This window comes from Leucoraja erinacea, chromosome 25 (assembly GCF_028641065.1).
Source record: "Leucoraja erinacea ecotype New England chromosome 25, Leri_hhj_1, whole genome shotgun sequence".
Classification (NCBI taxonomy): Eukaryota; Metazoa; Chordata; class Chondrichthyes; order Rajiformes; family Rajidae; genus Leucoraja; species Leucoraja erinaceus.
This window is the reverse complement of record NC_073401.1, coordinates 19,976,357-20,107,889: the sequence shown is the minus strand read 5'-3', so window position 1 is coordinate 20,107,889 and position 131,533 is coordinate 19,976,357. Positions and strand designations below refer to the sequence as shown.

Below are 131,533 nucleotides of genomic sequence, written 5' to 3'. Positions count from 1 at the left end.
ACCTGCACATCTTTGCAGTGTGGGAGGAAACCGGAGCACCCGGAGGAAACCCACGCGATCACAGAGAGAAGGTGCAAACTCCATACAGACAGCACCCGTAGTCAGAATGGAACCCGGGTTCCTGGCGCTGTAAGGCAGCAACTCTACTGCTGCACCACTGCCATCCAAGTGATGTAGTCCCTGTTCATCCCAGTGATCTGGTCTCTGTGTCCCAGTGATCCCATCCCTGACATTCCCAGAGATCCAGTTCCTGACTGTGTGATGATCCAGTTTATGACTTTGATCCCAATCCCACTGTCCCAGTTTGCTGTTTGTTCTGGGTGACCTGTGCCCGGGGTATGGCCTGGACCTCCCAAACTCATTATTTCTCACTTCCTTGGATTAAATCCCATCTGTGACGCTCTACCCAGTTTACCAGCTTATCAACATCGTTCTGCAGCCCAATATTCCTCCTCACTATCCACGCAACATCACTGACCATTTAGGACTGGGTAACTGAATCAAGGGATGTGGGGGGAAAGCAGGGACGGGGTACAGATTTTGGATGATCAGCCATGATCATATTGAATGGCGGTGCTGGCTTGAAGGGCCAAATGGCCTACTCCTGCACCTATTTTCTATGTTTCTATGACTCTTCTGTCATCTGTAAACTAACATTCATATCTCCTACATTCACATCAAAGTCATTAATACATACAATGAACAGTAAGGGACCCTGTTCCCAGTTCCCTGTTGAACACCATTTGTCAAAAGTAATAAATCACAAAAGCAATGCTCCGTCACCACCCTCTCCTTCCGATCACCAAGCCCATTCTACATTTCATAGACTCTAATCTTTGGGACCAATCTCCCATGTGGGACCTTGACCTCATCAACCAAACTGTTGATGCATTCTGCGTTTACAGTAAGGTCGTTGTAAACTTCAAAGGGCCTTAATGATCCATGCAGTCTACATCAACCATACTGCCCTCACCAAAACACTCAATGAATTAGTCCGACAGGATCTCCTACCAACAAACCCGCACTGACTATCTTTAATCAATCCCTGCCTTTCCAGTTGTAGATTAATCCTGAATCTCTGCACATTTTCCATTAACTTCCATGCCACGGATGTTATTCTCACCGGCCTGCGATTACCTGGCTTATCCCTGCGACCGCTCTTAATAAAGGAACCACACTTGCTGTCTTCCATTCACCTGGCATCTCACCTGTGGCCAGTGAAGGTTTAAACATCTCCACCAGGGCCCTAACAATCACCTCCCTTGCCTCCTACAGCAGACTGCCATCCATCTCATAACGTCCTGGGGATTTGTCCACTTTATGCTTGCTGAGACATCTAACACCTTTTACATCTTAACTTGCTCCAGAATTTCACTGTCCCACCTGAAATCTCCAATTACCGTGGATAGAAACGAAAAGCTGAAGTAACTCAGCGGATCCAGCAGCATCTGTGGAGAAAAGGAAAAGGTGACAATTCGGGTCGAGACCCGTCATCAGCCTCCTCGCTCCAATTAGCGTGACATTTTCCTTGGTGAATACAGAAGAGAAGTATTAATTTAAGATCTCTCCATGTCTTGTGGCTCCATGCACAGACTACCTCTTTACGCCTCTCATAGCCGGGTTATCCGCTTGCTCTTAATATAAAGAACGCTGATCTACCAATATGTTGTGGTTGCTCTTTGTTTCCTGATTGCTTCTCCCCCTGAGTGGGTAGGTGAGTGGTGGAAGATTGTTAAGGGCTTGGACACACTAGAGGCAGGAAACATGTTCCCGATGTTGGGGGAGTCCAGAACCATGGGCCACAGTTTAAGAATAAGGAGTAAGCCACTTAGAACGGAGACGAGGAAACACTTTTTCTCACAGAGAGTGGTGAGTTTGTGGAATTCTCTGCCTCAGAGGGCAGTGGAGGCAGGTTCTCTTGATGCTTTCAAGAGAGAGCTAGATAGGGCTCTTAAAAATAGTGGAGTCAGGGGATATGGGGAGAAGGCAGGAACGGGTTACTGATTGGGGATGATCAGCCATGATCACATTGAATCACGGTGCTGGCTCAAAGGGCCAAATGGCCTACTGCACCTATTGTCTATTGTCTATTGAAGCTGGAGGGGAATAGGAGGGAATGTGGAGAGAATAAAATAGATTAGCCTGGGATTAGTGTAGATGAGTGGTTGATGGTGGGCCTGGACTTGATGGGCCGAAGCGTCTGTTTCCGTGCTATATCCCTACGACTCTCTGATTCTAAAGCTATGGTAGTTAATCTGAGGAAGTTGAAATCCCTGACCACTATAACTTTATTACTCTTACACCTCTTTGTGATTTGTCTGCACATCTGCTCCTGTCTCCCGCTGACTGTTGGCAAGTCTGAAGCCCAACAAAGTGATCGCTTTTTTATATTCCCAATTTTTGCCCAGTGGCCTGATTCACAAGAGCCTTCTGAGACCTCCTCCCCCATTACTGCAGTGTTACTCACCCTGGCTACTCTGACAGCTCCTCCCAAACTCAGGAGGGCAAGGCAAGGCCAGGGGAACACCACCCCCTGCTGGATGCCCCACACACCAGCCCACACTGGCCATGTATCACCTTCCCTTCACCGGGTCTAATCCCTGCGCTCCCTCCCCACTGAGGGAACGCCTTCACCCACTCACCCCCACCTTCCCCGGGCTCTGAGCTCTGGGCAATAAACGATGGGTTTGCCAGTGATGCCAACTTCCCAGAAGGTTTTAAGAAATTGCCTGAAGAAGGGTCTCGACCCAAAACGTCACCCATTCCTTCTCTCCAGAGATGCTGCCTGACCCATTGAGTTACTCCAGCTTTTTTGTGTCTATCTTAGGTTTTAAGAAGGGGCAGATTTTCAGGATTACTGAATTAGTTTTTTCTAGGATGAGAATAAATACAGAAGCAGAAGAAGCTCAAATTCTTGCAGCACAGGCGGGAGTTATTTGCACCTCCCGTTCATTCCCACTCCAATCTGGGTGGACCAGACATCGCGACTGCCCCAACCCCAGCCTTTGCCCCAACCTCAACCAAACCAGCCTGCCCCCTGCCACACAACCTGCCCTATCCCCACCCTCCGCTCTACCCCCTGCCTCACCCCGGACCCATCCCCTGAACCCTGACCCACTCCCGCCCCACCTGCTCCCTGGCCCACCTCCTTCACCAGTCCCTGCCCCACCATCTTCTCTACCCCCTGCCCTGTGTCCCAGCCCTCTCCCTACCCCCTGCCCCACTACATTACACCTGTGCCCCTGGACTGTTAATCCATTGGCAGGCTTTAGAATTGGTTTATTTCCCTGGCCACTGCACTTCCTGTGCTTGGCCAGCGGGTGGCAGCTGTTAGCACTAAACTAAGCAGCACCCCTCATCACCCCTTGTCTATGCCTTGCCACCCATCTGTCTTCAAACCAGTCTGCCCGTCTCATACCTGTTCTCTCACCACGTCTCCCACCCTGTCCCCCACCCGTTCCAACACCCCTCGATCCTAGTTTCAAGAACTCATCCAGATAGTTTTTAAATGTTGTGAGTGACATTCCCTCCGGCAGTGCATTCCGCTCTCTAATTTCTCTGTGGGTGAAGAAAATCTTCCTCGGTTCTCCTCTCGCTTTCTTATCCCTATCTTCAACATGCACCCTCGTGTTGTAAATACCTCTGTTCCTATCATCAATGCCATTCATACTTTTGTCCACCTCTATTGGGTCCCCTCCTCCCCCCCCCCCCCCCCCCCCCCCCCCCCCCCAGCCCCCAGCCTCCTCCACTTGAAATAAAACACTCCCAACCTCTCCAGCCTCTCAGAATTGAACCCCTTCATCCCAGGCAACATCCTGGTGCATCTCTTCTACACCCCCTCATGTATTTCCTGTAATGCAGTGATCAGAAACACACACAGCACTCCAGCTGCAGCTGATCCAATGTTTTATAAAGTTGTACCAAGGCCTCCCAGCCCTTACACTCTCTGCCCCAGCTAATGAAGGCAAGCCTTCGATCTACCTCCTTCAACACCCTATCTACCTGTGCTGTTACCTTCAGGGATCTTTAGATAACCACACAAAGGTCCCTCCAGTCCACAATTAACCCCCACCATTCATTATGTGTCCTACCCATTATATTCCTCCAAAAATGTATCACTTCACATTCACTTGTTGGTTGATTTATTATTGTCACATGCGCAGAGATACAATGAAACGCTTTGTTTTGCGTGTTATTAGTCAAATCGTACAATACATGAGTAAATGAAGAAGTGTATAGGAGGAAGGAAGCGGAGCGCAGATATAGTGATACAACTAAAGAGGAAGTGCAGGTTGTAAAAAATAGGGCAAGGGCCACAATGAGGTAGATTGGAAGATTGTGGATTAATTCCTAGTGTATGAGAGGTTTGTTCAAGAGTCTGGTGAGAGCCGGGAAGAAGCTGTACTCGAATCTGGAGGAATGCTGACTTGTAAATTGAGTTGGATCGGTACTCGAATCCTGCCTGATAGGAGTGGAGGGAAGAGAGGGTGACTGTAGAGAGAATGGTGTTTGATCAGATTAGCTGCTTTCCCAAGGCAGTGTGAAGTGTAGATGGAGTCCATGGTGGCAGGCAACTCTGCAATTTCTTGCAGTCTTGGGCAGGATGCTTTCTATGGTAAATCTGCAGAAATACATGTATGTAAGTGTCAATGCATATTTCCTTAGTCATCTGAGGAGGTAAAGGTGTTTTTTCCCCATAGCATCAATGTGGTTGGACAAGCATAAATTGTTTGCGATATTTACACCAAGAAACTTTCAACCATCTCCACTTTAATAAGAAGGAAAGAACTGCAGGTGCTGGTTTAAATCAAAACGTCACCCACTCCTTCTCTCCAGAGATGCTGCCTGTCCCGCTGAGTTACTCCAGCATTTTGAGTCTACCTTCCACTTTAATATCATTGGGCTGTGCATTCCACCCTGCTCCCTGAGGTCAATGATCCCTTGTTCTGCTGACATTGAGGTAGAGAAGTTGTTGTCTTGTCACCATGTTACTAAGCTCTCGAGCTCCTTCCTGCAATCCACTCATGGTTGGTTGAGATGAAGCCCACTACAGTGTGGTCATGAGTATATAGGGAGTATAGTAAGGTGCTGAGAATGCAGGCTGGCTCTGTAAAATGGCACCAATGGGGTATTTTTCCCCATGCGGGATCTTGTCTAAGGCACAATTACCTCAAACTTTAATCAAATTGGCAAGACAATTAGAGCGTGGGAGTGTGGGAGGGGCCTGTGGACAGATGTGGGAGGGGACTGTGGGCAGGTGTGGGAGAGAGCCTTACTGTGTGGGAGGGACCTGTGCACGCGTGGGAGGGGTCTGTCAACAGGTGTGGGAGGGGCCTGTGAATGGTCTTGCCCCGCCCTACCTATCTGAGCTTCTACACCCTTATACACCCGCCCGCTCTCTCAGGTCAGATAATCAGCTGCTCCTGAGTGGGCCTAAAACTAATCTGAAGCTCAGAGGGGACCGTGCCTTTGCTGTGTCGGCACCCAAATTATGGAACGATCTGCCTCTCCACATTAAACAGGCCTCTTCTCTGTCTGTTTTTAAATCACTTCTTAAAACCCATCTCTTCTCCGTGGGCTTTGATACCCAGTAAGATGTCGACTTTATTTATTTACTTGATTTAATTTCTTATTTTTTTGATTGCTTTTATTCCGTGGCTATTAATTTTTACTCATGTTTTATGTCTTTTAATTTATTGTTGTATTTCATATGTAATTTTTGCGCCTCATGTGAGCTGTTATGGTGTCTGTTTATGATGTCTTGTTTATTCTTCTGTACAGCACTTTGGTCCAAAGATCCTATAGCAGAGCAAGATGGTTACTCTCACGCAAACGTGTAGTACGCTCATGAGCGGATTCATGGGTGATTTTATGACTCATTTTAGCAACCAGCCCCCGCCATCTTGTTCCGCCATCTTGCTCAGCCATCTCGCTTCCGGCCAAAGATTGGATCCGCAGCGAGGAGAGGGAGTGCGCGGCCCGGGGCAGCGGGGAGAGGGAGTGTGGGGTCCGGGGCAGTGGGAGAGGGAGTGCGGGGCAGCGGGGAGAGGGGAGAGACATTGTAGTGTGGGGGCAGGAGAGGGAGTGCCGGGGGGGGGGGGGGGGGGGGGGGGGATAAGGCCTAGTGTGTGTGAAGTTGCGGGGAGGTTTACAATGTTTCTTATTTACAATGTTTCTTGTGTTTACAATGTCCCTTGTCTAGTCTGAAATAAAGTTCATTATTGGATCAGAAGAAATATAATTGTGTGTGTGGTATATGATTATATACATTTATATAATTTTCATGTATGTGTGTTTATAAACATTTTATTCTTTAACAAGAATTAACAGAATTATGAACTAACAGAATTATGAATCTAACCCTATATCACACACAAAAAGTCCCCCCCTGTCAATTACCCTGCGAGTCGGGTCGGTTCCGGTTACTACAAAATCAACTCAAACACTGCTTGTGAGCCATTTAAAAAGAAATGATTTAAAAAACATTAAAAAAGACAATTACCAGAATCAAATTTTATTCTTGACAAGAAGTTTGAACTGACAGATTTATGAATCTAACCCACACAAACTGTTGCCCCGCAACATTGATTACACTGCGAGTCGGGTCGGGTCAGGTAGGCTCAGGTTACTAAAATGGGCGGGGAAAAATGCCCAGGATCCCCTCCATAGCGTACTACACGTGACGTCAGCCCATTGCATTTAGCAGGAGTAGCCTATCTTGCTCTGCTATAGGATCTTTGCTTTGGTCAACATTGGCTGTTTTAAAGTGCTTAACAAATAAAGTTGGATTGGATTGGATTGGGCCCTGTGGGCAGGTGTGGGAGAGAGCCTTACTGTGTGGGAGGGGCTTGTGCACGCATGGGTGGGGTCTGTCAACAGGTGTGAGAGGAGCCAGTGGGCATGTGTGGGGCGGCTGCACAGTGTGGGTGTCGCCAGGTGTGGGAGGGGCTTGTGGGCAGGTGTGGGAGGGGCCTGTATTGAGGTATGGAACAAAGTGGTGTGGAAGGGAGGTGAGGGAGGTGAGGGTAGGTGTATAACATCTATGTGCAGCCAACACCCCAGGAAGAACCTCCAGGTAGCTGTCATGGCTCTGCAGTTCTACGGTGACCTGAACTCCCAGCCCTGCCGTTCCGTCTACATCTTCCTCAAGAAGAACAACATTCCATTCGAGTACAAAGAGGTGCGGCTGTTCATGGGTAAGGATTGTGAAAATGTCGTATAAACACTAGAGGATGTGTGTGAGCTGGGGGGAGAGAGGGGGAGAGGAGGAAGAGAGAGGGGCTGAGATTGAGAGAGGCAAACAAAACGAGAGAGGGAGAGAGAGGGAGGGGAGGTGGAGAGTGGGGTGAGGGAGATACTTTGGCAATATAACAATGTTTTTTATCATACCAATAAAGTTTTTTTTAATTAAAATTGAAAAAATTGAATTGAGAGAGAGGGAGGGGAGGGGGAGAGAGAGAGACTGAGTGAGAAGGCGATGGAGAGAATGAGAGAGTGAGGGTGAATGAGGTGTGATCTTATAAAAGCTGCACAGTGTCTTGTACTCAGAGTAGTTAAAGTCACACCCACTCATTTATGGGCAATTTTACAGCAACCATTTAGCCTACAAACCCACACATCTTTGGGATGTGGGAGGAAACTGGAGCATCCAGAGTAAACTCATAGAATCACAGGGAGAAAGTGCAAACTCTGGCGCTGTGAGGCATTGGCTTTATCAGCTGCACCACCGTGTTGCCCACCGTCATACAGAGGGTGTATGCAGTGCATGTCAGTCTGTGCCTGCTCACACTAACTGCTGACGAGGTTACACACTTGGTCCGTGAACACTGACTGGTGACACAAGGGACCGAGCTAATGAAATGGCCAGCCCCATAGATGATGGAGTGGAGGGGGGGGGGGGGGGGGGGGGGGTCGGTCTCAGACCCTGTCATCGCCAACCCCTGCCCAGGTTCTCTCTCTCTTTCACACACACGCACATGTCTCAGTGCTGGGACCCCGGGACAATCACCCACACAAGCCAGTGAGAGTGAGGGGGGGGGGGGGGGGGGGGACAAGGAAAGATAGCCCCCACACCAGAGTGACCCACTGTGTTTGCTTCCCTGCAGGAGAGCAGCACTCTGAGCAATTCCAGAAACTTAACCCCCTGAAAAAGGTGCCGGTGATAAAGGATGGGGACTTTGTGCTGACTGAGAGGTGGGCAAACTCTGACTCACCACTGCTGTCCAGAACATCTGGAACCACTGCCCAGTGGCTGGGGGAGTGGGCTGGGGGGGGAGGGGGGGTTGGACAGGGGGACGTGAGCCAGGGGGGGGGGGGCGTGTTGGGGGGGCTGGGGGCTGGGGGTGGGGGTTGGGGGCTGGGGGGGGGGGGTGGGGGGGGAAGGGGCTGGGCTGGGGGTGGGGGCCAGGCAGACGAGGAAGCAATCCGTTTGGAAAATGGAAAGGGCGGGGGGGCAAGGTGTGTTGGTGGTGCAGTGTTATTGGAGGTGAATTTTGTGTCAATCTTGTTGAATACGAGAACAGCTTCAGCAGGTGAAGGGGGTCTGGGTGTGAGTAATCCTCTGATGGAGATGAAGTGAAGGACCTCACACCCTCCTGATGCCGGGCTGGGTGTGGACAGGCTGGAACCAGGAAGCTGTCGACGGTAATATCACAATGTGAGGGGGAAGGGACTGGGCAGCAGCAAAAAGTCAGACAATGCAAGAACAGGCTGGAACAAAGGATCTGCTGGACTGTCCTCCTTGTGGCTGTTGAGGGGGAGGTAGAGGTTCGCTGTGAGGCTGGGAGTTGTGGAGGGAGTGGGATCCCAGAACACACCACTGTCAATCACCCCTGTCAGCGGGTCAGTGGATTGTCACCTCGTTGTGGTGGAGAAGCTTGTGTGGTCCTGAGATACAGAGAGCGATACCGTCTGGAGCTATGCTTGTGGTAGGGCCACCCATGGCGGTAAGGTCAAGGGGGAGGTCTCTGACAAAGTGCTATCCAACCAAGATCTCAACGGTGGAACAGACGGAGGATGATGTCTGACTTTAGTGGAGTGTCACAATGGCTGGGAAGGCGGATGAAAGCTGCAGCAGAAAGGGGTCCCCAGTTGTCTTGGACTCCATGCCATTGGATTCTAACCCAGATCTGTCAAGGACCGCGGGGTGGCTGTCGTGCACCAGTCTCTCCGCGTTTAACAAATTCACGCACAGGCGTCCTCCATGAGAGGACAGTCATACTCGTTTCGAGTGATTGCCGATGATGCGATGCGATGTGAGTATAGAAGCTGGGATGTAATGTTAAAATTGTACAAGGCATTGGTGAGACCAAATCTGGAGTATGGTGTACAATTTTGGTCGCCCAATTATAGGAAGGATGTCAACAAAATAGAGAGAGTACAGAGGAGATTTACTAGAATGTTGCCTGGGTTTCAACAACTAAGTTACAGAGATAGGTTGAATAAGTTAGGTCTTTATTCTCTGGAGCGCAGAAGGTTAAGGGGGGACTTGATAGAGATCTTTAAAATGATGAGAGGGATAGACAGAGTTGATGTGGACAAGCTTTTACCTTTGAGAATAGGGAAGATTCAAACAAGAGGACATGACTTCAGAATGAAGGGACAGAAGTTTAGGGGTAACATGAGGGGGAACTTCTTTACTCAGAGAGTGGTGGCGGTGTGGAATGAGCTTCCAGTGGAAGTGGTGGAGGCAGGTTCGTTGGTATCATTTAAAAATAAATTGGATAGGCATATGGATGAGAAGGGAATGGAGGGTTATGGTATGAGTGCAGGCAGATGGGACTAAGGGAAAAAAAGTTGTTCGGCACGGACTTGTAGGGCGGAGATGGCCTGTTTCCGTGCTGTAATTGTTATATGGTTATATGCTGATGTTACATGGACTTTAGCGTGCAAGGCATTGCAAGTACTTTGTAGGGCAGGCTAGAGGGCCGTGGGAGCATTGGGATGGTCCGCATTGCATCAGTTAGTGGCTGAGCGTGGATAGATCTGCAGTGGTGCGGAGATGCAGGAGGACCAGGAACTCTGGGGATGGGGAAGGATCCACAATCTGTGGGTGAAGGCACCTGGTCAAAGACATGAGCACAGAGGCGGAGGCAGCAGACAAGTGATCCTGTAGGGCGGGAATTCACAAGATGGGTGGTGGGGCTGAGGGCATGGGAAGGTGGCAAGAGCAGGCACATGCCCACATGTCCTGTGTGGCCCCAGGGTGCAATGGGAAGTGTGCGATCGGAGAGTTTACACGTACTACTCTCGTGGGCACATCGGAACCGTGAGGGTGAAGTGCAACTGAATGCACACTGGAGGAGGTGGAACCAGACACATTGATGAGGAAAGCGATGTGGCTGAGGAAGTGAAACTCGATCAACATCTTGTCAAAGGCAGAAAGGGAACTCAAGACCGTCGATGGGGAACACATAATGAGAGCTGGACAGAAATCTCTTTGTTATAGGATAGAACTTCACGTCAGAACTTCAACCAGAACAAGTCAACAGATGACCTCAGGAAGGGTGGAGCCCACAATGGCCCAATGTTGGTTGGAGATGATGTGCTAAGGGGAGGGATATAAGGATGTAAACAATGGAACTGGTAGGGTGAATTGGGTTGGGAAGGGGGAGAGAGGGATTGCAGGAGTTACCTGAAATCAATATATAAGCTGCCCAAGTGAAATTATGAGGTGCTGTTCCTCCAATTAGCGTTTGTGGCCTCTGAGTGACAGTGGAGGAGGCCCAGGACAGAGAGGTCCATATGGGAATGAGAAGGGGAGTTAAAGTTTGGCAACTGGGAGATCATGTAGGCAGACTGAGCGCAAGTGTTCAGCAAAACAAATGGCAGGTGTGTGCTTGGTGTCACCGATATACAGGGGCCCACATTGAGAACAAGGGAGACAGTGGATGAGGCTGGAGGAGGTGCGTAAACCTGTGCCTCACCTGAAAGGACTGTTGTAAGGCAGACTTGGATCTAAACTTTGTAACCGGCCACGGGGGCCGGACCGGTTGAGTTGCTGCCTTACAGCCCTGCAGCATCGTAAACCCGGGTTCGATCCCGACTCTGTACAGAGTTTGTACATTCTCCCCATTTCTCCAAGATCTTTAGTTTCCTCCCACACTCCAAAGACGTACAGGTATGTAGGTTAATTTGCTTGGTGTACGTGTAAATATACCCTCATGTGTGTAGGCTAACGTTAGCGTACGGGGATCCTTGGTCAGCGCGGACCCGTTGGGCCAAAGGGCCTGTTCCCACGCTGTATCTCTAAACTAAACTAAACTAAATATAGTAAATCTCCCAGTGCCAACAGTGAGGTTATTCACTTTGGTGGCAAGAACAGGAAGGCCGATTATTATCTGAATGGTGTCAGATTAGGAAAAAAGGAGGTGCAACGAGACCTGTGTGTGCTTGCGTCAATCACTGAAATTAATTATGCAGGTACAGCAGGCAGAGAAGAAAGCTAGTGGCATGGCCTTCATTGCAAGAGGATTTGAGTTTAGGAGCAAAGAGGTCCTACTGCAGTTGTACAGGGCCCTGGTGACACTGCACCTGGAGCATTGTGTGCAATTTTGGCCTCTTAATTTGAGGTAGGACATTATTGCTATTGAGGGAGTGTAGCGTAGTTTCACCAGGTTAATTCCCGGGATGCCGAGACTGACATATGATGGAAGAATGGGTCGACTGGGCTTGTATTCACTGGAATTTAGGATGAGAGGGAACCTTATAGAAACATATAACATTATTTTATCGAAACATTTAAAATTCTTAAAGGATTGAACAGGATAGAAGCAGGAAAATGTTCCTGATGTTGGGGGAGTCCAGAACCAGGGGTCACAGTTTAAGAATAAGGGGTAGGCCATTTAAGACTGAGATGAGGAAAAACCTCTTCACCCAGAGAGTTGTGAAACTGTGGAATTCTCTGCCACAGAAGGCAGTTGGAGGCCAATTCATTGGATGTTTTCAAGAGTGTCAGATTTAGCTCTTAGGGCTAAAGGAATCAAGGGATATGGGGAAAAAACAGGAACGGGGTACTGATTTTAGATGATCAGCCATGATCATATTGAATGGCGGTGCTGGCTCAAAGGGCCGAATGGCCTACTCCTGCATCTATTTTTCTATGTTTCTATGTTTATATGAAATCAGAAAGGATCAATAATATAATAATAATATATTTTATTGTCATTGCACACAAGCGCAACGAGATTTGGTATGGAGCTTCCATCCGATGTCATAACATAAATAACTAATAAAATTTAGATTTAGATATCCCGAGAACATGGATTGTAAAAAGAACAGTAAAATAGTCAAAACAGTTCAAACAGAATAAAGTGCAGATGTGTCTGTGTGACGTGACCATCCGAGGGAGACAGTCCAGGGGGGTGGTAGGGCACTCAGCAGGGCCGGTTCCGAGCCGCTATAGCTCTGGGAATAAAGCTGTTTCTGAGTCTGGAGGTTCGGGCGTAGAAGGCCTTGTAACGTCTGCCGGAGGGAAGTAGTTCAAACATTACAAGTGTGTGAGGAGTCTTTATGGATGCTGACGGCCTTCCTGAGGCACCGTGTGTGGTAGATGCCCTCCAAGGCTGGTAGCTCTGTCCCAATGATCCTCTGCGCTCTGTGAACGACGTGCTGAAGAACTCTCCTCTCCGCCTCCGTGCAGCTGAGATACCACACAGAGATGCCATACGTTAATATGCTCTCTGTGGTGCAGCGGTAGAAGGTTGTCAGCAGCTGTTGGGGCAGACCAGTCTTTTTTAATGTCTTCAGGAAGAACAGTCGTTGCTGTGCCTTCTTGACCAGCGCAGCGGTGTTGGTGGACCACGTGAGATCCTCCGAAATGTGTGTGCCCAGAAACTTAAAGTTGGACACTGTCTCCACACTTTCCCCTTAGTTGCCGCACATGTCAATTATCAGCAACAGGGAGTTGCGTGGCAGTAATTACAACCTGTCCGAATACTTACAGTGGGATGAACAATCCCACAATGGTTTCAGCAGGTTAATTAGTTGACATATTGGAGCGATACTCAGGGAGGAACTGGAGTGGCCGAGTGCCAGCGACCTGCAGCGACCGGTGTGCGGAAAAACCTGCAGAACTGGAAATTGTTGCGTGACTGGAACAAAAGAGACAGAGTTAAACAGAATCTACAACATTTTCTTTCATCTTATCAGCCAGTGATATTTTATGTCCTCTGTTTGCCCACTTTAGTTTTCAATCTCTCCCCACATTCTGTATACTCCTAAAGGCCTCCCCCACTTTCAGTCAAACCCTTCATAGCCCTGGTCATCCAGGGCTCCCTCGTCTTGCTACCCTCAACCTTCACTCTATGTGGAATGCAGTTCCCTCGAACTTTCACTATTTCTCTTTTGTGTACGTGTGTACATGAGTACATGTGCATCTGTATATGAGCGAGTTGTGTCTGTATACGCTGGTGTCAGTGTGTGCGAGTTCATGTGTGAATTTGCTTGTCAGTATATCTATGTTACTATTTGGTGTCAGTGTGTGTGTGTGCGTGTGCGTGTGTATGTGCACCTCTATACTCGTGCGTGTCCACATTCTTCTCCAGAGCTGCTGCCTGTCACGCTGAATTATTCCAGCATTTTGTGTCTATCTTTGGTTTAAACCAGCATCTTTGTCTACTAACCTGCCTCACTGTCATCATACTGTCACCTCCCCTCCCTCTGCCCCAAATATAGGTTCGCAGCGAGACCCTGGAACAATCAGTAAGGTCAGGAGACAAATGATAATTCTCACCACTGATGCTTTCTCAGCCCCTTACTATACTCCCTGTAAATTCACAGCTCTGTAGCTCTAACTCCATTGGCAAGTTTGACGATGATATCACTAGAGTTGAGTACAGGAAGGAGACTCCGAGTTTAGTAGCATGGTATCAGAACACCAACCTCTCCCTCAATGTCAGCAAGGTGAAGGAGCTAGTCATTGACCCGGGTTCGATCCCGACTATGGGTGCTGTCTGTACGGAGTTTGTACATTCTCCCCGTGACCGCGTTCGATTTATCTGAGATCTTTGGTTTTCTCCCACACTCCAACGTCGTACAGGTATGTAGGTTGATTGACTTGGTGTATGTGTAAATTGTCCCTAATGTGTGTAGGATAACGTTAACGTACGGGGATCCCTGGTCGGCGCGGACTCGTTGGGCCAAAGGGTCTGTTTCCGTGCTGTATCTCTAAACTAAACTAAATCTAGTAAATCTCCCAGTGCCAACTGTGAGGTTAGTCACGTTGGTGGCATGAAACAGGAAGGCAGATTATTATCTGAATGGTGTCAGATTAGGAAAAAATGAGGTGCAACGAGACCTGGGTGTGCTTGTACATCAGTCACTGAAAGTAAGTATGCAGGTACAGCAGGCAGTGAAGAAAGCTAGTGGCAAGGCCTTCATTGTGAGAGGATTTGAGTTTAGGAGCAAGGAGGTCCGACTGCAGTTGTACAGCACCCTGGAGTATTGAGTGCAATTTTGGTCTCTTAATTTGAGGAAGGACATTATTGCTTTTGAGGGAATGTAGCGTAGGTTCACCACTAGGTTAATTCGCAGGATGGCGGGACTGACATATGATGGAAGAATGGGTCGACTGGGCTTGTATTCACTGGAATTTAGGATGAGAGGGAACCTTATAGAAACGTATAACATTCTTAGCAAGAAAAATGTTCCCGATATTGGGGGTCCAGAACCAGGTTAAGAATAAGGGGTAGGCCATTTAGGACTGAGATGATGAAAAACTTCTTCACCCAGAGAGTTGTGAAACTGCTGAATTCACTGTCACAGAAGGCAGTGGAGGCCAATTCATTGGATGTTTTCAAGAGCGTGTTAGATTTAGTTCTTAGGGCTAAAGGAATCAAGGGATATGGGGAAAAAGCAGGAACGGGGTACTGATTTTGGATGATCAGCCATGATCATATTGAATGGCGGTGTTGGCTCGAAGGGCCGAATGGCCTACTCCTGCACCTACCTTTCTTTTCTATGTTTCTATGAAATCAGAAAGGATTAGACGCCGCACATGTCAATTATCAGCAACAGAGAGTTGCGTGGCAGTAATTACAACCTGTCCGAATACTTACCGTGGGATGAACAATCCCACAATGGTTTCAGCAGGTTAATTAGCCGATATATTGGAGTGATACTCAGAGAGGTCCCGGAGTGGCTGCATGCCAGCGACCAGCAGCGATTGATGTGAGGAAAAACTTGCAGAACTGGAGATTGTTGCGTGACTGTAACAAAAGAGACAGAGTTAAACAGAATCTGCTGCGGGGGCTCAAAGGGTCGGGCAGCATCTGTGTTGGGAAACGGAGAGATGACGTTTCGGCTTGTGACCTTTCTTCAGACCTGAAACATCGATGGTCCATTTCCCTCCACCGATGCTGCCTGATCCACTGCATGGAAACGGGCCATTCTGTCCACCAAGTCCGCGCCGACCAGCAATCAACCGTACACTGGTCCTATCTATTGCACTATAGGGACAATTGTATAGAGCAGGGGCGGAAATCCTGGGGGGTACAGGGGGAACACGTCACCCCCCTGCTTTGAGAGGTGGGGGACGATCTCTCCCCCCCCTCCCCCCCCCCATGTTTTGTCATCCGGACTTTATCAGCCACTTTCTAAGGGCTGAATCGGCCCGTTCACGGGGCCTTCCAGCACCCGTCACGGCTTAAAATCAAACTGCTGCATCGAGATGATCCGATGTTGAAGTCTCCACTGGCCAATGAACGACCCTGTGAACGGGCCGATTCAAGCCCATGGCCGAAGCCTCGCATGCACCTCGCTCTCTCCTCCAGCCCAGCGCGCTGCTTGACTCGGGGGTGATTCGGTACAGCGTGGATTCGGCGCCCGATGAGCAGAGGGAACCGGGACCGGGTCACCGCCAGGGGGGTGCTTCTCTATCTGGAAGGTGGAGGGTCTGCTGCGGCTGCTGGCAGGTACAGAGAGAGAGAGAGGCCACTCGGCCCACACGTTGCTGCTGACTCCCAGCGACAGGAGCACAGGCTTAGATCCTGACTCCGGGCGCTGTCTGTACGGAGTCTTTTTCTCCCCACTAGCGCCTTGTCTGATGTGGATCTCACCCTTGCTGCTGAACAGACCGAGCACCAGCACCGAGTGGTTGCTCCACCACCTCTCTCGCTTAAGCTTATTTTGACAGTGGGTGTCCACAGGCCCACGGCTGAAGCCTCCGAAGCTTCGCGTGTGTGTGTGTGAGAGTGCGGATGCCGCGTGGCCGGCAAGAAATTGTGTCCCCCGGTCCCCCCCCATCTTTGCTAGTGATTTCCGTGCCTGACTTAGGCCAAACAACCTACCAACCTGTACATCTTTTGTATGTGGGAGGAAACCAGAGCACCTGGAGAAAACCCACGCGGTCACAGGGAGAACGTACAAAATCTGTACCCGTACTTTGGATTGAACCCGGGTCTCTGGCGCTGTAAGGCAGCAACTCTGCAGTTGCGCCACTGTGCCATCCCAGTGGTTTGTATTGGCTCAAGATTCCAGCCTTGGCAGACCATTGTGACTCCAGTCAATAATAATAATAATAATAATAATAATATCTTTTATTGTCATTGCACAGAAGTACAACGAGATTTGGTATGCAGCTTCCATCCGTGTGTATATGAGTGCATGTGCATCTGTACATGAGCAAGTGCGCAGGTTGTGTCTGTATACGCTGGTGTCAGTGTGTGCGAGTTCATGTGTGAATGTGCATGTCAGTATATCTATGATGGCTTGGTGTCAGTGTGTGTGTGTGCGTGTGTATGTGCACCTCTGTACTCATGCGTGTCCACATTTTTCTCCAGAGCTGCTGCCTGTCACGCTGAATTATTCCAGCATTTTGTGTCTCGCTTTGGTTTAAAGCAGCATCTGCAGTTCTTGCATACACATTGTCTACTAACCTGCTTCATTGACATCATCAAAGATCCTAGAGGAGCAATCTTTGGTCATCATACTGCTACCGCCCCCCCCCCCCCTCCCCTTCACTCTGCCCCGAATATAGGTTCACAGCGAGACCCTGAAACAACCAGTAAGGACATGAGACAAAACATTCTCCATGATAATTCTCACCACTGATGTCCTGCAAGGATGCTTTCTCAGCCCCTTACTATACTCCCTCTAAACTCACAACTCTGTAGCTCCAACTCCATTGACAGGTTTGTCGATGATATTGCTACAGGAAGGAGATTCCGAGCTTAGTAGCAGGTTATCAGAACAACAACCTCGCCCTCAATGTCAGCAAGGTGACGGATCTAGTCATTGACTTCTGGAAGGAAGGGGAGCTGTACATGACCCAGTCAGCAACAATGATGTTGAAGTGGAGATGGTCGAGACCTTCAGGTTCTCTGGCCTAAATATGACCAACAATTTGTTGTGGACCAACCACATTGAAGCAACAGTTAAGCAAACACATCAACGCTTTGACCTTCCCAGAAGGCCATGGAAGTTCAGCATCTCTCCAATAATTCTTACCAACATCTGCAAAAGCATCTAGCATAGCTTGGTTTAGCAAACAGCTCTGCCAGACCAGGGGGTGTGATGAGGTGGGGGAGGTGTGAGGTGAGGTTGGGGGGTGTAATGAGGTGGGGGAGGGGTGAGGAGAGGTGGGTTAGTGGGATGAGGTGGGGGAGGAGTGGGTTGAGGGTGTGATGAGGTGGGGAGGGGTGGGGTGGGATGAGGTGGGGAGGGGTGAGGTGAGGTGAGGTGAGGTGGGGGAGGGGTGGGTTGGGGGTGTGATGAGGTGGGGGAGGGGTGGGGTGGGATGAGGTGGGGAGGGGTGAGGTGGGGTTGGTGGGTGGGATGAGGTGGGTGGGGGGTGGGTTTTGAGTTCGGGTCATGGGTGTAAACCCCTGCTCCTGGCCTGTGGTCAGCTGACCCAGGAGGGGGGTGGGTTCACTCTGTGAGACTGCTGGGGTGAACCTTCCACTCTCCCCTGCAGTGTGTCCATCCTGAAGTACCTGGCCAGCAAATACCAGACGCCTGACCACTGGTACCCGGGAGACCTGCAGCAACGAGCGCTGGTGAATGAGTACCTCGACTGGCAGCACAGCGGCTTACGGCCCCAGGCCTCACGGGTCTTCCTGCTCAAGGTGAGAAATGCCCAACAACATCGAAGCATAGAAAATAGGTGTAGGAGTAGGCCATTCAGCCCTTCGAGCTAGCACCGCCATTCAATATGATCATGACTGATCCTCCAAAATCAGTACCCCATTCCTGCTTTTTCCCCATATCACTTGATTCCGTTAGCCCCAAGAGCTAAATCTGACTCTCTCTTGAAAATATCCAGTGAATTGGCCTCCACTGCCTTCTGTGGCAGAGAATTCCTTAAGCCAGAATTGGGGAGACTTCCTCTCCACCATGCCACCGGCATTGTGCAAGTGTTCACAGAGTCCTCTCCCACCCCCCTCACCCTAGCCTACACCCACTACTTGGCCAGCTGCCCCCACAGGTCAACCCCTGACCCACACCCATCCCCTTCCTTCCCGTTGAAGGTGGACCCCACTTTCTGCAGCTTTTGGGAGGAATGCTTGTATGGTTCAGCCCGGTGCTGCACTGACCAGGGAAAGCACGGCTCCAACCCCTGGTTATTCCCCGGACTTCAACCCACAACCTTCCCCCGGCGCTCACTGTAGAGTCACAGACCTATACCGCACAAAATTCCACCCTTCTGCCCAACTCCACCATGCCAACCAAATTACCTAACCCAGCTAGACGCAAAATGCTGGAGTAATTCAGCGGAACAGGCAGCATGTCTGGAGAGAAAGAACAGGTGGCCTTTCGGGTCGAGACCCTTCGTCAGACAATCTGAAGAAGAGTCTTGAACGAAATCACCCACTCTTTCTATCCCGAGATGCTGCCTGCCCCGCTGAATTACTCCAGCATTTTGCGTCTATCTTCTGTGTAAACCAGTATCTGCACTCCCTTCCTGCACATAACTAACCAAGCTAATCCCTTGTGCCAGAGCCTGGTCAATATACCTCCAAACCTTTCCTATCCATGTACCTGGCCAAGTGTCTTAAATTTGTTTTGGCACCTGCTCCAACCACTTCATCTGGCCGACCGTTCCTTACACTATCATCATCTGTGTGAAATAGATGCCCCTCCAGTCCCTTTTAAATCTTCCCCTCCCACTTTAAACCAATGACCTGTTACAATTCTAAATTCTAAATGGGGAGATAATTCATAAATTTGGGGCGCAAAGTAACTTGGGAGTGCTGGTGTAGGATTCCCAAAAAGTAAATTTGCAAGTTGAATCAGTAGCAAGGAAGGCAAATATATTTTGAGAGGACTAAAATATAAAAACAGGGATGTAATGCTGAGGCTTTATAAGGCACTGGTCAGACAGCATTTGGAGTATTGTGAGCACTGTTGGGTCCCATATCTGAGGAAGGATGTGCCTGCATTGGAGAGGGTCCAGAGGAGGTTTACGAGATTGATCCAGGGATTGGTTGGGTTAACATTTGAGGAGCGTTTGATGGGCCTGTAGTCGCTGGAGTTTAGAAGGATGATGTGGGACCTCCTTGAAACTTACCGGATATTGAAAGGCCTAGATAAAGTGGATGTGGAGAGGATGTTTTCGCCAGTGGGAGAGTCTAGGACCAGAGGCCAGAGTCTCAGGATTAAAGGACGTACCTTTAGAAAGGGGACAAAGAGGAATTTCAGTCAGAGAGAGAGGGTGGTGAATCTGTAGAGTTCATTGCAACGGACGGCTGTGGAGGCCAAGTCAATGGGTATTTATGAGGTGGTGATTGATAGATTCTTGATTAGTATGTGTCAGGGTTATGGGGAGGAGAATAGGGTTGAGCGGGAAAGGTAGATCAACCATGTTTGAATGGCAGAGTAGACCTGATGAGCCAAATGGCCTAATTCTACCCCTATACTTATGAATTTAGATTCCCTTACCCTGAGGAAAAGACTGTGGCATTCACTGTACCTTTGCCTCTAGTGATTTTCTATACTTCACCCTCCAAAGCTCCAGGGAGAGTCAAAGTCCCGCCTCTCCTTATAATTTAATCTCTCCAGACCTGTTAACAGCCTCTGCCCACACCCCTGTGTGTGGTGATTGCCGGCTCCAGGCCAAGCCAGGCTCTCACTCTGTGTGTGTGGAGGAGACCACACTTCCTGCCTCGGGCACACAGTGAATGCCCCTCAACAAACAACTGTGTCCCTCTCACGCACCTCCTCCTGATTTACAGGTAACTCTGCTTTGCTGTTGCCAGCACTGAGCCGAGTCCTCTGTGCCTTTGCCCGAGAGGTTTACACCTGGGATCAGTGCCCGCTGCTGTGGGTTGTTCTGCCTTGGTGCGGGGTGATCAATGGCTTCAGTGAGAAGCTCAGACATTGTGGCCCATCCCCAGGCACCAGCCCAGCTCCTGCTGTGACATCCCAGTCCCAGTCCTACTGGCCTCGACGCCTCACTGCTCTCCATTAACTAGTTGATGGGGGGGGGGGAATGGGCTGAAGGTTGTTGGCTGCAACCTTCCCCTCCCATTGACGAACACTGTACACTGCAAGGGCCAGGAAGCGGGCGGGTAAGATCACCTCTGACTCCGCTCACCCTGGCCACAAACTCTTTGAATCACTTCACTCTGGAAGGCGACTCCGGACTGTCAAAGCCGTCACAGCCAGATATAAAAATAACTTTTTTCCACGAGCAGTAGCTCTCCTCAATAACCAATAGTCTGTAGCCTCCTTTTGCTCTGGTATTTTATTTCATTCACATGTTTACACTATAATGTTTTATTGTTAATGTTTAATGTTTTATGTGTCATTCTTCATTGTTACTGTATGTCGTGTTGTTACATGCAAGCGGAGCACCAAGGCAAATTCCTTGTATGTGTACCTACTTGGCCAATTCATTCATTCATTCATTGTTGCCAGAGGGTTGTGAGTGCCTGCTGCAGCCCTGTGGTGTCGTATCTCCGTACACCTCAACCGGCCCACACCAGGTCCAGGTCTCTACGGTTGTGCCAGCCACACTAACGTCGTACATGTAGGGTCTGCACACACCTCTCGCCAGCCCACACCAGGAGCCTCTGGCAGTGCCAGCAGGGTCTGTACAAACACCGTGCCCGCATTCTCCGCACATCTCTCCACCGCCCCAGGCCGGGTGCTCGTCCCTTTGGCAGTGCCAGTGAGGTGTGTCCTAACGTTGTGCCCGCAGGGGATGGTGCCATTCATCAGTGGGAGCCCGGGGCAGGCGCCCGGGACGAAGGAAGCTGTGGATGAGCTGACCCAAAGCGTGAAGAAGTTTGAGCAGAAGTTCCTGCAGGACAAACCCTACGTGGCCGGAGCAGACATCTCCCTGGCGGATCTGGTTGCCATTGTTGAGCTGATGCAGGTGGGTAATGGGACCCCACCCCGGGAGACCGTTCGGCCCTTCACATGTGCTAGCACTTCCATGGACTGATCCCACTGTCAGCACTGTGGCGCAGTGGTAGAGTTGCTGCGTTAATACCCCTGTTGAAGCCGGTTGCGATGCTTGTTGAAGGCGGTTGCCGGAGGTTGCAGGTGGTTGCCAGAGGTTGCGGGTAGTGGAAGATCTTACCTTCCACCACCCGCAACCTCTGGCAACCACCTTCAACTAGCATCGCAACCGGCTTTGACTAAAAAATTACCGATTTTTAAAACGGCAACCTATTTTTAGTCACGGAGGTACACAAAATTGCTGGAGAAACTCAGAGGGTGCAGCAACATCTATGGAGCGAAGAAAATAGGCGACGTTTCGGGCCGTAACCCTTCTTCAGACGGGTGGGGGGTGGGGGGGGGGGGGGAGAAGAAAGGAAAAAGGGAGGAGGAGGTCTTCTCCCCCCCCACCCCCCATCAGTCTGAAGAAGGGTTTCGGCCCGAAACGTTGCCTATTTTCTTCGCTACATAGATGCTGCTGCACCCGCTGAGTTTCTCCGGCAATTTTGTGTACCTTCGATCTTCCAGCATCTGCAGTTCCTTCTTGAACATATTTTTAGTCGCGGCCGGTTTTGAATTTTTTGAAATAATCGCCGGAAGATAGAAGAAGCGGAAACCACTTTCGACCATTAGGGAGACGGACAAAAACCTCCGGGAACCGCACGGAAACCTTGGGTGGGGCGCAAAGTCTCCAGAGGTTTCCTAAGTGGGACGGGCATTACAGCACTTATAGCACCAAAGATCCAGACTCAACCCTGACCATGGGTGTAGCCTGTACGGAGTTTGTACATTCTCCCCATGACCTGCATGGGGTTTCCCCAAGATCTCTGGTTTCCTCCCACACTCCAAAGATGTACAGGTTTGTAGGTTAATTGACTCGCTATAAGCTGACTGGATAGAGGGGACAGTCTGAAGGAGGTCACTGACTCCACAGAGAGGTCACAGGCTTCACTGGGATGTCACTAGCTCCACTAGTGGAGAGCCTGCTGGCTGTACAGGATCACTGGCTCTGCTGGATGGTCACTGGCTCCACAGAGCGGTCCCAAGGCAAGGGCAGGCTGTGCAGCCGGTTCATTAACGACCTGACCTCTCTCCTCACTCCCCAGCCCCTGGGTGGCCGGCACGACCCGCTGGATGGCAGCGCCGCACTCAACGCTTGGCGAGAGCGGGTGAAGAAGGCAATTGGCAAAGAGCTGTTTGATGAGGTTCACGGCCCTGTGTTAAACATACAGCAGAGTTTGGAATCGATCTCGCAGAAGCAGCCCGAGCTGCTGGAAGCCATGAAGAAGATGCTCCTCAAGGGGGGAAAGTAACGGGCGGGTCTGCAGACCCAGTGAGGACACACACACAACCACACACCTGCCTGTACACACACCCACACACCTGCCTGTACACACACCCACACACCTGCCTGTACACACCCACACCTGTCTACACACAGCCCCACACACCTGTCCTGGCATTGAGGAGTACAGCACAGGTAGAGGCCCTTTGGCCCACAGTGTCTGTGCAACCATGATGCCACGTTTAACTGTATAACAGGCAGCATGAGGACCCGATCCCCCAGTTCTTTGCTCGTCCCCATATGGATTTTATTGCTCTGTATTTGTTTTGTCCATTACATTGCCCCTCTGTGTCATTTCTCTCTGAAACATTAGCAATAAATGTTTCTACCAATCAGTGTTTCTCAGTGTCATTAGCTGTGTGAGTCTGCCACCTGTTGTATATCACGGCCCAGTGATTGGTGTTGCTGCCCAGGAGCCCCGCAGGAACAGCTGTGTGCTCTCAGCACTGAGCCCAGTGAGGTCAAGCAGTCGCTGCCCAGGGCAGCACAGCCAATGGTACAATATTGTTATGTATGCGCGTGTGTTGGGACTCATAGGGTGTGTGCGTGGGCAGTGAGAGGATCATCAGTGATAAGAGCAGAAGTAGGCCATTCGGCCCATCAAGTCTACATTCAATCATGGCTGATCTATCTCTCCCTCCTAACTCCATCCTCCTGCCTTCTGCACATAACCCCTGACACCTGTACTAATCCAGAATCTATCCACCTCTGCTTTAAAAATATCTATTGACTTGGCCTCCATAGCCTTCTGTGGCAAAGAATTCCACAGATTCACCACCCTCTCATTAAAGAAATTCCTTCTCATTTCCTTCCAAAAGGAATGTCCTTTAATTCTGAGGCTATGACCTCGAGTCCTAGACTCTCCCACTAGGGGAAACATCCTCTGTACATCCACTCTGTGTGTGAGCAGTGAGTCTGAAGAAGGGCCTTGACCCGAAACATCACCCATTCCTTCTATGCAGGGATGCTGCTTGTGCCGCTGTTACTCCAGCATTTTGTGTCTATCTTTGGTTCAAACTAGCATCTGCAGTTCCTTCCTACACATGTAAAGGAGGGGAGTAGACATGAGAACGGGAGAAATGACAAGCCATGATATCGAAGTGCAGAGTGTGAAGGGGCCTCCACCAACCAAACTCACCCACTTCCCTCCAGTGTTCCACCCTTCCCTCCGTACCCACTTCCCTCAAACAGTTCACCCACCGTAATGCCACACAATCCGAGTTGTGCTTCAATAAATCAGTACTGTGACCACTGCCTCTTGATGGCAATGCCCCATGTGGGCACTGACAATGGGCTGTGGACATGGTACCAGTGTCATGGTACAGTCTGTCCTGATGGCTGTAACCCACAGCCTCACACACAGGAACGCACACACAGGGACATCATTTGCTTCTAACAACAGGCTTATTGGGTCATTTGGGCTCACCCTGTGAGAGACAGTCTCTTTGTTGGAACCCATCACTCCCCCCACTTTTCTCCCTAAAACAAACTTGTTTTCACGCAAGGAACTGCAGATGCTCCTTTACAAAGACGTGAAGTCCCATAACTCAGCAGCTCAGGCTGAGGAAGGGACCCAAGCAGAAATGTTATCTATCCAGTTATGTATGATAATCTAGAGGCAGTTATCTATCAATGCTGCCTGACCTGTTATGTTACTCCAGCAATTCTGAGGAAGCATCTTAGATCTGATACATCGAGTCTTCAAACTCCACAGGTGCCCCCTGATCTGCTGAGTGCTTCCTGCATTTTCTGTTTTTATTTCAATATTTCCAGCATCTCCAGTTTGTATTTATTGTCAATGTGTCCCTGGTGCTGGGGGGTGTGGGGGCAGGATGTGGGGAGTTACCTCAGCAAGGGGGACCTCCAGTGAAGGGAGAAATCAGGACAAAATACAAAGAGACAACTCTGCCACTGAGATGCAGGAACTTCTAGCATTTTATTTAATTACAGGAAATTGCAGAAAGCAAACGCAACGCTAGCCTTTATTTCAAGAGGGCTAGAATAAAAAAAACAGGGATGTAATGCTGAGGATTTATAAGGCACTGGTCAGTCCGTATTTGGAATATTGTGAGCAATTTTGGGCACCATATCTGAGGAAAGATGTGCTGGCTCTGGAGAGGGCCCAGAGGTTTACAAGAATGATCCCAGGAATTAGTGGGTTAACATATGAGGAGCGTTTGATGGCACTGGGCCTGTACTCGCTGGAGTTTAGAAGAACGAGGTAGGGACCTCAGTGACACATACCGAGTAGTGAAAGGCTTGAATAGAGTGGATGTGGAGGGGATGTTTCCACCAGTGGGAGAGTCTAGGACTAGAGGTCAGAGCCTCAGAATTAAAGGACGTTCCTTTAGGAAGGAGATGAGGAGGAATTTCTTTAGTCAGAGGGTGGTGAATCAGAGGAATTCTTTGCCACGGAATGGAAGTTTCTAAGGCAGAGATAGATAGACTCTTGATTAGCATGGATGTTAGGGCTTATGGGGAGAAGAGAGTTAGGAGGGAGAGATAGATCAGCCATGATTGAATGGTGGAGTAGACTTGATGCTCCTTGCTGGTGAAGTTACCGTCAGCAGGTACTCTTGCAGCCACTTGGTGTCCTCCACCACATGTATGTTTTTTTCAGACCTAATGTGAAGCGTTGCATTGCAGGAGAGTTAACATCCAAATGACTTAAACTTCCTGATCTCTTCAGCATCTTCTCGTGTGCCTCGTCGAGTAACTCTTTGCCCAGGGCTGCCTCGACTCTGTCACGCCAGCTACTGAGCTTTGGTCGATCTTTGAACGGATCGAATCCCACGCCGAGAGGCTGTGGTGAAATTAGGTAAGAGTGAAAATCTGCAGCCAACAACACAGCGAGGGCAACGGAATGGGGAGTGGGATATATAGAGGGGAGGGCAGGGTATATGAAGGGGCTGAAGAGTGACAAGTGTGGAGGAGAGTGAGTAACAGCGTGAAGCTGAGGCTTAAGGGTTCAGTCTGGAACATGGAAGTCAGAGAGAGAGGGGGAGTGAAAGTGAGAGAGCAAAGGAGAGAGGGAATGTGAAATTGAGCGTAAGAAAAGTGAGAGACAGAATGAATGGGAGACGAAGAGTGAGAGAGACAAAGAGGGAGAAAAAGAATGAATGGGAGAAGGAAAGAATAAGGGAGGGAAAGTGAAATAAGGGAGTGGAAAATCAGTGGAAAATCAGGAGTAAGGGAATGAGAGAGAGAGAGAGAGAGAGAGAGAGAGTGAGAGGCAAGAGTGCAAGCACGAGAGGAAAGAGAGAGCAAATGCAAGGGAGGAAGAGATGAGATGCAGGCTGTCAGTGGAGAGATGGTCCCTTGGGATGAAAGAGATGGGTAATGTATGAATAAAAGATCACGGAAGCAATCCAGAATGTGAGGACAGTGATGCTGAGACGGAGCGGATAGACTGGGCTGATCAATGGAGTGAGTGGGGACGGAGCCATGAGACTGTGTACGTGGGACCATGGGGTGGGAGTGTTCCTCTGGGACTCAGGGTAAATGAGTGTGGGAGAGGGGCTGAGCATTGCTGACAGTGGAAGGGGAAAGGGTGAATGTTTCATTGTGTTCTGCACCCAGCCTGGGAGGGGTGGACATTGGGCTTGGCTTCCAATCTCCATAATTAAATGGTCAAGGGATCTTAGCTGTGGCATCCAGGGAGAAGAGTGGGGTTATCTGGTCCAGTGAAAGTCTGGGGTCTCTGAAGTTTGGGTGGGTATGTGTGTGGGTCTATGGCACCCTGGTTGGGTGGGTATGGCACACTGGCAAAGGTCCATTGCCCTCACCTGCATCAGCTCCACGATGGCCACCAGATCTGCCAGCGACACCTCATGCCCGGCGATGAACTTGTCTTTGAGAAACTTGTCTTCGAACAAGCAAATGGATGCCTGCAGATCACTCACAGCCTCGTCCACCTTGTCTGTGGGAATGGGCTGCCCGGTTAACAGGGGCAGCAAGCCCTGTGGGCAAGCGGGTCAGAGGTCAGTGAGCCCAGACGCACGGCCAAATACACCGCCAGACAGCGGCCAGACCCGGCAGCCGGCGCTCTCTCAGTTCACCGGGGGTCTTGGTCCGCTCCCTGCACTCCCACACATCACCTCACACCCGCCCACAGCCCAGTTCAGCGTCAGAGAAACCATTGGCTGCACTGCACAACCTCACTGAGCACCCTCTGTCCCAATGAATGCCCCCTCTCCCCCCCATCGTCCTCCCCTCCCCCACTACACCCATGAGCCGCCCCTCCCCCCCGCAGGCAGGCCCTTTAATGGGCCGCACCCTTGTCCATGGACCCTCCACCCAAACCCCCCTCCCTCACATGGGACGCCCCACTCTGCACACTGGCAGTCAATGGGGTTCAGTAAACGGGGGAACCCACAGGAACTGCCCGCACCCATTAATTAGGGGTTTCAGGAGCCGATCCTCTGCGGCAGTCTCATTCAAAATACACACTCACAATTATATTAATTATACTATTTGTATATAATATAATTATATATAATCACAGTCATATTCACATCATATATATATATATGTATATATAATAATAATATAAGGTTTCAAAAGACAGCAGCACAGAATTAGGCTCCCCATGGAGTAAAATGAGCATTGAACATTAGACGGCGTTTACTTTTTCGATCTCATTTTGTAATTAGCTTAATTAATTAATGTGTAACTTTTGGCACTGACGAGTTATGACTTCCTTCTCAATTATATTTTATCTAAATCTGTGCAAAATTTCAAGTAGTTCCTAGACATGGGTCATGAAGGTTAATTCTAGATACATTTTTGATGCTCGGCCCACAGCCTATATGATGATGATTAGCAAAGCAAATAAACACTGCCATCAGCCACATTAGCCAATTGCCGGGGCCAGATAAACCTCTTCAAACGCGAGGATTTCAAAGCAGCAACTTACTGTAAGAAAGAGAGAGGCAGACCAAGAGGCAGAGTGCCAGAGGACTGGGAGTGAGTGTTGGCAGGAAGACTGGAGGTGGAAGTTGACAAGTTTACCTTGAACATGTAGAGCTTTGATCCGTGGAACCTTATGGCTGTGTGCTGCCAGGCGAGATATTCATCCACACGAGCCCTTTGCTGGAGGTTGGCGGGGTACCAGTGGTCGGGGGTCTTGTATTTACCAGCCAGGTATTTCAGAATGGCCACACTGCAGGAGAGGTTTGGAGCATCACTTTCCGTCAGGTTGACTCTTTTCCAACATTTCTCTCACCCGGCATCACCCTGCAGCAGCCCCATTGCCCACCATTCTGCCCATCCATGCTTGGTGCTACTAGCAGTCATACCTCAGCTTGTCATTGTTAGGCCAGCTACACCCAACCCTGCTCTTGGTGGAGTTGGCACGTTCTGTGTGTGTGGAGTTGGCACGTTCTTCCTGTGACCGCACAAGCTTCCCCAATGCACATCCAGATACTTTTAAAATGTTGCGAGACCTTGGCATGTCTCACAGACTATTAGAATCATGTTGAGATACAGCATGGAAACAGGTCATTCAGCCCATGCTGACCATCAATATACACTAATCCTATATTAATGACTTTATTTTCCTCAACTCCTCCCAGTTCTACCACTCACCCACACACCAGGGGCAATTTGCAGCAGCCAATAAACCTACACGTTTTGGGACCTGGGAGGAAATCCAGTGGCTGTCGCCAGTGGCTGTCGCCAGTGGCTGGCAGTAGCCAGTGGCCAGTGTGGTGATTTGGATCTTATTTTACACCACGATGGTCTCTAAACATTGCCTTGGCTTTAGGGTTGTCTCTGTGAAGTGAGGGGCACAGCAATCCTTTCTGCCTGTTCTAATCACTTCACTCAGTAAAAAACCCTGCAGAACCTGAGGCAAGTCTTCCCTCCTACATCACCAACACCCCTCAGTTCTGTTCTGCATGACACTTGCTTAGAGAGCTGGGACTGGAAATTTGCACCAACCTCTCTGCCAATGTGAAGTCTCCATCCTTCAGAGCTGGCACTCGTTTCAGCAGGTTGACTTTTTCAAATTCCTCACTGTATTGTTGGCCTGTGGACAGGATACGACTGGAGATCACACCACAGCCACGAGTCCATGTGTCCCAGTCGGACGGTGCGAGATGGCAGCGGGGAGAGGGGGTGCAGCCAGTGGATGGGGAAGTGAGAAGGGTGCAGAGAAAGGAGGGCAGTGAACAGGAGGTAGCAGAGAAGATAGAGGAGAGAAGAAGTGGAAATGGGGTGGAGACTGAAAGAGATGAGGTTCGAGGTGAAAGCAGAAGGGCAGCAGGATGTGTCAAGGTGACTCAGTGGGTCAAATGGATTCAACTGTACAAAGTGGGATTTGGCTCTGAAAGGAAACGGGAAATAAATGGGAAAAGGACGAGGAGCGGGTGGAGTAGGGGAATGGATAGGCAGTAGAGAGGTGGTGGAGGGGTTGTGAAATAGTGAGGTAGGGAATGAGGTCAAGAAGAGGAGAATTGGAGAGTGTGGTGGAGGAGGCGAGGGTGGTGGGGATGGGGTGTAGTGGAGAGTTGGGGTGGCGGTGAAATGGTGTGGGGGTGATGGAGGGAGGAGAGATGGGGAAGGTGGAGCGGGGATAGAGTGGGTAGAGAGATGTTGGGGAGATGGGGGGTATAGAGAGGGTAGAGGAAGGAAGCATGTGGAGGTGTGGTGTGTTGAGGGGGTGGTGGAAGCGGAGGGAGAGGGGAGAGGGCGGAGGGTGGGGAGGGAAGATGTGGTGTGGACTGTGGAGAGGCTGTAGGGGTTGAGGGAAGGCGGGGTGGGGGAGATGTGGAGAGGATAGCTCTCCGCCTACCTTCTGCCAGGCTCACTGCCTTGAATTCGAAGGCGATGTTATTTTTCTTGGCGAAGATGTAGACGGAGCGGCAGGGCTGCGAGTTCAGGTCGAGGTAGAGTTGAAGAGCCATGGCTGGGTTAGTCGGGGGCACAGTCACCTGTCTCGGACTCCACAACGATGCCTCTCCTCCGCCAAAGCCAATGATCCCAGCAGATTGTCGAGCAGCTCTTATAGTTGGAGCAGCTGGAGCCGCGGGCAGTTTGTTCCCCAGTCCGGACTCCGCCTTCAGAAGTCATTGTCGGGTTGGACGTCTACGGGGGCGCAGAACAGTTCATGTTAGACTCGCTGCCCAGCGGCGACACTATAGCGGGGCTCCGCTCTGGTATCTTTGCTGCCCAGTGCGAGCAATACTGTATGTGAAACACGGGAAGGCACGCCGGCCGGCCAGCCCGGTGGAGACCAAATAAGCAATGATTATTAAGTTGCAGAGGAGTGGGTGACGTCTGAAGAAGGGTCTCAATCCCAAACGTCACCCATTCCGTCTCTCCAGAGATGCTGCCTGTCCCGCTGAGTTACCCCAGCGTTTTGTGACAACTATAACAATGCAGATGAAATGAAAATTGGCCGTGTTGTTCATATCATCCCCTAGTTTCACTTCTTCCACCTCCACTGTACAATACCATCCATAATGTTTGGGGCAAAGACCCATCATTTATTTATTTGCGTCTGTACTCCACAATTTGAGATTTGTAATAGAAAAAAAATCTCATGTGGTTAAAGTGCGCATTGTCAGATTTTAATAAACGCCATTTCTATACATTTTGGTTGCCCCAGTGTAGAATTTACAGCTGTGTTTATAGGGAGGTTGCAGGGCAGTCGAGGTCCCGACCCGACCACGCAACGCCCTCTGGAGTACAAGCGGCGAACGTCAGATTCGCCCCAGAATGCGGACCACACACTGACTTGTTCCACACTCGCGGATCCCGGGCCGTCTGTCCCCCCCGTGTGGGGGTCGGGGGAGGTGAATCACCCCGGTGTGGGGGGTCGGGGTCGGGGTCCGGTGCCGGTGCAGTGCGGTCAGTGACTCTGGGTGGGCGGAGGGACCAGACTGTCCCCAACTCTGTTGTAGCTGACGGGGATGTTGCCGGGTTTATGGCCCCGTGTGTCCGCTGCGGCCCCGTGTGTGGGCGCTGCCGACCCACAGCCTGTGACCGTGCGGCATCACAGGGGGAGACGGGGCAGAGGGCGGCCTTGGGCGGACAGCGCTGACCCCGGGGGGTGACTGGGGGCTGTCCGGAGGGATGCGCTCCTTCGGCCGCTTACACCTTGGTGCTCGGGTTCGGTCAGGGCCGGGTCTTGGCCTCAATCCTTCTGTGGAGGCCGTCAGTGGATATTTTTAAGACCGAGATAGATAGATTCTTGATTAGTGTGGGTGTCAGGGGTTATGGGGAGAAGGCAGGAAAATTGGGTTAGGAGGGAGAAATAGGTCTGCCATGATTGAATGGCGTAGACCTGATGGGCCGAATGGCCTAATTCTGTTCCTATGACTCTATGACATTGCTCTAGAACCCAGCAGCTGCAGTCTTCTGTCTCTTTGGTTTTGTAGAGTCAAAGTCAAAGAGAGACACAGCCCAAAACTGATCTTTTGGCCCATTGAGTCTGCACAGATCATCAATTGCCCATTTACATTCATCTTAAATTCTTCTATTTTTTTTATTCTCCCCACGTTCTCTTTAACTTCCCCTATATTCTACCTACACACTAGAGGCAATATACAGCAACCAACTATCAACCAGCACGTCTTTGAGATGTGGGAGGAAACAGGAGAACCTGGAAAAAAATCACAAGCTCTCATACAGCAACCAACTATTAACCAGCACCTGAGGTGAGGATTGAAGCTGTATCTCGGGCCTATGAAGCAGCAACTCTACCAGCTATGCCGCTGTGCTGCCCGTTAGTGTTACCAGAATTCTGGAGTGTATGTACTTTCATGTATCACATTGTACTTGTCAGCTGACAGACGGTGGGGCGGGCAGAGGTGGGGAAGCTGTCCGACCTCTATCTTAACATTGTCATTTACTAATATTAAGCTGATTTTCATCCTATTTCAGGCCAGGTGTCCAGATATATTTTCCAAATACCATTTCTAGTTTTGGTTAACCAAAACAGTATGATCGAGCTTAATAACTTTCGCAGCACAAGATTTATGACCATCTTTCAACAGATCTCAGGCACTCTCCTCAGCTTAGACTTGTTGAGATGCTGACTACAATATTATTGTTTAAAACTGCTGCTTCCTCTCGAGACTTTTAATGACCGCAAACATTTAAACATTTAAGAAAAGCTTAGATGTTCAACAGAGTATTTGGTTAAATACAGGTCAGAGTTCCTGCTTATTCAGCAAAGCATAGAAATAAAACAAACTTTTCTCAGGTAAAGAAAGTAACTTTCCTCAATTAAAATAGGCATATTAGGATAATTTTTGATAAACAATTTCATTTTGAGCTCAGCATGCAATGTGTTTTATTATCAAGCAAATATGTGGTCAGGTGCAAGCAGGCAAAGATTGATTGGCATTTTATCCATAGGGAGGTTGCAGGGCAGTCGAGGTCCCGACCCGAGCACGCAACGCTCTCTGGAGTACAAGCGGCGAACGTCAGGTAAGCACTTACAATTACAAATGCCTGTGAAGCCATGTGTCCCAAACATGATGGTGCCCTGAAATGAGGGGACTATGTATAGGGGGGTTGCATGTAAGGTCATCGGGTCATGCTGGAAGTACAGAACCCGGACTCCACACTGACTCGTTCCACACTCGCAGATCCTGGTCCGTCTGTCCCCCGTGTGGGAGGGTGTGGGGGAGGTGAATCACCCCGGTGTGGGGGTCGGTGCAGTGCGGTCAGTGACTCTGGGTGGGCGGAGGGACCAGACTGTCCCCAACTCTGCTGTAGCTGACGGGGACGTTGCCTGGTTTATGTGTGTCCGCTGCCCGGAGCCGCGGCCCCGTGTGTGGGCGCTGCCGACCCACAGCCTGTGACCGTGCGGCCACATAGGGGGAGACGGGGCAGAGGGCGGCCTTGGGCGGACAGCGCTGACCCCGGGGGGATTGGGGGCTGTCCGGAGGGATGCGCACCTTCGGCCGCTTACACCTTGGTGCTCGGATTCAGTCAGGGCCGGGACTTGGCCTCAATCCGCCGGCACGCTGCTCTTTCGCAAGTCAGTGAGCAGAAGTGACTTTGGTGGTTTTCTCTCACGGTTAGCCCTATTTCCACAATTATTTACAGCGCAGAAATTGACCATTTCGGCGGTTTTAAACGGGTAATAAAGTCCGCGTTTTGTGCGTTAACGGTGTATGCTGGAGGCTGCCATATCCTCCAGAAGGATTGAGCTGCTCCCTGCGTCACACCCTTTGACCCGATGACCTTACATGCAACCCCCCTACACATAGTCCCCCAATTTCAGGGCACCATAATGTTTGGGACACATGGCTTCACAGGCATTTGTAATTGCTCAGGTGTGTTTAATTGTCTCCTTAAGGCAGGCATAAGAGAGCTCTCAGCACCTCGTCTTTCCTCCAATCTTTCCATCACCTTTGGACACTTATTGCTGTCTATCAACACGAGGACCAAAGTTGTGCCAATGAAAGTCAAAGAAGACATTATGAGACTGAGAAACACGAATAAAATTGTTAAAGACATCAGCCAAACCTTCGGCTTACCAAAATCAACTGTTTGGAACATCATTAAGAAGAAAGAGAGCACTGGTGAGCTTACAAATCACAAAGGGACAGGCTTTTGTATCTGCTATCTGCTCCCAAGATGAGACCTTCACACTTGAGGATATCCGAGATGTCCTCTTTCTTCAGTAAAGTGGTTAGTACCCTGTGGATGGATCCTTTATCAATGTCTCCTCTGTGTCCTGTAGTTCTCGTCTGGTTCTCCTTCCCCCAAATGGAACAAGGGTAGAGAAGGAGCACCTCTTCAAGGTGGGGATACCTCGAGGAGATTTGGCAGTGGAGCAGACAAAATGTGTGGAAATGAACTGCAGATGTTGGTATATATTGAAGATAGACACAAAATGCTGCCGTACCTCTGAGAAAAAGGATGATTGACATATTGGGGCGCGATTTCCGTCTGAAAGGTCCCGACCAGAAACGTGATCCATCCTTTTTCTCCAGAGATGCTACCTGGCCCATTGAGTTACTCCAGCACTTTGTGCCTATCTTCGGTATGTACCAGCATCTGCAGTTCCTTTCTACACTGAATAAGTATATTTCCCTGATCGTCACTTTTCACCCCACCAGCCGCCACATCCAACATATAATTCTTCGACATTACGACCACCTTCAACGTGATCCCACCACCACTCCCTCTGAAACACCGTTGTTCATTTATTCGGATCCAACCCAAACTGCTTCTAACAACAGGCTTATTGGGTCATTCGGGCTCACCCTGTGAGAGACAGTCTCTTTGTTGGAACCCATCGCTCCCCCCACTTTTCTCCCTAAAACAAACTTGTTTTCATGCAAGGAACTGCAGATGCTCCTTTACACAGACGTGAAGTCCCATAACTCAGCAGCTCAGGCTGAAGAAGGGACCCAAGCAGAAATGTTATCTATCCAGTTATGTATGATAATCTAGAGGCAGTTATCCATCGATGCTGCCTGACCTGTTATGTTACTCCAGCAATTCTGAGGAAGCATCTTCGAACTGAAACATCGAGTATTTAAACTCCACAGGTGCCCCCCTGACCTGCTGAGTGCTTCCTGCTCTCCAGTTACAGATCTATATCGGTGAGACCAAGCGGAGGTTGGGCGATCGTTTTGCCGAATACCTCCGCTCGGTCCGCAATAACCAAGCTGACCGTCCGGTGGCTCAGCACTTCAACTCCCCCTCCCACTCCGTCTCCGACCTCTCTGTCCTGGGTCTCCACCATGGCCACAGCAAGCAACACCGGAAATTGGAGGAAGAGCACCTCATATTCCGCTTGGGGAGTCTGCATCCTGGGGGCATGAACATCGAATTCTCCCAATTTTGTTAGTCCTTGCAGTCTCCTCCCCTTCCTCAGTCCCCCTGCTGTCTCCTTCCATCCGCCAGCCTTCGGGCTCCTCCTCCTTTTTCCTTTCTTGTCCCCGGCCCGAAACGTTGTCTATTTCCTTCGCTCCATAGATGCTGCTGCACCTGCTGGGTTTCTCCAGCTTTTTTGTGTACCTTCGATTTTCCAACATCTGCAGTTCCTTCTTAAACACTCCAGTTTTTATTTATTGTCAATGTGTCCCTGGTGCTGGGGGGTGTGGGGGCAGGATGTGGGGAGTTACCTCAGCAAGGGGAACCTCCAGTGAAGGGAGAAATCAGGACAAAATACAAAGAGACAACTCTGCCATTGAGATGCAGGAACTTCTAGCATTTTATTTAATTACAGGAAATTGCAGAAAGCAAACGCAGTGCTAGCCTTTATTTCAAGAGGGCTAGAATTAAAAAAAACAGGGATGTAATGCTGAGGCTTTATAAGGCACTGGTCAGGCAATATTTGGAATATTGTGAGCAATTTTGGGCACCATATCTGAGGAAAGATGTGCTGGTTCTGGAGAGGGCCCAGAGGTTTACAAGAATGATCCCAGGAATGAGTGGGTTAACATATGAGGAGCGTTTGATGGCACTGGGCCTGTACTCGCTGGAGTTTAGAAGAACGAGGGAGGGACCTCAGTGAAACATGCCGAATACTGAAAGGCTTGAATAGAGTGGATGTGGAGAGGATGTTTCCACCAGTGGGAGAGTCTAGGACTAGAGGTCAGATCCTCAGAATTAAAGGACGTTCCTTTAGGAAGGAGACGAGGAAGAATTTCTTAAGTTAGAGGGTGGTGAATCAGAGGAATTCTTTGCCATGGAATGGAAATTTTTAAGGCAGAGATAGATAGATTCTTGATTAGCATGGATGTCAGGACTTATGGGGGGGAAGGCAAGAGAATCGGGTTAGGAGGGAGAGATAGATCAGCCATGATTGAATGGCGGAGTAAGCTTGATGCTCCTAGCACATGACTTTGCTGGTGACAAGTACTCCAGGAGCCGCCTGGTGACTGGCTCCATCACATGTATGCTTTTTTCAGACTTATCGCGAGGCGTTGCGTTGTGGGAGACTTAACATCCAAATTACTTGAATTTTCTACGCTCTTCAGCATCTTCTCATTGGCCTCATCGAATAACTCTTTGCCCAGGGCTGCCACGACTCTGTCACGCCAGCTACTGAGCTTTGGTCGATCTTTGAACGGATCGAATCCCACACCGAGAGGCTGTGGTGAAATTAGGTAACAGAGTGAAAATCTGCAGCCAACAGCACAGTGGGAATATAAGGGGGGGGGGGGGGGGGGGGCAGGGTAATGGCGGGGTATGTGAAGGGGCTGAAGAGTGAGTAGTGTGGATGAGAGGAAGTAACAGCGTGAAGCTGAGGCTTAAGGGTTCAGTCTGGAACATGGAAGTCATAGAGAGAGTGTGTGAGAGAGGAAGTGAAAGTGAGGGTGAGGGTGAGAGAGAGAGGGAGAGAGAGAGAGAGAGAGAGAAGCAAGAGTGCAAACAAGAGGGGAAAGAGAGCAAATGCAAGAGAGGAAGATATGAGATGCAGGCTGTCAGTGGAGAGATGCTTCCATGGGATGAAAGAGATGGGTGAATAAAAGATCACGGAAGCAATCCAGAATGTGAGGAAAGTGATGCTGAGACGGAGCGGATAGACTGGGCTGAGCAATGGAGTGAGTGGGGTCAGAGCCATGAGACTGTGTATGTGTACGAGTTCCTCTGGGACTCATTGTGAGTGAGTGTGGGAGAGGGGCTGAGCATTGCTGACGGTAGAAGGGGAAAGGGTGAATGTTTCATTGTGTTCTGCACCCAGCCTGGGAGGGGTGTACATTGGGCTTGGCATCCAGGAAGAAGAGTGGGGTTATCTGGTCCAGTGAAAGTCTGGGGTCTCTAAGAGTCTGGCTGGGTATGTCTGTGGGTCTATGGCATCCTGGTTGGGTGGGTATGTGTGTGGGTGCCTTGGTTGGGTGGGTATGTCAGCGGGCCTCTGGTGGGTATGTCACACTGGCAAAGGTCCATTGCACTCACCTGCATCAGCTCCACGATGGCCACCAGATCTGCCAGCGACACCTCACGCCCGGCGATGAACGGTTTGTCTTGGAGAAACTTGTCTTCGAGGGAGCGGATGGACGCCTGCAGATCGCTCACAGCCTCGTCTATCTTGTCTGCGGGAATGGGCTGCCCGGTTAGCAGGGGCAGCAAGCCCTGTGGGCAAGCGGGTCAGAGGTCAGTGAGCCTAGACACACGGCCAGCCAGACACACAGTCAAGCAGCATCCAGATACACGCCAGACACATGACCAGGCATCAGCCAGACACACAATCAACACACACAGCCAGACCCGGCAGCTCCCTCAGTTCACTGGGGGTCTCCACTCCCACGCATCACCTCACACCCGCCCACAGCCCAGCTCAGTGTCAGAGATACCACCGGCTGCACTGCACAACCTCACTGAGCATCCTCCGTCCCAATGAATGCCCCACCTCCCCCCACCGTCCTCCCCTCCCCCACTTCGCCCATGAGCCGCCCCTCCCCCCCGCAGACAGGCCCTTTCATGGACCCTCGTCCATGGACCCTCCACCCAAACCCCCCTCCCTCGCATGGTACGCCTCACGCAGGCACCTCTCCCCCCCCCCCCTCTCTCTCCGCCCACTGACCGGCTCTCTCCCTCCTCGGACAGACCCCCTGCACACCAGAGACACCCCCCCCCCCCCCCACCCCCAGGGACATCTGAGGATGATGGTGCTGAGAACGAGCTGACTCTGACCTAGGGAGAAGATGGGCTCTAGGTTCCAGTCACTAACTCACACTCACTAACCCTTGGAATCTCGCTCCACCAGTTCTCTCTGTGATCTCTGGCCTCCCCTCTAACCTAACCGTCCAACTTTGACCTTTCCACACTCTTCCATAAGATTGATGATCTCCCCAACCCATTCAATCACCCACTGAGTTCTGCCATCTCCTTCCACACTTCAACTGCACCCTGCAGTTCGCCCCCTTCTGTTATGCCTCCGCATAGTGTCAACCCCCTTCCCACACTCCGGCCTTCAACACAACTCCATCACCTCCTCTGACACTGTTTGACTCCGCATCTTGATCTTGCTGAAATAAGGAACTGCAGAGGCTGTTTTACAAATAAATACGCAAAGTGCTGGAGTAATTTAGTGAGCCAAGCAGCATGTCTGGAGAACATGGTGACATTTCGGGTTGGGAACCTGCTTCGAGGGATAATAAGACAATAGGTGCAGGAGTAGGCCATTTGGCCCTTCGGGCCAGCACCGCCATTCAATGTGATCATGGCTGATCATCCCCAATCAGTACCCCGTTCCTGCCCTCTCGCCATATCCCCTGACTCTGCTATTTTTAAGAGCCCTATCTAGCTCTCTTTTCAAAGGATGAGGGAAAGAAAGCTGTAAAGGAGGAGGAATAGAACCAAACCTGGCAAGTAACTGGTGGATACAGGTGAGGGAGTTTTGATAGTCATCTTGATCTTGCTGTCATCTGTACAGGTGTCAGAGGTCATGGGGAGAAGGCAGGAGAATGTGGTTAGGAGGGACAGATAGATCAGCCATGATTGAATGGCGGAGTAGACTCATTGGGCCGAATGGCCTATTTCTGCTCCTATCACTTATGATGTTTTGACCTGCATCCATTACTCTTTATCTCTGACTCCGACACAAGACCACTGCCCTCACCTCTGACCCCCCCCCCCCTTCATGATGAATACAGGCTGTGCCTTGACTGTAGGGAGCAGTGCAAATCTTCTAGAGCACAGGGGGAGATTTCCCCACCACACTGTACATGGTGGCTCCAATGCCCTTCTCCTCACCTCCACTGCAAGGCTGTGGCTGAGCAATGCACTAAAGGTTCAAAGTGCCCTTGAAAGTCATCTCCGTAAATCCTGGAGAAACAATTGCACTGAATCAGGGCAGGAGCAGAGGCAATGTTTTGTGGGCCTTACTGACTGGACAAAGAACAGCCTCAGTCTGTGAAGGAAGGGGGTATGAGGGGCACAAAATGAGTGAATAATCATAACGCGAGCTGGTTGTTCACCACGCAGCGGTAGGAAGAGCTGTCACTGCAATAAACCGAGTGAAGGTCAGTAGATTAATCAATTTCCTCGTATGTTGCAAAACACACTTGGCCAATAAAGTATGATTATGATCAGCAAAGCAAATAAACACTTCCATCAGCCACATTAGCCAATTGCCGGGGCCAGCAAAACCTCTTCAAAGGTGAGGGTTTCAAAGCAGCAACTTACTGTAAGAAAGAGAGAGGCAGACCAAGAGGCAGAGTGCCAGAGGATTGGGAGTGAGTGTTGGCAGGAAGACTGGAGGAGGGTCAGTGAGTGTGGAGGGAGTTGACAAGTTTACCTTGAACATGTAGAGCCTTGATGCGTTAAACCTTATGGTTGTGGGCTGCCAGGCGAGATATTCATCCACACGAGCCCTTTTCTGGAGGTCGGCGGGGTACCAGTGGTCGGGGGTCTTGTATTTGCCAGCCAGGTATTTCAGAATGGCCACACTGCAGGAGACGTTTGGAGCATCACTCTCCGTCAGGTTGACTCTTCGCCAACGTTTCCCTCACCCGGCATCACCCTGCAGCAGCCCCATTGCCCACCATTCTCCCCACCCATGCTTGATGCTACTAGCAGTCATACCTCAGCTTGCCAGTGTTAGGCTAGCTTCACCCAACCCTGCTCAACATCAGCCTTGGGCAAACTTCACACAGACAGAGGCCAAAGTCGGGACTGAATCCAGATCTCTGGAGCTGTGAGGCACCTGAGCTACTTTGGTGCTGCAGTGAGGGCGTGGAGAGGAGCGGTGAACATTAATCCTTCCTCTGCTTGAAGTTCGGAATCCTCTGCCAACTTCTCCAAGAGCACATGGATGTGCCAGTGGCTGTCACTAGCCAGTGGCCAGTGTGGTGATTGGGATCTTATTTTACACCACGATGGTCTCTAAACGTTGCCTTGGCTTTAGGGTTATCTCTGCAAAGTGAGGGGCACAGCAATGCTTTCTGCCTGTTCTAATCACTTCACTCAGGAAATAAACCTGCAGAACCTGAAGCAAGTCTTCCCTCCTACAACACCAACACCCCTCAGTTCTGTTCTGCACGACACTTGCTTAGAGAGCTGGGACTGGAAATTTGCACCAACCTCTCTGCCAATGTGAAGTCCCCATCTTTCAGAGCTGGCACTCGTTTCAGCAGGTTGACTTTTTCAAATTCCTCACTGTATTGTTGGCCTGTGGACAGGATACGACTGGAGATCACACCACAGCCACGAGTCCATGTGTCCCAGTCGGACGGTGCGAGACGGCAGCGGGGAGAGGGGGTGCAGCCAGTGGATGGAGAAGTGAGAAGGGTGCAGAGAAAGGAGGGCAGTGAACAGGAGGTAGCAGAGAAGATAGAGGAGAGAAGAGGTGGAAATGGGGTGGAGATTGAAAGAGATGAGGTTCGGGGGGAAGAAAAGCAGAGAAAGGCAGCAGGTGACTCAGTGGGCCAAATGGATTCAACTGTACAAAGTGGGATTTGGCCCTGAAACAAAACGGGAAATAAATGGGAAAAGGACGAGGAGCGGGTGGAGTAGGGGAATGGATAGGTAGTAGAGAGGTGGTGGAGGGGTTGTGAAATAGTGAGGTGGGGATAGCGGGGAATGAGGTCAAGAAGAGGAGAATTGGAGAGTGTGGTGGAGGAGGCGAGGGTGGTGGGGATGGGATGTAGTGGAGAGTTGGGGTGGCGGTGAAGTGGTGTGGGGGTGATGGAGGACGGAGAGATGGGGAAGATGGAGCGGGGATAGAGTGGGTAGAGAGATGTTGGGGAGATGGGGGTATAGAGAGGGTAGAGGAAGGAAGCATGTGGAGGTGTGGTGTGGTGAGGGGGTGGCAGAAGCGGAGGGAGAGGGGAGAGGGGAGAGGGGAGAGGGTGGGGAGGGAAGATGTGGTGTGGACTGTGTAGAGGGGGTGGAGGATAAGGCCAGGCGGAGGGAGATGTGGAGAGGGTAGCTCTCCGCCTACCTTCTGTCAGGCTCACTGACTTGAATTCAAAGGCGATGTTATTTTTCTTGGCGAAGATGTAGACGGAGCGGCAGGGCTGCGAGTTCAAGTCGAGATAAAGTTGCAGAACCATGGTGTAGCGCGGCTGAGTTAGTGGGCGACACACCGACACTGGCGGATGGGCGGAGCAGTCATCTGACTCGGGCTCCACCAAAGATCTTATAGCAGAGCTCCGCTCCACAACGACGTCTCTCCCCCACCAAGTCCAAAGGTCGCAGGAGATTGCCGAGCTAATTACACAGCAGCCCTTATCGCTGGAGCAGTCTGGAGCCGCGTGGAGTTTGTACCCAAAGATTCTACAATGGAGCAAAGATCTATCCCTTTGTTTGTTCCCCAGCCCGGATGGACTCCGCCTTCAGCGTGGGAGGAAGTCAATGTCCTCGGGGGCGCAGAACAGTTAATGTTAAACTCGCTGCCCAGTGTGTGCAATACTGTCTGTGAAACACGGGAAGGCAACCGGCCTGCCCGCTGGAGACCAAACGAAATGTCTCGGAGGAATGTGGAGGAGTCACTGTAGTGCATGTTCATGTTAAGATGTGTTTATTTGTGTTACACAGAAAAGCTGGAGAAACTCAGCGGGTGCAGCAGCATCTATGGAGCGAAGGAAATAGGCAACGTTTCGGGCCGAAACCCTTTTATTTGTGTGTTCTGTTGCTTTTTATTGACATGACTGTGTGGCAATCCACATTCCTCGTGTGTTGCAAAACATAGTTGGCTAATAAAGTATGATTATGATTATGAGATGTCTCAGAGTAATATCTTCATCACTGCCAAAAACAAGCAATAGTGGTTATTCAGTTGCAGAGTAGTGGATCACGGTCTGAAGAAGGATCTCGATCCGAAACGTCACCCATTCCGTATGCTGCCTGTCCCGTTGAGTTACTCCAGCATTTGGTCTCCATCTTCTATAACAATTCAGATGAAATGGAAATTGGCGGTGTTGTTCATATCATGCCCCATTCTCACTTTCTCCACCTCCACTGTATCTGCTCCCAAGATTAGACCTTCCCACTTGAGGATATCCGAGATATCCTCTTTCTTCAGTAAAATGGTTAGTCCCCTGTGGATGGACCCATTATCCATGTCTCCTCTGTGTCCTGGAGTTCTGTTCTCGCTCTCCTTCCCCCAAATGGAACAAGGGTAGTGGAGGAGCACCTCTTCAAGGAGGGGACACCTAGAGGAGATTTGGCAATGGAGCAGCCAAAATGTGTAGAAATGAACTGCAGATGCTGGTATATACTGAAGATAGACACAAAATGCTAGCGTACCTGAGAAAAAGGATGGGTGACATTCTGGGTCACGATTTCCATCTGAAGGGTCCCAACCTGAAACGTAACACATCCTTTGCCTGGGATCGCTCCAACCGATGGCCTACGGACTGACCATCAAGAGCTCGCAGTCTCGGGAGAGGCCGAGCCTGGAGCTCCAACGACGCAGAGGCTCAACCAGCCCCGAACTGGGGTCCGATCACCGGTGCGGGGGACCTGGCATTCCCCTGATGCAGGAGCTGATCGCCCTGATGTGGAGGGCCCAAACGCCGCCGGCTACGGCAGTCCAGATCGTCCCATCTACGGAGGGCTTGAGAGCATAGATGGGAAGATATTTTAACTTTTTTTCCGACTTCTGTCACAGAGAGGAATGTGGAGGAGTCACTGTGGTGGATGTTTATGTTAAAATGTATTTTATGTGTTCCGTTGCTTTTGATTTGTATGACTGACTTGGCAAATGAAATTCCTCGTATATGTTGCAAAACATACTTGGTCAATAAAGTATTATTGTGCTTGTGATTGTGATTGAGTAGTGTGAGGTTAAGCATGGCCATAGGATCTCAATAAGTACATGAGAAATGAGAATAAGAATGTACCCGTCACACTTGCTCCACAATTCAATGGTTATGGCTCGTCCTTCACCTCACTACCACTTCTCTTAGACTGCATTAAACCCATGTCCTTTGATTCCCTTAATATCTAAAATGTAGCTGAAAATATGGTCCTTAACAATAATCAAATGGATCACAAAGCACCTTAGGACTACTCCATCATTTAATTAGATCACAGTTGCCCTATTATTGTCCACAAGCCCACATTCCTGCCTAAGTCCCATTGCCGATAACATCCCTGCAATCCAAAACACTCCCCCTCAGCCCTCAATACATCCAAACATTCACAAATCTCAGAAAATAACCTAATTTTAACATTAACTGATCGACCCCTTGCACCCGTTCACAAGCAGAAGCTGTTTCACAAGCAGAACTGAAACCTGAAATGTCACTTATCCATGTCCTCCAGAGATGCCGCCTGGCCCACCGACTTCCCACATCACTTTATGTTTGCATTCTTTCTTGGTTTAGCTGTGATAGCCAGGAAGGGAATGTCCGAGACCTGGACTTGATTTGGGATGGGAACCCAGGACGATGGGATCAATTTCAAAACTCGGGGACCCAGTTAGTTCATAATGTACAGAATGCAATTTGCAGCTTGGCCAAGCCACAAAAGGGAAGTGTGTTGGCAATGTAAATATTATCACTTGAAATGAACAAAGTTTGAAAGTATAAGCATGTGGATCAAGCTTCCCAACTTCAAAAAACCTGAAAGGAAGGGACTGTGGCATTGAAGAGTTTGCAAATAACATACCCTGTGATAGGACTCACACTCACTAACTCTTGGAATCTCACTCCACCAGTTCTCTGTGATCTCTGGCCTCCCCTCTAACCTAACCGTCCAACTTTGACCTTTCCACACTCTTCCATAAGATTGATGATCTCCCCAACCCATTCAATCACCCACTGAGTTCTGCCATCTCCTTCCACACTTCAACTGCACCCTGCAGTTCTCCCCCTTCTGTTATGCCTCCGCACAGTGTCAACCCCCTTCCCACACCCCGGCCTTCAACACAACACCATCACCTCCTCTGACACTGTTTGACTACGCATCTTGGTCTTGCTGAAATAAGGAACTGCAGAGGCTGGTTTACAAATAAATACACAAACTGCTGGAGTAATTTAGTGGGGCAGGCAGCACGTCTGGAGAACATGGTGACATTTCGGGTTGGGAACCAGCTTCGAGGGATGAGGGAAAGAAAGCTGTAAAAGAGGAGGAATAGAACCAAACCTTGCAAGTAACTGGTGGATACAGGTGAGGGTGTTTTGATAGTGATCTTGATCTTGCTGTCATCCGTACAGGTGTCAGAGGTCATGGGGAGAAGGCAGGAGAATGGGGTTAGGAGGGACAGATAGAGCAGCCATGATTGAATGGCGGAGTAGACTTGGTGGGCCGAATGCCCTAATTCTGGTCCTATCACTTATGATGTTTTGACCTGCTTCCATAACTCCTAAACTCTGACTCCAACACAAGACCACTGCTCCTCACCTCTCCACGCCCCCCCCCCCCCCCCCCCCCCCCTCCCTTCATGATGAATACAGGCTGTGCCTTGACTGTTGGGAGCAGTGCAAATCTTCTAGAGCACAGGGGGAGATTTCCCCACCACACTGTACATGGTGGCTACAATGCCCTTCTCCTCACCTCCACTGCAAGGCTGTGGCTGAGCAATGCACTAAAGGTTCAAAGTGCCCTTGAAAGTCATCTCCGTAAATCCTGGAGAAACAATTGCACTGAATCAGGGCAGGAGCAGAGGCAATGTTTTGTGGGCCTTACTGACTGGACAAAGAACAGCCTCAGTCTGTGAAGGAAGGGGTATGAGGGGCACAAAATGAGTGAATAATCATAACGCGAGCTGGTTGTTCACCACGCAGCGGTAGGAAGAGCTGTCACTGCAATAAACTGACTGAAGATCAGTCGATTAATCAATTTCCTCGTATGTTGCAAAACACACTTGGCTAATAAAGTATGATTATGATTAGCAAAGCAAATAAACACTTCCATCAGCCACATTAGCCAATTGCCAGGGCCAGCAAAACCTCTTCAAAGGTGAGGGTTTCAAAGCAGCAACTTACTGTAAGAAAGAGAGAGGCAGACCAAGAGGCAGAATGCCAGAGGATTGGGAGTGAGTGTTGGCAGGAAGACTGGAGGAGGGTCAGTGAGTGTGGAGGGAGTTGACAAGTTTACCTTGAACATGTAGAGCCTTGATCCGTGGAACCTTATGGTTGTGGGCTGCCAGGAGAGATATTCATCCACACCAGCCCTTTGCTGGAGGTTGGTGGGGTACCAGTGGTCGGGGGTCTTGTATTTACCAGCCAGGTATTTCAGAATGGCCACACTGCAGGAGAGGTTTGGAGCATCACTCTCCGTCAGGTTGATTCTTCGCCAACTTTTCTCTCACCCGACATCACCCTGCAGAAGCCCCATTGCCCACCATTCTCCCCACCCATGCTTGATGCTACTAGCAGTCATACCTCAGCTTGCCATTGTTGGACCAGCTACACCAACCCTGCTCTAGCAGAGCCACTTCTTCATGGTTCCACCAACTTGGGTTCAACATCAACCTCGGGCACTGTCCGTGTGGAGTTGGCACGTTCTTCCTGTGACCGCACAAGCTTCCCCAATGCTCATCCAGATACTTTTAAAATGATGTGAGACCTTGACGTGTCTCAGAGATTACTAGAATCATGTTGAGGTACAGCATGGAAACAGATTGTTCAGCCCCCTGAGCCTATGCTGACTATCAACCACCCATATACACTAATCCTATATTAATGACTTTATTTTCCTCAACTCCTCCCAGTTCTACCACTCACCCACACACCAGGGGCAATTTGCAGCAGCCAATAAACCTACACTTCTTGGGACCTGGGAGGAAATCCACATGGTCACAGGAGAAATGTGCAAACTTCACATAGACAGAGGCCAAAGTCGGAACTGAATCCAGATGTCTGGAGCTTTGAGGCACCTGAGCTACTTTGGTGCTGCAGTGAGGGCATGGAGAGAGTGATAAAGCTGAATTAAGTAAAAAATATAAGAAGATATTAAATTGGTTCCTGGGCTAGCTTACAGCTTATATTTAGGCTCAAATTGGGCTTTTCTCCAGTAGATTAATACAGAAAGGAAAGTCTAGGCTTGCCTCAGGTTGCGGTGTATTGAGATAATGAATACTATACCACTTGTCTCCCAAGTGACGAGAGAGGAAACAGAGAAGAAGCTAGATTGATCTCTTTGATATGTAAAATGCCTTGCACCAAATGTCCAATGTTTATGAGGGAGGAAGTGATAGAGAGGAAACTAGATTCATCTAAGGGGCAATACCAAATGGCCAATTTTTTAAATATATCTTGGACCATGTGACAAAATGCCTTTGATGTGATGCATTCTGTAGAAACCTTTATTTTCCTGTACCTCTGACCATGACTAATGTCTGTGGAATGTGCTAAGGTGAAAAAACTCCACTATATAATACGATGTAATTCTGTTGTTCGGGGAAGTGGACTGAGGACAGTGAAGTGTCTGTATTGCTCACTTGACTAGAGTTCTCCCTCCCTTCCATCGGCCGATAATAAGTAAAGTTTTGAACTGGTCTACCAAACGTTTGTGTCTTGTCTGTTTATTAAGAAGCGAACCTGTTAAGTTGTTATAGAGGGGTTGCACGTAAGGTCACTGGGTCATAGGGCTTGTCGCACGGAGCCGCTCAATCCATCTGGAGGACATACGTAACTTCTGGTATATGTTATTAATGAGCTGAAAAAAATTGTGGGAGTCGGGGTAAGTGTGAGAGACATTTACCTAACTTTAGAATTCCAAAAGTGAAGCGAAATGAAGGTAAAGAGAAGCGAGAGCTGAAGGGACAACAACAGCTAAAGTGCTTGGTAAACATTGGCTGTGCAGATATCGGAACTGAAAATATTGGGAATTATCGCGTTTGCTCACTGCATTTCATCAAGTAACGCATTATTTGTGTTTTTTCTTGATTCCTTTGGTATCTAAAAAATCTCAGAAGTGATAAATCTGGCTGTAAATTTTCTTCAGATGCGTTTTCATTTTGTATGTAAAAACCCACGAGAACCATGGGCGATTTAAAAAAATTACAACCAGATTTATCACTTCTGAAACTTTTTAGATGCCAAAGGAATCAAGAAAAAACACAAATAATGCCTTAGTTGATGAAATGCAGTGAGCAAACGGCCAATGTTCGTCAAGCACTCTGGCTGGTGTTGTCCCTTGCTTCAGCTCTCGTTTCTATCTATCGTCATTTCTCCTCACTTTTGGAATTCTGAAGTATGCTAAATGTCTCACATGCTTATCCTGATTTCCATAATGATTTACAGCGCAAAAATTGACAATTTCAGCGGGTTTTAACGGGCCCGCTATGCTGGAAACAATGATAAGTGCCTACCTGCAGTTCATCGCGTGTAATCCACTTGGAGTAGCGTAGCAACAGTACGGGTCATGGGTCGTGACCCGACTGCTGTGAAACCTCCCTATAAAACTAACTTTTACAATAGGAGTGGTGAACATTAACCTCTGCTGGAGGTTAGGAATCCTCTGCCAACTTCTCCAAGAGCACATGGATGTGCCAGTGGCTGGCACTAGCCAGTGGCCAGTATGGTGATTGGAATCTTATTTTACACCATGATGTTCTCTAAACGTTACCTTGGCTTTAGGGTTGTCTCTGCAAAGTGAGGGACACAGCAATCCTTTCTGTATGAACTAATCACTTTACTCAGTAAAGAAATTTGTTCCATGAGGTAATTTCTTCATAATATCTTCCAGAACAGAGATATCGTGAAATTTAATTATAATCTGTCTCGGGGGGGGTGGGTCTCCCGACCTCGCTCGGGCTCGTCGGACCCGGTGTCTTTCATCAAAGGAGTATAAGAGCCGGGAGGTTCTACTGTACACGGTCTTGGTGAGACCACACCTGGAGTATTGTGTACAGTTTTGGTCTCCAAATCTGAGGAAGGACATTATTGCCATAGAGGGAGTGCAGGGAAGGTTCACCAGACTGATTCCTGGGATGTCAGGACTTTCATATGAAGAAAGACTGGATAGACTCGGTTTGTACTCGCTAGAATTTAGGAGATTGAGGGGGGATCTTATAGAAACTTACAAAATTCTTAAGGAGTTGGACAGGCTAGATGCAGGAAGATTGTTCGCGATGTTGGGGAAGTCCAGGACAAGGGGTCACAGCTTAAGGATAGAGGGGAAATCCTTTAGAACCGAGATGTGAAAAACATTTTTAACACAGAGAAGTGGTGAATCTCTGGAACTCCCTGCCACAGAAGGTAGTTGAGGCCAGTTCATTGGCTATATTTAAGAGGGAGTTAGATGTGTCCCCTGTGGCTTAAGGGATCAGGAGGTATGGAGAGAAGGCAGGTACAGGATACTGAGTTGGATGATCAGCCATGATCATATTGAATGGCGGTGCAGGCTCGAAGGGCCAAATGGCCTACTCCTGCACCTATTTTCTATGTTTCTAAAACGGTATTCTGAAAAAATGCATTGAGAAAGTTGAGACCGATTTAAGTGCAGAAATTGCAAGGGTGCGAAAGGACTGGAAGCAAAAGTGGGAAGACACTACGAAAGCATTCAGCTCTGCTATGAAAGAAATGGAAATTGCGATGAAGGAAATGTATGACGAGATGGAGAGTGAAAAAGGAACAGCAGAATACCTTGGGGCAGCTGGCCAAAATGACGGAGAAATGTTTGGACTTGGAAGGCAGATCACGACGGCAGAATTTAAGAATAGTTGAGTGAGAGAAGGAAGAGAAACTGGACATGATACCCGTGAATTCACTGCCAACTTACTTAAAAAGGTATTCAATCTGCTTGAAAAACCGAAGATAGATATGGCACCGGGTCAAAAGAGCCTGAGCGCGGTCGGGAGACCCCCCCCCGCGACAGATTATAATGAAATTTCACGATATCTCTGTTCTGGAAGATATTATGAAGAAATTACCTCATGGGACAAATTTGAAATTTGAGGATGAGATTGTCAAATTCTTCAGAGATTACCCTGCAGAGGTAGCAAAGAAATGGAATCTGTTTTCAAAGACAGATTCTGAAAGGGATTCCGGACTTAAGATATGGTATTATGTACCCAGCTAAAATGAAGATTACCTATAAGAATTCGGAGCGTGTCTTCATTGACCCAGAAGAGGCATATACATATGCAGAAGAACTCGTAAAGGAGATTAAGGGAAAGTAAAATAACACGACTATCTAGAGATGGTTTGGTTATAACATTTGGTTGAGGGCAAGCTGAGAAATTATGACTTTTGAATTAACTGATATTCAAAAAAAAGACTTTGTTAAGATGGCGGAATTGCAAAGTGTAGACATTTATCAGCTGTGGAATGTGTAACCAAGGTCGTCGTCACATTTCGATGAGAACAAAAGGGAGTCGTGGAACATGTAACAATGTAATCAAAGCAAGCCGAAAGTCATAACTTATTAATAAAAAGATTTGTTTCATGGCATATTAACATAGTATTACATTCTAACAATAGAATAGAATAGAATAGTTTCTTTATTGTCATTGTAACATGGGCCATGTACAACGAAATTTAAAATGTCAGCCAGTCAGTGCAGCATTCAAACATTTCTAAAGCTAACGAAACATCCACGGTAAAATAATAAAGATAAGCAAATAAATAAATATCACAGACAAAGCACGCATACACACCCAACCCTCCATCCTTCTGTCGATTTCACCGTTACCACAGTCCCTTAGTCTGTATCGCCCCTGCGTTCCTTGGCGGCTACATTTAGTGCTTTTATAGCAGTGGGGTAAAAACTGTTTTTTAGTCTATTTGTCCTTGTCCTTGTGGATCTGTACCGTCTGCCTGACGGCAACAGTTCAAACAGGGAGTGTCCGGGGTGGGAGATGTCCTTTATTATATTCTGGGTTTTTTTGGTGCAGCGGGCAATTGCATACTAACAGAACGATTTAATACAGCTTTATTAATCTGAAATGAATTAGTATATTGAATAGGGAGCCATTCCACTGGAGGGGGTGAGATGGATTCTAACTTATTAACTGACCCGTATATTATTGGTGGTGTTTTAACTATATTGATTTAAGTTAATTTTATAATAATATACTAATATGTGTGTAACTAATTCAGAAATGCAACTCTGGAACTCTTGAACTGTTTAATATAATGTTAGAATGAAGTTAAATTTAATTTAATGAAGTTAGATGGAAGGGAAGCGATCTAAGCATACGGCAATTGGAACATAGCCAAGAATGTATTTTTGGTTAACCACTTCCAACCTGAAGGAGAATTTTATTGCAAGACAATGGTGTAGGTTTGTGAAGTTTAATATAACAAATGTTAGTAAATAGTAAATGTATGTTCATGAAAAGATTTAATCAGACTTATATGTCTGATGAGTCTCTAGATACCTTTGTACTGACCCTTCTTCAAATATTATTCGGTAAAGGGAGTGGAGGTAAATGTTTATTAACGACGGAAGTCGTCAAATTTACTTCTACCACCTTTTGGTGAGTTCATTTTAGCAGTACAATGTTTTTATCACTGTACTGCAATATCACTTATTTTGTTTTTGAATCACTTTTCACTTTTTTGGGGGTTTTTTTTAGGACATTTTTTAAAGGGAAGTGCCAACAATATCAAAAAGAGACAAGTACGCACTTAACACCTAGATGACTAAGGTATTGTGTTGCACCATATGACAGAAATGGCCTTCTGTGCTGTGATTTCCGAGAGAACGCCGCCACCTATGACCGTCATTTTCGGCCACCTCGCTCAGAGCCCCCCTCCGCCGCATGTGTGCCAAGGATTTTTCCCGTCGATGAAAAATGACAGAGATATTAACGTTTTTTACAAAATTCCCCATTCTCTCTGCTGCCCCTGCTGGAGGGAGGGGGAGGGACTATACAACCAGGAAGTGGTGTGCCTCAATCAGTCTCTGCAAGTGGTGTGCCTCAATCAGAGCTCTGAATAACACTGAACAAATGTCTCCACAGCTGTGAGTACCCATAATGTGGTTTGAAAATGAAAATATGGTTAGTTTGAGGAAATATACCTCTTCCCTCCCCCTCCCTGCTCCCCACCTCTCCCCCTCACCCCCTCTCAGCACCCCCTCTCTCCCCCTCACTCTCACCCTCTCTCTCTCCCCTCCTCCCCCACCTTCCCCCCCCTCACCCACCCTCCCTCTTCTCCTCCTCTCCACCCCCCTCTCCCCCCTTCCCCCCTCTCTGTGTCTCTGTCTCTCTCTGTCTCTGCCCCTTCTCTCTCTGCCCTCACTCTCTACCCCTGCCCCCCCCCCCTCGTTGTGACTGCAAGTTGGGGGCTATGCGTCAGTAGATAGGGTGGTTATGGGGTAAAAGGAGCAAATTAATAATATTAATATAATATCAAGGGGGGTAATTAGTGTGAGTGCGTGGGGTGGGGGGTGGGGGGGAGATAGTTAGTGTGTGTGACGCTGCATGCCACCCCCCCCCCCCCCCACAACTGCATGCTGGGGGAACAGACCCAACGGGTCTGCACTTGGTCTAGTATATTTCTAAATCTAGAGGTACGGCAATTATAATTCGTAAAGGAATACCATTTAAACCAAAGAACACAATAATAGACAAAGATGGGAGGTATGTTATGTTACGGGAGGGATACACTCGACCTCATTTACCTTGGTAAATATGTATGCGCCTAATTTTGATAAGCCTCAATTCTTTAACAAAATTTTGAATCTAATCTCAGAGCCTAATTATCAAAATGTGATATTTGGGGGAGATTTCAATTGAGTCCTTGATAATTATCTGGACAAATCAGCAAAACAAAAAAGGTTAAATCTAAATCTAGCGAAATATTAAATACATATATAAAAATACATACATAACAGATGTTTGGAGGATTGCAAACCCAGCTGGACGGGAATACTCCTTCTACTCAATGATAAATAAAACATATTCACGTATTGATTACTTTCTAGTATTCACATTAAATCCTAAATACCATAGTAGCATTATTTCAGACCATGCCTCGCTAACTTTTTTTCTAAAAATAAGATTGACCAAAAAAAAATTGTTTTGGAGATTCAATCCCCAAATTGTAAACAACCCTCAGGGTTGTGCATATCTAAGACAACAGATGGAATTTTTTTTTGAGACCAATGACACCCCAGGTATATCACCCTCATTATTATGGGAATCGTTTAAGGCATTTATCAGAGGATCGATAATTTAATATCAAGCTTTTCAAAAAAATAAGACGGAACAATTGTTTTTAGAAGAAAAAATTAGACAATTGGACTTAGACAATGCTAAAGACCCAACTATGGATAAACATAATAAGATATTAATATTGAAATTTAACCTGAATAGAATTTTATCTGAAAGAGTTATTATATTATTTCAAATTACAAAACAAGAAAATTTTGAATTCGGTGATAAACCACATAAACTCCTGGCACGACAAATGAAAAAACGGGAAAAAGATCATATGATTTCAAAAATTAGGTCAGATAAAGGGGAATTGATGACACTACCCAAAGATATTAACAAAAGATTTGCTCAATTTAATCAAAATGTATATACATCTAAAATATCAACAGACAATATCAAACTCACAAATGTCTTCAATCGGGACCCGGTTACCTAGTCACACCTAATTGAACCATGGTTCACAACCTCACCTCACTTAATATTAAGCCAGAGTTGTTCCAAAAATAATCAGAATTTAGAAAATATTCAAAATATATATATTAAACAAAACTGCTAAAACTCTTAATATATTCACAGCGTTTATATATTCAATAGTGTTGCTGAGTAGTTAGTTTTCACACCTATTTTGATACAAATTGCCACATGTGCCCCCCCTGGGGTGATTATCCCTTCTTCTGTTTCTGGAGTGCCCCCTCCGACCCTGTCCCTCAATGTCCACGACCCTAGACGGCAAAGATCCTATAGGATCTTTGATGTTGCCTACTGGCCTATTCCAGACAACGTGCTGAGGGAGGCACTGAAGCGATGCAGCCAACCGCTTTAGATCCTATAAGATCTTTGCTTTACATTAGGAGAAACGGAAAGCATCAGTATTTACACAAGGGAGGAACACAGTCCAACTTGGGCAACATTCCCTGACGCACTCTCGCTGTGCTGGGAGAGCAACAAGTTTCATGCAATCCAGATGATCTTCCAGCAGCACTTTACACCAAAGATCCTATAAGATCTTTGCTTTACACTAGGAGAAACGGAAAGCATCAGTATTTGCACAAGGGAGGGTATAGTGGGAGCTGAGCTGGACATTCAGCTGTCTCTGCCCTTTGGTCCCTGTGTATGTGGGGAATGCACACACCGGCCCCTCTCCTCCCCAATCCCCAAACCGGCCCCTCTCCTCCCATACCCCGCCCCTGCTCCAACCATTTCCGACACAACCGCCCTCCCCCTTCACCCGGCCCCGGAGCAACAGGACACGCCGCGTCTCAGCCACCGCTTTACGATGCCCTTCCTGGAGCTGGAGAGTAACCTTGCGGCCAGCTGTTTCTCCGAGGATCTGTTGGAGCGGTTGGCGCGGGCAGCGGCCGCCATCCTCGACAAGCCGCAGGAGGCAGGTGGTGCTTTTGCACGGGTCCCCTTCCCCCCGCCCCGCCCTGCCCAACTCCCACTCATCCCGGGCCGACTAGCTGCCCTCTCCGGCTACCGGGGTGGGGAGACGGCCGGGGCTGCTGACGGTGGATGTCTGCACTGCACTGACCCTCCAAGAGGACGCGGTGGGTGGGCAGCAGGGTAGTTGCAACCAAAGATCCTATAGCAGAGCTCTGCTATAGGATCTTTGGTTGCAACTCATAAACGGGTGCCACCGAACCGCCCCTTGGGTAAGAGGCGCACAACGGCAGCATGGGAAATAACCAAAACACCCATGCTGAAAATCTGAAATAAAAGCAGAAACTGCTGGAAACTCAGCAACTCAGGCAGCATATGTGAAGAAATAGTTAACGATTGAGATCAAAAGTCCTTAGGTTGCAAAAGGCATTGTACTTGTTCTATTGTTTACTTAATTCCCTTAATTTAATGAGGACAGAAACGTATTAATACAACCACCAGCAGTTATCATAAGCAAATTCATTAAGCTCCTGGAAGTCTGGAGATGGGTCCCACCCAGAAATTCCATTCCCTCCACAGATGCTGCCTGCGTTTCCCCAGCAATTTGTGTTTTAATCAAGACACCAGAAACTGCAGTTTCTACTGTCTTCATTTAACTGATCTTTCAGAAGTATAAGGTCACCCACTGTCCCATGTAACTCCTGTTGATTGAGAGCTAGAGATAGTTCTAGTCATCCGTCTATCTTTATTTACACCAGCTCTTGTTTGCCTTTTGTCAATTTAGAACATAGAGCAGTAGAGCACAGGAACGGGACACAATGTTTATGCCGAACATGACACCATTTAACTGATCTCATCGGTCTATGTGTGATCCATGTCCCTCAATTCCCTGTACTTATGTGTGCCTATCTTAAAAACCTCTTAAACACCACCACTATCGTACCTGCCTCCACCAATACGTTCCAGGCCCCCACCACTTTCTGTGTTCAAACAAATTGCCCTGCACATCTCTTAATAAACTTTTCCCCACGCTCACCTTATAGCTTTGCCCTCTAGTGATGGACATTTCCACCTTGGAAAAAAGGTTCAGACTGTTTACCCTATCCACGCCACTCATAATTTTATATACTTCTAGCAAGCCTCCCTTCAGCCTTCCACGTTCCAGAGAAACCAGTCGAATTCTATCCAACCTCTCCACGTAGATAAATCCCTCTAATCCAGGCAGCATTCTGGTAAACCACCTCTGCACCCTCTCCAAAGCCAAATCTTTCATGTAATGGGGTGACTAGAATGGCACACAATACTCCAAATTTTACCTAACCGAAGTCCTATAGAACTGATCATGATCCCAGCTGCCAATACCCGTCTCATACCTCTTTCTTTTTCCTGACCAGAGCATCAAATGTTATTGTCATCTAAGCTTCTCACAGCCACCTGCCTTGCCCTTCTTTCTTAACAGGGACATATGCATGCCCTGAACTCTTGTCATCATATTTTTAAGAGTATCACTTACCAGACTTCCTCAGTACCATTTTCAGGCCATGTCAACCAGGATAAAGCCAGTGTTTCAGATAAATGTCCAACAGTTCCTTGATAACATGGAGTCAAATCTAAGGGCAGAGATTAGAAAAAGTCAACAGTAATTAATATAATCAGTGAAGAGTTTGATTACTTGCAGATCTCTCTGGCTCCATAATGGGCTTAAGCAGGAACTGCAGATGCTGGAAAATCGAAGGTACACAAAAATGCTGGAGAAACTCAGCGGGTGCAGCAGCATCTATGGAGCGAAGGAAATAGGCAACGTTTCGGCCCGCTGAGTTTCTCCAGCATTTTTGTGTACCTCCATACTGGGCTTATTCTGTTCACAATGTACTTCATTTTTTCATCTGATGTGCCTGATGTTGCACTTAATGGGTGGCTGGTGGTTATTGTGAACTTAGTGGGTGAATGGGCTAGCTTCTGTGCCATATGCCTCTGTAACTTACTTAGAGCAGTATGGACAGAGCTGGGGGACTCCACCAGTCAGGCTACCTTACCAAACAGCTCAGAGCAGGAGATAGACACAAAAACCTGGAGTAACTCGTGGTTCAGAGCAGGAGTGTGGTTTGTGGAGTGGGTATTGGATTTAAGCAGTTTTCAAGCAAAATGAAAAGACATGAGATAGCTGAGACCCAAAGGTCCTATTTCCTCACAGGCTCTTACAGAAGTAGGGACTGACCCTATCTGGGCTTTGACAGAGCAAGGAGCCCTAAACCTCTGCAAGCTCCTATTAAACCAGGGGCCCTCCTGCAACCCAGGCACCCTGACTTATCCACTTGGACATTGAGCTCCATGAAGGGTCAGGACCACAGTGAGGTAGGGGCTGCATTGCTGCCCAGGGAGAATAGGATCAGAGACTCAGTGACTCTTTATTTCTGACGCTGTCTGTTGGTTTATTTCTCTTTTTTGCACTAAGCTTTTCAGCCCAGCGTATAAACAGACTGCCCCTTTTGTCTTTGATCTCTCTCCTATTTTGCTGCTCCTTACTAAAGCATGTTAATTCTCTAACACTTCTTTGTTCTGATAATTCTGATGCTTTATAATGAATTCAACTTTTCCAGAGTCACTACTATTAATATATTACTTTGAGAATCTATGGCTAAAAGAACGTTTTCTCTTTGTAGCGAATCAATATCTCTGTGAGGCCAAACATGATAATGGCAATTGGAGGTAGCACGTCACCCTGTGCCCAGCTGGTTGTGTCTTCAATCGGGGTGGTAGGAAATGCTGAGAACAACAAGCAGCACAGCTCCAAGTTCTTTGAATTCCTCACCAAGGAGCTGGGCTTAGGTGCAGACAGGTAAGTGTTGAGAGTTCAGCATTTTATGGTCCAAGAGGCAGAACATATTAACACAGAGTGAATAAGAAATGAGCAGCCAGAGGAAATTGTAGAAAACCTTGTATTTAATTTTGAAGGTTATGACCCTGGGCACGAAACGCATGGTTACAGAGGATTCTAAAACTAGGGAACACGGGTTTAGGGTAAAAGGTGTAGAGAGGATCTGAGGATTTTTTTTCACTGATTGGAATCTGGAGCACGCTGCTTATAAATTTGGTGGAGGCCGATGACCTCAGAACGTAAGAGTCACAGGCTATTCGCAGGGAAACAGATCCTTCAGTTCAACTTGTCCATGCCCACCAAATTGTCTAACTGAGCTAGTCCCATTTACCTGCACTTGGCCTACATCTCTCCAAACCTTCTCTATCCACGCACTTCGCCAACTATCTTCTGAAAGTTGTAATTACACAAGCTCTACCACTTCCTCTGGCAGCTCATTCCATACACACACCACACTGTGGAAAAAGTTACTCCTCTGGTCGCTTTTAAATCTTTCCCCTCTCATCTTATACCTGTCAGGAATGTTTGGACACCCTGCCCTAAAATCCTACTAAATCTTTTTTGCACTCTTCAGTTTAATGACATCCTTCCTGTAGCAGGGGGACCGGAAATATACACAGTACTCCAAATGTGGCCTTGCCAACGCAATGTACATCTACATCATGGCTTTCCAACTCCTGCTTAGAATATTCAGATTTGATACAAATCTTCATTCGAACCTAAGAACATGTATCAGTGGCCTGGGAGATTTAAGAATTCCGGAAATGTGAATTCAAACTTTATACATGTAGCTAGACTTCCCATCATGGCCGGGAGTAGCCTGCCACAACACTCTTGATTAACCCACTTCAGTAACACCAGAAAGAAATATCAAGAAATAAATTGTAATTTACTATTCTCTGAACTCTTAACTTCTGTTTTGTAGAATCCTGATTCGATTTTATCCTCTGGAGAAGTGGCAGATTGGGAAAAATGGTACCGTTATGACGTTCCTGTAGATAAATGCTGAACTCCAAACCTTGGTTGGTCTTAATCAACAGCCACATCTGTGAGCACTTTACAGGACCCAATATTAAAACATTTCCATTAATTTTATCAAACCGAGATTGATTGTAATTCAGTCAGCAATGGTTGAGAAGTGAAGAGTCAATTTTAGAGACACAGACTAGGTCCTGCTCAGATGATTGTAGCACAATAAGTTTAGGGAGCAAACATCTGCTTTAAGGTACGCCTACTTTAGACACTGCATCTATTCAATTCAGCTTTGCCACTCGTGACTGTCAAGAAGTGGAACAGGCCTTATATCAACTACAAACTGAAACCTCACAAACAAACAGTAGCTGTGCTGAAGTTCTACAATTTGGCAGTAAGAATGTTCATCACTCATACCTGGGCAGTGGAGGATATGTCAGGGAAATTCAGATGTCATAATTGTGACCATCTTCAAGAAAGACGGCAAATCAAATTACATTAATTACAGCTGGATTTCCCTGCAATTTGCTTCAAGGAAACTCATTACCGTTCTTCAGTGGCTCAAGAGCAGCTTCCTGAATCGTAGGGCAGTATCAGCCACCAAAAAGTACCCTTCTGAATCTTGCTAAAGCCTTTGACTTCATCAATCAGGATGGGCTGTGCAGCATTGGTATTCGTTCATTACATTCATGTGTACCAAGATAGAGTGAAAAACTCAATAGGAGACTGATATAATTTCCATGAATAAATCGGATACTGCAAAAGAGGAAATAATGTAGAATATAAACATAAAAAACGAGTAACTCAGTGGCCGGCATTCCCCCTCTCTCTATCCCTCCCCCACCCAAGTCGCACTACTTTCTCATTTTCACCTGCCAACAGCTTACAATGCCCTGTTTCTTTTATCACCGTTACATTTTTGCATATCTTTCATTCATTGTTCTGTATCTCTCCACATCACCTTCTATATCTCTCGTTTCCCTTATCCCAAACCAGTCTGAAGAAGGGTCTCGACCCGATAAGTCACCCATTCCTTCTCTCCAGAGATGCTGCCTGTCCCGCTGAGTTACTCCAGCTTTTTGTGTCTATCTTTGGTTTAAACCAACATACCATAACAAGTAGGAGTGCAATGGATATTATGCTTTCTATGGTGCATCCTCCTCAAATTTGGAAACTGATCGCCATTTTATTTTTGCTTCGTAATGGCAAACAAATGATCCAAACTAATGGATCCACAATAGACCGGTCTCAGTCTCAATGCAAACTAGTATCAAGCAAGGCTGCATCAATACTCCGACTGCATCTTTCTGCAGATGTAACTGGCAACTAATTCCATTCCAGCAAGAAACTTATCTATAGGACTAATAGGAAACTCTTGAACTTATGTCACCTCCACTTTAGAATCAACGTTACTCTAACAGCAGAGCACGAACTGCTGTACACATTGGCACTTGTAGTTGCACAGGTCAGAGGCTGACCTCCAAATGATCATTGACTCATTCACCGATATATATGAGGATGGATGTTACATCTAACATCTGCAGAACAAAAAAAGACACAAAGTGCTGGAGTAACTCAGTGGGTCAGGCAGCATCTTTGGAGGTGACGTTTTTGGTTGGGGCCCCTTCTTCAGACCTGCAGAACAAAAGTCCTCTTGTCTATCCCGCTGCACAACACTGGCATCTGACAATATCTGCCTACGACGAGACTCTGAAAGTGTGGACCATTTCCCATATCTCAGAGCCACCACTCAGAGAATGTGTGCATGGGTGATGAAATTCATAATCATCATCGGTGCAAAAGTACAACTTTTAGCCAGCTGAGGACAAGAATATTTGACGAACAAGACATTAAACCCCACAGAAAATCTGGACAACCATGCAGCAGTAATCCCTATCATGGTTACATATTCTGTTGTGCTGCAGCAAGTAAGGATTTCATTGTTCTATCTGGGACACATGATAATAAAACACTCTTGACTACCCCACATTCCAAAGACGTGACTACCAAAAAAGTGGGCATTGGACTGCTGAGAAATGATGCTGGAGAAGTAGTAATGGGGAATAAATAAATAACGGACAACGTGAATGTTTTTTGCATCAGTCTTCACAATGGAGCATACCAGCAACATGCCAGGAAGCAGAAGTGAGTGCAGTCACTATTACTCAGGAGAAGGTGCTTGGGCCTGAAGGTGGATACATCACCTGGACCAGATGGACTACATCCCAGGGTTCTGAAAGTGGTAGCTGTAGAGATTGTGGAGGGATTAGTAGTGATCTTTTAAGAATCATTGGAATCAGAAATGGTTCCAGAGGACTGGAAAGTCACAAATGTAACTCCACTGTTTAAGAGGAAGTGAGGCATAAGAAAGGGAATATAGTGGTTGGTAAGATTTTAGAGTCCATTATTAAGGACAATGTTTTGGGGGATTTGGAAGCGACACAATAGGCTGAAGTCTGCATGGTGTTGTTAATGGGAGATCTTGCCTGACATATCTGTTGGAAATCTTTGAGGAAGTAACAAACAGGATAGACAAAGGAGAGTCAGTGGATGTTATTTTCAGAAGGCCTTTGATAAAGTGCCACACACGAGGCTGCTAAACAAGATAGGAGCCCATGGTATTAGAGGCAAGGTAATAGCATAGATAGACATCTAAGTCGTATATATGTACAGTATCACAAACAATAGAGGTCCCATCACAAATCCCAGAAGAACTTCACTAGTCACAGATCTGCAGCAAGAATAACACCATTCCTCCACAATCCTTTGTCTCTTATGAATGAGACAGTTCTGAATCTAAACAATACTTCAGACTGATTAGAGCAAGAGATAGAAATATGATAAAGAGAGATTGGTTGGGGCAAAACCTGGCAGGTGAGAGATGGCTACAGGTGAGGAGGGGTTGATTGGTGAAGATAGTGTAGAAAGAGAGAAAGGGATCAGGGTGACGGGTTTAGTGGGAGAAAGGTGTGCATGGATGGGGGGGGGGGGGGGGGGGGAGGGTTACTTGCTCAACCATTGAGTTGTAGGCTACCCATGTGAAATACGAGGAACTGTTCTTCCAGTTTGTACATGACCTCAATCTGGCAGTGGAGTAGGCAGTAGGGGAATGGGAAGGGGCGTTAAAATGGCCAGCAAATGGTGCACATGATGGCACCTCCTCTACATCAGTGAGACCAATCATGATTGCACTGGGCAACTGTTTTGCCAAATACTCATGTTCTGTCTGCCAGGGCTTAGTTGGGTGGGATGGTGAAGTGATTGGCGAGAGTGGTGATTGTGGTTTGTGAGGGGGGCTGTAGTAGCCATTTAGCTTAACTCAGTATGTTATAACTATAACCAGTTACCTTTAAATTTAATCTGCCTGTATTTATGTGGGTGGGAATTATACGTAGTCTGAGGAGTGTTTGCGGCTGGGATTGTCGTGCAGACTCCCAAGGAGTTTAGTTTAGTTCGAAGAAGATCAAGGAAGAGACAGTTTTTGACCATGCACGAACATGACCACGAGTATGATTGAAATGTGCTTATACAAGAAGCTAGTATGAATTATCTTACTGTTTGTACTACTACAATAAACTTTTAATCAGGAGACTGTTTTTGGAAGATTTATCTTTCAATGCCATTGAATGTCTTGTGGAGAGCTCGTGGGTGCGTATTAATTACCTTCTGATCCTCGGTCATCAATTAAAGTGACTATCGAGGACTAAATCCTTGAGACAGGATATTGGGGGGGGGGGGGGGGGGGTGGAGGATTGGGTTGACACTGGATTGGGGAGGAGGGGGCTGGGGGTGACTGGAGGGAGGGGGCAATTGGGTTGACAGGCTTTGGGGTGATTGGGGAGGAGGGAGACCAGGTGATTGGTGAAGAGGGGGTGAAGGAGTGGGTTGACATGGTATTAGGGTGACAGGAGGGGTGAGGTGATTGGAGAGGGGAGGGTGAGGGGGGATCTTATAGAAACTTACAAAACTCTTAAGGGGTTGGACAGGCTAGATACAAGAAGATTGTTCCCGATGTTGGGGAAGTCCAGAACAAGGGATCACAGTTTAAGGATAAGGGGGAAATCTTTTAGGACCGAGATGAGAAAACCATTTTTGTTCACACACATAGAGAGTGGTGAATCTGTGGAATTCTCTGCCACAGAAGGTAGTTGAGGCTACACAGTCCGTTGGCTATATTTAAGAGGGAGTTAGATGTGGCACTTGTGGCTAAAGGGATCAGGAGGTATGGAGAGAAGGCAGGTACAGGATACCGAGTTGGATGATCAGCCATGATCATATTGAATGGCGGTGCAGGCTCGAAGGGCCGAATGGCCTACTCCTGCACCTATTTTCTATGTGATTGGGGAGGAGGGAGGAGTGAGTTGACAGGGTATTGGGTAGGAGGGGGCTGGGGGTAACTGGAGAGGGGGGGGGTTAGTGAGGTGATGTTAGAGGAGGGGACTGGGGTGATTGGATAGGAGGGGGTGGGTTAACGGGGTATTGGGGTGACTTTGGAGGAGGTTGGGGGTTAACCGGGGAGGCTGGAGGGGTGTTGAGGTGTTTGGGGACGAGGGGACGAGGGGCCGTTCCACCGGACGCGCTGTTGCCCCTCCGCGTGCCGTCCGCTACGTCACCCGCCGCCATTTCGTGCGCAGGGAGGGAAGGAAATGGCGGCGGGCGCGGTGCTCGAGCGGGAGGAGGCGCGGGCCTCGGGCCCAGCTGGCGAGGCCTGAGTCCAGGCCCAGCGCTGCTGTGACAAGGTGAAGGTAGGGGTTTCTAGATCAGAGCAGCGACTAGCAGTCTCCCCCCCCCCCCCCCCCACCTGCGGTTTTTACTAATTCTCAGCCGCACGCTCGCTGCGGCTGCAGGTGCCAATTCAGGGCATTGGTGGGGAAGCACGGACGTCAACAGACTCGTGTTGAAACAGAACCGGCGCCCCCACCTCACTCATCCCTTGACCCTTTCCCTTCCAGCCAGCTCTCCCACACAGCCCCTCCCACTCAGCACTGCGAGCCTGCCCCGAATCAGTTAAGGATCCCGACCCGAAACGTCTCTTCATTTCCCCCACAGGTGCTGCCTGACTCGTCGAGTTCCTCCAGCACTTTGTTTTTTTTTCTTAAGCTTAGCATCCTCGAGTCCCCCGAATCATCATAATCCTGCCCCAACAGTCCGCTTTATTACTCCACTTTCCCAAACATCTGGCTCCAACCTGGCCCCCAACATGAACATCCAATTCCCATCTGCACCCCGCTCCAGTTAACTCAATAGCCCAAGTATCTCACTCCAATTACACCATTCCGCACAAACATCCTCTTCCAATTACCATGTTCCAAACACTCCATCCCAATTACCCCAGCTCTCAAAACACCCGGTATTATATACCCAATTTCCCCCATGCACCCTACTGAATTACCGCATTTATAGACAAAAAAAAGCTGGAGTAACGCAGCGGGTCAGACAGCATCTCTGGAGAAAAGGAATAGGTGACGTCTCGACTCGAAACGCACCTATTCATTTTCTCCGGAGATGCTGCCTGACCTGCTGAGTTACTCCAGCTTTTTGTGTCTATGTTTGGTTTAAACCAGTTCCTTACCTCATACCTCACTCCCCAATGGTCTGCTAGCCCATTTCTATTACCCCACTTACCCTAAACACTCTGCGCAATTAGTTTGCAATCGCCCCATTCACCAAAACCACCAGCTCCATTTACCCCAGACACCCATCCAAGCACATTGGTTCCCCAAATTCCCCCATTCATACTACAAACATACCCCATGGCAATGTACATCAAATTCCCCCATTCCAATGACACCACTTCCACCAAATTCCCCATTCTAATTATTTAAATAGCTCATTCCATTACACCACTTCCCCATTCTATTTACTCCACTCAGAGAGTTGTGTGTACAGTCGTTAACATCATGCATACCAGCTTCCCATCCCAAAAGACAAACAGCCAATCTAATCAAGAAGCACTCACACCTTGCTCATTCGATCAGCCCCCTCTCCTGTCAGACAGAAGGTACTGAATATTGAAAGCATGCACCACCAAATTAAGGAAAAGCTTCTTCCCTGTTGCTTTCGGACTCTTGAATAGATAGATCTCTTATAAACTATGGTTATAAACTATGGTAATCCGATGGTTGTGGGCTTAATGTGTAAGAAGGGACTGCAGATTTAAACTGAAGATAGACACAAAAAGCTGGAGTCATTCAGCGGGACAGGCAACATCTCTGGAGAGAACGAATGGGTGACGCTTGTGGTCAAGACCCTTCTTGTGAGCTTTGTTCTCTTTCTATTATCTGCATTTTTTTCCTGTAACTAACACTACATTATGCATAGTTTAATTTTATTAATGTATGGATGTTCTACCTGGATAGCATGCCACATTTTTCACTCTCATGGTAAATGTGATAATAATAAACCAATACTAGTTCCTCACTCTCCCAATTATAGCACCGTCCCACATACCACCTTCCCCAATTACCCCATTCTATTTTCCCACTATTCCAATTACCTCATTGTAAGTATGCCACCCATAGGTAGCCAATTCTAAGTACAGCCTCACCCCCCCCCCCATATACCCCATTCTAAGAACAACCCCCCAAAGCATCCCACTCCCCCAAATACCCCACTTTAATCACCCCCACTCCCCAAATACCTCATTTCATTTACCTAACTCTCCCATTACATCACTTCCCCAAATATCCCTCCCAAAATTACCCTACCCCAAATAATCCACTTCCCAATTCACCAGTCCTCAATTACCCCGCTCTCAACTAATCCAGTAGTCATTTCAATCACCCCATGTCCAGTACTCCCACCATCCTTCCAGTTATCCACTCGGCTACTCCTTTTCAGGTTGAAATTGATCCTTGACGGGTTCTGGTGATTTCCCTTAAATTTCAATTCTTTGTGTTGCTCACCATATGTGAGCAAAGTGTTGATGCAAATTCTTTTGCGTTTCAAATTTCTCATCTTGTGCATTATCAAGACTGCTCATTTCTACTTTTATAATTGCTTCAGCCCCATAAATTGACCCTCTGGCATGATAAATTTTTGGCCATATATTGCCCCATAATGTCTTTGTTTGACTGTTGCTTTTGCTATCAGTGACCAGATTTATTTAATAGCATTTAGAAACAAGCAACAGCAGATGCTGATTTATAAAAGAAGACAAAGTGCTGGGATAAGTCAGTGAGTCAGGCAGCATCTCTGGAGAACATGAATAGGTAATGTTTCAGATCGGGACCCTTCTTCAGACTGATGTGCACTATTTGTGGATAAGCCCAGAGATCATAAAAGTGTTGTAAGGGAAAGAATAGTGAAAGCTAATAACTAGTAAATAGGGATGTGGAATGTGCTATAGGAAGGAACTGGAGCAACTCAGCATCTCTGGAGAAAAGGAATAGGTGACGTTTTGGGTCGAGATCAGACAGTCAGGGGAAAAGGAAACAAGGGATATATGAGAGAGTAACTATGATATATTTTGCATATTCATTTGTTCCATTTCTCTCTATATTTTTTATCTCCCTTTCCCCTGTCTCACAGTCTGACGAAGGGTATCTTCTTCTTAGATGATGCTTGACCTGCTGAGTTACTCCAGCTTTTTGTGTTTATTTGTGGATTGTGCTAATGTGGTGGCAGGGGTCCACAGCCAAAGCCTAAAAGTAAATTGTGGAATTCAGCAGTGAAGACACCCAAGTTTCAGGAACTTTATTGATCGCATTATTGCATGCAGCTATCGTTGTAACAGAAAATTGGATCTATTATCAACGAAGTTAGACGTGATCAATCATTTTATTCTGATTGTAACCTATAAGCTCCATTTTGTAATCAACACCTCGTTTTACTGTTAATCAAGTTTCTGTGTACTCTTGTCATCTGAGAATATAAAAAAAAGCTACAAAGTCACACTCGGGAGATCAGCTTTGACTAGTCTCCTGGTGCTCACCAGTTTTAATAAATTGTCTGTTACTTCGAACACCAACTCCGCGTGGCCTTTCCATTTTACTCCTGTAATTTAGGAAGTTTTTCTTTCATGGAATAATTATAATATATGCACAGCCACATAAAGTGTGTGATGCTGTAGCTCATTTACTTTTAATGAGATACACACATATGGTAAAGGGAATAAAAATAAATAGGAAGGATAGGAAGACAAGAAGTAATAGGTTTGTGCATAAAACATTTGGGCCAAATGGACTGTTTCTGTGGTGTAGTTACTCTGATCCTGACAGGGTTGTTTTATTTGGCTCGTTTGTATATTTTCTGCAATTTGGACATAAACGTGGCTGGGTTGGTTATTAAGTTTGCAGATGACACCAAGATTGCTGGGATTGTGGATTGTGAGGAGGGCAGTCAAAGTATACAGAAGTTTATAGATCAGCTGGAGAAATGCCAGGTGGAGTTTAATCCGTGCAAGTGTGAGGTGTTGCATTTTAGGAGGTCAGATGTAAGGGAAAATTATACAATTAATGGCATGACCCTTCACAACAATGATGACCAGAGGGATCTTGGGGTCTTAACCCCCTGAAAGTGGCATCACAAGTGGATCGAGTGGTAAAAGAGATATGTGGTATGCTTGCTTTCATAAGTCAGGACATTGAGTATAAGAATCAGGAAGTGGTGATGCAATTTTACAGGACTTTTGTTAGGCCGCATCTGGGGAATTGTGTGCAATTCTGGTCACCACGTTACGGGAAGGATGTGGGGAGTGTGGAAGGAGTGCAGAGGAAGTTTTCCAGAGTTAGGCACAAAATGCTGGAGTAACTCATCGGGACAGGCAGCATCTCTGGAGAGAAGGAATGGGTGACATTTCAGGTTGAGACCCTTTTTTCGGTTTTCCCCCAAGTTAGGCATCGATTATGGATTATCTATACCCAGGAGCATTAAAATGCCATTCCTGCCTTTTCCTCAAATGTGTTTCTTTGATTGCAATAACATCTTAATTTCAAGTGTTGATTGATGTTTTAAGTTTAAATGACTCTGAGGTTTGTTGCATTAAAGTAAATGCAGTTTATTTTTTGTAATCTCGGATACCATGTAGCTATGTGCAGGAAAATCCCAGTAGATAAGAAATTGTAATACTTAACCTGAGCAGTAATTATAATTGAAGATAGACACAATAAGCTAGAGTAACTCAGAGGGTCAGATGGCATCTCTGGAGAAACGGAATAGGTGACGTTTTGGGTTGAGACCCTTCTCTACAGTTATAGGCTCCCAGTAGAAATGGTGGAACCAATATCAAGTTAATTTGAACACCGATGGCAGTGAGTACATTAGCCAGGGATTCGACTTCTAATCACTCTGAGGTTACCCCCACTGAAAAATGTCTGTGTATTGAAACTTAGTGAAGATATTTCCAGTTGCCTTGAGTAGGTAATCAATAGAGACAGGCAATAGCAGCTTACAGGTTATAAAACTCATTAGGGAAGGAGAGGTCAATAACAAAATAAAATCTGAGATGATATTTTCCGTTCATGGTATGATGTTTAGCTATAAGTTGTATGATCGTCCCATGTTCATTTCTGTCATTACTGTGGTGATACAAGGAGGACAGTAGAGGGAGCTGATTTAATTAGGATATCCTCCGAATAATGAAGTTTTGGATCAGTTCGGCTCCTGTTCTTAAATTAGCAAAGAAATGTGTATGGATATTGGCTCAGAAAGCACAGTGAATAAAATGAGTTTAAGTTGGATTGTAAAATCTAAGCAAAGATCGAAGATAAGGAATTCTGCTTGATTAAATAGGTCCCTTGGTTTGTAAGATATCCGGTTCAGCTTGAGACACAGGCTGAAAATGATCATGTGTAAGAAGGAACTGCAGATGCAGTCTGAAGAAGGGACTCAACCTGAAACGTCACCCATTCCTTCTCTCCAGAGATGTTGCCTGTCCTGCAGAGTCACTACAGCTTTTTGTGTCTATCTTCTGAGAATGATCATTCTCAGTTGGCCAAGTATAAATTGTGATTTGTGGAAGTGATTCATATTTATACTTATTTCTGTGTGTAGAAATGTTTACAAACTCGAGCAGTAGATTGTATAGGCTCATAAAGTAAGAATATGATCCTATCATTGATTCAATAACCAGCCTACGCAGTTTCTCTCCATCCTAATAGTTTCCCTTAATATCTTGAAAACTGATGGAATCATGCTTTGACTTCAACTCAATAAACATAATAATATGAAATCAAAAGTGATTCTGGCCTTTACTTGTGCTTTTTAAGCTGAATGTTTTTGGCACCTTTTAATATTTTTCAGAGCAGTCAGTCTGGAAAGCCACCGGTCGGACAGGTTTTCTGGAAATCTGGGTGTCAACAACAACATTGACCATGGCAGAAGAGTGTGTGGGCAAACAGCAAAGTCAGAAAAAAGTGAGCCAGATCTATCAGAGTTCAGCACATTCCCAGTCATTGCTCGATGGACTAGTCGCACTCCGGAACAGTGCAAGTCTATTTGATGTTATACTGATCGTAGAGGGAAAGTCCATTGAAGCTCACCGCATACTTCTAGCAGCATCATGCGACTACTTTAGGTACTAGTGTTTGTGGGTGTGCATGCCTGTGTGACTTCAGCTTTTCACAGGTGTGATTGGGCATTGTGTTATGTGAGTGTTTTGATTTGAATGCCTATTTAGATGTCAATGGATGACTAATTGCATTTGATTTGTTAACTGATTAAACATTGCAGTAAAATCACCTGTATATTCTTCTCATTTCTTGGTGTATATCAAAGAATAAATGCCTGTTTCAAGTCTGCATGCCTGAAATTCTGGAGGAATTCAGATTTTTTGGTCAATCCGATTTTGCTTTGTCCTTCCATCACAACCCTGTCTTCTGTCAGTAAACCAGTTCCAAATTCATACAATCATCTAAATCTAGATTAGCCTACCATGAGCTCTTTATCAATTGCCCTACTAAAATCCATGTGGATAACATCCACCGTCATACCCTCATTGATCACCTTCACCTCCTCAAAAAAACATGATGAAGTTAGTAAGACACAACCTCACATTTACAAAGCCATGCTCACTGTTTATATCACCAATTTGGATGGTTCTTGGTTTCTTGGTCCTCCAAAATATTCCAAATGGAATTTAAACTGATGAGAATGTACAAGGCAGCTTAATAAATTTGCTGATGAAAGGGCATTGCTTTAAGGTGAGAGGGAGAAAGTTTTAAGGAGATGTGTGGGGCTAGATTTTATAGAGGGTGGTGGGTGCCTGGAATGCACTGCGCAAGGGGTAGTGAAGGCAGATGTTTAAGAGACTTTTGGATTTATACATAGATATGTAGGAAATGGAGGGACATGGATTATGTGGAGGTAGTTTAGAGTTGGTCTTGGCATCGTTCCACACAGACATTGTGGACTGAATAGCCAGTTCCTGTGCTTTGCAGTTCAATTACACTAAAGTGGTTGTTGTTGTAATTAGTGATGTTGGTTATCAAAAAATACAGTAGGATCTTGTTCATCTAGGTGAGTTGGATTGAGAATGGTTAACTCCATTAGCGTCACGGGACGATAGGATGGTCAAGAAGACTTTTGGTACCTTGGTATTTCCACCCATTAGAACATAGAACAGTCAAGCACAGGAACGGACCCCACGGCCCACAATGTTTGCATTGAACATGATGCCAAGTTAAACTGATCTCATCTGTCTGTACAAGGTCCACATCCCTCTATGTTCTATAAATCCTATATTCATCCTATCCAACTTTCCTCCCCACTCTTCTCTCCCCCTTCTTTCCTAATGTCCCTCCCAACTTTTTTATTTAAAAAAAAAACCTTCTTTCCCAACATCCTTGCCTTTCCACCTCCCTGAATTCCTAGTGTAGCTCTGCTTCTCTCTCAAATTCTTACTCTGTCACCTTCCACTTTCTAACCCATCCTCACCTCTCTTACCCCTCTTTTGAACCCCTATTTAGAACCCCGCTTGTGGACACTTTCTACATTATCTGGTTGACTTTGTGTATGCTTTGGAGCAAGCGTAAAAGACAAAAAGAATATTCTTCTGTTACCTGTAGATATGCTTAATTGTGTCCTTGTTCAGTGTACACACTCTCCCACGTTGCAGCTGTGACACCTCGGTGGTGGGTGTGGTATGTCAGGTGTGGTGATGCCATTTTCTTCATACTGAATTAAGGTCAATCTCATGTTTGAAGATAATCACAGAATGTGAGATATGCCAGACCATGGGGCTAGAAGTAGTGGTAGACTATATTTCTTCTGCTGCTGAAGGGTTATAGCTTTTCATGGATGATTTTCTGAATCCACTCCATTCACTATAGTTTTTATGTCATGGTAATTTTTCTATCTTAGATAAATCCCTGCCCAATAATATAAATGAGAGTGAACTCTGATCAGTATCTTCTTGTTTACAGAGGAATGTTTGCTGGTGGACTGCGGGAGATGCAGGAGAAGGAAATATTTTTGCATGACATATCCTATGCGGTCATGTGCAAAATTTTGGACTTTATTTACACTTCCAAAATGGAGTTGAATCTGGACAACGTGCAGGATGTGCTGGTGGCTGCTTGTCAGCTACAGGTAATGGACTAATATATTTCCCCCACAGGCTTGATTACAAACACTAATTGAGGGAGTAGTATGCCAACCAGGAATTACACAATTTAATATGATTACAAGTTCATGGGGTTTGGTCTCATGGGATGCATCAAAGTTTTCACGAGAATTGAGACAAATCAGAATATCCTATCACAAGGATTTCAGGATCTGCTGGATCTACAGATGTACTTCAAGTGGAAGGGCTTCATAGGACCCCTTTAACTGAATCAATTTTTGGTTGTGTCAAATCTGGTCCTGAATCAAAATATTTCCCACCAACTCTCACCAAATAACCTTGATTTTAGATGTAGTTCTATTTGATAATGGAGAATCACATCAGAGTTGACCCTTCCCCCCTCCTTGTGGTGCATTTACAGCATTAAGGTCTGAGTGGTACATTCCACCTCTTTGGCTGTGGGATATAGTAGTCATACAGCACGGAAACAGGCTTTTCGGCCCAACCTGCCCACGACCACCAACATGCCCCATATACATTAGTCGCACCTGCTTGCAGATATCCTTATAAACCTATTATATCCATGTACCTGTCCAAATGTGTTTCAAATGTTCTGATAGTACCTGCCACAACTAGGGCATTCGGCCTTTCGAGCCAGCACCGCCATTCATTGTGATCATGGCTGAACTTGTTCCATATACTTACCACTCTTTGTGTAAAATTCTGCCCCTCGGATTCCTATTAAATCTTCCTGCACCTCACCTTAAACCAATGTCCTCTGGTTCTTGATTCTCATACTCTGGGTAAAGGACTCTGCGCATTTACCTCTATAAGATAACCCCTCATCCTCTAGCCCTCCAAGGAAGTCCTAGCCTGATCAGGCCCTCGAGTGTTAGCGACATCTTCGTAAATCGTCTGTGCACCCTTTCCAGCTTAACATTTTTCCTATTTCACGGTGACTAAAACTGAGCACAATATCCAAATGTGGCCTCACCAATGTCTTGTACAACTGCAACATAATCTCCCAACTTCTATACTCAGTACTCTGACAGATGAAACCCAATGTGCCGAAAGCCTTGTTGACCTGTGAGGCCACAGTAGTTCTCTGGTAGATAAACAAGCTGGATAGTACATGTTACAGAACCTTTCATTAAGATGCAAATTACTTAATTAGAAAGATATCAATTCTGAAATGGACTGTCAGACATTTCACTCATGTAAAAACACTAAGGACTCTTGAATAGAAAGATACAAAAAGCTGGAGTAACTCAGCGGGTCAGACAGCATTTCAGGAGAAAGGGAATAGCTGATGTTTTCGGGTCGAGATCCTCCATGAGACTAAGAGTCGGGAAAGGGAAACGAGAGTTATAGATGTAGAGAGATATATAGTGCCCTCCATAATGTTTGGGACAGATCCATCATTTATTTATTTGCCTCTGTACTCCACAATTTGAGATTTGTAATAGAAAACATCACATGTGGTTAAAGTGCACTTTGTCAAATTTTATTAAAGGATATTTTTATACATTTTGGTTTCACCATGTAGAAATTGCAGCTGTGTTTATACATAGTCCCCCCCCATTTCAGGGCACCATAATGTTTGTGACACATGGCTTCACAGGCATTTGTAATTGCTCAAGTGTGTTTAATTGCCTCTTGAATGCAGGTATGTGAGCTTTCCGCACCTAGTCTTTCCTCCAGTCTTTCCATCACCTTTGGAAACTTTTATTACTGTTTATCAACATGAGGACCAAACTTGTGCCAATGAAAGTCAAATAAGCCATTATGAGACTAGAAACAATAATAAAACTGTTAGAGACATCAGCCAAACCTTAGGCTTACCAAAATCAACTGTTTAGAACATCATTAGTAAGAAAGAGAGCACAGGTGAGCTTAATAATCGCAAAGGACTGGTGGGCCAAGGAAGACCTCCACTGCTGATGACAGAAGAATTCTCTCTATAATAAAGAAAAATCCCCAAACACCTGTCTGACAGATCAGAAACACTCTTCATGAGTCAGATATGGATTTGTCAATGACCACTGTCCACAGAAGACTTAATGAACAGAAATACAGAGGCTACACTTCAAGATGCAAACCACTGGTTAGCTGCAAAAATTGGATGGCCAGGTTACAGTTTGCCATGAAGTATTTAAAGGAGCAACCACAGTTCTGGAAAAAGGTCTTGTGAACAGATGAGACGAAGATTAACTTATATCAGAGTTAAGACAAGAGCAAAGTTTGGAGGAGAGAAGGAACTGCCCAAGATCCAAAGCATACCACCTCATCTGTGAAACACGGATGCGGGGGTGTTATGGCCTGGGCATGAATGGCTGCTGCAGGTACTGGCTCACTTATCTTCATTGATGATACAACTGCTGATGGTAGTAGCATAATGAAGTCTGAAGTGTATAGACACATCCTATCTGCTCAAGTTCAAACAAATGCCTCAATACTCATTGGCCGGCGGTTCATTCTACAGCAACACAATGATCCCAAACATACTGCTAAAGTAACAAAGGAGTTTTTCAAAGCTAAAGAATGGTAAATTCTTGAGTGGCCAAGTCAATCACCTGATCTGAACCTGCCTTTTATACACTGAAAAGAAAACTGAAGGGGACTAGCCCCCAAAACAAGCATAAGTTAAAGATGGCTGCAATACAGGCCTGTCAGAGCATCACCAAAGAAGACACCCAGCAACTGGTGATGTCCATGAATCGCATACTTCAAGCAGTCATTGCATGCAAAGGATAAGCAACCAAATACTAAACATGACAACTTTCATTTACATGGCATTGCAAACATTATGGTGCCCTGAAATGGGTGGACTATATATAAACACTGCTGTAATTTCTACATGGTGAAACCAAAATGTATAAAAATGGCCTTTATTAAAATTTGACAATGTGCACTTTAACCACGTGATTTTTTTCTATTAGAAATCTCAAATTGTGGAGTACAGAGGCAAATAAATAAATGACGGATCTTTGTCCCAAACATTATGGAGGGCACTGTAAAACAAATTAATGAAAGATATGCAAAAAAGTAAAGATGACAAAGGACACAGGCTATTGTCAGCTGTGTGCTTGGTTAAAGGAATAGAAATTTGAGCTTCAGTGAGCAATTTTGCAGGCAGCTTCATTGGAGAGCTGGGGTACAGGATTAGATTTTGAGAAAGAGTTAGGACACTAAAAAGGTGGAGTGGTTGGCTTTTATGGGAGCATACAACTGCTGGAGGGATGGTTGAATAAGAAGTTGGAAGAATGATCTTGTGTGGGAGAGTTAGTCACAGGAGCAATATGCTTTAATAGAGATCTTTGGATACCAGAGACATGGATATGAAACGGAGAGTTAAGGTTCCAGTGCAAAAAATGACCATTGTGTCCTGTCCTTAGACTTGTAATCCTTTTTATCAAGATTCCTATATAATCAGCTGCCAGCTGAGTTTTAATTGAAGAACATTTTTTCTAATGTTTTTCTGCATTATTCATTTTCAGTCACTAGGTGGCATAAGGCTACTTTGTAAATCCATTCAAAAAGTAAAACACAAAGCGCTGGAGTAACTCAGCGGGTCTGGCAGAATCTGTGGAGGAATGGACAAGCGATGTTTCAGAGCAGAGTCCTTCTTCAAACTGATTGTAGTAGGGGTAAAAAGCTGGAAAATAAAGGTGCCTACCACAGTACCTTTCACTGCTTTGCTCATCCAGAACTATAAAAATATTCAAAGACTTGAACTCCAATGCCCTTTGAGAAAGAGTTTGAAAGACTCAGAGCTTCACCATTACCTGTAACCATTTAGATAATATACATCTGTAATTGTTTTACCAAAATGGGCAGTTTCATATTTTCCCACACTGGTCCATTTGCTAGATCATTGCCTGTTCCCTTTTAGCCTCCTCCCTCCTCTCTCTCTGTATCTGGAACAGCCTTCAAGTGGACAAATCTTCCAAATCTCTCCATTGCTGCTATTCTGGCTTCCTGTGCCCCTCTACTTCCTTCATTACACCTTTGGCAACTGTACTTTATGCTTACAAGGCACTAAACTCTGGAGTTCTCTCCTCAAACTTCTTTGACTTCCTTTATAAACATCTTTGCCTATCTGTCTGAAAGACACTCTCCCCCTCTGATTGAGGCTGACATAATTCATCTGATAACACTTCTTGAAGCACCCGACTGACCTTTTAACTACATTAAGTTTGCTATTTCAATGCAATTTTACTCATCTACTAATTAAAACCTGAAACCTTTGGACTTGGGTAATAGAATATCAGATAATATAACTATTAATCATCGAACTTGCTTTAAATCATTGCTTAAACCAGGAAAATGGTTAAAAAATGAATGTGAACTAGGTTTTCTTTGTCATTCTGTCATTTTTCATTTGTTACCTTGTCTATCTGGAGGCACTGACTCCTGCAGAAACTATGGTTCCACAGAAGCTTATGTCAGCCCTCAAAATCTCTTCCATGTGCTGTTGCTCTTGTGAGACAAATTATGAATAAGTTGTTAAATCAAAAGAGCCTGTTCCTGCTCTAATTCAATGCAATTCCCAACAGTCATCAAGGTGAGATAAATTATTGGAAGCAATCCAGAAACCTGGAGACTTCTGGAGAGATTTCATTCTCTCACTGGTGTAGTTGGGGAGTTCAAATTCAGGTAATTAACTCATCTGCATTGAGCATAATGGCTAGTTTTCACGGGGCGACTTGACGCAAGATGTAGCCAGAGTGGAGTGGTCGTGGTCTAGCACGATATCACACGATATAACGGGGGTAGAGTAAAGAGTTCCCACGGTACTCGGCAATTCTGTCATTTGTGCGAGTGACTTGTCCGTCTCCCGATCTTTCCCGTTAATCGTGAATGAACATCGTGGACTGTAGTGTAGTTAATCACGTGGCACAAATGATGTTACTTTGTTGTCACACACTATATTGGTTTTTTTCACCCGAGCTCTTTAATGAGCTGAAGAATAATCTATGTTTTTTTTAGACAAATGTTGTTTGGTGTGATGCACCTTCTCTCAATATGTGCAAGAAGTCGTCTTTTTATTTTGTCAAATATGAATAAAGACTGTGTCTCACATTGACCGTGATGATTGTGTTATTTTATGATCTACTGAGAGGTGAAACTTTCAGTCTGAAGAAGGCTCTCGACCCGAAACGCCACCCGTTCCTTCTCTCCAGAGATGCTGCCTGTCCCGCTGAGTTGCTCCAAGCAACTGGTGTCTATCTTCAAAAAGGACTGACCAGGACTGCCTCTCTCTCTCTCTCTCTGTCTCTCTCCCTCCCTCCCTCTCACACAGGCATGACTGGAGGAACTCCGCGGGCCAGGCAGCAATTACGGAGGGAAATGGACAGGCGACCCATTCTTCAGGCTGCCTTATGTCTCTCTCCCCCCCCCCCCCCCAACTCCCACCCACACACACGAATGCTGGAGAAACTCAGCGGGTGCAGCGGGGCCGAAACGTTGTCTATTTCCTTCGTTCCATAGATGCTGCTGCACCCGCGGAGTTTCTCCAGCATTCACGTGTGTGGGTGGGAGTTGGGGGGGGGAGAGAGACATAAGGCAGCCTGAAGAATGGGTCGCCTGTCCATTTCCCTCCGTAAATGCTGCCTGGCCCGCGGAGTTCCTCCATTCATGCCTGTGTGAGATGGGAGGGAGGGAGGGAGAGAGAGAGAGAGAGGCACACACAAGGTGGATGCGAAATCTCACCTGCCTGTTTCAGTGACAGACACCCACCGCCAGTAAATGAAGACACCCCCATCTGTCTCCCCCTCCTCTCCCTCGACTCCCCCACCTTTCCCTCCCAACTCCAGTCCCGTCCCGACCCCCTGGGAAACTGAAGGTTTCCCGCTGTAATTAAAGAGTTCCCACGGTAGACTGTAAAACTGGGACCCTGGTTCTGGACTCCCCCAACATCGGGAACATTCTTCCTCCATCTAGCCTGTCCAATCCTGTAGATACGATTAGACAGGTATCTAGTTATTTAATTCAATTAATGATTTCTATCGCCCAGCCTCTCATCTTTCAATCGGGTTCGGCCAGGAAGGAACTGCAGATGCTGGATTAAAACGAAGATAGACACAACATGTAGCTCAGCGGGACAAGCAGCATATCAGAAGGGTCTCGACCCGAAATGTCACCCATTCCTTCTCCCAAAAGATGCTGCCTGCCGTTGAGTTACTCATTCTCTTTAAACCGGCATCTGCTGTTCCTTCCGACACATACACAAGAAATAAGCAACTTTTCGGGCCGAAACATTGCCTATTTCCTTCGTTCCATAGATGCTGCTGCACCCGCTGAGTTTCTCCAGCATTTGTGTGTGTGGGTGGGAGTTGGGGGGGGGGGGTTAGAGAGATAAGGCAGCCTGAGGAAAGGCTCGCCTGTCAATTTCCCTCCGTAGATGCTGCCTGGCCCGCGGAGTTCCTCCAGTTAGAAACTGCTTTCAGACAAAAAGAGACACACTGACATTAATGAAATGCTTGTTAGCTAGTTTTATTAGATTTGTATGTAAATAGCAAACTGGCTGGATTCACTCTATCCAACTTCCGGGTTCACCGTTCGCAGGAGTTCCCACGGTAACCGCAAGAGTTACTACGGATATCGCACTGGCCACTACGTTCATAAAATGTTGCAATGCTCAACCACAAGTGTACAAGTCACACTTGGACAAATTCAAACATGTTTGAATTTTCTCCCGAGTACCCAAGTTACACGATTACCTGCCGTTAGCACCACGGTGGTCCACGAATGCCGTACTGTTATCGCACGAGGTTCCCACGATGTTAAACTCTGGTTACCTCTTGCGTCAAGTCGCCCCGTGAAAAGGGGGTTTAACACTACCACTGATGGATGTCCTTTAAGAGAAGAAAATCAGTTGTCTTCTCCAGTGACTTCAGAACTTCAACAGTGCTGGGCTACCTTCTCAGTAATGGAGTGTAGGATGGCAAAAAATGTTTGTCTGGACAATGCTACCCACATCCATTGAATTAATTTCCTGACAGCACAGTGATCTTGGAAACGTTCATGATATGTTTTCATAAACAGGCTACATAAATTCCAGCGGTTAAACATTACTTGCCAGTTTGTGGCACTGCAATTTTGTACATTTCATTTGGATTTTGTGTCTAATTAAATTTAATACTTCTATCGGTTCAGTGTCAAAAATGACCCCTGGCTCTGTAGTGAATGCTGAACAATATGTTGCAAAATTGCATCATTTTATTCTACATTAAAACTGCAAATTTGTCCATTGTCAAAATAAAGTAAACAATCTGTTTAAATGGCAACTTTCAATGCTCCAGGATAGTCCAAAGTGTTTTTGAAATGCAGTTATTGTTGATTTGGTATCACTTCAGATCTTGTCCAACACAGTCCTTTTCAAGTATATATCTTGTTCCCAGGGTCAGACCATACATTTATAATCTTGTTGTTCCCTTTCCATAAATAAGTGATATCGGGAATGTTCATTCAGCGTAAGCATACATGATCACATTCCAACAGCTACCTTGTTTCACTGATCATGTCCCAGGAGGATTATGGTAAGCCAATTCTATAATGGCACATTGGCACAGTGAGAGCTGTTGTCCCACAGCTCAACAATCTGGGTTCAATCCTGGCCTTAGGTGCTGAGTGTGCAGTTTGTACATTTTCCCCTGTGAGTGAGTACTTCCTCCAACATCCTGTAGTGCGGGGGTTGATTGTTTAATTGGCCACTAAATTACCCCTAAAGTGGAGGTGATAGAATCTGAATGGTGGGGGGAGGTGGAGCAGTTGATAAAAATATGAGGATAATAAAAAATGAGATTGTGCAGAATTAGAGTAAATGAATACTTGATGGTCGGTGAAGTCTCGGTGGGCTTAAGGGACTGCGTACATGCTGCCTGACTTTCATCTTCATGTCTGTTGCCAAATTGAGACACATTTCTTAGTGGAACCGGTTTGTGCATGATTTTGAATGCTAACACCTGTTTACTTGATCCAGATTCCAGAGGTGATTGATTTCTGCTGTGACTTCCTCGTTTCCTGGATTGATGACGAGAACATTCTTGAGCTGTACAGGTTGGCTGAGCACTACAATCTAACACAGTTGAATGACAGAATCGACTTCTACATCCTGGAAAACTTTCTGAGTTTCAGCAAAACGGAGACCTACCGTCGATTGCCCCTGGCCAAAGTGCAGAGCCTGCTGAGCAGTGACAAACTGCATGCAAACTCTGAGAAAGATGTCTATGAAGCTGCCTTGCTATACCACTACACGCAGGAGGAGATCGAGAGAGACCGGGTTTCCTTGCATGACCCACCAAAGCTGCTGGAGATGGTCCGTTTTGCGCTGATTGAGCAGCAGACATTTCAGAAACTGTACAATCGACTGAGCCCTTGTCCTCTCAAGGAGGTTCTAGCAGATGCCCTGGCCTATCACCAGAATGAGATCCTCCAACCCGTCCTTCAGACACCACAGACACAGTTGAGATCAGAATTCAAATGCGTGGTGGGATTTGGAGGGATGTATTCTCCCCAGGATGAAGACTTGAGTGATGAAGTCAAGTTTCTGAGCCCATTAAGCCAGGAATGGCGAACGTTAACCCAGGCACAGATGCCAAAGATGTCAAACCAGGGCATTGCTGTTTTAAATAATTTTGCTTATCTTGTGGGAGGGGACAACAACACTGCAGGATATAGAGCAGAGGTGAACTGCTGGAGGTATGACATCAATTCTATTTCTATTGTACACCAGAGAATACATTTTAGTGAATAGCTTGTATATTCTAACATTGTAATCATTCACCAGTTATCAACCTGCTTCTCCATTCCTCCTCCTTTTCTTCCAACATCCCTCTTTTAACAGGTTTTCTGTAATGACAACAGCAGCCCAGTTGCACGCACCTATTCACAATCTGAGTTCATCTGCCTTGCCCGTCAGACTTCTCTCGTGATGAGATTAAATTATTTTATCTTGGCATTATGTTCGTCAGTCATTGTGGGCCGTAGGGCTTGTTCCTGTGCTGTACTGTTTTATCTTCTGTACACCACTGATCACAGGCCTTTTTTCCCCCCTGCAAAATAAACCTCCACTTTCAATTTCTGACTTTTTTGCACCAAGCCAATTCTGTATCCAATTGATTAGCTCATCCAGGATCTCATATGATCTAACTTTCCAGGCCACAGGGGAAATGGAGAATACAGGGTGAGAGATAAGGAAGAAAGAGAAGTGAAATGTAAAACCGGAGGTAGAGGTAAAGGTGGAAGGGGACAGGGGAGGGTCGCTGTCTGACACACTGAGTTCCCCCAACTGCTCTCTTTTTTTGCTAGATTCAGGCATCTGCAGTCTTTTGCTTCTACTCTTTTGCTCTTATTATAGTGTTTTTTTTAAGGTTCTTTACTTTATCTGCCAAGGATATATTTTGCCACCTGTGTGCCCTTCAGATTTCCTTCTTAAATGTACTCCTACATCCCTTATACTCCTCTAGGGATAGCTTGATCCAGGCTGCCCACATGACATATGTCTCCTTTACCTGACCAGATGCTCAATGCCCCTTGTCAACCAGATTTCACTAATCTTGCTAGCCAACATGTTGGCCTTGACATCTCCTTTTTTCACTTTAAAAAGCTTCCCATTTGCTGACGTCCCTTTAACTGCAAACAGCCTCTCCAAATCGACATTTAGCCTTGCCCAACTTTAGGGCTTTGATGTGTGGACCAGTCCTATTTTTTTTAGAATTATGGTCATTGGTCCTAAAGCGCTCCCACGCTGACACTTCAACCACTTGCCCAGCCTAATTTCCTGAGAGGAGGTTAAATGCTGACCTCTCACTTAGTAGGGCCACGTGCATATTGCTTGAGAAAACTTTGCTGGACACACATAACAAATTCTGCTCCATCTAATCCCTTAGGACTTTGGCAGTCGCAGTCAATAATATGGAAGGTTGGCTCGTATACTATTACAGTACTGTGGAGTACAGTGCTTCTGCCACTGATCTCTCAGTCCCACTGTATTACAGGCTGTGGAGTACATTGACCCTGTTCCCAATCTCCTGGTTACATTGTATTATGGGCAGTGGGGTACAGTGACCCTACCCGAGTCTCCCAGTTACTGTGATCCAATACGTGATCGCACATTCACGCTGTATTACAGGGTGTGGAGTCCAATAATCCTGCTCCCGATCTCCCTGTCCTGCTTTACTATGAGATATGGTGCTATGTTAACCTGCTCCCAGTTCTTCCACTTTAATGGAGTGCAATACAGTAAACCTGCTCTCTTAGTCTAGCTACATTACCTGCTGTGGAGTATAGTCACCTTGTTGTCAGCTCACCCAGTTCTGCTTCATCACTGTCAGTACCATTGTCCTTTTCACAGCTCTTTCAGTTGTGGTGTTTGTCAGGATGTGGTAAGTATCACCATAATGATGCTCTGTTTTGTATCTTCTCTTGTTCATAAGCTTTGTGTCTTCCTCCTCAAACATGAGTTAATCTGGCTTTTAAAAGAATTTGCTGTTGTTTTTAACATTACAATGAGGATGAATGCTGTCTTATAATATGTATGTTTACGATCAATAAGGTGATATACTGGTAAATATTTCAATTATCTCATCTGTTTAGTTTTTATTATTCCTAAATTAATATTGCTTCGTCTCTTCTTTAAAGACTTTTCAATGTACATTCTTGGTTTTGGCCTTGAACAAGCTACATTTCAATGCATGTGATGTTTACCTAGAAGCATTTGAGCTGCTGTGACTCTGTGTTATGAGTTGAGTACTGTGGTAAAACTTCACAGTAGTGAGAATTTTTTTGGCTTAACTCTCGTTTTAAGGTACGATCCCCGGCACAACAGGTGGATGAGAATCCAGTCGATGCAACAGCCACACGCTGACCATTGTGTGTGTGTAGTGGGCGAGTATCTCTATGCAATAGGAGGTCGAGACTACCACCAGGAATTAAATGCAGTGGAGCGCTATGATCCCCGGTTAAATTCTTGGGAATATATGGAACCACTGAAAAAAGAGGTATGCACAAATTTATACTGTCAGAGATATGTAGCTGTGGACATGTTTAGTATTCCTGTTTTGGTATTGTACTCTGTGGAGAGCAGGCCTTAATGGATTAGTTTAGTTTAGAGATACAGAGTATGCCACCCAGCCTGCACCGACCAATGATCATCCATACACAAGTTCGATCCTACACACTGGGGAAAATTTGCAAAGCCAAATAACCTACCCGCACATCTTTAGGATGTGGACAGAAACCTGGGCACCCAGAGAACGTACAAATTCCGTTCAGGCAGCATCCGTAGTCAGGATCGAACCCAGGTCTCTGGCACCATAAGGCAGCAACTCTACCAATGCTCCACTGTGCCACCTTATTCCTCATAGACATGCAGAAGTGAAATTTCTCATCAAGTCGAGTTTGTTGTCACATCCACAAGTAAGATGAAGTACAGGTACAATTAAAATCTTGCAGCAACATCACAGGCACATAAACTCAGACAACATACAAATACATGAATTTTTCAGAATCTACACACAAATTCTACAGGATAGTGAAAAGAAAAATACTGAAAAATAAGATGTTACTGCAAAAAATATTCAGAAAAGAAGTAAATGCTAGAACTAGTGGTGATCAATAGTGTTCCATTTTCGAGGCAGGATTAGGGTTGTGCAGGCCAATTCAAGAATCTGATGGTTGTGCGAAAGTAACAGTTCCTGAACTGGTGGTGTTGGACTTCAGGCTTCTGTACCCCTCCCTACCGGTAGCAGCTAGAAGAGGGCTTGGCCTGGATGGCTGTAAGTGTTGGAGGGGAGTATAGGGACAGTGCTGGCCTGGGGACAATCAGCGTCTTCAGGTCTGCCTTGACTTTCAGTTGTGAGAAACCTTGGGCAAACATTCATTCCCTGGGCAAGGTCCTAGCGAGGACAAAAGGATAAAGTTGTCTAATTAATTGTCATATGCACGAGCACTGTGTGGTACAGATACAATGAAAATTTGCTTGCTGCAGCATCACGGACACGTGGGCTGAGAGAACACAAATGATTCTGCAAGACAGAAAAGAAAAAGACTGCAAAAATATATATTAATGCAAAACACAATTAGAAAGCAAGTCCATAATAGTGCAAAAGGTGGTCTGTAGTTTAACATTATTGCAGTCAAGTTGTGCAGGTTGGCTTAAGAACCTGATGGTTGTAGGAATGTAGCTGTTCCTAAACCTGGTGGTGTGGTCTTGAAGCTTCTGTACCCCCTGCCCAAAGGTAGCAATAAGAAGATAATATGGTGGAGAATCTTCATGTGAAGCCACCTTCTTGATGTAGGTGGAGGGGAACTGCAAGGCTTTCCAGGCTCAGTACCCTCTCTATAGTTCTTAATTATAGCTCAATAGTACTTCCAATACCTTAATTTTGTGCCTGACTAGGTCTGTCCTCGTCACAAAATGCAGCATGTTCCCAGTTCGGCTAATTACTGCCCAATTACTGTCTATCATCAGCAAAGTGTTGGAAGCCGTCTTTGAGAGGTCTTACTTACTGACTCTCAAATAATCACAAATTTTCTGGAAGTCACAGCTCCTCACTTAAACTGTCTTGTCCCAGGACGCTGAGACTCAAAGCCAGGGATTAAATAGATCTGTCAGCTGTAGTTTGAATTTCACAACCTATTCTGAACCATACTACAGTTAGAGCTGAAGGTTACCGTCTCCCTCAACATCTTAGCCTCTTTTTTTCCAGTCACATTTTGTAGTTGCATATGGATATTCTCTCCTGAATGATATTTTCTCCTTAACTCATCTCCATCATTAGTCAGCCCAGGAAAGTAGGTTTCTGAATGTTTGGCAAGTGATAGAATGCACTTATTTGGCACTTACCCAGCAGCAAATGATCCTTATGGTAAACATTGAAGTGGTTCACATGACTGCTGTGCTCCTACAATATTTCTCAGCTGCTAGATGCTTCATTTGTATTCCCCTCTGTGCATTCTAGTTCAGTTCATTCTAAGAACCATAAGATGCATTCCAGGTCATGAAATGTTCTTTCTTGCAAGCACGTCCCTTTGTGCTTATTCTTCCCCAATGATGGAACTGCCCCGCAACAGCAAGTTGAATGGAGTTTCCTTACCACGAGCATGGTAGCGGATCAGGAACTTGTCCCCTCACCACCCAATTAGAGGTGGTCAGTAAATGTCACCCTCCGAGAGACACTCTGCATCCATGAGTAATGATGAATAAAGTGAAACACAAATCCCCTGACTGATACCTTTCACCTAGAACACAGGAGACAGATAAGAACTGAAACAAGTCATTAGGATGACTAAAAAGGGCCATGGCAAGTGTTCTTGGCAAATTAGGCTAAGCAGAATCCCAGGGCATTTTATGCACATTGGGCACAAGTTGGTAGTTAGGGAAAGGTCAAAGATAAAGTAGGTAATATGGCAGGATAAAGGTTTAATCTTGAAAAGTGTGAGATGTTGCATTTTGGGAGGTCAAATGTCGGGGCAAATATACAGTAAATGGCAAGAGCCCTGTGAGCATTGATTTCCAGAAGGATCTTATTGTGCAAGTCCATCTACAATGATAACTTAAGTGGAAAGGGTGGTTAAATAAAAGCATATGGTATGCTTGCCTTCATCAGTCAGGGCATTGTGTACAAGTCAGGAGGTCATGTGGTAGCTGTGAAAAAATGTGGTTAGGTCTCATTTGAGGTATTGTGTGCACTTCTGGTTGCCACACTTTGTGAGATGCATATTTGGGACAAGATGGTATGAATGATCCAGATACAAGTTTAGCAAACAAAGTTATTTTGTTTGACCAGGTTCATGTTGCAAATAATCTGCACTGTTCTTTGCTCATTTAGGTATATGCCCATGCTGGAGCAGTGCATGCAGGGAATATATATGTCGCCTGTGGGAGAAGTGGCAGAAGTTACTTGAAGGAGCTGCATTGTTTCCACCCAGAGACAAACCACTGGGAACAAAAGGCTGATGCCTCAGTAGAACGAGCCTGGCATGGAATGGCTGCAGTCCAAGGCCACCTTTACCTCCTGGGTGGCAGCAATAATGCTAATGGTTACAGACAGGATGTGATGCAGGTGAGCTCTGTGCAAGGAGAGAATAGGAAGAGGGGTCTTCCCGCTTTGGACAGACAGTCTGTGGGGAAGAGTTGATGTCTGGGATTTATCCATGTCACCGGAAAGGATAGTTTCAAACTGCCCCGCTAATAATAAATCGCAGCTTTTCCATGCGGGTAGTTATGCCTTTTCTGCATCTTCTACTATATCGGCCACTCCTTCAACTCCAAGGCCCATTCTCTGAAACTCCTTCCATCCCTAACCTGTCTCTTTCCTCTGTGTTTAAAACATATTCTTCTCGCCAAAAAAACACTGAAAGTGCTGGAGTAACTTGGCAGGTCAGGCAGCATCTCTGGAAGACATGGTTAGGCAATGTTTCGTGTTGGACCCTTCTAGATCTACAATGTTTCCTGAAGTGGTTGGAGTTTCAGACTTCAAGGAGCTCAGTTCCAGACTTCAAGGAGCTCAGTTCCAGTGAAGACTGACCCAAACCATCACCTATCCATTTTCTCCAGAGATGTTGCCTGACCTGCTGAGTTACTCCAGCAATGTGTGTTTCTTTTTTGGTAAAGCTCCAAACTTGGCACCTCCCCCAACACGACACATTTTATTGATTAATGGTGACTATTTAAATGTAGTCTACCCAAGCTGCATTCAGTGATGACCTACTGCAACCCACTAACCAGGGCAGTATACTGCCTGGCTCAGCACGGATCCCCAGGACCAGCAATGTAAGCGTACGTGTAGTTAAGAGCATCTAATGCCGTGCTGATGACCTGTAGCATGCATAATTTGTGCTCACTGAACCGACCTGTCATAATGTTTCTCCTTTGTGTAGGTTTCCTGTTATAACATTGAGCGGGACCAGTGGTCGACGGTGACTGAAATGCCCTTTGGGCACGGAGAGCCAGGTATCGCCACCTTGGACAACAAAATATACATCTTGGGTGGGAGGTCACATGACCGCTACACCCGCACAGACTACGTCCACATATACAATGTGACGGAAGGTTGCTGGGAGGAAGCCCCAGACATTGAAGGTGCCAACTCTGGCATGTCCTGCTGCGTCCTTACTATCCCAAGAAGGCTAGTAGAGGACTGTACAAATCCTCTGCCACGAAAGCCAGCTCAGCGAGCCTGCCGCCGTCGTGCCTACATGCTTCCTGAAATGGTGGGGCTTTCCGATTTTGAGGAGCTCAGTTCCAGCGAAGACTGAACCCGTTAGGAAGGTCCATTGTCCCTATGGAGATTCACTGTCTCCATCTGCTTTCCCCTCTCGTTCTTAACTCTGCTCCTGAAGGGTCTGGGTTGTCATCACTTGCTGAGTAGACCTGCCTGCTGAAGGAGGTTGATATGCAAGGGAACATGTGTCATTCTCCCCGCCTCACCCCCACCTGTGGATGTGGCCATTTCTCAGGGCAAGTCTATTCAGCAAGTGTTGACAGAATGCAGGAACACAGGGACACCACTCCCTCTGAATCTGCTTCAGTCAGCATGCTGATTTACACATACTGTAGCACAAAACCCAAATCTTTGCTCCACGTCCCAAGTCCTCTCCTTTTCTCAGCTTTGTTTTTCTCCCCAGTACAAAAGCCCAACTAACTCTCTCCATGTTGACCTTGGCACAGCACTTGCACTTTTACCTGAGTGATCAGCTGGTGGGTCCAAGTCCCACTCCAGAGTTGAACACAGTACAAAAAGAATGTACACTGAGGTGCCACTTGTCCAGTTAGATCAAGACTTGGCATGTATGACATTCAACCAACAGATGGATGGGAATGAGCTATGGCTGCTTTCAAGTACAGGAGGATTCCTCCCTGTACAATAGCCCACCCTTTGGTGTGCTGAACCTATACTGTGTGCAGCAATAATTTCCATTCTGACACCAGGCAAGCATCAGCCACTTTGAGGTGAAGTTGTGCATGGAAGTGTCTGAGCCAGTTTCTGAGATCATTGATCACTGGCAGTTTGTGGTGTTTGTGCACAAAAATCGTGCTACAAGTCCAATCTCTCGGCAGTGATTTGGTTATCACAGCTGGGAGCTTGCTTCAGTTTCTGCTCAGCACCCTTTAACTACAGCGTCTCTCGCTGGCTGTACAGTGGTTTGGAGATTTTGTTACTTATATACATGCAGGTTTTTTTTAATTTAATCGATTTATTTTTTATACGACTCCTCAGAGAAAGGTTGCACTTTACACAATGTGCCATCATCCAGTTTGTTTTCCAATGAATTTGCAATGATGAGCCTGGTGATGTGTACTTGGCTGTGTTTCATAATCCACTTCCCCTAAAAATGAAAGAGCATTCTAATTAACCTTGATGCTGATTTTCGAAGTTTCTAACTTAGTTACTGTCACTTGCATCCTCCCCCCATCTCTTCCGGTGGCTCAGCATCTGTTTGCCTTGAATCTGTGAAGTGCCTTGGGATGTGCTTTCATGGTCAAGGTGCCATATAAATGCATGTAAATGCCAACATGTGTTACATTATACTCTTAATTTATTGACCTGTAAATTGCTTGTGATCAATGAGTGCACTATTTATGCTAAATTCATTTTCAAAATTTGTACTATCCTTAAACCCCATGGTACATTTGGTATAAATCTTCAGCATCTCTTTGCAAACGCATCAGTTTTCCTGCATCTTTCAAGAGTGGTATAAATTTAATGCCCACCTCACTTAACTGCTGCAAACCAACGCTGTGAAGTAACGAGCAAGTTAATAGCCAGTCATGACGTTTGACTGACTTATGCTAAGTGATTAGTTGCATTAACTTTCAAGACATTTACTAAATTTCCTGATGCAGTCTCAACTGGAATCACAGACAGTTCCTTCCTCTCATGGATGCTGCTGGTCTGACCTGCTGAGTTCCTCCAGCAGATTGCTCGGTTCTCCAGATTTCATCTGCAGTCCCCAGTGTCCGCTAAAATTCCAACTGGCTGGCTGATTGAGGGAAAGAACAATGTCAATGAGGAAAGCTTGTCGGATCCTGGGAGGAGTGACCCAGGCCTGTGTATGTTTCTGAAATGTTGCACGTTATTCACTTGGAAAGAGCTTGTTAAAATGTATCAAGCCATGAGATCTTGAAGATAACTGAAGGAAATTCATTATGGAATCATGAAGCTATTGCCGAAATGAGGCCATTCAGTGAACTTTACTCTCCCTTCAACAGAGTGCAAAAGTTTCATGTAATGAAAAACTGCACTCGTATTAATTTAAGTGTAACGTTTTTGCTGCATGAAATACACCAATAAACAAAACTTTGTATGTTTAAATATTTTCAATCTTGTCTTGCTCTTTGCGATTCTTAAGCTGACTGGGGAAAGTGGTGTGTTCCAAAGACGCTTAAACTGCAAAAGTGGTGTGGATGGGATTTGGGTGTTGGCGGGAACCCATCCATCAGCAGCTCAGGGCTCCACTCAGGAGACATCAAGATCTCAACTCATTACACTGAAACCAGACCTCCGTCGTGCTGCCAGGTTAGACTGCATGATGCCCCGCCTCCTCTCACGTGACCAAAGCACGTGCAGTCTCTATCACTGGCCACTTATTAGTTTTTGCTACTTTGCTATGTTCTGATTGTCTGACACTTTACTTGTATCACAACAGGAAATGATTAAATTGGCTATAAATATGTTAGGAAGTCCAGAAATGATAATATATAAATTTAGGTGCATAACATACTGCAGAATATCTGAAGTGACAGTATGTTTGATGTATATTCAGAGGGCCAGAAACACGTGTGTGTTCAGAAGACCAGAAACATGTCTAAGTATGCCACGGTACACTTGTACACCGCGTGCACTGCAACCTAACAGGGATGCACAATGGCATAGCTGACGGAGCTAAGATCTCAGCCAGAGATCTAGGTTCAAACCTAACCTCAGTTGGTCTGTGTGGAGTTCGTATGTTCTCCGAGACAATAGACAATATGTGCAGGAGTAGGCCATTCAATATGATCATGGCTGATCATCCCCAATCAGTACCCCGTTCCTGCCTTCTCCCCATGTCCTCCGACTCCGCTATTTTTAAGAGCCCTATCTAGCTCTCTCTTGAAAGCATCCAGAGAACCTGCCTCCACCGCCCTCTTGAGGCAGAGAATTCCACAGACTCACCACTCTCTGAGAAAAAGTGTTTCCTCGCCTCCGTTCTAAATGGCTTACTCTTTATTCTTAAACCGAGGCCCCTGGTTCTGGACTCCGGGAACATGTTTCCTGCCTCTAGCGTGTCCAAACCCTTAACAATCTTATATGTTTCAATGAGATCCCCACTCATCTTTCTAAACACCAGAGTGTACAAGCCCAGCTGCTCCATTCTCTCAGCATATGACAGTCCCGCCATCCCGGGAATTAACCTTGTAAACCTACGCTGCACTCCCTCAATAGCAAGAATGTCCTTCCTCAAATTAGGGGAGCAAAACTGCACACAATACTCCAGGTGTGGTCTCACTAGGGCTCTACAACTGCAGAAGGACCTCTTTGCTCTTATATTCGATTCCTCGTTATAAAGGCCAATATGCCATTCGCTTTCTTCACTGCCTGCTGTACCTGCATGCCTACTTTCATAGACTGATGAACAAAGACCCCCAGATCCCGTTGTACTTCCTCTTTTCCCAACTTGACGCCATTTAGATAGTAATCTGCCTTCCTGTTTTTTGCCACCAAAGTGGATAACCTCACATTTATCCACATTAAACTTCATCTGCCATGCATCTGCCCACTCCCCCAACCTGTCCAAGTCACCCTGCATTCTCATAGCATCCTCCTTACAATTCACACTGCCACCCAGCTTTGTGTCATTTGCAAATTTGCTAATGTTACTTTGAATCCCTTCATCCAAATCATTGATGTATATTGTAAATAGCTGCGGTCCCAGCACCAAGCCTTGCGGTACCCCACTAGTCACTGCCTGCCATTCTGAAAGGGACCAGTTAATCCCTACTCTTTGTTTCCTGTCTGCCAACCACTTCTCTATCCGTATCAGCACTCTACCCCCCAATACCATGTGCCCTAATTTTGCCCACTAATTTCCTATGTGGGACCTTATCAAATGCTTTCTGAAAGTCCAGGTACACTACACCCACTGGCTCTCCCTTGTCCATTTTCCTAGTTACATCTTCAAAAAATTCCAGAAGATTAGTCAAGCATAATTTCCCCTTCGTAAATCCATGCTGACTTGGATCGATCCTGTTACTGCTATCCAAATGTTCGGCTATTTCATCTTTTATAATTGACTTCAGCATTTTCCCCACCACCGATGTCAGGCTAACTGGTATATGATTCCGTTTTCTCTCCCACCTCTTAAAAAGTGGGATACTATTAGCTACCCTCCAATCTACAGGAACTGATCCTGAGTCTATAGAACATTGGAAAATTATCACCAATGCATCCATGATTTCTAGAACCACTTCCTTAAGTACCCTGGGATTGCAGACCATCAGGCCCTGGGGATTTATCAACCTTCAGTCCTATCAGTCTATCCAACACCATTTCCTGCCTAATGTGGATTTCCTTCAGTTCCTTCGTCACCCCAGATCCTCTGGCCACTACTATATCAGGAAGATTGTGTCCTTAGTGAAGACAGATCCAAAGTACCTGTTCAACTCATCTGCCATTTCCTTGTTCCCCATAATAAATTCACCTTCAAGGGTCCAATTTTGGTCTTAACTAATTTTTTCCTCTTCAAATACCTAAAGAAGCTTTTACTATCTGCATTATATTCTTGGCTAGCTTACCTTCATACCTCATCTTTTCTCCCCGTATTGTCTTTTTGGGTATCTTCTGTTGTTCTTTAAACATTACCCAATCCTCTTGCTTCCCGCTCATCTTTGCTACGTTGAACTTATTTGCTTTCATGTTTATACTGTCCCTGACGTCCCTTGTCAGACATGGTCGTCCCTTTCTCCCCTTGGAATCTTTCTTCCTCCTAGGAATGAACTGATCCTGCACCTTCTGTATTATTCCTAGAAATACTTGCCATTTTTGTTCCACTGTCATCCCTGCTAGTGTATCTTTCCAGTCAACTATGGCCAGCTCCTCCCTCATGGCCCCATAGTCCCCTTTATTCAACTGTAACACTGATACCTCCGATCTTCCCTTCTCCCTCTCCAATGTGTTTTCTCTGGGTGCTCCCATTTCCTCCACATCCCGAAGATGTGCAGGTTACCACTGTAAATCGATCACTGCGCAAGTGGGATAACATAGAACAAGTGTGAATGGATGGTCGGTGGGCCGAAGGGCCTGTTTCCATGCTGTATCTTTAAAGAAAACCTGTTAGAATTTCTACATCATCTTTCAATGTCTTCCTCATGCTGGACGTTTCAAAAAGACAATTGAAGTACATTGACAGGCGCCAAAAATACAATGCATGTCGATTAAAAAAATTCTCTGATCATCTCACATTCTCCAAGATCTACACCAGAAACAAACTCACTAAAGTGTTATTTTCTCACCTCCTGGCAAGACACTGAGCACTGTTTTTACCCAATTTCTAAAACGGGTATTTATACAGGTATCAGCTAGTAATGCAACATCCACACAGAATCACTAACATGCTATCAACATGCAACTCCTTAGGCCAGAACCCAATTGGCCAAAGCCAGGTGAAGTATTGAAACACTTTGACAAAACCATCACCCCACCCAGCAAATGCACTGTGCCAAAATCCAGTACCGGCTTCCATTCAATATGATCACGACAAGTTAGGAAATGTCTGGATCCAATCAGTGCTTCAATGAATACAGTTTAAAACTCAGCAGAGTGAGAATTGGAGTTGCCAAACAAACAGGACCTGTGGCCAAAACTTATCCACGCCAACCACGTTTGCCTGCTTTTGGCCCATCACTCTCCAAAGTCTTCTTATCCATATATCCGTGTATGTTTCCTGAAAATTGTAATTATATTTGCTTCTATACCGACAGCTGATTCCAGGTACAGGCTACCCTCTATATGGAAAATTTGCTCACGAATTCCTTCCTAAATATCCCCTATGTTCTCTAGTTTTAGAATCCGCTATCGTGGGAGTGTTCCCTGTGCCAATCTAAAAGCCTCTGAAATGCCCAGTGTTATCTGCCTCCACTATTACCTCTGGAAGCACATTCCAGGCACCCACGATTCTCTGCTTTAAACTTTGCCTTTCTCACCTTAAACTACGCCGTCTCCCTGCTTCCCCTTCCACCTACCTGGGCCTCTGTGACCGCCCATGTTATGCTGGGGCAGCGAGGCTCCAAAATTTGTTGCTCAATTCCACTGTGTCAGTCTCCCTTTGACAGTCTGTCGGTCGGACCATTCAGCCGTTCCCCAGTGCAAGCTGCTGACACCTCTGAATGACTCTTCCTCCATGCCAGTTCATGTTTACAATGGCCCTCCCCCTCCTGCAAACAAGACTAGGATGCGCACAAGGGACCAAATGTAATCTATCCAGGCTTGAAGCTAGAAAGCCGAATAGTTTAAATTGGTTTGAAACACTTTACATGATTAGCAAAGGCAGCTGAAATTGATGGTAAACATGGTACCAAAGGTTCATGAGACTGCACACACTGGAGTTTGGAGCACAAACAAACTGCTGGAAGAACTTAATGGGTTTGGCAGTATCTGTAGAGGCAGAGGAATGGTTGATGTTTCAGGTCGAGATCTTGAATCAGGACTGAGAATGTACAGGGAAGGTAGCCGGTATAAAGAGGGAAGGGAGGAATGAAGCAGAGGCTGGCAGGCAATAGGCAGAACCAAGTTGAATTAAAGTTAATTTGTCTATTGTGTAGGAATTGTAGTTGCTAGTTTAAACTGAAGATAAACACAAAAAGCTTGAGTAACTCAGTGGGACAGGCATCTCTGGAGAAGGAATGGGTGACGTTTTGGTTTGAGTTACTCCAGCTTTTTGTGCCTATCTTTAATTTGTCTGTTTGCTTTCATTGTACGTGTAGTAGTGGCATCTTGCCTCAGATCCAGAGAGGCCTCCTGAAACAGCGCTTCAGCTTTCCACAGGTTTGCTCTCACTACTCCCAGTTCAGGCATACTTGTAGAAGGAATGCAATGAAGGTTCACCAGACTGGTGGGATAGTCCCACAATGAAATCAAAGGAGACTAGGAAAAAATAAGAGGATTTTTAAAAAATCTGCAAGGTTCTCATTTGACAAAGGTTACATTGGAACAATTCTGGATCGGTCAGTAAAACAATTGTACGATTACAAGAGTTAATAATTTTATTGTGATGTTTTATGTAACAGCCCCAAATATCATCTCAAATCATTATTCCATTTCAGTGTTGAATACAGCCCACAAATTTATATTCAAATATGACTAAAATGGTCAGGATGAGGAGACATTGGTGGAAATTACAAACCATGATTGGAACAGAAAAATGCAAGAAATGGGAGATACAAATAATGCCTGCCCAAAATCAACAGACTCGGTTCCATAGATTAATTAATCACAAGTAGCTGACAGAAGAAGCTGCTACTCTCCATGCTGTAATGAATACGCAAACCACTTGAGGCCCTTGCTAGTCAACAAGATCTTTCCCCATCCTGTACACATCTTACAAACATGGTCTCCTTCACCAAATACTCAGCAAAACAGTCTTCTAGACACTCTGTGTAAATGCAGCTGAGCCCAAAGGTGTGTCGCAATTACGCTGCTGTTTGAGGAACTTGTAATGGGCTGTAGAATGAGGCACACCAGAGATTAAGAGTATTTGTAACCTCAGTCAATACCAGTTCCAAAAACAAACAGCTGGTTTTGGAGACAGCTCTACAGTTCTGAGGCAAAAGTGCACTCACCACAGCTTTACAGAGGAAACAATGAGCTAAAATTAGCCAAGTACTGACTCATTGCCAAACTAATGATGCGCTGTTGGTGGCGGAAATGTTACACTTCAGACTGCAAACTGCATCTGCCATGGTACGTTACTTTGAGCAACATTAGCAGCCTGTGACTTCCAGTGGTATTCAACAGCAATTCCAAACAGCAAAGCCACAACAGTGATAAAATACTTCAGTCACACTGATATCAAATTTGGGGAACGGTAGATACTAAAATACAAACCCTGTACCGGATTACCTTGTGGATACTGCCTACCATTTAACCATCCAAATCCTTAAAACGTCACCCAAATTTTCCACAAGTGTTTTATGATTCCCCTGACCACACTAATCTAGAATAGTAACAGGTCAAAGTTTTCCCTTTGTTCTTTTGATTACTCCAATTTCATATCAATATTACCTCTATTAATGATGCAGATTCTGAATAGTAAGGGAAATATCAATAAATGTAAGGTTTACTAACCATATACAAAACAATACAGTTATTGATTTCACGAAGGGAAATGTCCGCATGTGATTTCAGTGATGAAAACCACCTCAGATACTATTGTGAACAAAGATAAACTTACTGTCCCTGAAAACAGGCCAGGTTTTGTAATACTGTTAACTTTAGAAATAAATCAAAGCACCCCAAATTGCCCATTTAAGTAGACAGTATTTTTGTACATTTATCGGGGTTGCAAGCAGAATTTAGAGTTCTTAACACTTGCATTTAAATACTAGAATTTCAGTCAATGGATTGTTCCCAGGCAAACACTCCCATTTCCCGAATGTTAAACAAAAGGCATTTAATGGTTCTCTTCAAACAGCAAAAGCTCTCTACAAAAATAAAAGTGACACTAGCATGCACATGGACAAGAGGTATTTTCTGTGATCACCTAAGCATCAAAAACCTTCTGCAAATTTGATGTGTTGTAAACAAGTTTTATTGGCAACAAATGGAGTGGGATGGCAAGCAAATGAAAGCTGGGTATGTTTGTCCTCCAGTTTGATCCATCTCTGAGCTTCACTGACTGTTTTACACCTTCCAGAACCAGAGGCCAGCATTATTTCCTTCCCATGGTATAAGCCTAATTACAATATTGTGAACGCAGGTAAGCAAGGCAGGAAGAGTAGCGGGCTAGGTTCTATCATCTTGTAAAGGGGAAACACTCACAACTGGAACCCAAGACGTCTGAAAATGGAAAACAAAAAAGAAATGGAGGCTATTGCGTATTCTCACAAGATATTTCAAGCAAAAGGCAGATCATTAGGAGTCCAGTGTAATAGCTTGGCAGGCAAGCCAAGGGATCTATAGTGGTTTGATGAAGGAAAAAAAAAAAAATAGGCCCCAGACATTAGTATGAGCAGATATATTGAGACAGACCCAAACATGCCAATGATTCTGCACTAAGCAGTCCATTGGGTCAATACTGATGTCTCATTATGATCCAAGACCTGTTCACTCAGCAAGGCCAGAATGATAAGGGGAGGAAAGTAAAACATATATTCAAAAACATATTTTACAGGTCCTTATATTTGCTTAGGTTCTAAAAGCCCACTTCTAAACATATGCAGGACAGGGATACCTAATCTACCAACCTGCTTTATCCACATCTTGAATTATTTTTAGGCACTAGGTACATACTTTGGTTTGATGGTGACTTGACGCTAAGTAGTCAACCATTCCCCCTCCCCCACAGGAGCTTCAGAGGAATGGTCAAGGCATTAGTTTAATGTGCTGTGTAAAACGAACCATGCTCAGCAATTAATTGCACCCACATCCTTTTTATCTATTATTTGGGGTGGGGCGGGGGGAGTAGAATGGCCACTGAGCCATCAAATGGATTCATTAAAAAAAAAAACATCCTTTGGGAACAATATCCAGTCAGTAATAATTTGCAGCTGCCTATTAGTGGTAGCTACCATGTATTCACCCTGGTAAACTGCTGTGCACCCCCCACTGCCCAGATATTGGAATCGAAGGGTCAACTGATCTTCCTACAAGATTGGAAGAACGAAAGATACAGCATCGCCTTTGACTCCTCTCCATCCAGTGACCTTGCCTCAGACATCCATCAAGACAGTTTGTGTGTAATTATTCCTCAGTTGCTTTTTGTATCAACACAACTGATAAATCTCATTTAGATAGTAATGGGTCAGCCCATAAAATGAAATGGGTGAAACATCCACTAGTTACTTGGTATGCAGGGTGATAAATTGGTGACGAGCATTTTAATGTTGCATTGTTGGTGTCAATTTTCCACCCAGCTCATTAAGTCAGTACATCTGTAGTACAACAACGTACTGGGCTTAATCTTCACTAAAAATGAGAAAAGGTCAAAAGAAGCTTACTTCAAAGGATTGGTTTGTTCTGTCAAAAGATTGTTTTAAGGGGCATTCATTTTTTACTGCCAGACTAACACAAAGTACATGTTGACCTGTGGCTGTAAGAGTGTGTGTGTGTGTGTCAAGGTCAGAAACAGAGAAGCGCTCAAACATGCCACAGACACATTCAACCTCTGGCTGCTCGAGTTCAGCTCCTGCAGTCCCCTGCACCAAGTGCAGGCATAACAGGGCTTGTGCACTGCTCACAACCCAGTTGGTTACAGGTGCTGGACACTGATTCACTCAATTTGTTGTCTGGCACAGAACATTGTCCATCATTGCAGTTTGAGATACTTTCACTTTGGAAACCATGTCCAAAAGAAAAGGCACCAATAATTCTATTTGAATAATTTCAGTCTGTTCCTTATTTTCTGAACAGCAAAACAAAGGCTATTTGTTAAAATGAATCTTGACCTCCCTATTCAGAGATATGATAAGCTTCTTACTGAGTGAAGCACAAGCCCCTGGGTCAGTCTACAGAACACCTGCTTCCAAACCCAGAACGTCTTGGGTTGCCATTGACCAGCCCCTGCCAAGATCCTTGTGGTTTTCAGCCTACCCCGGTAACCTTTCTGGACTGGAGGGCAATTCTGTTCCTGTCCACCCAGAGTGTTTCCTCTTTAAAAGCTCACTTTAAAGGTGTTACAAAAAACTGTAAAAGTGACATCCATGATTGTTATCTACAGCTACCTATCTCATTGTATCCAAAAAATTGTGACTCCTCTACATCTCGTATACAGCAGCACAGGCTGGTATATACGACGCATTGAAAACGATTTAAAAACATTCTTATGAGTTCAGAGCCTGTTATTCACTCAGTTGTGAAGTTACGTGATCTCAAGATAATGCTGAATCTAGTCCCAGTAGCATTCCTACATGCCACATTTAATAAACCTAGGAAGAATATCCATTCGACTGTTCCAAGTGTGAAAGGCTTGGCCAACTACAGACTGTTATCCCAGTTGGCTAAAAGTTCCAATCGGTAGCTTGATCTAACGTGGTACTGGGACTGAGGCTGTTCCTCGCCTGTCTGCATTTCCATTTATTATTAGTATCGTGTAGTTTAATGGTACATGGGAACAGCTCAGACAGAAACGTTAAATTCCAGCAGTTAAGCAGATACTCAAAAACCCAATCGCATTTCCATGGCAAAATGATGCGTTCCCCTTTAGTTTGGAAGCGACGCGCCGAATGTTGATGCCGACTGTGATGAACAGGCAGATGGAAGCGACCAAATGCTCAGACCTTCAGGTCACTCGTTCTCCTCTGGGTTCTGGGGGTCGAAGATCTGAACATGGGTGAAAGGAAAGAGTCCTTGCCGGCCGTTCACTTCACCCTCCCACTGACCACTGATGTTCATCCTGGTCACTTTCACAACGTCACCAACCTGTTGGAAAAAAACACAGCAGATTTCAATTCATTGCATAATTAAGTTTTGTGTTAATCTCATCCATTTCTACATTTGGTACAGATTGTCAGTCAAAACAAAAATGGGAACTAAAGGAGACTGCATGTTGCACAGACACTACCCTCTGTGGTCAACTCAAATTTCTGTACAAATTCCTACCATCTTTTTTACATTCAAGCCAAACTTTTGGTTAATTCTAGACAAATAATACTTTCAGCACAAATAATGCTTTTTTGAACAAGCTTATTTTTGGTACTTTAAAGTAATTGCACTCCACGATTCCACACCAGAGTTAGTAGTCACCAAGGATCCAACAGGTTGAAGTACCAATACCAAAGTACATTTTAAAGGAGTAAAACAATGAACGCACATCCCCTCCATAGCCCTCCATTATTTCAATCTGGTTTACATGGAGGCTCTCTGACCCCCTTCTTGCCCAAAACCATCTTTACGCACCCCAAACCCAGTCAGTTTGTTGTAAGCCGGTGACTTTGAGGGTATGAGACGTGAATTGGCCAAGATAGACTGGCAAATGATTCTTAAAGGGTTGACGGTGGATATGCAATGGAAGGCATTTAAAAACTGCACGGATGAACTACAACAATTGTTCATCCCAGTTTGGCAAAAGAATAAATCAGGGAAGGTAGTGCATCCGTGGATAACAAGGGAAATCACGTATATTATCAAAACAAAATATGAAGCGTACAAATTAGCCAGAAAAAGCAGCCTACCAGAGGACTGGGAGAAATTCAGAGTCCAGCAGAGGAGGACAAAAGGCTTAATTAGAAAAGGGAAAATAGATTATGAAAGAAAACTGGCAGGGAACATAAAAACTGACTGCAAAAGTTTTTATAGATATGTGAAGAGGAAAAGATGAATTAAAACAAATGTAGGTCTCTTGCAGTCAGAAACAGGCGAATTGATCATGGGGAACAAGGACATGGCAGACCAATTGAATAACTACTTTGGTTCTGTCTTCACTAAGGAAGACATAAATAATCTGCCGGAAATAGCAAGGGACCGGGGGTTAAATGAGATGGAGGAACTGAGTGAAATCCAGGTTAGCCGGGAAGTGGTGTTAGGTAAATTGAATGGATTAAAGGCTGATAAATCCCCAGGGCCAGATAAGTTGCATCCCAGAGTACTTAAGGAAATAGCCGCAGAAATAGTGGATGCATTAGTGATAGTTTTTCAAAACTCTTTAGATTCTGGAGTAGTTCCTGAGGACTGGAGGGTAGCTAATGTAACCCCACTTTTTAAAAAGGGAGGGAGAGAGAAAACGGGGAATTACAGACCAGTTAGTCCAACATCGGTGGTGGGGAAAATTCTGGCGTCAATTATTAAAGATGGGATAACAGCACATTTGGAAAGTGGTGAATTCATATGACAAAGTCTGCATGGATATAAGAAAGGTAAATCATGTCTGACGAATCTTATAGAATTTTTCGAGGATATAACTAGTAGAGTGGATAAGGGAGAACCAGTGGATATGTTATATCTGGACTTTCAGAAGGCTTTCGACCAGGTCCCACATAAGAGATTAGTATGTAAACTTAAAGCACACGGTATTGCGGGTTCAGTATTGATGTGGATAGAGAACTGGCTGGCAGACAGGAAGCAAAGAGTAGGAGTAAACGGGTCCTTTTCAGAATGGCAGCCAGTGACTAGTGGGGTACCGCATGGCTCAGTGCTGGGACCCCAGCTATTTACAATTTATATTAATGATCTGGATGAGGGAATTGAATGCAACATCTCCAAGTTTGCGGATGACACAAAGCTGGGGGGCAGTGTTAGCTGTGAGGAGGATGCTAGGAGGCTGCAAGGTGACTTGGATAGGTTGGGTGAGTGGGCAAATGCATGGCAGATGCAGTATAATGTGAATAAATGTGAGGTTATCCACTTTGGTGGCAAAAACAGGAAAGTAGACTATTATCTGAATGGTGGCCAATTAGGAAAAGGGGAGATGCAACGAGACCTGGGTGTCATGGTACACCAGTCATTGAACGTAGGAATGTAGGTGCAGCAGGCAGTGAAGAAAGCAAATGGTATGTTAGCATTCATAGCAAAAGGATTTGAGTATAAGTGCAGGGAGGTTCTACTGCAGTTGTACAGGGTCTTGGTGAGACCACACCTGAAGTATTGCGTACAGTTTTGGTCTCCTAATCTGAGGAAAGACATTCTTGCCATAGAGGGAGTACAGAGAAGGTTCACCAGACTGATTCCTGGGATGGCAGAACTTTCATATGAAGCAAGACTGGATAGACTCGGCTTGTACACGCTAGAATTTAGAAGATTGAGGGGGGATCTTATACAAACTTACAACATTTTTAAGGGGTTGGACAGGCTAGATGCAGGAAGATTATTCCCGATGTTGGGGAAGTCCAGAACTAGGGGTCACAGTTTAAGGATAAGAGGGAAGTCTTTTAGGACTGAGATGAGAAAATCAATTTTTACACTGAGAGTGGTGAATCTGTGGAATTCTCTGCCACAGAAGGTAGTTGAGGCCAGTTCATTGGCTATATTTAAGAGGGAGTTAGATGTGGCCCTTGTGGCTAAAGGGATCAGCGGGTATGGAGAGAAGGCAGGTACAGGATACTGACTTGGATGATCAGCCATGATCATATCGAATGGCGGTGCAGGCACAAAGGGCCGAATGGCCTACTCTTGCGCCTATTTTCTATGTTTCTATTCTGCATGGAGAAAGCTGGAATCCATTGAAGCACAGAGCAGCTCCGGCAACTTGTCGCAGCCAAGTGTGTGCTGTGGTGCTGGAGCTAGACACAAAATACATATTGGCTCAGCTATCTGACGTGTTTAAGTTTAAACGAAACAACTCTTGGTTAGCTAGAAACACAGTAAGAAACCAGAAAAACAGAAGATAAAGAAAACAAAATACACTTGCTCGGAAAGTTTGAAGGGCGTTTTGACAATGAAATGTGAATATTAACCCTCAACAGGTTGCTGATTGGTTCAGATCAGTGTCATCATTAAGAGGTGAAGTATGCCGAAGCACCTTTTGACTTTTTGTTTTGTCTGACCTCTGATAATGTGACTTGTTTTGAGCCAGCCTCGCCAGAGGAAACATCTCTTCATCTAACCCGGCATTTCCAGTTGAATGTGTTTCACTTGGTTTCAAGGCCAAACCAAATCAATTCGAAATTTACTGATAGCCATAACGATGTGGGAGGTAACTACACACTCAACAATTACAATACTTTCTTGTTAAGAGCACCCATAATGTGCTGATGGTACACAAAAATGCTGGAGAAACTCAGCAGGTGCAGCAGCATCTATGGAGTGAAGGAAATAGGCAATGTTTCGGGCCGAAACTCTTTGGTTTCGGCCCGAAACGTTGCCCATTTCCTTCGCTCCATAGATGCTGCTGCACCCGCTGAGTTTCTCCAGCATTTTTGTGTACCTTCGATTTTCCAGCATCTGCAGTTCCTTCTTAAACATAATGTGCTGATGATTGTCACCTCATGAGCCCCTTCATGTTAATCAGCAAAAGTGATCTCAGGCTGGAACAGGGCTCATGTTTAATACATCAAGATCACCAGTCAGCAAGCTGCTTTTACACATGTAGATAATTGGGACCCTGGGAGGTTTAGCACAAGATAGCTTTCAGCCATTATGCATAAAGCTATTTTTATCCCAACCGTAATCCACAGACCTTTGAAATGGGTTGTCAATGTAATGTTGGGACTCGGCATTTGTGATTGGTGACTTGTTGGTCGCAGCACAGCCACAAAGAATCCAATCCGGATTCTGGTTTACACAGCAACAACGTACTGGATGATGAGGAAAAACAGTCAGTGCAAAGATGAACACCAGGTGGCAGTGGAAGCTGAAGAGCTTGGCACAGATGCCAGCAACTGAAGCAAGCCTTCAAAACAGCTTCTAACTGTACTGCTGTTCACATCTTCTGCATTGAACCCCCACACAATAGTCTTACAGCACAGAAACACCCTCCGTTCCAACCCGTCCATGCCAACCACGATACCTACACAAGGTAGTCCCATTTGCCTGTGTTTTACCCATATCGATCTAAACCTTTCCCCTTATTTTTAAATGTTGTTATAGTATATTGCTCAACCACCTATCCTGCCAGCTCATCCCAACACCACTGTGTGCTTAAAAAGGTGCCCATCGGGTTCCTATTAAATCTCTTCCCTCTCACTTTAAACTTTTGCCCACTAATTCTTGAATCCCTACCCAGTAAAACACTGTGCATAAACTCTTATCTATCCCCTCGTGATTTTATACACCTCTATAAGATTACCCCCGTCTCCTATACTCCAAAGAATAATTCATTACCATTCACTGTGAAGTTGTACCCTGATTTGATTTTGCAAAATGCAACTTATCTGAATTAAATTCCATTTGACCTTCCTCAGCCCATGGACTCTCTGATCAAGTTTCCATTGTAATTGTTGATGACATTCTCCACTGTCCACGATATCACTTACGTTGAAGTCATTTGCAAATTTATTAACCGTACCAGTGATATAGATAACAAATAACAGGCCCAGCACTAACCCCGAAGCACATGACTATCCACAGATCTCCCTTCGATCATCACCCGCTGCTTCCTACAATGAAACCAATTATAGATCCAATTTACATGGAACATAGACAATAGGTGCAGGAGTAGGCCATTTCGCCCTTCGAGCCACCACCGCCATTCAATGTGATCATGGCTGATCATCCACAATCAATTCCTGCCCTCTCCCCATATCCCCCGCATCCGCTATTTTTTAAGAGCCCTATCTAGCTCTATCTTGAAAGCATCCAGAAACCCACTGCACAGCTTCAAGCTCTCTCTCTCTCTCTCTCTATCCCTCCCCCACCCTAATCACACTAGCTTCTCGTTTTCACCCAAATCTTTATCTCTCTATATCTCTCATTTCCCTAATCCCTAACCAGTCAGAAGGGTCTCGACCCGAAACGTCATCCATTCCTTCTCTCCAGAGATGCTGTGGTCCCGCTGAGTTACTCCAGCTTTGTGTGTCTATCCGGTTTAAAACCAAAATCTGCAGTTCCTCCCTATATATAGAACATTATGAGGACCGAGATAGGGCAGCCTGAAGGGAACTTTTCTCCATGGTGTTGAGAACGCAATAAGGACATCCAAAGATGCGAAATAAATATTACACCCAGAGGGTGTTAGAAATGCAGAATTCACTGCTCAAGCTGGAGGAGGAGGAGATAGGTACTAATCGTTTTTGCATTTTGATTAGCACTTGAAATGCCATGCTGTAGAAAGCCAAGGGCTGAGAGCTGGAAAATCAGATTAGTCCTCGATTGCTGAACTAGAAGGGCATGTTACCATGTTGCATGATAATGATACTGGATCTGAAAGAAAATCTTTCTGAAGGCTGTAATATTTATTTTAGAATTCAAGCGTTATTATCATACAAATGTGTTTTCCGCCATAATAAGCAATAGTAAACAGTTTTAGTCTCCACTGTCATGTGCCTTTCCCTCATGCTATCCTCACCCGTTTGAAGTTAAATTATACCCACAACTCTTCAGGAACACCTGTGATTCTCAGTTATGAAAGTTTATGACTTTAGCTTTCTCCTTCCCAGAAGAAGGTTGCTAAATACTCTGCAAAACAGTGCTGGAGGAATTCAACAGGCTGGGCAGCATCTGTGGAGGGAATGGACAGGCAACGTTTGGGCTGAGACCCTTCTTCAGACCGATTGTAATAGTGGGAGAAAGCTGGAAGAGAGGTAGGAAGGAGACAAAGCCTAGCAGTGATTGATGATACAGGTGGGGGCGGGGGTAATTTTCAGGTGAATGAAGTGATATAGGCTACGGATGAAAAGTTGACAAAAGGAGCATTCGATAAAATCCTTGCCAGGCTTTATCCCATGCCCACCTCTCTTTTTCAGCTTCACCCCCCCCACCCCCCCCCCCCCCCCCCCCCCCCCACCCCCACCCTCCCCAAACCACAATGTCTGAAGATGGGTCCCGATCCCAAACATCACCTTTCCAATTGCTCTGAAAATGCTGCCCGACACAGTGACTTGTTTTGCTCAAGATTTCAGCATGTACTAGATAACTTTTACAACCTCGGCTCTCTATAGCCCAATTAACCTTGCTTCACTCCAAGATTAGCATATCTCAACTCAGACTTATTTTTTCTTTCATTTTGTCGAGATGCAGCTGATTTTTTGCTGCCTGACCAAAAAATTATTTCCTAAAGTGCTCTCCCTCTTGGTCTTTACAATTGACCTCTTGTATTGAGTTATCTATTGTGGCTTAATGTCAAATTTAGTTTGATGACATTTATGTGAAGTTCCTTAGGACTAGAGATGCAAGGTAAACAAACAAGCTCAGTGATAAACCAGTAGTTGGAAGCAGAAATGCTGGACTTTTGTATCTCTTTCTGTAACTGAATGGCCCAAAGCCAGTTCATGTTGCAACTTCTCCTGCTGTGCTCGGCTAATGAGCACATGTTGAAAAACTGAACCTGCAACTTCACCCAACTTAGCTCAGCGTGACAGGCAGCATCTCTGGATAGAAGGAATGGGTGACGTTTCAGTCTGAAGAAGGGTCTCGACACGAAACGTCACCCATTCCTTCTGTCTAGAGATGCTGCCGGTCTATCTTCGGTATAAACCGGTATCTCTTGGACCCACAATACCTCTACTCTGATCAAGAAGGCTCATCAGCGTCTCTTCTTCCTGAGGACACTGAAGAAGGTCCATCTGTCTCCTCAGATCCTGGTGAACTTCTACCGCTGCACCATCGAGAGCATCCTTACCAACTGCATCACAGTATGGTATGGCAACTGCTCTGTCTCCGACCGGAAGGCATTGCAGAGGGTGGTGAAAATTGCCCAACGCATCACCGGTTCCACGCTCCCCTCCATTGAGTCTGTCCAAAGCAAGCGCTGTCTGCGGAGGGCGCTCAGCATCGCCAAGGACTGCTCTCACCCCAACCATGGACTGTTTACCCTCCTACCATCCGGGAGGCGCTACAGGTCTCTCCGTTGCCGAACCAGCAGGTCGAGGAACAGCTTCTTTCCGGCGGCTGTCACTACTAAACAACGTACCTCGGTGACTGCCCATCCCCCCCCCCCCCGGACACTTATTATATATATTTTTTTAATTCAAATCGTTTGCTATGTCGCTCTTCAAGGGAGATGCTAAATGCATTTCGTTGTCTCTGTACTGTACACTGACAATGACAATTAAAATTGAATCTGAATCTGAATCTAAACTAGCATCTGCAGTTCCTTCCTGCACGTCACCTGAATTGTTCAATATCTGTTCTCACAAGTACAATATCTCCCTTATAAACTAAGATTTTGTTAAAGTGAAGCCATTAAATAAACTAAGTCAGTCTATGGATTCATAACCTTCAACTAAACAACCCACAGGGATTGACTCCTAATATGAAATGTAATTCTCTGCATTGAGAACATTTTTTCAGATCTTACTAAATCCAGTATGCATCCCAAACATATATACAGGAGTCCGTATTCCAGTGAAATGAATTTCAACAAAATGCCAATGCTGGAAATTTGAAACAAGAGAAAATGCCAACTAGGTATTGTTTGTGGGAAGAGAAACATTGTTTCAGGTCACAGACCCATAGCAGCCTCATTAATGGGCATATTTATACCAGTATCTGTACTAAAGGAAAATGCTTTCTCTGCAAAATCAATAATTAATATTGCATACGAGTGGTAAATAGAAATATCTGCATTTATATAGCAGCTTTTCAAAATGCTTCCCCAGCCAACATGGGTCTGAAGTTTATTGTTGTCAAAGTAAAATGTCAAGTAAAGTGTCAAGCTCGTGCCTACGCAGTTAAGCCTTTTACAGCAACAACATAAATGTGATGACGATAGGGCAGAGGATGTAAATGTCGACTTTAGTCAAGCATTGGACAAGGTTCCTCATGATAGGCTGAGCCAGGAAATTATGGAACAGGGGATCCACAGAGGCTTGGAAGGTTGGATTCAAAATTGGCTTGGCTCAGCGGGCCAGTCAGCGTCTCTGGTGAAAAAGGATTGGTGATGTTTTGGGTTGGGACCTTTCTTTTGAAATAGTGTACCGACCCAAAATGTTACCCATCATTTTTCTCCAGAGATGATGCCGCTCAGTTACTCCAGCAGCATCTACAGTCCTAAGATTTGGATGGAAATGCAGAACAGGCTGATTAGGAAGCAGACATGAAGAATTGGTGGAGTTGTGGATAGTGAGGAAGGTTGTCAAAGGATACAGCAAGATATAGATCAGTTTGAAACATGGGCAAAGAAATGTCAGGTGAAGTTTAATCCAGATATTTTGGTAGCCGAACTGCAAGAGAAAATACAAGTGGCTGGACCCTGAAGAGCATTGATGTATGGAAGGATCTTGGTGTTCAAGTCCACAACTCCACAAAAAGGGCAATATGAGAGCATTGAGTACAAAAGTTGACAAATCATGTTGCAGTGGTATAAAAGTTTGGTTCAGTTGCATGCAAGGTATTGCATACAATTCTAGTTGTACATTGCAGGAAGAATGAGTTTGCTTTTGAGAAGTTACAAAAGGATGTTACCAGGATGCTGCTTGGTTAGAGTGCATTAGCTATGAAGAGAGGATGGACACAATTGAACTGTTTTCTCTAGAGCATTTGAGACTGAGGGGTAATTAATATAAAATTATGAGGCTTAGATAGGATCGTCAGTCAGTTTCCCTCAGGGTAGAAATGTCAGATACCAGAGGGTTTAAGGTGTCAAACTCATTTTAGGTCACAAACCGGATTGGGCAAAATGCGACCATACCGCCAGGATCAGTTGTGCACAGCTTTCATTGCCTTTGATTTTTCAACCTGCTCTCACGCGTCTCAGTAATAACTACAAAGTGTTTCACTTTACGAATTTCATTTCTTATGAAGAAGATTGCCTAGCAGGCATTACTTTTATGATTGGTATTAACTTACAGTCGTAGGCTACAAGAAAGGTGTGATGAGAGAGAGAGAGAGAAAAAAACAATGCTATTTTTGCTAAGATTGTTTAGGGAGCCACACCCTTTCCATTAATAAACCATTTGAAATTGAACATTAGCAGACACAAATGTAGACCTAACGAAACAAATTGTAAATGTAGGCTACACAACTGCACCAATTGTTTTAAATTAGCCTGCTTCCAGCAATCAAACTCAGACAATGAACATAGTTAGCCTCTAATTATTATTGAAGTGATCACATTTACAATAGCACCACTTTTTTCCCCTCTCTCTCTCTCTCTCTCTCTCTCTCTCTAACATGCGGTGTAGGCAGATGCGACCTCTGGTACCTTTGGATGCAACCCTCCAAGGTCCCGCCCACTCCCCACCGCGACGTGATTGGTCCACCCCGTTGGTCCATCAACATATGATTGTCAGGTCGCGTATGCAGATTGCCATAGAGAGTGGATACATGATAAATGGTCGTGAATTTACTCCCCCCCCCCCCCCCCCCCCCCCCAAATCATTCCGCGGGCCAGATTAACTACACAAAAGACCATGTCTATCTATTCAGTAGCCACATCATTTAACCCCATTACGGACATTTCCCTTGTTCTACTATTGGCCTCCTCCACCTCTGCTACTTGGACCATATTTCCCAATTTTGATGAAGGATCTTCAGCCTGAATCTTCAACTTGTCTCTTCTTCCACACCTGCTGCCTGACTGGTTGAGTTCCTTCAGTTTTTTTTCTGTTTATATTAGTATATGTCACTTGTGAAATTTTGAGTTGCAGTTTTTATTTTGGCCTTGGTCTCAGCTGCCAAGCTCATGAGGTGGTCAGAGCACGAGAAGGGGAGATTTAACCTATGCACCCTAAAAGTTTCCATCGTGGTTTAGTTTTGTTTTGAGATACAGGTACAGAGAAGAAACAGGCCCCATGTTAACACTATCCTACAGGGACAATTTACAATTTTACCCAAGCCAAATAACTTACAAACCTGTACGTCTTTGGAGTGTGGGAGGAAACTGGAGCACCTGGATAAAACCCCAAGTGGTCACAGGAAGAACATACAAACTCTGTACAGACAGCACCCATAGTCAGGATCGAACCCGGGTCTCTGGTGCGGTAAGGCAGCAACTCTACTGCTGCACCACCGTCAGTCCAGGGCTGTCGGTTAACCCGGCGGGACAGGCAGAGTTGAGTAGCTGTAAGCCCGGGGGCCGCCACTATTCCAGGCCGGTGTCCCATCAGTCCAGGGACACCCCAGACATCTCCGGCCACCCCCGGACAGGGATGGGACACTCTGGAGGGAACGGGGATGGTCCAGGAGAAATCAACAGCGCCTGCAGCGTCGGTGACCCGGGTTCAATCCTGACTGCGGATGAAACGCCGGTCTGAAAACATGCAGCAGCTTAGCAGCAGATAATGTTTATCTCCAGTGACCTATGACCTGGGCATGCGCAGTCGGAATACCAAACTCGCTTATTGAGAGGTCTGGATGACGTTGTAACGTCTGTCTTACTGGTACGTACCAAGCAGGCAAGAATATATAAATCAAAGAAGGAGAAGTATGGCAAAAATAAATGGTCAGTCCTGACATAATCAGAAAAAGAACAAGTTATCCGAACTTGCAGTTTTGAGCCCTGCAACTTGCAACATAACTAGACATTTCCACAACCGTTAATGTGATCCCGCCACCAATCATATCTTCGTGTCTCCATTGCTATCTGCTTTCTGGAGAAATCATTCCCTCTACAGCTCCTTGGTTCACTCATCCCTTCTCTCTAAACTACCTCCACTTTCCCTCTGCACCCGCAAATCTTACACTTGCACCTACATCTCCACTCTCACTTCCATCCAGGCAACACAACAGCCCTTCCAGGTGAGACAGGTTCACATGCACCTCTTCAAACCTCATTTACTGCATTCAGTGCTCCAGATGTGAACTCCTTTACATCGGCAATGGCAAGTGTAGACTAGATGGCCGTTTTGCAGAACACTTGCACCCTATCTGCCAAGGTCTTCTGGATCTCCTGTTTGCCAACTCCTTTTCTCATTTGAACATCAACCTTTCTGTCCTTGACTTCCTCCATTGCCAGAGTGAGGCTACACACAAACTAGAGGAATAGCTCCTTGCATTCCACTTGGCTAGCTTACAATCCAACGGTATGAACATTGAATTCTGTGACTTTAAATAATGACCCCTAACCAGCTGGTGTGTACCATCTGCCAAACTCCTCCATCGCCCTACTCCTTTTTTACCCTCTCTTACATAGAAACATAGAAAATAGGTGCAGGAGGTTGGCCATTCCGCCCTTCGAGCCAGCACAGCCATTCAATATGATCATCCAAAATCAGTACCCAGTACTGGCTAATCCTACCTTCATCCATTCACTCTAATCTGATCCCTCTTATAAAAAAATACGATCATTTACTAGTGACACAGATCCTTTTCAAATATATCAACAAAGCTCTTTGAGTAGGTTGCAATGTAAAGTTTCAATGGTTTGTTTCAGTTCAATAAACTGAAAAGTAATGTTTACCTAATTGTTGTAGATTGACTGTAATAATAATATTGGCTTGGCTGGGGATAGGTTGCTGAGGAGTGCCCAGCCCCTGCAAATGGAAGTCAAGGCTTGTGAATCCCAAAGACAAAGTGACTTAGAACAAACACAACTAATAACTTTCCAGAGTTTTTTCCCCTTCCGCTCCCAATATGCAGCTGAAATCACCCATGAAGCCAGCATTTATGTTCCTCTTGGTTAAAAGCAATAAAACAGTTTCCCCTCTCTGTTCCGCACAAATTTACCAAAAGGAAAGCACCATTTTACAAATTCCATGATGATTTTTTTTAAAGCATTAACAGGATCTGCAGTTGTATGTGTGGTAATTAGAGCAACTTCAATTCTTACATAATGTCGACTTTAGAACTGAATGTTGACAGATTTCATTTTAGTTTAGTTTACAGCATGGAAACAGGTCCTTCGGTCCACCAAGTCCGCTTTGGCCAGCAATCACCGTACACTAGCACTATCCAACACACCAGGGACAATTTACAATTTTCACTGAAGCCAATTAACCTACAAATCTGTACGTCTTTGGAGTGTGGGAGGAAGCATGAGCACCCAGATAAACCCCACACAGTCATGGGGAGAATATAACAATTACAGCACGGAAACAGGCCATCTCGGCATATGTATGGAATATACAAACTCCATACATATAGCACCCTTAAGGGCCTGTCCCACTCGGCGATTTTTTTCGGCGACTGCTGGCATCATCGACCGACATATCAGGTCACTGAAAAAATCGCGGCATGATGACGTATTGACGCACGGTGTTTATCAAGTGTCGCAACATTTTTCTTGTCGCCGCAGGATTTTGAAATGTTCAAAATCTTTTGGCCACCCCGATATGACACCGGCAATCGCCGAAAAAAATCACCAAGTGGGACAGGCCCTTTAGGCAGGACTGACAATGGGATCCAATAAAGAGTGCAAGCATGCAATTTTAATATTTAACATTTCATGTTAACATTCTAATTATTCAACAGCCCAATTATTCTGTGATGAAGGACACCAGGACAAATGAGGAACCAGGTACATTGAAAACAGTTGTGTTTGAAGGATGCTTATAAAGCCAGCAAGAAATGTGTTATGCAAGAATGGGATTAATAGACCACATCCCAGGGTAGAGAGAATGATAGTAAAAAAAATATTCTTGCAATGGGGGCATGCACTGAGAAACTGACAGGATAAGTATTTGCAAATCCTCAGAACTTGAGCACCACATTCAAGCAGCATAAACAATTATAAAGGAATTATATCGGTGTACTAGACTAAGTGGGACCCGTTGGGTCCCATGTTCACATGGGAGGGCTGGTCCCCCAACGCAGTATTCCACCTCTCCACCAATTCAAATATTGGTGGCCAGTGGGGGGCTTTCTGGAGCACCAGTATGGGTGTGGGCCAAAGGGACTGGTTTCCAGGGAGCTAGTATGGACATTGTGGGCCAAATGGATTCTTAGGCTGGTAGCTCAGTCACTCAGGCCTGGTGGGCTGGCAGCTCAGTCACTCAGGCCTGGTGGGCTGGTAGTTCGCTCACGGCTATTCCTGGAAATTCCATTTCAAGCAGAGTGCAGGCCGCCACATTCAATTTCATAGCATTTCAAGCAGAGTGCAGGCCACCACATTCAATTTCACAGCATTTCAAGCAAAGTGCAGGCCACCACATTCAATTTCACAGCATTTCAAGCAAAGTGCAGTCCACCACATTCAATTTCACAGCATTTCAAGCAAAGTGCAGTCCACCACATTCAATTTCATAGTATTTCAAGCAGAGTACAGGCCACCAAATTGCCAAACAAAGCACTCATAGCTTTTTTATTTTTCATCGATCGGAAACATCCTCGGGACTGCCTCAGTGGAGGACTGCGAGTAAGATGGCCAAAAATCCTAGTGATATATGGTAGCGATATACAGCGCAGACCGGAAGTGGTCAAGATGAGACTTTTAGTTATATACTAGACCAAGTGCAGACCCGTTGGGTCTGCTCCCCCAACGCAGCCGTTGCCTACCCGTAGCCCCCACGGGAGATGTGGTCCTCCAACTCAAGCGGTTCAAGAATCAGCAGTGCGGCTGTTTTTAAATGGCGTCTTTGAGGCGAGATGCGGGCGCCAACAGCCGTTATGGTCGCTTGCCAGCAGGAGGCAACAAAATGAGTGAGTGGGGGTGGGGGACGAAGGATTTAATTAAAAATGTGTAGATAAAAGCGACGAAATTTAATGAGGAGTGGATACTTGGAATGAAAAGTGAAATCTCTACCAAAATGGAAAAAAATGTCGGCGTCTCTGGGTCTGACGTTGGCGTAGCAACGAATCAAAGGCTGGCACCCACAAGTCAGGCAGAAACACACACAGCCAGCCGACAGCCACAGACTTTTATATTATAATATAGATAGATGTACACTTCCACAAACAATGTTGAACTAATCTTTTTCAGAAATTCTAAATGAGGGATAGATATTAGCTATAAACTCAGACTATCACTGGTTCTACAAAACTTTGCCTTGGGATATTTTAAATATGTCCGAGAAGGTTGAGATTGAATTGAATATCTCATCAGATAGATGGCACCTTATTAGTTCTCCACTACACTTTAGTTCTGGGGGATCATTAGTCTTAAAACCTAGAAGCCTCAAAGGTAAGGGGCTGGTGCTAACTGAACCAATGAAAGTATTCTTTGCGGACCTGACACAAGGAAAGCAACACAAGCTTCAGGGATGCTGAAAACTCAATTTGTCAATCTAATAGTTAGTCATACATCATGAAAACAAAGTTTTCGGCCCAACCTTCCCATGCCAACCAAGATGATCCATCTATTCTAGTCCCACCTGCCCGGATTTGTGTCATATTTATGTCATATGTCTAACCTTGTGTCATATTTTTTGTCATATTGCACTAAGTTTGGACAAATTAGAGATTTATCACAAGGGTTAATGTCTATAAAAAGACACCACGCATTATTCTGCCAGAGTAATGAAGTAGCACAATTAATCTAAAACATACTTCCTTCAACAGGCACATTACAGCAGCAATGGGCCAGCAATTCCGAGAAAAGCACCACGGCTCACTTCTCTTCTTTGGAAGGTTTTCTCTTAATCTCAAACTCTCAAATTATTGGAATATTCAATGCTGATCAAGCACAACTGAAAGAAATCAATGATGGGCATCATTTTGCATGGCTGCACAGCACTATCTCCATGTGTTCAGTGTCAAGTGTAGATTTAGTCCAGTTACTGACAGACTTCTAGGGCTTTCTCTATCACACCATTCTAGTTCATGGCAATAGTACATTCAGTTAAGTCAATGTTGAACTACAACCTGTTGAAAACTTGGTCATTCACAGGTCTGCTACCCTTATCCTAACCAACCACAGGTCCTCTTCTTAATCATCTGTGTTTGCAGACTTGCATTTGTTCTAAATCCAGCAATAATGGATTTAAATTTTTAATTCTTACTGGAATTTCTCTATGGAGCTCAGTTTCCCTAGATCTGCAACCCTCATATCAGAAAGGGGCAAATGTGGGAGTCGGCTTCAGTTTCAGGTCAATAACCTTTCATCAGAACTGTTAAAGGTGGGCCACATAGGTTTTAAGTTGAAGATAAAATGTTTGGACAGGGAAGGGGAATAGAGAACTGAAGGACATGTCTGTGACAAAATGGAATGCAGGATTAAACAAAAAAAATACAAATGAAGCAAAAGGCCAACATTAAAAGTGTGAATGAAAACAGAATCATGATCTGAAATAATTAGAGAAAACTACAGTGAACGAGGAATGAAGAAACTGAATCAAAAAGTCTGGGAAAGCAGACAAATTGCACTTGTAGAATGCAGGTAATGCTTCACAATGAACAATTAGATGAATGAACTAATGTATGCCACAGATATCAAATTCCCATCTTGTCTGTTAAATTAAATTATTTGCAAACACAAAATACAGTCAAATGTTGGGGGTTGGTGAGGGCGGGGGGGTTGTTTGGAGGGAGAAAGATAGGATGTTAAATCCTGCTTATAAGTCTACCTGATGCAGGGTTTTTAACTGCAAACTACAATGTTTTTAACTGCAAACTCGTCATACCAGATCAGGGCAGGAGTGGCATAATCTAATTACAAAGGTACACAAACTAAACAAATGGTGGGAACCACTGATGATGGGTAGAAGAAGCCCTCCACTTTTTCTCAAACAGAGGTCAACCATTTCTGCTCCATCAACACACATTTGCCAAGCTGGACTCATCCTCACACTGAACAACTTCAACTCCACTCACTTCCTCCAGATCAATGGTATAGCTACGGGTACTTGCTTGAGCCCAAGTTGTTCCTCGGTCTACTTGTACACCTGAACAACTGGGTATGTACCACAGCCCCAGTATTAGCAACACCCAAGACATTAAGCAATGTAACCTGCTGCCTCTGACACATTAATTCATTTGGTTTCACCCTACCAGAGAAATCTTTCATTCCAATAAACTAACTCCCACCATTTTTGTGTTTCCCCCCCCTACTACCTTCTCTGCAACGAACACCAACTTGCTTTCTCATTCCTAATTTCATTGTAAAGTCTTTGGCTCAAGACAAGAACTTAATGACAATGGCTGTCCTCTCCACTTTTAATCAATTTGGACTTGGAATCCAGAGTACTTTTGGAAGGATGAAAAAAGCAAAAAGTGGTCAGTCCACTCTCCTTCAAGAAGTTCATGCTGAATTAAGTCAGCACTGGCCATGTCTATGCTTGCTAGCAGTGGTCTATAGTATGGGTTCTTACCCGGGCAGAACTGTACAGTATAGTACAGGAACAGACCCCTGGCACACAATGTTCAGGCCAACCATAATGACAAGTTAAACAAATCTCCTCTGCCTGCATGTGACCCACATTCCACCACTCCCTGCATATCAACATGTCTACCTAGAAGCCCTCTAATCTTTGACATTTCCAACCTGGGAAAATGATTCTGAAAGTCTATCTTATCTATGCTGCTCAATTTTACATACTTCTATCAAGTCTCCCCTCAGCCTCTGACACTCAGAAAATATTCCAAGTTCATCAAATTTTTCATAACTAATATCCTCTAATCCAGGTGGCGTTCTGGTAAACCTCTAATACAAAAAAAATAGTGCAGATGTTATTATCGAAAATTCTAATTGTCACTATTTCACAAAATAATTAAAATAAACCCCATCTCCTTTTCAAAGGGCAAAAATTGCATGTAAATTGCACCCATCTCAGAATGTTAATGACCAACTGATGATTTTGAAGAATGGGAAGAACAAATGCGTTTACCTGACACAAGGCAGCCTTTGAATAAATCCTACTCTCTGCAATAACAAGCAAAATCCGGGAGTAATCGGTTCAACAGATATAATTCTTAACGCCAACAAGAAGAATCAACACCAGTATATTAACAAGCTCCCAAACTCAGACATACTATGAAATTGTAGTTTTCTTCAAATTGCAAAGATGGGGCAAGAGTTGCAAAAGACAAAGTTCAAATGAGTGCATCTCATTTATTATTAACTGCTTTCCACACTCAAAATTAGATTAATCAAGAACTGTTGAATTTACTTTCTAAAATTAGTTTAGTCTATTATTTAATTTAAATAGGACATGAATCATTTGAATTAGAGGTAGTGGACTGGGGTTACTTAAAATACTTTACTCCCCAGTTTGTTAAATTGATCTTTTAATTGCCCAGCATGATAATGCTATGTTCGGTTTCCTCGCTGGAGATCTCCCCGTGGCTATGACTAAATTTTGAAAACTTCAAACACTTCAATTATCCTTTGCACTCTCAGCTCCCCGCTAATGTCTTTTCAGCTGATGGGAGAACATGACATTACAGGGTATGTGGACTAATATGTGAAAGTTAACTCCCCCACTCATGTTCCTTCCTGTACGTCATATCTAACCTCTACTTACCACTTCCACATGACAGAAATGAGGAACTTGCCTGGCAAAGGCATTAAGTCTTCAATTATAAAACTGAAGGGTTATATTTCCATCATGGCTAACATTAGTGGAACAAGCTTCTGACCAAAAAAGATACAAAGGAATAGAGGACCAGTCTCATCCAATGCAATCATGGCAGACCTTCAAATTAACCCCAGCTACAAGTCAGGATTTCTTTATATACCCATATTTACCAGCGCCGAAGACGCTATTTTATACCCTAAAATAAGGCCCGAAAAATCACCTGCTTCTTGAAGGCCGAAGGTTAGGTTGTTCATAGGGTTTTGGCTGCAGCAAGTACGAATTTCTTTGTTCCATTGCCAGTATAGTATGACAATTTTAAAAACTCTTGACACTAGCAATAAAGGAAATTGATGGTGTGGAGAAGGTGGGATAGACAGAGAGATAGTTGTAAAAATAAATCTTTCTTGCAAAATGAAATATTTCCAGACGGTGGACGGGCGGGAGGAACGGTGCCGGTGAGTGGGCTGGGGGCTTGGAGGCGCTCTGGGGGTCCATGGTCAGCTGCGGGAGGTGACCTGGGTCGCAGAGGCAGAGCGGAGGCGGTGGGAGGAAAGGAAACAGCCCATCGAAAGTTGGTGGAATGGGCCGCTGTAGGCCCCACAGCAGCCTGGGGCTCTATTGGACGGGCGCTGCTCAGAGGCTGAGCACATGGATCGGATGTGGCCTGCAGCGGTATCAACAATAGGCAATGCAAATGGCCGCCACCATTTTTGTGTTTCCCCCCCAAATTTAGCAACTCAAAATGGGGGTGTATCTTCGTCGCCGAGAAATACGGTGCTTATCCAACAGGTAAGCAAACTCATTCGGAAGGGAAATATATAAATCTTTATTTAGTAAAGAACCAATTGATCTTAATCTGCAACAGGCAGGAAAAAGTATAAACATTTTAATGTTCATTTTCCATAAACACAAAGTGCTGGTACCCATCTTCAGAGTCTTCTTTTGTCAGTTCCTTCCCTAAATGCTGCCTAATCCGCCGAGTTCCTCAAGCACTGTGTTTTACTCAAAATTCCAGCCTCTGGTTCTGTCTTCATTTGTATCTGGCCTCGTAGTTGAGGTATTAAAAGCAGCAACACCCATTTACAATACTACCCATTTGATTGCTCACATAAGCACTGAAGCATTAGAACAATTGTCTAATGTGTAAAATGTAAAAAATCTGTATACCTTATGATCAAAACAAGAATGCAATAGTGATGAGATAGTTTTACTGTACAATGCATGTTTGAGGCACACCTTCCATCTGGCAAGTTGCAGCCTTCCAGACTTGATACTGAATTCTACAACTGGCCTGTTCTGCTGTACGTCATCCATCTATAATATTGACTTTATTTATTAAAAACCACCATAACAGAGCCTTGGACATTTCCTTACCACTCAGCATTTATCAGCTTTAGTATTTCTTTTGTTGTTTTTCTCTACCCTCAGTACCCCAACAATTAAATAGCTTACAACCACAACCAGTTTGGCCTCACCCCATCAGGTATACCATTTATCTGATCGATCCATCCCTTCTTCTCTGCAGCTTAACTTGTTTCCTCTTTCCCACTACTGAAGTGTTTTTGACCTAAAATTATTTTACCAGTAACTGTGTTCAAGCAGTGTGTTTTTGCTACAGATTTCCAGCATCTGCAGTTCTTCCATTTTCACATTGCGATTATTCCCATGTATTTGTAAATAATCCTTTAGTATATATATTTTTAAACATGTCTTATTGAAATCAGATCGATAGTCAGTTACCGTCTACTGAGTTAGTAATGTATAGAATAACATGGTATAGTGATGTAGCACAAAATCCTAGTGAAGTTACCATAGTGGTAATATAACCAGCAGCCTTATTTGGGAACAATAATGTTACCAAATGGGCTGTGGTGAAAACAAACGGAGGTCAAGAAACCAACTTGCTTTCATCAACGTACATAAATGGGGCTAGTGTTCAAAGGACATGGACGGCACAGTGGCAGTGGGGCTGCCATGCAGCGCTAGAGATCCTGACTACGGATGCTATCTGTATAGAGTTTGTACGTTCTCGATGTGAAATCAGTCTTTCCAGGTGCGGCAGAGGTTCAGATGCACCTCCTCCAACCCCATCTATTGCATCTGCAGCTCTGGATATCAGCTGGCCTACATCAGTGAGACCAAGCATAGGCTTGGAGATCACATCACCAAGCACCTCCGCTCAGTTCGCAATAATCCTGATCTCTCGGTGGCTCAACACTTCAACTCCCCCTCCCATTCCGAATCCGACCTTTGTCCTGGGCCTCCTTCATGGCCAGAGTGAGGACCACCGTAAATTGGAGGAGCAGCACCTCATATTTCACTTGGGCAGTTTGCACCCCAGCAGTATGAACTTCTCTAATTTCAGGTAGTCCCTACTTTCTCCTCCCCATCTCAGCTCTCCCTCAGCCCGCTGGCTCCACCTCTTCCTTTCTTCTTCCCCTCCCCCACCCTCACATCAGTCTGAAGAAGGGTCTCGACCCGAAACGTTGCCCATTTCCTTTCCGCTCCATAGATGCTGCCTCGCCCGCTGTGTTTCTCCAGCATTTTTGTCTACCTTCGATTTTCCAGCATCTGCAGATCCTTCTTAAACAACTCCCTGTGACCACATGGGTTTTCTCCGTGTGCTCCCGTTTCCTCCCACATTCCAAAGACGTGCAGGTTTGTAGATCAATTGTGTTCTGTAAATTGGCCCCAGTGTCTAGGATGGGATAACATACAAATAGTGTGCAGGTGCCCGTTGATCAGTGCAGACTTGATGTGCCAAAGGGCCTGCTTCCAAGCTGCATCTCTACACCAAACTCAGAAAAATGTTACTTCAAAGTCTTTCAGTCCTATTACAAAAAATTGGTTGGAGGTTTGGTTAAGACAAATGTACAAAGGATTATGAATATCAAAAAAATTATACTGAAATTCATGTGGATGCAGATTTATGTACAATGATCTTTTTAAAAAAATGGGTGGGGTGGGGGGAAGAGGGGAGGGAAAGGAGAGAAAATGCGATCATAGCAAGGAGCTTATGCACGCAACTAAGTGTCCTAAGGTAATATGGAATAAGCATAAGTATTTTGAATGATTAATGTCATCACTGGAAAGAGACCATTCAGTCCCTCATATAGTGCTTGTTTAATTGGGGATCTTTGCACACAAAGTTTTACTAATGCTGATTTATCTTGTCATTTTCACAAATTTATCTTGGATAAATGTTAATGGTAGACATAAAGTACTGGAATAGCTCACCGGTCAGACAGGATCTCCAGATAAAAAGGATGGTGACATTTCAGATCCGGAAGAAGGACCCCAACCCAAAATGTCACCCTTCCTTTTTCTCCGGAAATGCTGTCTGCCCCGCTGAGTTACTCCAGCACTTTGGGCCTATCTTTAGTGCATATCATTTCTGATCAACACTGGAGGCCCCTCAATTGAAGCTTACTTATTTTGGCAAGTTCCCAGACACATACAAGTTTGAAAATTCCTGATCTCTGAATTAGCCAGATTCGCTCATTGGAGCCAAGCCTTTAAAACCCTGTGAGGGACCTAACCCCTCAAAATGAGCTATTATTTCTCAATGAGCCATCTTCTCAAATATTTCTGCCATTTAACACCACACAGTTTTTCTGCACACCTTTGTCCTTCCTCTCTCCACTTTCTCAGCTATTTGTTATCAAGACCAAGTATGATGGACCCTTTTTACATCTTTACTGAGGGTCTCTTGGCTGCAAGAGTCCTTGTCCTTTCATGATAAGGAGCTGAAATGGAGTGGTGAACTCAAAGGTCCTGACAGAGTGTCCTTTTCAGGCATCCTTTTCATTAAAAAAAAAATGACTTCAACAACCCCCGGTCTATAATTTCTATGGCCTGGATGAGCAGTTATACACACTTGCGTTTTTGTCCACTATTTCCAATATTTGGAAATCTGGTATGGAATAGGCGTGGTCAACTGGGAAATTGACAGGTCATAAAATGGTCTATCACAGGTACACAAACAGGTCTGTTGACAAGCTCACTTATCTAAGTTCCGTTTTTAAAATTTGTTCTTTTTAATTATGCTTTTATGGTGGTGAACAAATATTAACTTGATGTCTTGAAACAAGATCCATAGAGGGGGTGGCTACATCAAAACAGGAGAACTGACTGCTAATTACAGATAAACAATCTTGGGCTCAGCCTAGGTATGGAGGGAGATAGGATGAAATTTAAGAGAGGTCAAATTGAGATACATGAGCAGTCGAATGCAAGGAAAGAAATGCAGGCCCACAGTAAGTTGTATAAACAATTCTACTGGCAACTTTAAAAACAATTGTTTCCATAGCAAATTCTCCTTTCCACTGGGATTTACCTTTCCAGGCCTCTTTCTGGACTGTTCCAATACTTGTGCTCACACTGCCCAAGAGCATCGTGCAGCATAGGCACTGCTTTCCTTTTTTAATAATATAGCCATAACAGAAACAAGCTACGGTTCAGGAAGCCAGTGGCATTGTAGACTTGCAAAAAAAAAAAAAAAATGTAAGCGACTTCCAGTACAAGATTGGAACTGCTTCTGAGAACAAGAATACTTACAGTATTCTGGATATTGTGTTTTTTTTAAAAATGAGGTCATATTTGCCCTAAGCAGTCAATCTCCTATTGGGTGGGCTATTTGGAGATCAGATCACAAACATGAACAGAAGTCAAAATGTGGATGCATTTCATCTCCCAAAACTTTGTTTAAAGCAGATTTGCATGCATGTTCTTTTGTTTTTACCCAAGTGCCTGGAACGTGCAGCCAGAGGAGGCAGAAACAGATACAAAAGCAACATATATGGACATACATGTGAATGGGCAGGTGATGAAGGAATATGGACCATGTGCGGGCATATTGTATTGTTCCGCTGCACTGTTCCATGTTCCAAGTCACATCCTAAGGTTAGGACAATTGATCAGCAACAATACTATTTATCTTTCTTTTGCCAAGATACGAATCAACCAACACGTGCCTTAATGCTCACGGACCAGCTTTATCAGAGATTCGCAATGCCTCACATTGTGTGTGTGTCAAACAGTGTATTAATGTCAAAGATAGCAACCTCGCCCCTCTGACACCACTGGATCAAGATTGTGATGAATTATGGACTTGAATAGGCCTGACAAAATTTAAACTGGGTATTATACCACGTGAAAGCATTGTTTATGATACATTTTTAATAAGTTTCTGACAACTGAATAGTTGGATGATAGTAATGAGCCAGATTAGATTTGTCCTGCTTTTTATAAACACATCCTGAGCAATTTTTCCACACTGTTCAGTAGGTACTAGTGTCATAACTGTACCTGAACAACTTGGCTTAATATGCAGCTTGTTCAGTGGTCTTCAGGACTACGGGTTAGATGTTTAGTGGTCTTAAGCCTTATCCATCACTCAGATTTTTCTGGATATCTAATAAATAGCAGAAAGGCTTTGGAGATGGTCAGAATTTCAAGAGGAAACAGAGAAGGATTATTCTTTTTTTTTAATTATCCCTGGATGATGATTGAAAAAGGTTCAGTCTTGTCCTTAACATGCCTACTGGGTACATCATTGTCAGGTGTGAGAATGCATTTGAAACCACATCCAATTAGCTATTTAATTGCTCACCATCCACAACTATATTTGGTAGGACTGCAGAGCATTGATCAGATTTGTTAGTTGTGGGACCACTTAGCTGAGGCTACTACATACTATTTAGCATATGTGATCCAGTAGTCATTGGATGCCATTCTACAAACACGGAATCAGCAATTATTCTATGTCTCAATTCTAATAACGTCATTATCAATGATTTCAGCAAAAGGTATATTTTTGTAGATTTGATACAATGATACATCTCAACTTAATTGTTGGCCTACATTATTTGAACGATTATGTTGTTTGTGCGCTCTTGACCAATGGATGCCCCAACGGGTAAAAATAATATTATATGGATGGCTGAAACAATAATTCTATTTAGATATAGCGAATAAGACCGTAATACTTTTGGCCAGGGAAATGGAGGAACACTTCAGTCAGAAAACCCATCACAATAGGAATAGAAAGGGTCAGTGAAATCAACAGTGCAAAGGAACTGTCCTTAAATGTCAACAAAAGAAAAAGTGGAAAAGTCAACAGGGATAACCAAGTGGAAGCTAAGCATAAGTGAGAAAAGACTGAAATTCAGTTATTTCATATTTTAAGGTCATTCAATAAATACTGACCTTGCCAATCAACAACAACCAATGATTGGCTAAAACAACAACATTCAGAAAACTTAGGATTGGGTCACCGGTCCTTCAAGCTCAGTGCATTCAATGTGATTGTTGATCCTCAATTTCAAACCACATTCCTGCTCTACTCCCGTGATGCCTTGTATCCAGAAATCTCTTCTCCCAAAAAGATTCACTGCCTATATTGCAGAAAAAAGTCCACCACCCTTTGTGCAAAGGAATTGGTCTTCTCAGTCAGAATGTCTTATCTTGTATCCTGAGATTATAACATCTCATGCTGAACTACCCCATCAGGACCAAAAGAAGAGTCATCCTAACCTCCAGCCTGCTTGCAACAAATTTTGTTGATTAAGATCTCACCCCCTCCCCACCCTTTCATTCACCCAAATCTAGAGGCCTAGTTGATCCAATCTCTCTTCTTATGACAAGCAAAGACCGAGGTTCAATCCTGACCTCGGGTGTTGTCTGTGTGAAGTTTACACGTTCTCTGTGACTGCAATTCAAAAATGCAACATTTTAAAACCTCACCACATCTGATGTGGTGTATGCAGACTTTGTATATTGTTTGTAATATCAAGGGATTTGCTAGGTTCTTCCAGTGTCCCAAAGATGGGAGGTCAATTAGCCACTGTATATTGCCCACAGTCTATAGGCAAGTTGTAAAACCTGGGGAGAATTGATAGCAATGTGAGGAGAATAAAGCAGGATTGGTATAGGATTAGTGTAAATGGATAAGCAAGGTGAGCAAAACACAAAGTGCATGGGTCACTCAGTGGGTCAGGCAGTATCTGCAGAAGGAATGAATGGGCGATACTGCAGGTCGGGACCCTTCAGCACTTTGTATTAGTATAAATGAATGCTTGGTGTCAGTGCAGACTTAGTGAGCCAAAGAGCCGATTTCTGATTTACACTACTGTTGTGCAAAGAACTGATGCAGCAGGACTCGAGTATTGTAATAAAACAATTAACACCAAATGCTATGCAGATGATGGCAAAGTTCTCTGATTATGTCAAGGGATGGGTGGAAGTTAGAACAATTGTTGAGTTATATTAGTTGCACAGGATGGAATGAAGCTAGGTTTTCAGTTGGTGTGGAAGGGAGTGCAGAGAGTAAGATTCCATCCAAGCAAGCCTGACTGTCCATTATTCAAATTTGTACGTCACATTAATAAATTCTAATAACAGTATTTTTAAATCATTTAGATGTAGACTCAATTATATTCACTGCAGCCTCAAGGCAAACAACCAGCTTTGCACAATTTCCTAACAATGCATGATGCACAAGACAATAATTCATTTACTCACTTATTGCACTCATGTCCAAGCCAATGTTAGTCTTTCAAGCCATAATATTTAATTTAATTTTTCTCAGAACTTTGATGTGCCATAAATATATTAATCATTATTTTTTTCATCCAACCGTTGACGGTCTACAAATAAGTGTTTAACCTATTTTATATCTGCAACTGTTCTCCTTTTACTCCGAACCCAGATCTTGTAAATCCCAACCCCACGTCTCCAATGACACTAGCCCAAGTCACCCATTTACAAATCTTTATAGAGAAATCTCGGCAAAATTGTAATATCAATTTTTTCGCAGTAGATTCCAAGTATCTATTCTGAGATCATCTTTCTAAACGGCAATTCCCCTATGTCTATTTAAAAATCTATGAGTGCATTGTTATTATGCAACAATAAGCCACGCGGGTGGTGAGAGTGTCCTGGGGAGCCGCGCTGGCCCGATCCACCCGCTGAACAACCGCGCTGCTGCCAACCAGAACGATAACCGTTGAACGGAACATGCCCTGGTAGGCCCGATGCCCCACATGCCTCCCAGGGGAATGCGGTGAAGCCTGTCTGGGCTGAAGGAGCCTCAGCGGTTGCGGCGATGGGAGACTCAGCAGCGGTGGACTCAACGGCAGTGGGGCCTTGAGGTCGACGAGCATCAGAGGGAGGGGAATACAATGGGGACCCGGTGTGGGGGGGTCCGCCATGAAGAACAATGGGGACCCGCCGTAAAGAACAATGGGGATCCGGCATGGGGGTACAGCCATGAGGGATGGTGGGTGAACAAAGGGGGACCCAGCGCACACTGCCGCCAGCTAACAGTCACTTGTCTTTTTCTTTTCGCTTTTAATTTCAAGTTTTTGTGTACCTTACTGGTGGCAGATCAATTTCCTTCCGGGGATGAATAACATTTTATCGTATCGTATTTGCCCATTACCAAATCTGCAGAGCCATCTTTTGTATCCCAAAATTAAATTCCATTAAAATCTGCTCAGTCCAACTCAGAATAAAGTGAATAGGTTCGCAATTTCAGTTTAGCTATTCCAAGCGCGTGAAATACCTCTAGATTATCAGCATAAGTTGTGATATTTTACCATAGGTTAAAAGTATAATAAAATGTATTAAAAAACAGAAAATGTCAGAAACTCTTGGGCCAGGAGCATGTGTGGATGGAGGTTATTGTAGCAATGAGAAATTATAAGCAAATCCTGCTTCTTTGCAGAGTAAAGTGCTGTTAACAGCATGTGTGACGAATAGATAGAAACAAGCAATTCAGATATAGACAAAGAAAGAGCATGTTATTTAAATGTATAGAATTTAACATCAAGGCTAGCAAATTGCAGTCTTCCCAGATTGAAGATGAGGTATTGTTTTTGAAACTTGTGATAGGCCGTACTGCATTACCACAGACAGGTAATGCAGGACCAATGCGAGTGGGATGCAGAATTAATATACCAGACAACTGGCACTGTTGTTCTTCCAAATCAAGTGCAAATGTTGCACAAAACCATTCACCAAAATGGGCTTGGTTTCTCCAATGCAGAGGAGACCACATTGTGAAGATCTAATGAAGTACAGTGAGCTGGAAAAAAAGTGCAAGCGAATTGTTGCTCATCTGGATAGATGGTTTGATCCCCAACATTGGAAAAAGCAAACAATGCACCGAGTTTCCAGCAGCTTGATTTCATGGAAGTTACCTTACCCTAACATTAGATAACCACGTAGCTTCCTGGTGTAAACAGTTGAGTCCAAACTACTGTACTAAGTTCATGTCTCAATAAACAGTCTCAAATTTATTTTTTGTATGGCTTTGTAAATATTTGATTAGTGTTCAAATGTAAATAATTTGGTGTACATATAGTGGCTGGTGTACATATGGTGTACATATAGCTGCTAAATTTGTATGAGATAATTACAAGCAGTTGAATAAGGGGTGGGAATGAATAAGCTTTGGCTTCTTCCTGCTCCTTTTCGGACACATATGATTTCATTTATTTATAGATATTGTTTATGACACTTTATAAATATTTTTGTTTTGTTTTTTGTATGCTGTTTCACATTTGCTTTTTATTCTTTTATTCTGTCTGAAATAATTAATTAATTAATAAAGATAAATAAACCGCTAGCTGAGTCAGTAGGGCACAGATGAAGTTGATGGAGATTAAAGGAAAAGAGTGAAAACGACTGGGAAGAATTGAAGGGATTTGAATAGTGGTTGAACTAGAAAATAGTCTGCTTTAGAAGGAGGAATTTGGGATTAAATGTCTGTAGAGTGGACCAAGGATCATTAGTTTTCTGGTAGGTTCCATTGAAATTAATTTTTTGAGCTAATGATCCTTGGTCCACACTACAGACATTTAAACCCAAATTCCCCTTTCTAAAACTTAGGCTATTTTCTAGTTCAACCACAATTCCAACCCTTCAATTTTTCCCAGTCGTTTTCACTCTTTTCCTTTAATCTCCATCAACTTCATCTGTGCCCTACTGACTCAGCTACAACATAGTCCATCGCCACACATAATCACCATCTACTCCCCCCCAAATAAGAGTACAATTTAAAAAATAAATAAATGAAGGAGATGTCAAACTTCAAGGGGTAACCAAGTTTATGGGCATACACACACACCAGAGAGCTTAATGTGCAATTTAGATAGCTTGCTTCAATGTAGTGAATTTAGTTCAAACGATTTCATCAAATTAGACTCAATATCCCATACTAATTCTTCCTCCAAGAACAAATTCTCCGAAATAGTTATGCAAAAAGGTCACGGTACTCAATCTCAATGCTGCTTAAAAAAGAAAGCAAGCTAATTAACAACTTAAATGAATATTAATTTTTTTCTACTTATGGTTGAGCATGACCTCCACATGAGGAGTTAGAAGAGTGAAAAACAGACCTCAGAGCATATAGGAATCATACCATGAGGAATTCCAGTTAATGATTTTGTTCGTATATAGAAGTCACCAACTTGTGTCAATAATTGTCAAAGATAGCAGTTCAGAACCGTATTAAACTACTCTACAATAAGCAAGTTCGGTATTCCGAAAAATGCAAGGAATCATGAGATTTGTCAAAGGTAATTCACGATAAAGAAAAAGCAAACAAAGCGCTGGCTGTATAAACTATGTATAAATTCTTATCTTTATTCATAATTGTGTAAAAATATATTTAATCTGAGGAATGGGGGGGGGGGGGGGGGGGGGGCAGATGTGAGTGGGAGACAGGGGGAGAGACTGGACCAGCGGAGAGACATTCTCAGCGGCTGAACTGCTACACGTGTACAGACCTGCGTTTCAACTGTAGTCAGGATAGAACCCGGGAAGCTGCAAGCGTTGTTGAATTGTTACTGGGCCATCTCTGTCTCCGTCCCCTCCTGCGTTTCCCATCCCTATCCGGGAGCGGCCAGAGATGTTCGGGGTGACCCTGGACTGACGGGACACTGGCCCGGAGCAGTGGCGGTCCCAGGCTTACAGCCAGGCGGACCGTCAGTCCAGGGCTGTCGGTTAGCCCGGAGGGACAGGCAGAGTTGAGCTGGAGTTAGCGCTTCTTTTCTGCGCTGGCTGCAAGCCTGGAGCTGCCACTGTTCGGGGCAGGTGTCCCGTCAGTCCAGGGTCACTCCGGACATCTCCGGACTGGGGTGGGGATGATCCAGTAGCAATTCAACAACGCTTGCATCACCGGAGACCTGGGTTCGATCCTGACTATGGATGAAACGCAGGTCTGTATACACGAAGCAACTGAGCTTCCGAGAATGTTTATCGCGAATTACCTGGGCATGCGCAGTCGGAATACTAAACAAAATATAACATGGTTTCGTGAACACACAAGCCAACTGGTTTGTTCAATCTCAACGTTTGTTTAGCTCTCGACTGCATACATTTGGAATCAGAATTTTTTAAATTTCTATGGGCTAAATTCGGGGTAGGCCCCCATTCATCATGTTCATAATTTAGTGATGACCCAATTCACAGTCATAAAACATGGAAACAGGCCCTTCAGCACAACTTATCCATGCCAACCAAGATGCTCCATCTCCACTAGTCCCACCTGCCCACATTTGGCCCATATCCCCCTAAACCGTTTCTCTTCATGAACCTGTCCGAATGTTTTTTAAATTATGTTATAGTAACTGCCTCAACTACTTCCTCTGGCGGCTCGTTCCATGTACTCATCACCCTCAGGGTCCCATTAAATCTATCCCCTCTCACCTTAAACTTATGTTCACTGGTTCTCGATTCCTCTACTCTGAGTAAAAGACTCTGAATTCACACCATCTATTCCCCTCATGATCTTATGCACCTCTATAACATCACCACTCCGCTTTCAGTGTTCCAAGGAATAAAGTCTTAGCCTGCCCAACCTCAGGCCCCCAAGTCCTAGCAACACCCACATAAATTCACTGTACCTCAGTACACATGACAAACTAATCTAACTAAATCTTCTCTGCACTCTTTGCACCTTAATGAAGTGCCACTGAACTGATGAGTGACACTATGCTGTCAAGTCCACAAACTTTCTCCTCCAACAAATGAAAAGAATATTTGACACTGAAATGCACAATATGAATGAAGTTTAGCTGGCAACAGTGGATATGAAATCAATAGTATATAACGAAAAGTAAAATCTATGTAATATTAATTGCTGATATCAATGAATTCTGCACCTCTAGATGATTTATACTGGAATAGACATGGAAGCAACCCTGGATCCCTCAAAATTGATACTAAAACAAATCATAAAAAATCTTGTTGCAAATTGGAAATCCAATTAAAATACTCATGAGAATGTTTGCCATGGTATTTTCAAGTGGGTCTTCTAACCATCTTTGTTAAATAGCTGTTTTCTCTTGTTACACAAAATCTTCAAACAGATTCCAAACAAACTTCTTAAAGGCCTCATAACTATTTCATACATTCAGTTTTGAGAACAGTATTTATTGGAGGACAATAAAGAAGAAAATTCATATTGCTCCTCCAGAACCTATCTTCAGGTGGACACAGGAGGGAACATAGCCAGAAACCTTTGCTTCTGTACTACTGATTATACAGGCAGCTAAATTTCACTCTTGCATCTGGTCCATCAATACAAGGCAGATTCCAAAATGAAGGTACACAAAATTGCTGGAGAAACTCAGCGGGTGCAGCAGCATCTATGGAGCAAAGGAAATAGGCGACGTTTCGGGCCGAAACGTCACCTATTTCCTTCACTCCATAGATGCTGCTGCACCCGCTGAGTTTCTCCAGCAATTTTGAGTACCTTCGATTTTCCAGCATCTGCAGTTCCTTCTTGAACAGATTCCAAAATGAGTTCCCTTTACTCAAACTATGTACTGGCTTACTTTTCTAGCCAAAGTGTTACAGTTAACATAGAAACAGACCCTTCAAACCATTTAACTCAGCAGGTCAGGCAGCATCTCTGGAGAGAAGGAATGGGCGAAGTTTCGGGTTGAGACCCTTCTTCAGGTCATGACATGAAATGTCGCCCATTCCTTCTCTCCAGAGATGCTGCCTGACCTGCTGAGTTAGTTCAACATTTTGTGTCTACCTTCGATTTAAACCAGCATCTGCAATTCTTTCATACACCTTCAAACCATTTGTTCCGCACCGACCATCAAGCACTTACATCAACCCCATTTTATTCTCTTCACAAAGCCATCAACTCCTGCCAGATTCTACCACCCACCTATACACCAGGGGCAATTTACAGTGGCCAATTAACCTACAAACCTGCAATCTTCGGGATGTTGAAAGAAACCGAAACACCTGGAAGGAACCCATGCAGCCACAAGGAGCAGGTAAACTCCAGACAGCACTGGAGATCATGATTGAACCTAGACTGCTGGAGCTGCGTGGTAGCAGTTCCAATAGTTACACCAATGTGTCACCCTATAAAATAATAATGAAGTTCTTTGACACCTCCCATCAGAAAAATATTGTTACTACCAATCACTGGTATAATGGACTAAAAATAAACTATTGCAATTATTGACCCAATTGAATATTTCCAGGATCCACTCTGTCCATGCCCAAATTGTAGCATTTTAATCTTTTATTATCTTTTATTTTTCCAATAACCAGCTTAGTTTAAAAAAAGTAGTTTCAAACCCATCCCTTGTCTACACTTTATGTATTTCAGCACAGCAACATATGAATTAACCTTTCAGCCTTTTGTGCACTCATCCTGTCAGAGGTTCCGACTTATTTTACCTCTGCATAATTTTTCTTCATTAATATCATATCCATCGATTTCATTAATATCCAAATGTCTACTGATTTTTAAAAAATCAGATTTCTTTCATGAAAGCACAAACATATATTTCCCATCTAAACTATTCCAGAATAGAAAGAATGCTCTAAATGAACAGCCATTCTTCTCTCCACTATAAACAAGTTTTTAAAAAGGTTTTCAAATGAACTCCTGCTTCCCTGGCTGGTGAAATAACAAACGGTGTTTGCTCGACATCTTACATATACCCTTGTGAATAATATACCCTTTTTATTTTTCGGCACTTCTTTGGATTCACGTTCCACATTTTAAAATGAAACGCGATTTTAACGATCACACAGCAGTAATTGTTTCTATACAAGGCCTCGCTTTACAAGAGACATTCATGTTACCCCTTTTTCGTAGTTTTTTTCTTCCAAGTTCTTCCCAAATTACGTTTAAATCTTCTTGTCCAACACAGTTGTCTAAGTACTACAGAGAGAACGTGTCTACCACTAACCTCACATATGCCTTTTCTCCAGGTGATGTCAGACCCGATGAGTTACCCCAGCTTTTTGTGTCTATCTTCGGTTTAAACCAGTATCTGCGGTTCCTTCCTACACACCTATCTACCACTGCTTCGTTTACGTTAAAGTCACGTACTAATTAACAACTAACCCCACACTGGAAACTAATTGCCCCATATACCAAACCCCTTCGTTACTTCCTATTAAGTCTACCCGAGAATAATCGCAGTTCCACTTCCCGGCTTCAGGACCATTGGCAACCGAAGCAAAGGGAAGATGCCTGAAAAGGCCTGCCGATAATGCGCCTACCTCCAACGCCAATGCAGTTTTGTCATAGGCGCAAGGAACTCTCTTCTGGATGGCCCTGGCGTAGACGGGCCCGTTCTGGGTAGTGGGCAGCGGGTTAGGGCCGGTGGGCAGGGGACTGCTGGTCTGGGGCTGAGCGTAGGCGTGTGCAGGCTCGGGAATGCCGTAGCTGCTAGAGTTGCGGTAGCCCGGCGCCTGTTGCTGCTGCTGCGGCGCCGACTTGACCACCACCTCGACGTAGGGAACGGGGATCATGCCGAGGCGGCCGTCCTTATTGCGGGCGCTCCACCACTGCTCCTCGGGCTTTTCCACGATCACCAGTAGCTCGCCCTTCTTGAAGGGCAGGTCCTCCACGTCGTTGCCGGGGAAGTCGTACAGCGTCCGCACGTAGTCGGCGCTTTCCTCGCCGCCGCCCGAGGCCGTGCCGGGGCCCAGCAGGACGTGGCCCTGGCCTGGGCCAGCGGCCTTGCCCAGCGAGATAGGCGGGCCCACCACCCGCGCGGCCGGCTCGATCAGGGTGGTGGTGTCCAGGTAGTGGATCTTGTAGAACTCGAGCAAGCCGGGCAGGTGCTCGAACTCCTGGTCGCCGATCTTGAACTTGTTTGGCAGGCTGTTGATGATGTAGTGCGACACCTTGGAGTTCTCCGACACCGAAAGCACGTAATCGCCCGGGCAGGTGGTACTGTCCCGCACCAGAAAGGTGCCGTGCCGCTGGCCCTGCAGCTTGCCCTGCGCTTCCTGGCGGCTCAGCTGCCCGAAGTACCAGCTCGTCCGGTCGTGCGATTCGAACTTGGCGGCCGCCATGGCGACGAGGCACGGCTCACCTCACCTCCCCCCGAGCTGCAACCCCGAGTCCCGGACCCCACTTCACAACCACACGGTGGCGAGGGAAGGAGGGCCGGGCTCCGCTTCGCTAGCGCACTGCACTGCCTGCCTCCCGGGCGCTGCCTCGTTGGTCACAGGCACCTGAGCATGCCGGCATTCGCGGCTGTGTCGGCGCGGCCTCCCGGCTCCCGCTCACTCCCCACCCGCTGCCTAAGATGGCGGCCGCACGGCGCCCGCTCCTCGAGTGACGTCAACGCGCCTTGCGTGGCACATTCGGCGGGAAGAGGCAAAATAGGGGAGAGCGGCGGCGATGGAGGACATCGAGGTGCGGGCGGGTAACGGCGCTCCCGGACTGTCCTCACCGAGAGACACACACCTGACGGGCAGCTGTAATTGGCCGTACGTCGGTTCCACCCCCCAGGCCCCAGTCTCAGTGCTGGAGCCTGGTGAGCTGCCTCCGTCCTGTGGAGATGATGGGATCCTAATCCTAAAACGAGGGTCCAGATCTGTGTCCTGTGGAGGTGATGGGATTCCACCCCCTACTACTCACACGGGGCTGGGGGTGGGGGGGACTCTTTCGGCATCTCTCGTGGCACAAAGATGGGTAATCATGTATTGTCTTTCGGCTGACTGGTTATCACGCAACGCAAGCTTTTCACTGTACCTCGTTACACGTGACAATAAACTAAACTAAGACCTCTGGTGTTCTGATATATGTCAGCAATGGAATGAGAATGGTCGTGTTTGACTGTTGTATATCATATTTCAATTTTTACCCCCCAAAAAATCGTTTTTAATGGAAGATGTTGCCCTATTGAGGGGCAAAGGGGAATTGTGTGATTTTGGTTGATCATGAAGAGGGCGCTTCTACTGCATGAGGCCTTCAAAACAGTTGTTGGCAGTGTATTGTACTATCGGGATACTCTGGTCCGAGCAGTCAAGTAGCTGGTGGTGAGGGAAATGATTAATAGATGAAAAAGTATTTGTTCCAAAAAGCGTTTTTCTCTCTGTAAATATCCCACTCCACAAAGGAGGTGATGTCTTAAGGCAACCAACATCATCAAGGATCTACACTACACTAGTCACACCCTCATTCCAGGAATGTATAAGAAGTTTCAAAACGTGACCACCAGGTTCAGGAATAGTTTCTTCCCAACCACCATCACACTCTTGAGCGCTACAAACACCGACTATAAACTATGAAGTGTCTTAGTTGCATTAGGGATCCTGAACTATTTTTTCACTAATATTGTTTTTTTAATTTATTGATTTTTTTGTTTTTGTTTATTATGTTATCTGCAAGAACTGTGTTTACAGGCCTGTTATGCTGCTACAAGTAAGAATTTCATTTATCTGTTTTCGGTATATATAACAATTAAACCCTCTTCTGTCGTTAATCATTTTAAAGTCAGAGCTAAAGCCAGTCATGGTGTATCCATGAAAGCTTCTTTCTGTACATCTGTTCAGTCCTGGGGCTGCTGTGCATTTTGAGATATCTGAGATGGTATATCAGCCCTTATCCACACTACCCTATGTGCTGACCTGTCTGATCTTGTCTTGATCCATCCAATGTGAAATTGCAGAGTCACTGCATTCCACTTTGGGCAGAGTGACCTAGCAACAGTTATTTCCTTCCCAGATGAGGATACTTATTGAAATTTAGTTTAGTATAAAGATACTGAATGGGAACAAGCCCTTCACCTCACCGAATCCACGCTGACCATCGATCGCTTGTTCACATTAGTTCCATGTTACCCCACTTCCTTATCCACTCCCTACACATTGAGAGCAATTTCATAGAGACCAATTAACCTAAAACCCCAGAGGAAATCCATGCAGTCACAGAAAACGTGTAGAAACAGGGTCAGATCTAAGTCCCAGGCACTATGAGGCAGCAGCTATGCCACTGAAGTTGAGGGAAAAACTGCAATACGATATATTTTTTTCAATTGAACAACTTCTCCAACTCCACTCACTTTCTCCCAGTTTAAAGGTGTGCTGATCAAATGAGCCCAAACTACACCTATCTTTTTGTTTCAGTCTTTCTCAGACCCACTCCCTCAACTGTTTACCTGATACACTGCAATTATATTGACACGTTGAGTTTATTGTCATGTGCAGAGGTCTGGTGTGGTACAGGTACGGTGAAAATCATGTTTGCAGCAGCATAACAGGCACGTGGACCCAGACAATGTGCAAAAAACACAATTGGTGTATATATATCAATAATTCAATAACACAAATTATAAAAGTGAAAAGAAAAAGATTGTAAAAAGAAAACAATACATGCAAAACGCAAGTAGAAAACACGTCTATTGTGGTGCATAGTGGTGGTCGATGATATTCTGTTGTCTAAATAGTTTTAGGATTTTGCAGGTCAGCTCCAGAACCTGATGGTTATGGAAAAGCAGGCTTTCTTAAATCTGGTGGTGTGCGACTTCAGAGTTCTGTACCTCCTACCTGACAGTAGCAGTGAGTAGACAACATGATGGAGACCCTTTAGGATATATGCTGCCTAATTGAGGCAATACTTCATGGATACTTTCAGTGGTGGGGATGGACTGGGCTGAGTCCACCATTCTGCAGCCACTGTGTTCCTGTGCTTTGGAAATGCCGTACCA

General features: G+C 45.4%; 6 protein-coding genes and 1 long non-coding RNA gene across 10 annotated transcripts; 4 read left to right on the top strand and 3 right to left on the bottom strand.

The window, feature by feature from the left end:
• The first annotated feature begins 6,982 nt into the window (after positions 1 to 6,982).
• Positions 6,983 to 23,058, top strand: LOC129709508 (glutathione S-transferase theta-1-like). The gene is made up of 5 exons (XM_055655953.1): positions 6,983 to 7,196; positions 8,106 to 8,193; positions 17,912 to 18,062; positions 21,137 to 21,313; positions 22,485 to 23,058. The coding sequence occupies exons 1-5, from the start codon at positions 7,043 to 7,045 to the stop codon at positions 22,689 to 22,691; spliced, it is 777 nt and encodes a 258-aa protein (XP_055511928.1). The 5' UTR covers positions 6,983 to 7,042; the 3' UTR covers positions 22,692 to 23,058.
• Positions 23,059 to 24,640: 1,582 nt separating this feature from the next.
• On the bottom strand, positions 24,641 to 29,766 carry LOC129709509 (glutathione S-transferase theta-3-like). The gene is made up of 5 exons (XM_055655954.1): positions 29,517 to 29,766; positions 28,664 to 28,751; positions 27,734 to 27,884; positions 26,509 to 26,682; positions 24,641 to 25,526 (listed from the first exon to the last, which is right to left on the bottom strand). The coding sequence occupies exons 1-5, from the start codon at positions 29,626 to 29,628 to the stop codon at positions 25,287 to 25,289; spliced, it is 765 nt and encodes a 254-aa protein (XP_055511929.1). The 5' UTR covers positions 29,629 to 29,766; the 3' UTR covers positions 24,641 to 25,286.
• A 145-nt stretch (positions 29,767 to 29,911) lies between these two features.
• LOC129709512 (uncharacterized) lies at positions 29,912 to 33,381 on the top strand. 2 transcript variants are annotated; one of them, XR_008725517.1, is made up of 4 exons: positions 29,912 to 30,519; positions 31,264 to 31,383; positions 32,087 to 32,158; positions 33,036 to 33,381. It is a non-coding gene; the product is annotated as an uncharacterized LOC129709512 (long non-coding RNA). The 2 variants fall into 2 exon arrangements; XR_008725516.1 differs by having other exon boundaries at positions 31,264 to 31,476.
• Positions 33,382 to 34,875: 1,494 nt separating this feature from the next.
• LOC129709510 (glutathione S-transferase theta-1-like) lies at positions 34,876 to 41,380 on the bottom strand. Its single transcript, XM_055655955.1, has 5 exons — positions 40,584 to 41,380; positions 39,725 to 39,812; positions 38,940 to 39,090; positions 36,596 to 36,772; positions 34,876 to 35,787 (listed from the first exon to the last, which is right to left on the bottom strand). Exons 1-5 carry the CDS (start codon positions 40,693 to 40,695, stop codon positions 35,584 to 35,586), a joined length of 732 nt encoding a protein of 243 aa, XP_055511930.1. The 5' UTR covers positions 40,696 to 41,380; the 3' UTR covers positions 34,876 to 35,583.
• An 11,518-nt stretch (positions 41,381 to 52,898) lies between these two features.
• Positions 52,899 to 60,517, top strand: ddt (D-dopachrome tautomerase). The gene is made up of 3 exons (XM_055655956.1): positions 52,899 to 53,082; positions 55,742 to 55,917; positions 56,882 to 60,517. The coding sequence occupies exons 1-3, from the start codon at positions 52,975 to 52,977 to the stop codon at positions 56,952 to 56,954; spliced, it is 357 nt and encodes a 118-aa protein (XP_055511931.1). The 5' UTR covers positions 52,899 to 52,974; the 3' UTR covers positions 56,955 to 60,517.
• Positions 60,518 to 61,495: 978 nt separating this feature from the next.
• klhl22 (kelch-like family member 22) lies at positions 61,496 to 86,746 on the top strand. 3 transcript variants are annotated; one of them, XM_055655949.1, is made up of 7 exons: positions 61,496 to 61,667; positions 67,171 to 67,444; positions 69,291 to 69,456; positions 77,415 to 78,133; positions 80,241 to 80,433; positions 83,266 to 83,499; positions 84,317 to 86,746. In XM_055655949.1, the coding sequence occupies exons 2-7, from the start codon at positions 67,242 to 67,244 to the stop codon at positions 84,692 to 84,694; spliced, it is 1,893 nt and encodes a 630-aa protein (XP_055511924.1). In that variant the 5' UTR covers positions 61,496 to 61,667; positions 67,171 to 67,241; the 3' UTR covers positions 84,695 to 86,746. The 3 variants fall into 3 exon arrangements, with proteins under 3 accessions (XP_055511924.1, XP_055511923.1, XP_055511925.1); XM_055655948.1 differs by having other exon boundaries at positions 61,497 to 61,673; positions 84,317 to 86,745; XM_055655950.1 differs by lacking the exon at positions 61,496 to 61,667 and adding an exon at positions 64,031 to 64,139.
• A 4,912-nt stretch (positions 86,747 to 91,658) lies between these two features.
• On the bottom strand, positions 91,659 to 129,562 carry crkl (v-crk avian sarcoma virus CT10 oncogene homolog-like). Its single transcript, XM_055655952.1, has 2 exons — positions 128,091 to 129,562; positions 91,659 to 96,048 (listed from the first exon to the last, which is right to left on the bottom strand). The coding sequence occupies exons 1-2, from the start codon at positions 128,889 to 128,891 to the stop codon at positions 95,914 to 95,916; spliced, it is 936 nt and encodes a 311-aa protein (XP_055511927.1). The 5' UTR covers positions 128,892 to 129,562; the 3' UTR covers positions 91,659 to 95,913.
• Positions 129,563 to 131,533: the final 1,971 nt, after the last annotated feature.

Coding starts and splice junctions, on each gene's coding strand:
- LOC129709508 (XM_055655953.1), top strand. CDS start 7,043: ATGTGCAGCCAACACCCCAGGAAGAACCTCCAGGTAGCTGTCATGGCT. Junction 7,197..8,105: donor AGAGGTGCGGCTGTTCATGG/GTAAGGATTGTG, acceptor GCTTCCCTGCAG/GAGAGCAGCACTCTGAGCAA. Junction 21,314..22,484: donor CCATTGTTGAGCTGATGCAG/GTGGGTAATGGG, acceptor CTCACTCCCCAG/CCCCTGGGTGGCCGGCACGA.
- crkl (XM_055655952.1), bottom strand. CDS start 128,891: ATGGCGGCCGCCAAGTTCGAATCGCACGACCGGACGAGCTGGTACTTC. Junction 96,049..128,090: donor AAACTGCATTGGCGTTGGAG/GTAGGCGCATTA, acceptor TTTTTCCAACAG/GTTGGTGACGTTGTGAAAGT.
- LOC129709510 (XM_055655955.1), bottom strand. CDS start 40,695: ATGGTTCTGCAACTTTATCTCGACTTGAACTCGCAGCCCTGCCGCTCC. Junction 39,091..39,724: donor GACTTCACATTGGCAGAGAG/GTTGGTGCAAAT, acceptor CGTCTCCTGCAG/TGTGGCCATTCTGAAATACC. Junction 35,788..36,595: donor CCATCGTGGAGCTGATGCAG/GTGAGTGCAATG, acceptor ATTTCACCACAG/CCTCTCGGTGTGGGATTCGA.
- ddt (XM_055655956.1), top strand. CDS start 52,975: ATGCCCTTCCTGGAGCTGGAGAGTAACCTTGCGGCCAGCTGTTTCTCC. Junction 53,083..55,741: donor TCCTCGACAAGCCGCAGGAG/GCAGGTGGTGCT, acceptor TTCTCTTTGTAG/CGAATCAATATCTCTGTGAG. Junction 55,918..56,881: donor CTGGGCTTAGGTGCAGACAG/GTAAGTGTTGAG, acceptor TCTGTTTTGTAG/AATCCTGATTCGATTTTATC.
- LOC129709509 (XM_055655954.1), bottom strand. CDS start 29,628: ATGGCTCTTCAACTCTACCTCGACCTGAACTCGCAGCCCTGCCGCTCC. Junction 28,752..29,516: donor GGCAGTGAGCCTGGCAGAAG/GTAGGCGGAGAG, acceptor TCCTGTCCACAG/GCCAACAATACAGTGAGGAA. Junction 25,527..26,508: donor CCATCGTGGAGCTGATGCAG/GTGAGGGCAATG, acceptor ATTTCACCACAG/CCTCTCGGCGTGGGATTCGA.
- klhl22 (XM_055655949.1), top strand. CDS start 67,242: ATGGCAGAAGAGTGTGTGGGCAAACAGCAAAGTCAGAAAAAAGTGAGC. Junction 78,134..80,240: donor GCAGAGGTGAACTGCTGGAG/GTATGACATCAA, acceptor TCTCGTTTTAAG/GTACGATCCCCGGCACAACA. Junction 80,434..83,265: donor TGGAACCACTGAAAAAAGAG/GTATGCACAAAT, acceptor TTGCTCATTTAG/GTATATGCCCATGCTGGAGC.